Genomic DNA, 114740 nt, shown 5'->3' on the forward strand with positions numbered 1-114740 from the left:
GGCAAGACACTGTACAATCCGGAGCAACTTTGAGCAATCCTGAGTAACTTTTTTGGTTCGAATCCATTCAGAAACGTCTCTACAAAGCGAGAAATCGGGCAAGACTTCTCGATCTTTCACCGGTATCAGGCAACAGTTCGGGAAAACCAGTGATCCAGAGCTATTGAGAGGAATTCTGAGCATCACTTCGATAACAGAGTTACTCTTGCTGTATCTGTCTTGCCCCTAGGTTCAAGTGTATCTTTAAGAGTCCTGAGAATTGAAATGAAGAAGGGCGAAGCCGAGTAAAACCTGAGCCAAGCAATGCAAATCCGGAAGCTTGGTCGACGGTTCAACATGGATAATTCAAAATCAGCGAATACCATATTGGACCAGGGCAACATCCAGTATAATGACGAGATGGATCAGCTGCCAGACAACAAGGACTATATAAATCTGATCAGTGGCCTGCTGTACGTAGCAGTTCAAACGAGGCCGGATATCGCTGTCAGTACGTCCATCCTGGTGCAGAAATTGAGCTTCCCAAATCGACAATATTGGAACGAGGCGAAACGGGTTCTGCGCTACATATCCATCCACCACAAGCGACAACAAGCTGCCACTAGGTTACACTGAGAACGGACTACAAATGTTCGTTGATGCCAACTGGCCAGAAAGTTACCGCGATCGGAAATCAAACTCCGATCACCTGCTATTATTTGGCGGTGGTGTCGTTGCGTCGGGATATCCCGGAAGCAAAAATATGTGGTACTGAGTTCCATCGCAGCGGAATTCGTTTCCCTATGCAAAGAATGCCAACCCATGACCAATTAGTCTTGTAGAGGCTTTTACAACCGTCATAAAACTTGATATCTTTAATTTTAGTTTTATGAAGGTTGTAACAACCTTTTCTAGACTATTTGACTAAAAAAAAGTTACTTGCGAAGAACTTTGCTGGACCAGAAGATTACTTGAGGAGATCGGACAAGCTTGCACCTGTGTAAATGGGAATATCGACATGAGAGAAAATCTAGAACAAAAACGAACAAGATCACATGGAGATAGGGAGACACCGATATAAGGAGATATCAACATGTGCAGAAGAAAAATGTATGCAGATTGATGGAACCGATCAAACCATCGAGATAGGGAAACACATCGAGATGTGGAACATCGAGAAATAGAGAGTCGGCTGTGCTAGGAACAACATTGCAGAAGACTATTCATCCAAAAAATCATTTGAATGCGCTGACTGCATCTTACCTCGTAAATCTGGATTCTGGACCACTGTGTATAAGTCCTTTTTCTTCTTGGTGCAACATCCCAACTGGTACAAAGCCGGCAACTCAACTCAGTGTTCTATGCACACTTCTACAGCACGTCAACACTCGTATACTAAATTATTTAAAAAAAACTTATAATAGAAGTTCTTTCAAACTACAAAGTTCTATCGTGAAATACATCGACCACTTCTTGACGGATTGTCAAACCAGTCGTAGGCAGCAGAGCAAACGGTTAAGGGATTGCTTTTGGGTATAGTTCAATCTTCACTTACACCACGTGGTTGTTTCTTGTAAACTTCTAATCACTTCAATACAACACATGTTACGCACAATACCTCAAACCCACAATTCACAGCACTTTAACGATTACTTGCCCAACACTCGTTTTTTTTTTGTATACGAATTTCACATGATTATCCACCAGTTCCACTTCTAATGTGAAACACCGCCAGGGTGACCTATCACAAAAATCTGCTTCAACTGCAATAAACGAACTAGTTACACTATTGTACATGTGATCAAGACCCAAATCTGCGAGAAACTTATCGACGAACTGGATATTTCTTTTGGTGAAATTGTTTCGTTCAGCAAACAATCAATTCCCTGTGAAAAAGAGAGAGAAGAAAAACGAGTTAGTTAATTATATAAAATTATACACTGTCTTCGTGGTTTACAAAAGCATCCAATCAGCAAAAGTTTCCTGATTACTACACGGATTCTGTAAAAATTTCAGTTCTTTTTCAACCGAGACGAAATACACAGTTGATTCCTGGTAATAATAGGTAGTTCCCAACTGTACATTTAAAAATAGAGTTCGATTGCTTCATAATAATAACCGGTTCGTTTCGAACGCAGCCGTACGGCGGCACTGGAACAAAAGTCATCTCCTAATTTATGATGGGAGGGGTTAGTTAGATCCAAAAAGCTGTCAAAAAATCGTTATCATTTGTTGTACACCGAAAACGGCATCAGATGTGAAAATTTCTATTACCTTTTCTGCATTTTTCACAATCCCATTATTCGTGACCTGTTCTATATCGACATGTAACCTGAACCCCACCGAATATCTGCAACAATAGTGACAATCCTATTCAAAAGTAAGAAGTTAAAGTGGATTCACGCTTCTATAGTTGAATACCTTCTAAAGCTAACACCATTATCCTATCTTATCGCAGAGTAAATACATCACACCTTAATTTGCTCATATCGACCCAAAATGGATCATCGAACCGAAATCATCGTAACGGTGTTGGGCATCCTTCTGATTCATGGATTCATATTCTATTGGGTATCGCGTAAGTCACGGACCAATATCCGCGGAAAGCATGTAGTCGTTACCGGCGGTTCCAGCGGAATCGGATTGTGGGCAGCCATCGAGTGCGTCCGATTGGGAGCCAACGTTACCATTGTGGCGCGCAATGTTAAGCAGCTCGGTTAGTATGGAAGAACAATAGCAATGATTCATAAAATTATAATACGAATGTTTTGTTGTTCTAGAAAAGGCCAAGGATCAACTCGTAACGAACAAGGTACGTGACGACCAAAAGATTGAGTATCGCTCGATCGACCTGGCGAAAAGTCATGACCTCGTTGAAAAGGGTTTACAAGAGATTGAAGCCTCTCTTGGCCCCGTATTCATGCTGATCAACTGCGCCGGTATGGCGATCTGCGGTACAATAGAGGAAACCTCCATCGAAGATGCCAAACTAATGATGGACGTCAATTACTTTGCCACCTTCTACCCGACTCGCTATCTCCTACCGAAGATGAAAGCAGCCAAAGAGGGAATCATTGTCATCACCGCATCGCAAGCCGCCCTAATCGGTCTGTACGGATACGGGGCTTATGCGGCGTCCAAGTTTGCTCTCCGTGGCCTAGCCGAAACCATTGCCATGGAAGCGAAGCACTGCGGAGTGAGCGTCACGCTAGCCCTTCCGGCCGATACCGATACGCCTGGATTCGAGCGCGAGAACCAATCCAAACCGATGGAAACGAAGATCATTTCCGGTTCCGGAGGTCTGGCCAAACCGGAAGACGTTGGCAAGCGGATTGTGCACGATGCGTTGAAGGGATCGTTCTTCTCGGTTCTGGGACTGGAGAGTTGGATTTTGAGCACCCTGTGTGTCGGAATGTCACCCTGGAAGGGACCGATCCTGTGCGTGCTGCAGTTCTACCTGCTCGGGCCGTTACGATTGATCGGATTGTTGATCCAGTGGAACTTCCAGCGGATCATTAAAAATTGCGCCAAAGAGAAGGAGAGCCAGAGGGAGTAGATTATGCTCGCACAATATTGAAATATTTATGGATGTTGTTCACAGTAGTATTTAGTGATTTTTAAATCTTCCTGCATTTAACACAGAAACATTTCCACGAAAATATAGCAATTGCTTCAAAGAGTGCAGTAGAAAGTAACTTAACGAAAACAAATTTAATAAATTAGACTTAGTGAAGTAGGTTATTGTTGAAAATTTGTTTTATTTGATCACATCCTTTTGTCATCATTTTCCAATTTCACATGATAATGAGCTTGCGTTTGAGTGATGACCAACATATGCTTAACTTTCTTCTTTGCATCAAGTTCTCGCGCAACAAAGAGGTCGAAGCGGAACTCGTTGAAATGCTATAAATTCTCGAGAAGCTCAATATTTTAAGAATCCATAGATGGACTTTCTGAAGATATTTCAGAAGGCATATCTGAAGAAACACCTTAAAACACCTGGCCTGGTGGGATACCTAACAAAACCTCTACAACAAAAAAAAAGTCCTGAAGAAATCCCCTAATAAAGATCCTAAACAGTATTTTTAGTGAGTTCCTGGAGGATTCTATTGATAAATTCCTAGAGGTACGCTTGGAGGAATTTCTGAGAAAATACATAGATAGAGGAATACCCGGCGAAAATTTCTGATGAAATCTCTATGTGAATTTCTGCAGGAGTCCCTGCAAGAATGCCTTCAAGCCTTTCCGTAAGAATCCTTATGAGAATATCTGAAAGAATCTGTAGTCATTTTTATTTTCAAGGAATCCTTGGAGGATTTTCTAAGACTTTCTTAAGAAATCCTTGGAGCAATTTCTGGAAGAGAAATGCCTTCAAGGAATATCTACAGGAATGTAAAGTAATCTTCAGATTTTTTTTTGAAATACTCTTGTAGAATTTCTAAAGCTATACCTAAAGAAAATTCTTTAAAAATCATTTCCTGAAGAAAAACTCAATTCTGTATTTTTGAAAAAGTTCATGGAAGATTTTCCAGATGAATGCTTTGAGAAAATTCTGAAGGAATCCCTTTGAAGAAATTCGTAGATGAATTTCTAGAGCAATCTTTGCAAGATTTTTTGAAAGGAATTCTTGAAATATTTTGTATATAAATCCATGCAAAATATGTGGAGAACATCCGAAAGTCAAAAAGGAAACCCTAGAAGATATTGTGAAAGAATTTCAGACTGAATATCTGTAGGATTACCTGCATGATTTGTTAAAGTAAATCTACGAGCAATTGCCAAAGGAGTCCCTGAAAGAATTTCTTAAAGAATCCCCGGGAGATTCTTTCAGGAACTCGTTAAATATTTTTCAAATGAATCCTAGGATAGATTTCAACAAGAGCCCATGAAATAATTATCGAAAAATCTATGGAAGTTTCTTTCAAAGTAATTCTTGGAAAAATTTGTAAAAAAATATATGATGATTAACCTGGGCTTGTTAGGGGAATATCTGTAAGTAAAAGAAAATCGCGTTAAGTACTGTTCCTTTGAATTCCACTAAGAATTTGCATCCTTTGACAGATACGTATTTCGACCTCAACTGTAAGGTCGTCTTCAGTGTCTTGTACTTGACTCGAGTCTGACTTGAGTCGAGTCAAGTACAAGACACTGAAGACGACCTTACAGTTGAGGTCGAAATACGTATCTGTCAAAGGATGCAAATTCTTAGTGGAATTCAAAGGAACAGTACTTAACGCGATTTTCTTTTACTTAAAAAAATATATATTTGGAGGAAAATCTGGTGATATTTCTGGAGAAAATATTCTTTGAATTTATAGTAAAAGCAATGAGAGATTTTCTGAAAGAATACCTTAAAAAATATGTGCAGAAAATTCCCGAATGAATCAATTTTTTAAATGAAGTCCCTGGAGGAGTTTGTAAAGAAATCCCAGGAAGATTTTCTGTCCGGTTCTGATTTTCAAAAAAAAAAATACCTGGAGTAATTTTTAAAGCAAACCCCGGAGAAAGTTTTGGAATTAATCTTTGGAAGATCATTTGAGAGAATGCTTAATGGAATTTCCGAAGGATTTTTCTGTAAAAAGGGTAAATCTTTGAAGGATTTTCTAAAGAACTCCCTAGAGGAATTTCTGCAGAAACTTATACACACCAGTTTATTACACAATTTTATGTGAAACTTCTTGGGGAAACCCTAGCGGAATTTCTGGAGAAATTGGAAGTTGCTGTGGGAATTTCTGGCGAAATCCTTGGAAGAATTTTCAAGTTTTTGAAGGAACTTTTGAAACATGTTCTAAAAAAACCCTGGAATAGTTTCTGAAGGCATCGCTGAAAGTTTTTATTAAAGGAATCTCGGGAGAAATTACTGAATAAATGTCTAAAGAAATTTCTGAAAGAATCCCGGAGGAATTTCTGCTCAAATTCATGTTTTTTTTTAATGAGGGAATTTCAGATGTAAATCATGCAAGATGATTTGAAAGATTTCGTTATGGAATTTGTAGAATAGGAGGAATTTCTAAAAGAATTCCTGGCAAAAAAAATCCGAATGAATCCATGGAAGATTTGTTTTGAAAGAATCTCTGATGAAATTTTTGCCGTATACTCGAACAAATTTCCGATAGAATGTTTTAGAAGGATTTCTGAAGAATTTTTTGGTAGATTTTCTAAAGAAATCTCCAATTGGTTCTCCAAAGGAATGCTCATGGAAATTCCTGAATAAATATTCAGAAGAATTTCTGAAGTAATTTCTAAAACAATCTCTGAAATGATTTGTGGAAAATCATGGATCAATTGGTAAAGCAATTCATACCAGATTTCGTAAAGAAATCTTGGAGGAACACATGGAAGATTTTCTGAAATAATCTGTCTGAAACATGATGATTTGATTTGGGCAGCCTTCGTTGAAACCCGTCGAAAAGTCGTAAAGTTGAAAATTCTGGGATCAGAAGAGATCTTTGGAAGAATTTCTGGAACAATTCGAGAATTCCAGAAATTCCTGAATGCCTTTAAACATTCCCGACAGATTCTCTGGAGGAGTTCCTGAACGAATCACTGAAGGGCTTCCCGAAGAAAACCCTGAGAAGGGCATCTCTGCAGGAGTTACCAAAGGAATCTCTGGAGGAATTCTTTAGGGATTCCCGAATAAATTCTTGAATCCCTGGAATTTGCAAAGAAATTCTACAAGAAATTTAAGGAATTCCTGAAAAATCCTTGAAATATTCTTGAAGGAGACTCTGAAGAGATTCCCAAGATCTCACAGGAGGAATTTCTGAAGAATACCTGGTTCCCAAACGAAATCTTAGAGAAGTAAGCGAAGAATTTCGGAGGAAATCTCTGAAGGATTTTCCTAGAGCATTTGCAAAAAAAAAACTGATGAAACAATTTCCGATGCAATCACTGGAGGGGTTCTTGAAGAAATACTTTGGCATGCCTATCACCAGGAAGTGATTGTTGCTCTGAATCAGTTTTCCGAAGATAGAATATTTCTATTTTGCTGCGGTTCCGAGAACTCGCTACAAAGACATGGTATGCATTACAAATCTGGAAGCAACATGGAACCTGGATAAGTTAAAAATGTGGAACTAATGTATAAGCCTCGTGTTGATCATGTAATTACCGTTTGATCTTATTCAATTCAAGGATGTGATATCTTTCGACACCACAAAGCCTACAATTTATCGCAAATCGTTGGAGATTTATTCCCATCCACATGTCAAAATACAGTTACCAGATGAAATAGACGGTTCACACATCTTACACTAATAAAAAAAGAATCTTACACCTAGTGAATAATTTACCACTGCTACAACAATGCTTAAGCTCGCAGTGCCTCCTGTAGCCTTAGCCTCGCAAACTGAACCCGCTCTTCCTGGCGTTTGATGTCATCTTCGGTTACCGTTGCCACGTGCATTAACGGCTGGTCGGGGTTGAGAAAAACCCCCGCGTTGGTGTTGAGGGACGTTTTGGAAGCCGTTTGACCCGTCACCGGATGCGTGTTGTGGTGGAGCGCGGTGGCCAACGACTGCAGAACCGTGCCCTCGTTGACACCCGGCCCGACGGATTTCAATCGTTTGGGCAGTTCCAGGGCGCCGATCTCCTCGTTGAATGTGTTGTTGGCGCGAAGATTCTGCAACCGACAAAGGTGGTTTCAGTTTACTACCCAGCGAATTTGACCCATAGGAACAACCAACCTCCAAGCGTTTCTCCCAGAAGAGCTGCTTCGGTTTCACCTGGGAACCATGCTGCAGCTCCCGTTTAACCTTGCTGTCACCGTCCTGTGATCGAACTACCGTGACCGGTTGTTTGAATATGGAAGCCGTCTGCCGGATTGGCGGGATAAGGGAGGTGTCCGCTCGCATTCCACGACTGAAAGTTGTACATCAAACACCGTAGAACCGTTAGCGGCCATGGTAATGCACGGATGAACCACGTTAACTTAAACGTGTACTAAAAACACAAAACCAATAGTACTGCTATTGGTTTCAATACACTGTGGTCCGGTGAAGAAAGGTATGAATTAACATGATAACATTAGGGGTACCCTCTAAAAATTCAACTTTCCCCTTAAAATTTCACTGCCTTCCGCTACTGGACCACAGCGCATTGCTAAACAGTAAAAACCGCCAATCAATAAATTTTCAATTTCGTCTGACGTATTCACGTCCCAGCGGAATATTCTGCCTTTTGGTCCTAAAATGTGTCCAGCCAATCGGTATCAATTTCGCACGTACGGAGAGAAAACCCAAACTCAAATCGAAACGGAAGTATCATAAGAGAATCAACAACATCCGGTCCCGTACGGAACCGGTACCTGTAATCGTACTGCTGTTGCTGCTGCTGCTGCTGCTGTTGGCTATGATGATGATGATGATGGGCCCTTCCGCCCGCTGGTGGAAGCTGGTTGTAGATGGGAACCGGCGGAGGCAGACTGGGTCCCGTAGGTCCAGCCACGATTGCACTGCTGGAGGACAAGACGATGCCAATGGGTGTCACGCTAAGCTTCCGCTTGAGTGCATTATGCTGCAGCATCATGTGCGTTGCACTTGGGACTACCCGTCCGGCTTGGTAATCAAATGTGGACAAATCGATAGTGTCCCCTAGGGCACGGGCTAATTGGGGTTTGCTTTCGATCTTCTTACCCGATGGGCTGAAGAGGGTGGAATTTGGATAGAACGCAATCATATGATTGAAGGGTGATTTTCTAATGCTGTGGAAACTGTCTACATTTTTGGATTTTTTTTAATTTCAATATATGTGTTTAGAGGAACTTTATTGTTAAGTGAGTATTTAGAATCTATTCAATAAATACTCAGTTGACCAATTAAAATTTAGAAATTTAGAAAATGAGAATCCGAGAGAAGCTGGAAATGTTTATCAATCTTTGAGAACTGTTTAGATTTACAATTCCAGAGTTCGTGCCAATTCTATCGAATTATACGGAAACTTTATTTATATGGAAAATATTAAATTTATAGATTGCTTCCCAATTCCTCTATGTACACATACCTGTAGTAGTAAACATCCACTTTTCCCGCAGACAAACCGGACTTCCGCAGAACTTCTTCCCGTTGCCATCCCTTCGGCAGGGCAGCACAATCCGAACGCTTTCTCTCAATTGATACGTTCATAGTTTACGATGCGTCTTACGAAAATAAAACTGCAAAATTCTATTCGAAATATACTGCAATTTTTAGTAAAATATTTTGCCCAAACTCACAAACTTGCTCGCGTTGTGGGTGTTGACAAACTTTTTTTAACACTCGAAGAGATGCTAACCGATATGAATTTTGACAGTTGCGTGAAGCTGCACAGTGGTCTAACATTCACTAAACAGTAGACCGTATGAATAAAGTTGAGTAAATATTGACGATATTGCGCCTATTCATGCAACTGACAGATTGATCGGGTTGCAGCAGTTTAGATGTAATATTACACAACAGTTTTTTTTTTATGTGTACACAGGAAAGGGGGACTAATCACAAATGAAAATCGAAAAAATGTGGCAACACTGGCAACCAAACCAGATAACTCCTCACATCTCACGCTTTGAAACGTCATCCGCGGGCAGACAAAAACGCGATGTTGCACAACCGATGTAAACATTGCAAGTTTCAGTTTCGCAAACGATTTTTCCTGTAAAATTGTACAAATTAGCCGGTTTTCTGCCGTTTTAATCATTCCCCATAAATGAAATAATGGAACTGTTTCTGTACCGCGGCGAGTGGGGTCTGCCCACCATCGATTACGACTGCGCACGGCTGTTGGTAAGTGTCGGAAGGAAATTGCACACCCATCGTGGAGTTAATAAATCAATCCATGCTTCTTTTCCCAATGCCAGGCGTACCTCAAGTTTTCCGAAGCCAAAATCACCCTCAACTTCAATGGCAATCCGTTCAGTTCGCCGACCGGGATGCTTCCGTATTTGGTAACGGAAGAGGGCAAAAAGATCGGCGGGTACAACAAAATAACGGAGTACCTACAGTCGCGAGGCTTCGACGCCAATGCGCAGCTTGAAAACCAAAACTACATTGTGATAAACGGTTGCATTCAGTATGTGTTCGAGAACCTGTTTCCGTATTTCATGTACAGCCTGTGGGGCGATCCGAAGAACTTGGACACCACGAGGGCACTGTACGCCAAGCGGATTCCCATTCCGTTTAATTTCTACTGCCCGCGGAAGTACGTACTGAAGACGAATGAACTGACCGTATCGTTGGGCGGGTTTGCCTTGGAGGATTCGGTTGAGCTACACGACGTCAAAGATATGATGTTGAATGCGAAGAAGTGCATCAACTGGATCTCGGAAAAGCTGGGAGACAATCGGTTCTTCTTCGGGGACACCCCGAGCGAAATCGATGCCATCCTGTACGGGTACCTGTCGGTGTTGCTGAAGCTGACCCTGCCGAACAACGTCCTGCAGAACCACGTCAAGCAGTGTGGAAATCTAGTCAAGTTTGTCGAGCGGATCACGACGATCTATTTTGCCCGGGAAGGGTTCACTAGCGCCAATGGCAGCACTCCGGGGTCGTCCTCGTCGAATGACTCGTCGAAAGCAAAGTCGGAACCGGAGCAGAAGTTCTACGATGGGACGCAGAAGGACTCGGATGACACGCCGTACGAGCGCCGGAAACGCTACGTGGTGTCGGGAATTTTCGCTACCATCGCGATGGTAAGCTATGCGCTTTTGTCGGGGATTTTGACGGTATGTTGTTTTGTTAAATGGGTCTGATTGTCGCGACTGTTATATCAAAATGTAATATTCTTGCTTATTTACGTTTAGATTTCACAGCATGATCACGGTGGCGGAGCCAATTTCATTTCGTACGATGAACCCGAGTATGACGACGAAGAATAGGAATGTTGATGAGGATAGCGCCCGTTGTTGTTTGTTGAGATGTTAGATATAATTAAAACTAGGGTTGCTTAGTACAGCATTCTATGGGAAATATGATTTGATTCGAAAGCCCTGTACTTATGCTATCACTGCTAATATTTCTTATCATAATCTCGGCTTCATCGGGAGCACCCGCATACTCGTCGGTCTACTAAAGCATCGAGATTCCGGCATCCAATGTTTAGAGGTAATACCATCTACCGAGAGCTGGGTCAACTGTGATGATCAAAGTAGACAACGACTTTACCATGAAATTGTAATTGTAGGTTTGCTTCGGCAAACCTGAGCGTCTGTTCTCCAGGAGGAGCGGCTCACAACAGCGTCAGATCCCCATGTTAGGGGCGGCTGATCTACGTCCGAGTGCCAGGAAGGGCTCTAAGCTCAACTGTGCACTATGGTCATCCGGAAAGTAGGGGGTTGGTGTCAGGCCCTACGAGCCAGTCGTAAAAAAACCATTGTAACGGAAAATCAACAACAGAATAATACGAACCGAGACCAACGGCAACGCCCCAGCGAATAAAAAGGACTTGCGATTGGAAACTCGGTACGTGGAACTGCCGATCTCTCAACTTCATTGGGAGCACCCGCATACTCGCCGATCTACTGAAGGACCGCGGGTTCGGCATCGTAGCGCTGCAGGAGGTGTGTTGGACAGGATCCATGGTGCGAACGTTTAGAGGTAATCATACCATCTACCAGAGCTGCGGCAACACACGCGAGCTGGGAACAACTTTCAACGTGATGGATGATATGCAGAGACGCGTGATCGGTTTTGTGGCCGATTGACAAAAGAATGTGCAGATTATTCAACTTCAGCATAATAAACGTGCACAGCCCACACTCCGGCAGCACTGATGATGACAAGGACGCATTTTACGCGCAGCTCGAACGCGAGTACGATCGCTGCCCAAGCCACGACGTCAAGATCATCATATAGGAGATTTGAACGCTCAGGTAAGCCAGGAGGAGGAATTCAGACCGACACCAGCAGACGAACGAAAATGGCCTACGACTCATTGATTTCGCCGCCTCCAAGAATATGGCCATATGTAGCACCTTTTTCCAACACAGCCTCCCTTATCGTTACACCTGGAGATCACCACAGCAGACGGAATCTCAATTCGACCACGTTCTGATTGACGGACGGCACTTCTCCGACATTATCGACGTCAGGAACTATCGTGGCGCCAACATCGACTCCGATCACTATCTGGTGATGGTCAAACTGCGCCCAAAACTCTCCGTTATTGACAATGTACGGTACCGGTGACCGCCACGGTACAACCTAGAGCGACTGAAACAACCGGATGTCACCTCAGCATACGCCCAGAATCTCGAGGTCGCATTGCAAGACGAGGGCGAGCTCGATGAGGCCCCTTTAGAGGACTTCTGGAGTACAGTGAAAGCAGCCATCAACGACGCAGCCGAGAGCACCATCGGGTACGTGGAACAGATTCGACGAAACGAATGGTTCGACGAAGAGTGCAAAACGGTTTTGGAGGAGAAGAACGCAGCGAGAGCGGTAATGCTGCAGCAAAGGACTCGGCAGAACGTGGATCGTAACAAACAGGAGCGGAAACAGCACACCCGCCTCTTTCGGGAGAAAAAGCGCCGCCAGGAAGAAGCGGAGTGTGAAGAAATGGAACTGCTGTACCGTTCCCAAGAAACACGGAAGTTCTATCAGAAACTCAACGCATCCCGCAACGGCTTTGTGCAGCGAGCCGAAATATGCAGGGATAAAGACGGAGGCCTCTTGACGGACGGACGTGAGGTGATCGAAAGGTGGAAGCAGCACCACGATCAGCATCTGAACGGCGTGGAGAACGTAGGCACGGGAGCCCACGGCAACGGCGGAAACGACGACGCCAGTGCAGCGGAGGAAACAAATTAACCAACTTCCACGCTGAGGGAAGTTAAGGATGCCATTCACCAGCTCAAAACCAACAAAGCAGCTGGTAAGGATGGTATCGCAGCTGAACTCATCAAGATGGGCCCAGAAAAGTTGGCCACCTGTCTGCATCGGCTGATAGTCAGGATCTGGGAAACCGAACAGCTACCGGAGGAGTGGAAGGAAGAGGTAATCTGCCCCATCCACAAGAAAGGCGACCATTTGGAATGTGAGAACTTCAGGGTGATCACTATTTTGAATGCTGCCTGTAGGGATTGAGAGGGATACCGAGCAAAGGATAAACAGGGCATATAGCATTAGCAGCAAAGATGCGTTACCAGATAAACAAAGCAATCGAAACAAACGATCAAGATGAAATGAAACTTCAGTCTTGTAAAGTATTTCGTACGAGTAGGTTGCGTCATTCGCAATCTTCCTCGTGGGTGCAGAGTTTCGGTCGGCGGAATTGGCTGGACCGGAATGCCACGGTGTCCGTCCGGACACGACAATGGCACAGCCGGTAGGTAAGCTCCCAGCAAGTAAAGTAAATTAATTAAGGGATTCGTGTGTTTCCTCCCATCGCGGCGGTGTTTGGCAGCGGTTTGAAGCAGGATGGTGCAGCATTTTTCATCTCATCGGTGGGGCTCGCGTGGCTGGATTCTGTGTTGCGACAGTGTTGGTGTAGTATTTTCGTTAGTTGGCTGGAACAGCGGTGGAACTTTGAGGCTGTAGGTTTGTTTTATTGTGTTGTTTTTTTACGCATCATTGTTTTGAAGGCAAGCAGAGGCGGTGGCAAGCGGATAACAGGCAAGGTCTTCTTTTCTTGGTGTGCATCGCAGCTGTGTATGGAGAACACGATTTGACATTCGTCGTTATTTTATGCGTGGAGTTCTTGTGTGGCTTTCGGCTTTGGATAAGCTCTGAGCGGCCGTTACAGCTGTTATTGTTCTTGACACGGCCTATACCGGGGAAGCTAGGTTGAAGTATGAATCCTAACGATCCTGCGCACGCAAACCCGAAACAGTATCAATAACCTTTGCATTGTAGTTGTTTTGCAAAGAACTTGTGTGCCTTTTTTTCTGTGTTCCAGTATCGATTCCTGCATTCATGTCTGGTGGTTGAAAATGTGTGTTTCCCTCTGCTAAAATAAATGTAATTGGCTACTGTCCGGATTCTATAGGAGCTGAAACCATATAATCTTACCCGAGAGGGTAAGCCAATGGTGAATTCCCCTGAGAGGGTAAGCCATAATAAAAAAAAAAGCAAATTCCCCCGAGAGGGTAAGCTGACGGCAAATTCCCCCGAGAGGGTAAGCCGGTGGTGAATTCCCCCGAGAGGGTAAGCCATAATAAAAAAAGCAAATTCCCCCGAGAGGGTAAGCTGACGGCAAATTCCCCCGAGAGGGTAAGCCGGTGGTGAATTCCCCCGAGAGGGTAAGCCATAATAAAAAAAGCGAATTCCCCCGAGAGGGTAAGCTGACGGCAAATTCCCCCGAGAGGGTAAGCCGGTGGTGAATTCCCCCGAGAGGGTAAGCCATAATAAAAAAGCGAATTCCCCCGAGAGGGTAAGCTGACGGCAAATTCCCCCGAGAGGGTAAGCCATAATAAAAAAAGCAAATTCCCCCGAGAGGGTAAGCTGACGGCAAATTCCCCCGAGAGGGTAAGCCGGTGGTGAATTCCCCCGAGAGGGTAAGCCATAATAAAAAAAGCGAATTCCCCCGAGAGGGTAAGCTAACGGCAAATTCCCCCGAGAGGGTAAGCCGGTGGTGAATTCCCCCGAGAGGGTAAGCCATAATAAAAAAAAGCGAATTCCCCAGAGAGGGTAAGCTGACGGCAAATTCCCCCGAGAGGGTAAGCCGGTGGTGAATTCCCCCGAGAGGGTAAGCCATAATAAAAAAGCGAATTCCCCCGAGAGGGTAAGCTGACGGCAAATTCCCCCGAGAGGGTAAGTCATAATAAAAAAGCGAATTCCCCCGAGAGGGTAAGCTGACGGCAAATTCCCCCGAGAGGGTAAGCCGGTGGTGAATTCCCCCGAGAGGGTAAGCCATAATTTAAAAAAAAAAAGCAAATTCCCCCGAGAGGGTAAGCCGGTGGTGAATTCCCCCGAGAGGGTAAGCTGACGGCAAATTCCCCCGAGAGGGTAAGCCGGTGGTGAATTCCCCCGAGAGGGTAAGCCATAATAAAAAAGCGAATTCCCCCGAGAGGGTAAGCTGACGGCAAATTCCCCCGAGAGGGTAAGCCGGTGGTGAATTCCCCCGAGAGGGTAAGCCATAATAAAAAAAGCAAATTCCCCCGAGAGGGTAAGCTGACGGCAAATTCCCCCGAGAGGGTAAGCCTGTGGTGAATTCCCCCGAGAGGGTAAGCCATAATAAAAAAAGCGAATTCCCCCGAGAGGGTAAGCTGACGGCAAATTCCCCCGAGAGGGTAAGCCGGTGGTGAATTCCCCCGAGAGGGTAAGCCATAATAAAAAAAAGCGAATTCCCCCGAGAGGGTAAGCTGACGGCAAATTCCCCCGAGAGGGTAAGCCGGTGGTGAATTTCCCCGAGAGGGTAAGCCATAATAAAAAAGCGAATTCCCCCGAGAGGGTAAGCTGACGGCAAATTCCCCCGAGAGGGTAAGTCATAATAAAAAAGCGAATTCCCCCGAGAGGGTAAGCTGACGGCAAATTCCCCCGAGAGGGTAAGCCGGTGGTGAATTCCCCCGAGAGGGTAAGCCATAATTTAAAAAAAAAAGCAAATTCCCCCGAGAGGGTAAGCCGGTGGTGAATTCCCCCGAGAGGGTAAGCCATAATAAAAAAGCGAATTCCCCCGAGAGGGTAAGCTGACGGCAAATTCCCCCGAGAGGGTAAGCCGGTGGTGAATTCCCCCGAGAGGGTAAGCCATAATAAAAAAGCGAATTCCCCCGAGAGGGTAAGCTGACGGCAAATTCCCCTGAGAGGGTAAGCCGGTGGTGAATTCCCCCGAGAGGGTAAGCCATAATAAAAAAGCGAATTCCCCGGAGAGGGTAAGCTGACGGCAAATTCCCCCGAGAGGGTAAGCCGGTGGTGAATTCCCCCGAGAGAGTAAGCCATAATAAAAAAGTGAATTCCCCCGAGAGGGTAAGCTGACGGCAAATTCCCCCGAGAGGGTAAGCCATAATAAAAAAGCGAATTCCCCGAGAGGGTAAGCCGATGGTGAATTCCCCCGAGAGGGTAAGCCATAATAAAAAAAAGCGAATTCCTCCGAGAGGGTAAGCTGACGGCAAATTCCCCCGAGAGGGTAAGCCATAATAAAGAAAGCGAATTCCCCCGAGGGGGTAAGCTGACGACGAATTCCCCCCGAGAGGGTATGCCGAAGGTGGACTCCCCCGAGAGAGTAAGCCATAATAAAAAAGCGAATTCCCCCGAGAGGGTAAGCTGACGGCAAATTTCCTCGGGAGGGTAAGCCGATGATGAATTCGCCGAGAGGGTAAACCAGTGGTGAATTCTCCTAAGAGGGTAAACCATAGTAAAAAATGAATTACTCCGAGAGGGTAGGCTGATGATGGTAAAAATAATAATGAGATATGATAAGAGATAAGAGCAAAGGTGAGAGATAATGAAGGAGAGATGATAGATGAGAGATTATAGATGAGAGGTATGGGATAAGGAATAGCAGATGATGATGAAGGATAAGAGATGAGAGATGATGATCAAAGATTAGAGAAGAGAGATAAGAGAGAAAATGAGACACGATGGTGATGAAAGAAGAGAAGTGAAGGATGCGAGATTTGAGATGAGAGATTAGAGATGACAAAAACGAGAGGTAAGAAATGAGAGACGATGATGACGAGAGATGACAGATAAGAGATGAGTTCCGCATTACTGTGCTAAAGGTTGAAAAAAAAAAACAAACAGATGTGAAAATGTCTTGGAAAATGCAATAAGTGACAAAGACGGGGGTTGGAAATGAGGATAACTAGCCCTATACACAGCGACTGACAGCTGATGGCTGTCGATTACGATGGTGATGATTGATAATGATGGTAGATAAGAGATAAAGGATGAGAGATGAGAGATAATAGATGGGAGATTAGAGATGATGACAAGAAGATATGTTGATGATGCTGATGATGATGATGATGATGACGATGCGAGAAGAGAGGTGACAGATGAGGAACGGAAGATGTGAAATGGTAAATGAGAGATGAGAGTTGATGATGATGATGATGATGAGATGAAAAAAATAAGAGATGAGAAATGAGAGATTACAAATGAAAGATGATAAATAAGAGATGAGAGATGAAATATGAGGGATGAAATATGAGAGACGAAAGATGGTAGATGAGAGATGAGAAATGAAAGATAATATTGGTGAGAGATGAAAGATGATAGATAAGCTAGGAGATAAGAGACAAGAGATGATGCTGATCAAAGATACTGATGATGAAAGATGAGCGATGAGAGAAAAGAGATGAGAGATAAGAAAGAAAAAATTATAGACGATAACAATTAGAATGGCATGACTGGTAAAGGTTGAAAAAAATAAGGCAGTAAAAGTGGCAAAAAAGGTGGTTAAAAATGAGGATCATATTTAGAACGAAGGCATCTATAAGTTGTCGTACGATACAGTGAAATGTAAACGAACTGAAATGAGAAATAAATATTGGGAGATTAGAGATGATGATAAGAAGATATGTTGATGATGATGATGATGATGATGGTGATGAGAGATGAAATATGAGAGAAGATGATGATGATGGGATGAAAGATGACAGATGAAAGATGAGAGATGAGAAATGAGAGATTACAGATGAAAGATGAGAAATAAAAGCTGAGAGATTAAAGATGAGCGATGAGAGATGAGAGGTGAGAGATGAGAAATTAAAGTTGAGATATGTGTGATGAGAGATGAGAGCTGAAAGATTAAAGATGAGGGACTAAAGATGAGAGATGGTAGATGAGAGTTGATGACGATACGAGATATTGATGATAATGATGGTGATTATGATGATTATGATGGTGGTGATGACGATGAGAGATGAGAGGTGACAGATGATGGACGGAAGATGAGAAATGGTAAATGAGAGATGAAAGTTGATTATGATAAGAGATGCCGGTGATGATGATGGTGATGAGAGATGAAATATGAGAGAAGATGATGATGAGAGATGAAAGATGAGAGATGATAATTGCGAGATTACAGATAAAAGATGAGAAATAAGAGATAAGAGATGAAATATGAGGGACGAAATATGAGAGATGAATGATGGTAGATGAGAGATGAGAAATGAAAGATTATAATGATGAGAGATAAGAGACAAGAGATGATGCTGATGATGAAAGATAAGATATGGTGATGAGAGATGAGAAAAAAAGACATAAGAGACAAGAAAGAAGAGATGATAGACGATAATAATGAGAGATGAGAGATTGGCATGACTGTGGTAAAGGTTAAAAAAAAAAAGTTGAAAAAGTGACAAAGAAGGTGTGTGAAAATGACGATGATTGTGATGGTGATGATTGATAATATCGTCTTCAGATCGAAGGCAATTATAAGTTGCAGTACAATACAGTGAAATGTAAACAATCTTTATAGTGTTGATTGAAAAATTGAGGTGAGAGGGGAGAGTGAATGTGATGAGAGATGAGCGATGAGCGATGAAAGCTGAGCGATGAGAGACAAGAGTTGAGACATGACAGATTGCAGATGAAAGATGAGAAATGAGTGATGAGAGATGGCAGATAAGAGGTGAGCGATGTGATTGGTATTACTGTGCTAATGATAATTATTGATAATGATGATAGATGAGAAAAGAAGGATGAGAAATGAGAGATGAGAGTTATAAGATGGGAGATAAGAGATGATGATGATGGTGGTGATGAGAGATGTGAGATTAAAGGTGACAGATGATAGATAAATCATGAGAGATGAGAGATTATAATGATGAGAGATGAAATATGAGGGACGAAATATAAGAGATTAATGATGGTAGATGAGAGATGAGAAATGAAGGATGATATTGATGAGAGATGAAAGATGCGAGATAAGTTAAGAGATGATGCTGATGAGAGATGCTGATGATGAAAGACGAGAGATGGTGATGACCAACGAGAGAAAAGATATGAGAGATAAGAAAGAAGAGATGATAGGCAATGAGATATGAGAGATTGGCATGACTGCGGTAAATGTAAAAAATAAGGTAGTAAATTGACAAAGAAGGTGGTCGAAAATAAGGATTTTTGTGATGGTGATGATTGATACTTTCGTTTTTAGAACGAAGGCAATTATAAGTAGTAGTACGATACAGTGAAATGTAAACGAACTTAATAATGTTGATTGAAAAATTGAGGTGAGAGGGGAGAGATGAAGATGATGAGAGATGAACAATGAGAGATGAAAGAAGAGGGACGAACGATAAGATATGGTAGATGAGAGATGAGAAATTTATTTATTTATTTATTATTAATTCTTTATTATGAGAGATGAGAAATGAAATAAGATAATGATGAGGGATGAAAGACGATGATGAGAAGATGAGAGTTGATGACGAGAAAAGAGAAGAAAGAAGAGATGATAGACGATAATAATGAGCGATGAGCGATTGGTATAACCATAGACTAATTTCAAGACCTCGATGTACCAAAGAAAACGATCAAATTTTCGGTGACCAGTCCGGTACCCAATAAATATTCATAACCGTGTATTTTTTTCCGTGTAAATTGCCTTTTGTGTAAATTTTATTTAGCGTGTTACACTGATCTGACAGCTCTGACAGTAAGGGACTAAACATAAATTACGAAAAGTGAGTACCGAGGATTGTTCACAATCTGCGAACTTGACTGCGGAAAAAATTGCGACCATGACGCCGCTGGTATAACTGTGGTAATAATTTAAAAAAAAGGTTATAAAACTGACAAAGAAGGTGGTTGTAAATGAGGATTATTATGATGGTGATGATTGATAATATCGTTTTTAGAACAAAGGGAATTGTAAGTTGTACAACAATAAAGTGAAATGTAAACGAAGTGAACATTGTTAATTGAAAAATTTAAGCTTTTAAAATAATGACAGAGTAGAACAGGGGGAGAATGTAGGGATTGAGAGGGATACCGAGCAAAGGATAAACAGGGCATATAGCATTAGCAGCAAAGATGCGTTACCAGATAAACAAAGCAATCGAAACAAACGATCAAGATGAAATGAAACTTCAGTCTTGTAAAGTATTTCGTACGAGTAGGTTGCGTCATTCGCAATCTTCCTCGTGGGTGCAGAGTTTCGGTCGGCGGAATTGGCTGGACCGGAATGCCACGGTGTCCGTCCGGACACGACACTGCCTACAAAGTGCTGTCCCAGATCATCTTCCGTCGTCTGTCACCTAAAACGAATGAGTTCGTGGGAAGTTATCAAGTCGGATTCATCGACGGCCGGTCGACAACGGACCAGATCTTGACCATACGGCAAATCCTCCAAAAATGCCGTGATTACCAGGTCCCAACGCATCACCTGTTCATCGACTTCAAAGCGGCATACGATAGTATCGACCGCGCAGAGCTATGGAGAATCATGGACGAAAACGGCTTTCCTGGGAAGCTGACTAGACTGATTAAAGCAACGATGGATGGTGTGCAAAACTGCGTAAGAGTTTCGGGTGAACTATCCAGTTCATTCGAATCTCGCCGAGGACTGCGACAAGGTGATGGACTCTCATGCCTACTCTGCAACATCGCTCTGGAAGTTGTGATGCGACGAGCCAGGCTCAACAGCCGGGGAACGATTTTCACAAAATCCGGTCAATTTGTGTGCTTTGCGGACGACATGGACATTATTGCAAGAACATTTGGAACGGTGGTAGAGCTGTACACCCGCCTGAAACGAGAAGCAGCAAAAGTCGGACTGGTGGTGAATGCCTCTAAAACAAATATTAAATTACATGCCGGTACTAGGCGCAACCGAACACGACCGGATCCGTCAGGATAGTAATGTTACGATAGACGGGGATACTTTCGAGGTGGTGGAGGAATTCGTCTACCTCGGATCCTTACTGACGGCTGACAACAACGTGAGTCGTGAAATTCGGAGGCGCATCATTTCCCCTAATGCCCTAGAGGGTTAATTGACCCTTGATACTCCTCGGTGCTCCTAGGATACCTTAATAACAACTTCACCGAAGATCGCATTCAAATCGGACGCCTCGTTAAGCCTTAAAAGCAGCTATGTATTGCAGAGGCTCCAGGGATGTTCAGGTCTGCTATGCAAACATGCCTGGACAAGGAAGTTTTCCCAGAGGTTTGGAAGTGGCCGAACCTAGTACTATTGCCAATGGCGGGGAAACCACCCGGAGACCCGTCGGCATATAGACAAATATGGTTGATCGACGCGGCAGCTAAGGTGCTCGAAAAGATCATCCTCAACAGACTGTTGCGGCATATCGAGGGTTTAAATGATCTCTCGAGCTCAGTTCGGCTTCCTATTACAAAGCTCGCTGAGATAACGCTCCAGCGTAAGAGGAGACTACAGTGCAGTAGTGACTCTGGATGTAATGACTAATGAGTTCCATCATAGGAAGGTGGACGCACAGGTTGATCCCGAGGGTCAATAGTTTGGTATGTACCGGCGCCATGTACTTGCCCTGCCCACACCTGACTCAGGTTTGATCAAGAGGAAACAGCGGAACACGTTTTTTTTTCGTGTGCCAGCGTTTTCGCATAATGCGTGGTCACATGCGGGGAGGACACAACTCCGGACAATCTTGTCCAAAGGATGTATAATAAAGAGTTTGGCTGTAATGCTGTTTCATCGACTATCACCCACATCGTTTTGGAGCTACAGAGAAGGTTGCGCATGGACTCGGAGAATGGCTAGTTCAGAAGCTGTACAAAAGTTGGTCCAAAGGTTCGGAATCGGCTACGTGGGTTATACCGGTGCCCTGCGGTCGAAATCGAACCTTACAGCCAAGGATGGGAACACTCACTTTCAAAGAGTTACACTCAGTTGCAGTTTTCTCAGCTCAGAAGCGTGCAATCAAAAAACGATGTATGGACGACTTTTGCCTGGTGATTTTGTCTAAAACTTTGCCGAATAGAGTAGGGGTCGTACGCGTATACCGAAGTCGTGAGGGAGCTGCGAAGGCAACTCTCCACGAGGTGAATGTAAATTACACTCACCTCGTGGAGAGTCGCTTTCACAGCTCTGTCACGACTTTGGAATTCGTGTGCGACCCCTACTCTATTTGGCAAAGTTTTAGACAAAACCACAAGGCAAAAGTCGTCCATACATCGTTTCTTGATTGCACGCTTCTAAGCTGAGAAAATAGCAAGTGAGTGCTACTCTTTGCAAGTGAGTGTTCCCATCCCTGCTTACAGCGATTAAGTGGCCGCGGGGAGAACATCCTGGTAGCGTTGCTGTCGTGGCGTCGGGCTACTGAGTTGGATACGAGCCTGCGGTTGAAAAGGGGTCCCCGGTAAGGGCCGGAGCAGGTATCAGCAACTCCTTCTCGTGCTAATTGATAGGACCTGCGCATTCAGCAGGTCAAATCACGTTGCATGCAAGTATAAGTTATTGATGCTTGCTGAACAAATGGAGTGGTAAGGACCACTCGGGAAACTGGCAAGGCGCCAGCTTGCTACTTTGGTGGACTCCCCAAACAGTTCGTTGCTGCAGCTTAAGCAGCAAACCTTGAGGGTGCGATATGCACTAGCCCCTCTCTGAAGCAATGCAGAGTGTCTACTCATAAGACAAAATAAAATTCCCTGAGTTTTCCAGGATTTTCCAGGGGGAAATTTTATATGTCAAAAATACAAAAATGGGCCGAAATTTCATAAAATTTCTATTTCAATTTCTTCTTTTGAAAAACTATACAGAAATGTCCTCAAAACTTCAACTAAAATTTAAAAAAAAATGCGCATGATTTATTATTCAAGAGATTCTACCAAATTGCTGAATTCTGAACCGTTAAACTTTTTTGAATATAATACAAAAATCGGTGAAGGAATATTTCAAAATTTTCCTCAAAGTTCTTTTGGATTATTTGAAAGAAATCGCTCATTCAGCAGTTTCAAAACATTCAGGAGTTCAATCAGTAATTCCACAGACTATATTTCATACACTGTTTTGAATATAAACTTCGATGTTTGTACTCTGTGCTGGTGGAATAGTAATGTAGATTTCGAAATTCTACCCATGATTCTTTTTTTAAATCTTTCCAGAATTCCATCTTTAAATTCATTTCCTGTGTCTCGCAGTTTTTCCTTGAAATTATCTACGGTTTTTCTTTTTTGGTTTTCTCCAGTTTCCATAGTATATCTAGAGGTTTTTACGTAAATAGCTCCTTCCGAGATTTTTCCCGATTTCAGGCTTTTCGAGATTTTTCCCGGAGTGTCTGATAGAGTATGTACCCCCGAACTTTCTTCCAGAATTCCTCGCTGGTTGCTCCCGCAGATCTTTCTAATTTTTTCCAAAGTTCTTCCAGAAATTTTTCTTAGTGTGTTCGGAATAGTTTTCCAACAGTTTCTCTCGACATGTTTGCAGAAGTTCTTCTAGGGACAGTTTTCAGATATTTCTCGTGTATTTCGAACGTAGTTTCTTCTGGCATTCCTTTTGAAGGTTTTCGGAGTTCCTCCTTAAATTTCCTAAATATTTCCTCCTGGGATTAGTCTCAGAACTTTTTTCCGAGATTCTCCGGAAATTTCTTACAAGAAATCTTGTAAGACATTCCGAGAAAAACTCTGAAAAAATCCTGTAAGAAATCTCAAAAGGAGCTTCCACAGTCTCGGTATAGTTTCTGGTAGAGATTCCGGGAAAAGCTCTGAGAATAATCCCGAAAAATCTGTAAGAAAATGATCTCAGTTGGATCACTGCATGAAATTAGATAATTAACCCTGATATAAAGATAACATCAGATAAAGAACTCTGAGAAACTTCAAACAGGATCAATACCGGAAGGAATCTTCTGAGAGAAGTCCCGAGAAAAACTCCGAGAGAAATCGCCAAAGAAATCCCGCGAGAACTTATGTAGAAATCCAAGGAGAAACTCTAGAAGAAAACTATCGGATTTTTTTTAAGAATCCACGTGAGAAACTTTGGAAAAAATATCGGAAGGAATTCCTGCAAAAAAATTGTGAAAAACTCCTTAAACCCTTGAAAAAGCTTTTGTAGAAATCCCAAGAATAACTTTTTCAACAGGAATCCCGAGAGAAACTCTAACATAAATTTCGCGACAACATCTGTTATATATCCTGAGAGAAGCTCATGTAAAGATCACGGCTTGACTCCTGGTAGGAATCCACGGATACTCTGGGAGCAATACTGGGAAATCCTCTAAAGAAATTCTGTATGAAGATTTGAAGATTCTCAAGGAAGAATCCCGAAAAAAAAAAGCTGTTAGGAATCCGGAAGAATCCCCGGAAGGAACACCAAGACAAATGGATTGAAAAAATACGGAAGGAATCTTGTAAAAAACTCTGGGATGAATTTCAAGAGGTAGTTCCAAAAGAACTTCCAGATAGAAAATTTCTTGAAAAAACGTTGTAGCATATTTTCTAGATGGATATACTACCACTACATAATCGACATTTTTTTATTCATACCCTCGATGCTGTATAAGCTCTGTGGACTCTATTTCAAAGTAGATCTTCGAGTAATGAAACTCGCTACTTTTTATTTTTGCGACCCAGCGTTTTATTTTTTTGTCGATGCAAAATTTCCCTGAGTATGCACGATATTCCTGTAATGTCCATTTAGTTAATTATTTTTAGAGTGCTTTTACTATAAAGGTAAATCGAGTAATGATTATACTTATAATGGGTATATTCGGGTTTGAGTGTAAAGACAAATGTCAAATGAGTTTATAGCAAAAGCCATCGAGTAAACCGTCCGATTACTGTCGGGCTCTCTTGGATTCTAGACACCGATCGTGCTACACGCATCTCTACAAGCTCCGAAAACCTAGCTTCAAAGTGTTCTACCTTTTTCATCCGTTGTTAAGTTGTTCTCCCGTGCTAGTCTACCTTGGCTGTGTTTCTCAAGGATAAAACGTAAGATTAATAGTGGACGACGAGGAAAACAGTGAAGTGAAAGCGTGCTACCACCTGGACTGCAGCGGCCGGATCTTTGACTTTCGGCGCCGGGACGTTTGACCTTCAGCGCGACCGCAACCCTTTCGATCCCGGAGGATTTCGGACGGCTACGTTGGACGGACGAACAAAGCAGGAAAAAGCATCGGATTTTTTCCGTAGGGGAGAAACTTTCGACGATTTTTGGTAGAGGTAAGACAAAAGTGTTTTTTTTAACGAAACAATTGTGTTTTTGTGCTAGGCAAACGCCATTTTGTAGCATAAAGGTGACGCTTGGTTTCTTTTGTCTTGCGATTAAGAAAAGAGACAATAGACAGTGAACAATTGTGATAATTTTTTATTGCGTAGGTTTCATGAGTGTTATTTTTTTTCTTTTGTTTAAATTAGCCGTAAAACAAGTTTGTGGCAGCTCATCGACTGTTCATCCAGCGATTTTTTTTTTCTATTTGGAATTAGCGGTGTGATTTTATTTCTGATAATATTATCGGCACTGGAGAGGTGTAATTGATAAAAATGTCTCACGTAGCTCCAAACATTGACCCCTACCGTAAAGGGCAGTCTTTCGCTTCTTGGTTTAAGCGACTCGGGTACCATTTCCGCATAAATAAAGTGGCGGACGAGAACAAGAAAGATCAATTGTTTCTCTTGGGGGGCGAATACCTATTCGAGGTGGCCCAAAATTTATACCTTAGTGAGGAATTGCTAGACGCAGCCCCACTGGATGAATTGGTACAAAAACTAAAGCAAAAGCTTGATAAAACGGATTCAGCTTTGATCCAGCGGTATAAGTTTGGGTCACGGATGCAACAACCGGACGAAAAGGCCAGTGATTTCTTATTTTCCCTAAAGCTTCAGGCTGAGTACTGCAATTTCAAGGATGACAAAGATGGCCGTATTCTTGACCGGGTTCTCATTGGGCTGTCTGATGACGCTTTGAGACAAAAATTGTTGACTGAAGACGAGAAAAACTTGAACTTAGCCCAAGCGGAGAAAATAATAACTACTTGGGAAATGGCCACTTCTCATGCTAGAGCCTTAACAAGGGAGGATTCTTCCGCACAAATCGCATCCATAGGTAGCCTTACTGGTGGTCGAGGGGCGGTTTTGCGGCGTATGGCGGATTTAGCGCAGGGCCGAGGTCGAGTTCCCGTGAAAAGCCGTTTAGGTTACAGGCCACAGTACAAATCGCCGGCGAGGAGTGCCGACCGCAGCTCGAAACCATACAACAGGTACGACCAAGGGTATAACGACCGCGCTCATTTTCGCAGTCCATCGCGAAACAGGCAGCCCAGAAATGTGCGCTTCGAGGAATCACATCGCCGCTATCAGGATGCGCCGGTGTACCCTGCGGAGCTGGAGGCTGAACAACAAGTGGTGATCGATCAGAGAATTTGCAGTTATTGCGGAGTTCCGGGGCACGTTAAGAGGAAGTGTTTCCGGTTAAAGCAGCTCAAAAAAGACCCTATCAATAATGTCAACTTGGGAAAGTCTGGTTCGAGCACGGTGAACACTATATCGAACATGATGAACCAGATGGCTTGGGATGATTCTAGCGACGATTCAGATCAAGGTGATTTAGAGTGTATGCATATTTCTTCTATTAACCATTTAAGCAGCCCTTGTTTACTAGAACTAACCGTTGCGGGGAAAATTTTGCAAATGGAAGTTGATAGTGGAGCTTCTGTTTCTGTGATTGGGAAAAGGTTGTTTGATACTAGGCTAAATGTGCCTCTTAGGAAAAGCTCTAAAAACTTGATAGTGGTAAATGGTTCCAGTTTAAACGTTGCTGGGGAGGCGGTTGTTATGGTTGAATTTCGAAATATACAAAAGAATTTGAAACTTTTGGTGTTGGACAATGATCATGATTTTATTCCTCTGTTAGGCAGAACATGGTTGGATGTTTTCTTTCCCAACTGGCGCAATTATTTCGACAATTTAGTACCTGTAAATAATGTAGGGCATAAGGATGGTGATTTAATGGATATTATTAAGGAAAAATTTGCCGACGTTTTTATCAAAGATTTTTCATCTCCTATCAACGGTTATGAAGCCGAACTGGTTTTAAAAACAGACACTCCTATTTTTAGGAAAGCTTATGACGTTCCCTACAGACTAAGGGATAAAGTTTTAACTTATTTAGATAGATTGGAAAAAGAGAATGTTATAACTCCGATTCAAACAAGTGAATGGGCATCTCCTGTTATAGTTGTAATGAAAAAGAATGGGGATATACGGTTAGTAATTGATTGCAAAGTTTCAATCAACAAACTCATCATTCCCAACACCTATCCTTTACCTGTAGCTCAAGATCTTTTTGCTGGATTGGCAGGATGTAAAGTGTTCTGCGCACTTGATTTGGAAGGCGCTTATACACAGTTGTCATTAACAAAAAGTTCAAGGAAATTCATGGTGATAAATACGATTAAAGGTCTTTTTATTTACAATAGATTGCCTCAGGGGGCTTCCTCTAGTGCATCTATTTTTCAGCAAATAATGGATCAAATTTTGCAGGGAATTGATAATGTTTATGTCTATTTGGATGATGTTCTCATAGCAGGAAAGGATTTAAAAGATTGCAGGCGAAAACTTTTTATTGTTTTGGATAGATTGTCCAAAGCAAATATTAAGGTGAATTGGGATAAATGTAAATTCTTTGTGACTAGTTTAGAATACCTGGGGCATGTAATTAGCGAAAAAGGTTTGTCGCCGTGTGCAGATAAAATTGCAACAATCAAAAATGCCAAAACACCAACAAACGTAACTGAGCTCAAATCGTTTTTGGGACTAATTAACTACTATAACAGGTTCATTCCGGGTTTGTCTTCCAAATTACACTGCTTATATAACTTGTTGAAGAAAGAAGTCAAATTCATTTGGGATGATGAGTGCAACCAAACCTTTGAAAGTTCAAAGAAATCATTTCTAGAAACAAATTTTCTTGAATTTTTTGATCCCAGAAAACCAGTCATCGTAGTTTCTGATGCTTCTGGCTATGGGCTTGGAGGAGTTATTGCACATTCTGTTGATGGATTAGAGAGACCCATTTGTTTTACGTCATTTTCACTCAATTCTGCTCAAAAGAAATACCCAATCCTTCATTTAGAGGCGCTTGCACTAGTATGCACTATAAAAAAATTCCATAAATTTCTTTATGGACAGAAGTTCACGGTGTTTACCGACCACAAACCACTTGTAGGAATTTTCGGCAAGGAGGGAAAGAATGCTATTTTTGTAACAAGACTACAGCGTTATATTTTGGAATTGTCAATATACGATTTTGATATCCAGTACAGGCCTTCTGCAAAAATGGGTAATGCCGATTTTTGTTCGCGTTTTCCATTGGAGCAGTCGGTTCCTCAAGATCTGGATTTGGATTGTATCAAGCACATTAATCTCAGCAGTGATTGTCCAATTGACTTTACAAGTATTGCGAAAAACACCAGAGCTGATTCTTTCCTACAACGTATTATGACTTTCATGCGCCATGGTTGGCCAAAACGGGTAGAGAATAATTTCAAAGATATCTTTGCAAATCAACAGGATTTGGAAATAGTTGAAGGTTGTTTGTTATATCAGGATAAAGTAATAATACCGCAGAATTTGCAGAGTGAAATTTTAAAACTTCTACACGCTAATCATATTGGAATTGTAAAAATGAAGCAATTGGCAAGACGTTCTGTATACTGGTATGGAATTAATGCTGATATTGAAAAATTTGTCAGTGAATGTGATGCTTGTGCTAGTATGGCAGTGCACCCAAGGCAGAACATTGAATCAAAATGGACACCTTCCACAAGACCATTTGGTGGAGTGCATATCGACTTTTTCTACTTCAAGCATCATGTTTTCTTATTGATCGTTGACAGTTTCTCAAAATGGGTGGAAGTTGAGTGGATGAAAAACGGAACATCGTGTTCAAAAGTTATCAAAAAATTGTTAGCATATTTTGCTAGATTTGGGTTTCCGGATATTTTAGTATCAGACAATGGCCCTCCATTCAATGCTCATGATTTTAAGAACTTTCTTGAAAGGCAGGGAATAAGAGTTCTAAACAGTCCTCCGTACCATCCAGCCAGTAATGGTCAGGCGGAGAGATTTGTTCGCACTGTTAAAAATGTTTTGAAAAAGTTGCTTCTTGATCCAGAATACATGCATTTGGAGTTGGAGGACCTGATAAACGTTTTCTTAATCAATTTTAGGAATAATAGTTTGACAATGGAGGGTTTCTTCCCTTCAGAAAAAGTTTTAGCATATACCCCAAAAGTGTTAATCGATTTGATTAATCCAAAACGACATACTACACACTTAATTTTGATTACCGAGTTCGGTAATTTTTTGACGAGATTAAAACTGCTGAGCACCGAACTCGTTCAGCAAAAATGCATTGTTTACCTTTTCCATACGATTTTGACAGTTGTTTTACTGAGCCTCAGTAAAATCGATTACCGAAACTACCGAGATCGTACTGCTGTTATAATCTCGTCAAAAAAGTACCGAACAGGCAATTCAGAAATAAGTGTGTAACAATAATAATATGCAAACTAAAACCAATAACGCCAATGATGAAACAAATAACAGAGCAATGGATTATAATACCAAAGAGATTCATAAGGATCCTTTGGATAGTCTGATGGCGGGAGATATTTTGTGGTACAAAAACCATGATCCCCACCACCAGGCTAAATGTTTAAAAGCGCATTTTATAAAACGTGTATGTAAAAATATTTTGCAGATCACGATTGGAAACGACGTAACAACAACGGCTCACAGGAATCAAGTCAAAATCGCTAAGGATGCAAGCAGTGGGGCTAGTCGCAGGATGGTGGTAGGGTAGGACGGGGCAAGATGAGCACCCTAAGGATCAGGTTGAGTTTATTGAAAGTTAACACATTTTTTCAAAATACCTCTCAGTAGTTCTTTTCTATATCATGTTTTCAATCACCCATAAACATGGGAGGGTTCAAAATTCACAATAAGGATGATTTATTTGACTAAACAAAAAAGATGTTTTATGGTCAGTTCGAACATGCTACGGGGCAAAACGAGCACCCTTGCGGGGCAAGAAGAGCACTTCATTAAAATCCCAATATTTTAACACTAAATTGGCTATACAGTGATTGATATAATGAACCTTGTTTATAGCTATGGTATCACGTTCTAAAATTATGATTTTTTTTCGATTATTGAAAAAAAATGCGGTTTTATAATACTTTATACAAAATGACCCGAAAAACAATAAACGATTATTAAGTTGGTTATTTTTTAGGAATTTACGCAATCAAATAGTTGCAGAGGTTACGGAAGCCTATGTTCGGCACTATTGAGTGGATTACATTAATTTCAAAATATTTTCTATATTCCCCTGATGGGGAATAGTGGGTGCTCATCTTGCCCCACTATAGGTAAATAACTAAAATTGGATAAATTTTAATGTTTGTTTATAGAAAATATTTTCTAATGTAAATTAAAATGCTTTGCTGTGAGCTAGTAATGTTGGCTGATAACCAGAATTATGATAAAAATTTGATTCTGACATAAAAACCTTATTTTATTCTGATGATTTCTTATAAGAAAATGCTAAAAATCCATGCTATTGACTAATTTGACGATATTTTTTAATTTATTCATTATGAAGTACTTTTTATCAGGTTTACAAGTAGGATGAACATTATTCTAACGGATTATGAAGTTGTTTGGGCAAAATTCATCATAAAAGTAGTAAAACGGAGGGGTGCTCATCTTGCCCCGGGTGGCCATCTTGCCCCGTCCTACCCTACATGTCGATCCTCTTGTCGATAATCCAGATCCATTGCTACAAAGAACGAGCGACGATGAGGAGCCTTTCCTTGGCTTCCAGGAACACGAGATAGGAGGAGCCAGGTCGTTAACGGATAAACCGAGTCGAAAGCGAAAGATGGAGAATGGGTTGGCGCTCGATGGCCTGCCACGGCGTTCGAAGAGAACGCGAAGAAATAACTTAAGGGGTGAATTCGAATATTTTTTTTTTTTTTTTTTTGCTAGGTTTCTAGCTGCACTCTGAATAGAGTTGAAACCTCTACACTAGACCCGAAGATAGGAAAGAGTACGTAATCTTTCAGAAGCAGTTTGCCAGCCGTACGCGGAAAATGATATCCATTAAGACACTGTTGCAACTGACTCAGAAAGCTACGGTAGAAGATTGGAAAGTTTTCAATTGGTCAGTCAGTCAGGATTTGCCTATGTAGTGTTATGGTCACACGGTTTGTGTTTGTCTTCTTGTTTGATTTTGTAGTATAGTTCAATATGTTTTACCTGCTTCTCGTTAAATCAGTTGTCGTATGTTTGTTTTTTTTACCGAATCAATCAAACCCTGTATGTTAAAATATAGTCGATCCTGTCTCAAATTGTTTTCTTGATTTCGCTAATCGTTTTCCACTTCTCTGTGTTCATCTCTTGCGTCCTTAAATTGTCATCGGTCCAAAACCCACAGAAACATGTTACTGAACTTCTGATATTTTTCTGTTGGTGTCATAATATCATCTAAGAGATAAACAAAAATACGCCAAGTTGGTCAGTTGATTGCAATAAAATTTTAAAATAATAGAGATTTCATGTCAACTTTCATCCCGCTACAAATACTATGAAAAATATTCAAATTCGTTCAATTGTCCAATCGGTCCTACCTAGATAAACCATGTCCTATTCTCAAGCGTAGCTTAGAAATGTTAACCTAGTCATACACAAGTAACGTTGTTCAGTTAATAAAAAGCAGTCAGTTTTTGTCCAAAATGTCACGTCGAACGCATTGACGTCAACAATGCGTTTAAGTGTTCGCACGTTAGCTTCGAATCTATCAGCACAATTAAGTGCTGCAAATCTCCTTCCCATTATTAATTCGTCGGTTGATTTTAATTGCATTATTTAAAGAAAATATGGCCAACTAACATTGTAAAAAATCGAAAAAGTGACTATGACATTAATAAATTACTAATCAAAATCAACCGAGAAACGTGGGAAATAGAGCCCAAACAACATTTTGAAGTTAGCTGGCTGTAAAAGGTTCCAAAACCTGTCACAAATCCTATAATACTCTTATTAGGATTTGTAACGATCATCAAAACCTACTTAAATCCAACCGACTTGGAACTATTGCTTGGGAATAGACTCTACTGAGCCCCGGCGGTTCCTCCTGTTTATCGAGCATGTCTGATGCATATGATCAGCCATACTCCATCTGCAGCAGCCGGTTCGTGATGAACCGTTGGAGGCGCATTAAAGTGTTAAAAAGGTGATATGTTTCACTAAAGAACACTACATTACAATAATCAAAATGAAACTCCTTCACTTTAATACCGTCAACCCCTGCGAACTTGGCCAGGGAAGGGGTGAATTCGAATATTTTTGAATGTATACTAGTGATCGAATAATTTTGATAGATACCATTGGGAATAACTTTCTTTAATTTTTGTAGTTGAACGAACAACCTGTAAAAGGGGAAGGTCTGTAATGTCCATTTAGTTAATTATTTTTAGAGTGCTTTTACTATAAAGGTAAATCGAGTAATGATTATACTTATAATGGGTATATTCGGGTTTGAGTGTAAAGACAAATGTCAAATGAGTTTATAGCAAAAGCCATCGAATAAACCGTCCGATTACTGTCGGGCTCTCTTGGATTCTAGACACCGATCGTGCTACACGCATCTCTACAAGCTCCGAAAACCTAGCTTCAAAGTGTTCTACCTTTTTCATCCGTTGTTAAGTTGTTCTCCCGTGCTACACGAAAAGAAATTTAATGATATTCTTCATAAATATCATCTCATGCTTATTATTAGATACGCTTTAATTAATTTCATAACATCAACTTATTGTGTTCATAATAGAACTTATTATTAACTATAACATTGACTTATACCATGTATAAGTTTTGTGTTATGGCTGAAAAGTATAACATTCTTCTAATAAATTTTGTAAGGTTTGGTTTTGAAAACTTCCTCCACCACAAACAAACGGTGTCGTCGTCGTCGTCAACGTAGGAACACGCGAAGGAAGCCATTGTGGCATTTTTTTGTATTCTGTAAACCTCAGTGTAAAAGCAGTTGCAAATCATGGTGGGTATAATAATTGTTTAATTAATAACTAAATTATCTTTACGCTATAGCTCATTGAACTTTTCTCATCGACAGAGCGTCCCGGAAAATCCCCACACTGTCCGGAACAACGAAATCATCGGTGCCAGCAGCCACATCATGACTAATGACAGCTGCCCGTCCAGCAGAACCGGAAATCGGACATATCCATTTTACGCAATTCAACGGAGGTATATCTCCATTCGACACAAACGCCGTCTCCAAAGCCTTCAACAGCGCATACAGTTAGGAATCTTTCGTCGATGAGGTGCAGCCACTTCAACGGTACTTCAACCGCTCGATCCGTACGAAAAGTGGAGCAACGGTGTTAACGACATCTCCAGCTACATCGTCGACACGGCCACTAGAAGGTCTCGTAAAACCAACGCAATCTAGATCGCAGTGCTTTGCCGGAGCTTTCTTCCAAGCGCGATGTGTTGGTGTCGATTAAAAGATTGAATAAAACAGCAATGTGCGAATCGAATTCAAAACTTTGTTATCACTATTACAAAAAAAAAACAAAAAAGAAGTAAAATATTCAGGATTTAAATCAAAATATACGGTTATAAGCTTTATTAGATTTAACTAATAAACGCCATAACACGTCTAATAGCGCTTATTACAAAAGATGAATGACATTCATAAGTTAAACTTATACTTTTTATTCATTGTGTGTTATGATTTATATTACACTCTCAAATTAGTTTTAAAAGGAAAACGAAATGGCAAAAATATATAACATATTCTTATACATTCAATATGGAATTTTTTTTTCGTGTAGTCTACCTTGGCTGTGTTTCTCAAGGATAAAACGTAAGATTAATAATTCCCTGAGTATTCCAGGTTTTTCCCTGTTAAATAAAATTCCCTGAGGATTCCCGGTTTTCCAGGTTTTTCCAGGTAGTAGACACCCTGCAATGCCTTCTTGATGGTTCCGGAGAGACGAAAGGTTTGGCAGCCTTGGGAATGTTGTTTAGTGGGTCGAGGAGAGAGTAGTCCTGGATTTTACATTTGTTGTAGAAGACGACCTTAATCCCACACTACCTGGACCTTCCTGTTCAGCGTTCAGGTGTCTGTTGAGCAGATATTCCTCCCATGGTTTAGAAAACAAAAAGACGGCGCTGGGAACGTGGGAACACGTCTCTTTCGGAAAAAACTAGAGAAGTGCGACGAAAAGCAGCTGCTGTGTCGTTCTCAAGAAACAGGTAAGTTCTACCACAAACTTACTTATTATTTTGTGTACAAGAAGGAAAGATAAAAAATATCAATTGGATCAATGTTACCTCGCATTATGGTACTTGAAAATGCAGTCATCACACAACCACACCAATCCAAACTACTTAATCTATTGATGCAGTTACATAACGCATAATATAATATGCTCTCTTGCACAGTGACACTCTATTTATACAGCTATAATAAGTTACTCAGAATGCTATAACAATCGATGCTGGAATACATTTCGTACGAAGTTAAACGTTAAATACACATACTTTCAAACTTACCGCTTTCCGTTTCAAGCCTCCCCAGCCGGCGCATGGTGAAACTGCTGCAGCGAGCGGGAATGTTTAAATGAAACCCCAGCGGTTGCCGCCACAATCTCTTCGATGAAACTGTCCCCATTGTGGATGGTAGTCCCTCCCAGGATGATCTTGAACCCGTCTTGGTTGAACCGATGGACGGCCAGAGCTTCCTCGTAGGTCGTTCCTCCGATCACGAACACCACAATCTCCTGCGGTGGCCTCCGGAAGGGAAGCTCATTGCCCATGATCGGGTAGCTGGCGTCCAACGGCCGACCCCGGGTCACTTCCTCCAGCACTTCCTTCAGAACGCAGTTGTGCTGGGTGTAGACATTTTCAACCCCTTTGAGACCCTTGATCAGGTTCCTGGTCAGTTTGACGGCGTCGGTGATCTTGACCGTGTTGAACAGTTCCTGCCGAGCGCTGGTGCTGATATATTCCAACATTCGCGGAACGATGTGGGCTCTGCCACCCCGATCCTGCAGTATTTTCAACAGCCCGGAGGTTCCACAGTTGGCGTGCCGCTCGTAGCGCATCGAATAAAGCAAAATCAATCGAAGTGCGTTTTGAAGGTTGATCTTTTCATCGGTGACCAACCTCTTGACCCGTTGCAACTGCGTCGAATGATCCGCACGACAAGCTATCTCCTGCTCCAGTTCGGAAACCTCGAACAGCTGCTGCTTGCTGACCTGCAACGACAGCTCACTGATCAGCACCAGATGCTTCGACACCGTGCCGGACATCTTCTTGAACTGAGGATACGTTTCCACAAAGTTCTTCATGTCGTTGATGCTCTCGATCTTCTTCTGATCGTGCACCTGGAAGAAACAAAATGAAAAGTTATATCTAGCTAACAAAAATCATGAGAAAATTCCAACCTTCTTCTGAAACTCGTCCATCAGCCCCTTGATGGTGGTAGCGATCTCTCCAAAGTTCGAATACAAATTAGCGGCAAAGAACTCATCCTGCTCCGAAGACAGGACGATCTCTTTCAAATCTTTCGGAACGCCTTGCACATCCGATAGATCCACCCGTTGCTTGTTGATGGTCAGCAGTTCGTGAACCATCGCCTGGTAGGTCCACTGGTTGAGCAGCGGCGTGATCGGGTCGTCCCGGCGATCCAGAATCAACAGCAACGGCGGCGGAGATCCATCCTCCGGGGGACGAAAACTAAACAGGGCCGTTTCCTTGTTGATCGTTTCGTGCACTTTTTTGGCTAGGGTTTGCGCCGTACTGGAGCTGGATTTGTAACGGATGGCCGGGCGGAACTTGAACGAGAGCAGCACGCTGATCACGCCCTGGACCGACCGTTCCAGAGCTTCCTGGTTCCAGTTGAGGGACTGCAGACAGGTAGGAATGTTCAACGAGAACAGATTGGGATTCACTGGCAGATAGTCGGCGTAGATCTCTTTGACTCCGCGTACCGATTCGCTTTCGTCGCTCTCGGCGAGGGCTTTTATTTCGGTGCGAGGAATGATGTTGCTGAAATCTACGGGAGACAAGATATTCAAACAGAAAATCGGTGCTGCGGATTTCACATTAGAGACTATAGAGACTCACTGATATAATAAGCGCCGTACTTCGGGCTCTTGAGTTCAGTCTGCAACCGGAGGACATTGTCCCTCGTCGGTCGAATGAAAACGATGCATTTCAGATATTTCAGGCGCTCGTTGGAACGCCCTGAATCGATCCGCTCGAAGAGGAACACTTCCTGCTGAAGCATCTCCGATTGCGAAAAAGCCATCGAAACGATGCTAGTCTAAAACAATGAGTTATAAATTTTGATTTCCATATGTTTTTCACTTTGTTTCTGGGGCACTCACGGTTTCTCGATCCATCATCAGCATTTTCATTCCGGGGCCAGCGTCCGCAATCATATTCTCAATGTACAACTGCACCGCTTTGATCACATTCATTTTTCAGCCGTTTTTCTATGCGACAAATGGAAATGCATGCAATAAAATACCTAAATAAGACGAACAATAATTGTTAAATTGTTAATTATTAAATTATCATAATCAAACTGCACTTTTTATCAGAATTTGGGTTCGATTTTTTTTTTTCGTTCTGCGCGAGTATTGACGTCGATGACGAACGAACGACTGTGTTTTGATTTTTTGTCATGCAAGATGCGACGAAAAGTCTCCACATAGGGTGGGTCAACCAAGGGGCTAACGGGGTCAACGTTGCATGGGTAATTTTAAAATATTTCAAGCATAATTTTTCAAATTGACGTATCTAACTTTTTCACTGATCTGAGTAAAGTCATGGTCAATGTTGACGACCATTTCACTAAAATAGTTTTTTATAAAAAGACTTTTCATAAGTTTTTTCGTGCTGAACATCACCAGGGATATAGCACGCACTAGGTAAGAAACAAAACCTACTCATTCCATATCATTTCCACAATGAATTTTGACAAAAATACACATACACCGGGTTGGTTAGAGATACGTCATGCCAGATACGTCGCTTTTGTATGGTGCCAGTTTGGTGTATCTGTTACTTTTTATTTTGGCTAGATACGTCGTTTGGTTTTCTCATATATCAAAACGGTGTATCCAACCCGGGAGCTACTTGACAGCTGCCGAACAACGTCAGCGTACCTAAAAATTTTGGTCCGGGTGGTACTGTCAGATTCAAAGCGGCAAGCGCTACTTTTGAAAAGGACGAAAACCGACAATAACAAACCGCACAAAAAATATTAAAACATTGAACTGAAACCTTAATTTGTTTTTTTCCGCTTTTTTGTGGTAGATAAATGCAAATTAAGTGCGGCATGATGAATTTGTTAACTAGAAGCGAACATTATATCTATAAAACGGGTAAAGGCATAAAATTAATATGAAACTCATGTTTTCTTCTAGTGCGGTTATTAAGCACCAGCAAGTAATAAATTAGGTTACTTATGGTAACATTTTACAGCTAAATATCTGGCGGCAAAGCCAAAATGGACATTAAAAATAATCTTTTGCAGATTTTTTTTTTCGAGTTTGATCTTCGGTTTGGTCTAGTATGCGCAGTCACCAATTAATATGCAAGACCGTTTAAACATGTGCTTTTATTACATTTCTTAGAACAACAAAAAGAAAAATCAAAATAATTTCAATTTAATGAACATTAGTTTTTGCGCTTCTGTTGAATACGTCCATTTGATACGAAACGCTAGCCTCTTGTTGGCTTCCACTCACCACGAAACAAAAAGATGTTTTCGCATGGACAAAAATTGTTGCGTCAGTGAAGGATGGACCCGTTGTTTACGAACAGTAGCGACATCTGCGATTTGCAAGTAGGTACGCGAAACTGAGCTCATCTGTCAAGTTACGGGGGGGTTGGGTGTATCTATCAGTAAAGTTGTAAACATCAAAATAGTTCGATACGTCGTTTCGAAAAATATGCTTAGTTAAACAAATTAAGCAATAAATCATCAAACAATGATGTGGATTCTTCAATTTGCTTTATGAATCATGCATGCAGCAGTTAACCCGGATTTGTTTTCATTCTCGAGTTACGTCGGATTGAAAAGTTATGCTTGATTTAGACATCGACCCTAGGGGCAAGACACTGTGCAATCCGGAGGAACTCTGAGCAATCCTGAGTAACCTGTTTTGTCCGAATCCATTCAGAAACGTCTCTACGAAGCGGGAAATCGGACAAGACTGCTCGATTTTTCATTGGTATCAGGCAACACATCTGGAAAACCAGAGCGATCCAGAGTAATCCAGAGGAATTCTGAGTAACACTTTGATTACAGAGTTACTCTCGCTGTATCTGTCTTGCCCCTATAGGCCATCCATAATTTTTAGCGAAAAATCATAAGGTATTGCGATGAATTTCGATAGTTTTTTCGCTGAGTGCTCGGGTTTCAACCAAGGTTTCAACCGCGACGACAATATTGTTCGTTTGAAAATCGGAATTTTTGACACGCGAAAATCGATTTTTCTCCCAAACCGTGCGTCGGACGTACGCTAGGACGTACGCCAGGCAAAGTGCGTTGGATAGATGGCCAGATCCGCTGCCCAGCGCACTACGTTTGACGTTAGGTTTCACGTATGGATTTGGAGAAAACAGTAGAATAACTAGCCAAAGAAGTCCAATGTCGCGACAGTTCGTGTGACTAACATCTAGTTTTCCACGCCCTTACAGCGTCAGCAACGGTACTAGAAGTGTCAAATAAATTTTGTTTATCAAAACAAAAGATGCTCTTCAAGCTGAACACTTAAAATCAATCAATTGGTACAATAAAACTTATTGATTTAATTAAATGGGAAAAGTGACTACAGCGCCTGTGGAGTTCTAGTGCACACTAAGATCCTGATTTTCCAGCTCAGTAAAATTTTCGCTGAGTTCTGTAATTTTTTCATCTTTTTACTGAGTTTTCAACAGCAGATTTAACTCGGTACACTCGGTAATCAATATTTACCATTCATCAGTAACGATATTTACCGTTCATCTGTAATTTTTGACAGTTCATTTGCAGAACTCGTTAACTTATTTACAGAGCATTCATCAAAAGGGATAACCGAGCGTACCGAGTTAAATCTGCTGTTGAGAACTCAGTAAAAAGATGGGGAAAATACCGAGCTGATCTTAGTGTGTGTATTTCTATTGAGAAAACTCGATAGTCTATTTTACGAAACGACAACAGTGTTGATATTGATATTAACACTCACGGGCTTGGGCGCAACTTCCTGTTGTAAGCGTTAGTGAAACAACATTGAATAGCCCCTTGAATTTTAACGAAACATGTTCTATACAATTGTAAAACCCCTTGGTTATTATACTTCCCTCCAAAACGAGAGCAGAAAGTCAGTTCGAGTTAAGCGGCGCCACGGTGTGGTAATAAAAGTTGTCACCTGAAAACAGTCGACGTTTTTTTCATTTTTGTCCCCGGAAAAAGAGCCTTCAACTTCAGAAGTGGGATCCCGGTGTCCCGAAAGTGCTCTCCGGAACAGTGAATTCGAGTTTTTCGGTATTCGACGATTTTCGCGACGATGCCATTGACGAGACGAATGGCAGCGAAGACGAAGGAGGAAATGGCCGAAAAGCAAACCGATCCGCCATTTTTCGACGCCGAGAACGAGCCGACGGAAAACGTGCAGGAAAAAGAGAACGACGAAACGGATAGCGGTAGCCAGCTCCCGACGCAGACGGTGAGCGGTGGGACTTCTCGAAACGAAATGCAAATTGTGAACTTGCATCCGTATGACGTGGGACGACTTATTCCGGAATATGCAGAAGGAGACGGCGTTGGTAAGTGGCTGCGGCGGATCGACCACTTCCGGGCGATATATGGTTGGTCGGAACAAATGTGTCTGTTGTACGCATCAACACGACTGGCCGGTGCGGCAGCAAATTGGTACAGACGACATGAGGAGTGGATTTTCAATTGGCGGCAGTTCAAGGATCGCATTATTGTTGCTTTTCCGGAAACGTATGACGAGGCTGATATTCATCGTGAGCTGGAAGCAGTAAGAATTGAGAAAGGAGAGTCCTATGAAGCGTATGTGTACCGTGTGGATGCAATCGCACAGAAGGGCGATTTCAGTGTGTCGGCCACCATCAAATACATAATCAAAGGATTGCGCTACGATAAAGTGTACTGCAGCTTGCTGACGAATCAGTATACCTCTACGCTAGAGCTACTGCGGCACATAAAGTGGATTGCCTCGAACATGGAGATGCTTCCATCTAACGCCTTCCGACAACCGAAAGTAAATGCGGCGGTAACTTCGGCGGGCCCTCGGGCGGCTCCATCGCCGGCTACAGGTGTGGTTTGTTACAACTGTCGTGAGCCTGGGCATCGCTCGTTGGACTGTCCAAAGCCGCAGCGCAAAGAAAGATGCAACAAATGTCTTCGTGTGGGTCACGCAGCCGACGTTTGTATGGATCGTTCTACAGCTTCGCAGCAGCCAACACAGCAACCAGTTGTCATCAACAAGTTCGACGGAGGGAAGCGATCGGCTACCAATGCCGTATTCAAAGCAGTCGGACCTGACGACCACATCACGGTGAACCAGGCTTCTCAGCAGGAAATTGAAATCGAGGCAGCGGGCGAACGTTTCAGAGCGATGGCCTTGTTCGACACAGGTAGCTATACAAATTTAATTAAATTGAACTTGCTACCTATGGGTTTGCTACTTAATGTAAACAATGAGGAGGTTGTGGGGGTAAACGGCTCAAAAGTAAAAATCTTAGGCCAATTTGACGCACCGCTGTTTGTGACGGGTAGAAAGTTCCAAGTGCGCTTTCTGGTTGTATGTAATGATACCATGCAAGTTGATGTTATTTTGGGACGAAGCTTTTTGATAGATAATCGTATTACACGGTTGCACCTCATACCAGACAAAATGGTTCGTTCGACAGAATATGAGTGGTTCATGCTGGGTAACATTGACGAGAAGTGTATGTCGGTCGAGAGTTCTGCGTTGGGTATAGACTTAGACGTGGGGGATGATAAAGAAACGTTGTCTTGCCGTGTTCAATTGGAAAGTCTAGTGGAGCGGAGTTATTTGAAACGTGCAAGACCCGATAAGCCTTTGGTGTCGTTTGATGCGGAAATTCGGTTGAAAGAGGACAAGATCTATTCTGCTTCTCCACAGCGTCTTAGTGTGTTTGAGAGGAAGGAACTGGACAAGATTATCTCTGATTTGTTACAGCAAGGCATAATTCGTGAAAGTGATTCTCCTTATACGTCCCGGGTGGTTCTGACAAGGAAAAGGAACAATACTTTTCGAATGTGTGTGAACTATAAGCCTTTGAATAAAATCGTGGAACGGAACCATTTCCCTATGCCGGTTATTGAGGATCAAGTAGCGAAGCTTCAGGGGAAAAGGTACTTTACTTCCTTGGACCTGAAAAACGGGTTCTATCATGTGAGTTTAACCGAACAATCGAAAAAGTACACGTCGTTTGTGACTGATAGCGGACAGTATGAATTCAACCGTTTGCCTTTTGGTTATGCTAATTCTCCTGCGATTTTTGTGAAGTACATTTCGAAGGTATTGGAGCCGTTCATCAAAGAGGAAAGGGTTATAGTCTTTATTGACGACATGCTTATTGCATCAGACACACTAAGTGAGCATTTCCAGACCTTGGAAGAAGTGCTCGAGACACTAGCAGACAATCATTTGGAGCTACAATTCGGGAAGTGCCAGTTCTTCAAAACGCGTCTGGAATATTTGGGTTACGATGTGCAATGCAACCAAATTCAGCCTAGTGATCGACATGTTGAGTCAATCAAAAACTTTCCGATTCCCTCTTCTCGGAAAAGCTTACAACGTTTTCTGGGTCTAGTAAACTATTTCAGAAAATTTATTCAGGGTTTTAATGTTCTGTCAGGCTCGCTGTATGATCTGCTCAAGGAAGATAGGGATTTCGAGATGTCCGCGGATCATATCCAGGCTGTGGAAGATTTGAAAGATGCACTGATTTCGAAACCTGTTTTGCGTATATATTCTCCGAACGCGGAAACTGAGTTACATACCGATGCGTCATCGTCAGGGTTTGGTGGTGTCTTACTACAGCGACAGAATGACGACGGTCTAATGCATCCGGTTATGTATCATAGTCGGAAAACCACTGTAGCGGAGTCAAGACTGCATAGTTTTGAATTGGAGACCCTCGCGATTGTCTATTGTTTGCAACGGTTTCGGAACTACTTGTTCGGTATGAAGTTTCGCATAGTTACTGACTGTAATTCTCTCAAGCAAACTCTTGAGAAGAAAGATGTGAATCCTAAGATTTCACGTTGGGCCATGTATCTCGAACAATACGAGTTCGATATTGTTCATCGTGCGGGAACCAGAATGCAGCATGCCGATGCTCTCTCTCGTTCGAGTGTACATGTACTAGAGGAAGGTGACTATGGTTCAAACGTTTTCGAAGATGCTTTGTACGTTGCTCAGCTCCAGGATCCTGAGGTTAGAAGGATTGTGGTTTCGGTCGAAGCTCAACCCACGAAGGACTACGAGATTAGAAATGCCGTGTTGTACAAAGTCATGGGAAGAAAGTCTTTGCTATATGTTCCGGATAAAATGGTTCCATCGGTCATTAATAAATTCCACAATCAGATGGGACACTTTGGCGTAGATAAAGTGTGTGAACTGATTAGAAGGGCGTACTGGTTTCCCAAAATGCGTGAAAGGGTACTGGATCATGCCAAATCTTGCGTCACGTGTATTGCATACAATCCTAGAAATAAGCGGTTTGATGGAACTCTGCAAGGTATTGACAAACCAACGGTGCCTTTCGAAGTAGTGCATGTAGATCATCTAGGTCCGTTAGAGCGAAGTAAGGGAAAAAATGAGCATATATTTGCGGTTGTTGATGCATGCACCAAGTTTATCAAACTTTTTCCCACAAAAACCACGAATACCAAAGAAGTGATGAAAGCGTTAAAAGGGTATTTTCATGCATATTCGACTCCAAATGTGCTTGTTTCGGATAGAGGTACGGCGTTTACATCTCTCGCCTTTGGGAAGTTTGTGGAAGATCATGGGATCAAACATGTGAAAATTGCTACAGCGTGCCCCAAATCAAACGGTCAGGTGGAGAGGTATAACAAAACATTGGTACCGCTCCTTGGTAAACTAGTGGAGGAGACAGGGAAAAGTTGGGATACAGTGCTTACCGATGCGGAGTTTTTGTTGAATAACACGGTGAATCGGTCCACTGGCAAGACGGCCTCAACTCTTTTGTTTGGGGTTAATCAAAGGAGACGCATCGAGTATGACCTAACCCAATATTTACAGGATCAGGACGACCACAGCAGTAGGGATCTCGATGGTTTGAGGGAAGAGGCGATTCAGAATATGCGTAAACAGCATCTATATAACAAACGCGTACACGATAGCCATTGTAAGAGAAATACCCAGTATAAGGAAGGAGATCTGGTAATGTTACGGAGGATGAATACAGCAGGTGAAAGAAACAAGCTAAAGCCGAAGTTTCGGGGACCATATGTGGTGAAGAAGGTGCTCGATAACAACCGTTATGTGATAACCGATTTAGATAACTTTCAAGTTTCGAATATACGTTTCGAAGGCATTTTTGACCCTCTAAATATGCGACTCTATCAAAAAGCTGAGAACCAAGATGAACGTGGGAATACGGATATTGAATATGAAGATGTTGAGTATTTGGAAGAAGAAGAAATTGAACAAGAAGAAAAAGAGCAAAACGAAGATATTGTATACGAAGAAGTAGAGTATTTGGAGGAGGATTAGATTAATTGTCAAGGTGGCTGGTAACTGCAGGATGGCCGAGCTGTAAGCGTTAGTGAAACAACATTGAATAGCCCCTTGAATTTTAACGAAACATGTTCTATACAATTGTAAAACCCCTTGGTTATTATACTTCCCTCCAAAACGAGAGCAGAAAGTCAGTTCGAGTTAAGCGGCGCCACGGTGTGGTAATAAAAGTTGTCACCTGAAAACAGTCGACGTTTTTTTCATTTTTGTCCCCGGAAAAAGAGCCTTCACTGTCAAATTTTCATTCATGAAATGAGCGATCAGCTGATCCGAAACGTCTCGTAAAATGGCTCATTGCCGCAAAATGATTAAAGTTACCATCAAGGTTCACAATCTGAACGAAGGCCGAAACCACTAATATCTGGCAACTCTGGTTCGCAAAGTTGCGTCTTCAGAAACGTCCGTTTAAAAAATGTCTCCACAGTCTCCACTCAACTGTCATCATCGTTAATTCGTCGTCATCGAAATGACGCAAAAACGTTTTCCTCCGCGTTCCGCGTTCAAATCAAACGAGTAGCAAGTCGCGTTCGGTTCTGGATGATTCCTGGTTTCGTTGTGCTACGGCGAAATAAAATCCGCGAAATTAAGCCTAAATTCACGACTAAAAGTAACGTCGAACTGTGTCCGCCGCTGAGTGGAAGTGTGTTCTAGTGGAATGTGCTGAAATTTGTGTGGGAAAAGTCGCGAAAGTTGCGTTAATTCGGTGACGAAGTTTGCAATTCCCAGTCGCTGTGAGGGGTCAAGGTGAACCGCGAACAACACTCCTCTGTCGCCTCTGCTCGATGGGAATTGGAGGTTAGAAAGAGTCTTGTTTACATTGGAAATTTGTCGAATTTCATGGATTTTTTTTTTGATTTCAAGCTCCAAAATGAGTAATAATCGCAGCAAATATACGTCGTTCAACGATCTGAGTGGAGTTAATCTGAGCCGTACGCTGAGCAGCCCGGTGGCGGAATCGACACACCTGGATGGCCCGAACAACCGGAGCGGGTTGTTTGCCAGTCCGGGCAAAGTGGTCGGCAGCAGCAGTGTCAAGCGGAAGCCAACGTCACCACTGTTCAACAACAGCCGGACCAGCTTCAAAAGCAGTGGGAACCTGAACAGCTCCTCGGTGGGATTCGGTCGGATCGATCCACAGTAAGTTTTCCTAAAGGTGTGACTCATTCATTTTTTTTATCGGAGTGTTTCTTTTATTTTTATTCTAGGGTTTACACGGATGCTCAGAGCCGCGGGTTGGTCAATCGCTTGGTGAAGTACCATGACCGGACGCAGTCCCCACTGAACAGGAGTCAATCGATGACCAGCTTGTACAACAAACCGGGTCAGTTCCCGGTGGTGCATCTGAAGAAAACAGAAATTAAGTATTCGCCCCGGCGGAACAACTCCGTGACGTCGGTCCGGATAGCACCGCCGGAGAAGTCAGTGTTTCAAGCGAACACCCGGTCGAACATTCTGCGGGCGGGATCGTTGTTGATTCCGGCTGAGCCACATTTGAAGATGTCGCGGGGGGAGGATGAAATCGATGCCGAGAATCGGGTCATTGCACCGACAGCGGAGCTGGATCCAGCACCGACCAAGAGCGTTTTGGATGCACTGAAGGAAATTTCCCGGAAGAGGATCAATAACGAAGAACTGGATGCGGATAGAATTAAGAAGCAGTGCAAGGAACTTTCGGAAGTTGATTCCGGAGGTGGGGGTGGAACGAAGCGAGCTCGAGAGCTACCATCGTCGGCGTCGCCGCCGTCGAAAGGATCCAACGAACAGCAGTTGCAGAAGAAGCGATTGTGCTGCAAGAACAATGATATTTTAAGTTCGCTCAGTTCCAGTTTGGTGATGAGCACGCCCAAAAGAGTGGAACCGATTCCGTCGAGGCCACGAGGACTGAATATGGATCAGAGATTTGCCACCAATGTGGCCACACCTATTGGACTGAATGCAACAGTGGCAACCGAAAGGAAAATTGAATCCCGAGAGCCGGCAGCATTAAGCCGAATAGAGTCGGCTCCATTGCCTCAGATTGTGAGAAGAGTTCCGGAAATTTTCCCACCGGTACGACCGAAACCAACTCAACCTAAGATTACTCTGTTCAATAAGAAGTATGATGAAACGTTGGTGAGGCCGGTGGTAAGTGACAACGAAGAACAAGAGGACGACGAGGAACTGGGCGGTCGAATCAGCTTCATAAAGCCAAAGGAGAGATCCCCGATTATGAATAGTGATAAGGCCGCCTTGAAGCAGGTTGAAAAGTCGAAGCTCTCACTGATCCTCAGTTGTTTGAGCGAGGACTTTGACGACGAGGAAGAGCCCCCAAAACCAGTCATAAGTGCCCATATAATAGCAAAGGATACAGTCGATGCGCCACCAGCGTTGCCCAAGGTCGAAGAAAAGAAACCGGAAGTGACCACGATCGCTAAACCGAGTGGAATCGCTGCCTTGATCAGTGAGCCTATCAAAGATCCTGGTTTAGGTAAAATAGAGCCACCAAAACCGGCAATGCCCAAACCAAGTGAGCCACCTAAATCAAACGGTGGATTTAGCTTTGGAACACCTACCAAGTCAACGGACAGTAATGCCACTTTCAGCTTCCAAACCCCAACGAAACCTGCTGCTGCTCCCGTAGAAGCCAAGGCTCCGGAGAAACCAACCGGAGGTTTCTCATTTGGAGCCACACCAGCTGTCCCAACATCCAGCGCTCCGAAATCCGACGCTCCTCCTGCTTACACCTTCCCCACGGCAAGTTCGACTTCCATTGCCGCGTCGGTTCCAGCTACACCTTCCGGATTTGGCTTCACAACATCTCCTGCATCCTCAGCAGCCACAACAAAGCCCACTTCTGCAACTCCTAGCCTTATCAGCTTCTCACCGGCCCCAACGTCCAAATCGGAGCCGCCTAAAACCGGCTTCTCGCTGCTACCAGCCATTTCGACCAACGCTTCGTCCGGAAGTCCTCAAAATACCTTAACCACCACCAAGTCCCCGATCCCAGCTTTCGGGAGTGGTTCCGGATTCAGCGCTTTCAAACCTCTGTCTCCAAACGCTTCCTCCACTGTAACCGCGAGCTCTGCATCCTCTGCAGTTCCCTCTTTCGGAGCATCAACTTCCGGTACTACGACACCCGCTACCACCCTGACATCCGCGGGTGGCTTCTCATTCGGTACCAGCAACATCCCGAAACCAGCAATGTCATCATCCCCAGCTACGGCAACAACCACAAGTGCATTCTCGTTCGGCGGAGCGAGTTCCGCGGCACCTCCGGCTTTCGGAGGAGCAACTTCCACCAATTCCGCGGCACCTCCAGCTTTCGGAGCCACCAGCACGGCGGCACCCAAATTCGCATTTGGAACGACCTCCACGTCCGCCATTCCCTCGTTTGGAGCCGCCACTACAACAACCACGGCTGCACCGGCGGCGACACCGTCCTTCGGTGGCTTCGGAGCGGCAACGACCGCCGCTCCTCCTACGACGGCACCTCCAGCATTCGGAAGTGTTGCCAGTTCCAACTTTTCCACGGTGACTTCGCCTTCGGCAGGCATTTTCGGGGCTGCAGCCTCCGCCACCAAACCGACCACCACATTCGGTGCGGTTCCAACCGCAAGCTCCAGCTTCTCGTTCGGTGCCACAGCGCAACCGTCTGGCATCACTACCGCAAACAGCACCAGCGGAGCATTTTCGTTTGGAAGTGCAGCTCCAACGCCCACTACAACAGCAGCGGCAGCAACAGCACCGGTGGCAGCCGCTAGCAGTAACATCTTTGGCAGCGCTACTAGCAGCAGCAGCAGCGCTGGAGCGGCACCGAGCTTTGGTGCGGTACCTTCGTTCGGTACAAGTTCTGCACCGGCTTTTGGGGCCAGCGCTGCTAGTCCACCCGCGTTCGGTAGTTCCAGTGCCAGCGCGGGAGCTCCGGCAGCATCCGGATTTGGAGCAGCGCCGGTCTTTGGTGCCGGGTCCGGTTCGTTAGGAACTCCCGCTAATACAAGGTGAGTAGGTTGATCAGTGTTTACTTATTATTATAGTGTATTATTATGTACTTCTCACCAAATTGTTAGAAACTATCACCTATACCGAGCAATCAGTATGCCAAATCCCCTGTGGATCTCATTAGTCGGTTATTGTTCTTATCCTAATGAGTCATGTTCAGAAGTACTGTCAGCTGTGATGATTGAAACCGCCTAACTTAGGTTGATTAATACCATGGTTCCTGAAATCCTACCGATTTCTCCTAGAATTTTTCACGGGCATCCTACAGAACTTATTTGCAAAATGTCTTCTAGAGGTTTTCTCGGTATTGTACATTCTCAGAGTTCCTCGTGGGATTTTCCCATACTTCCTTCTGCGTTTTACTTACTTACTTTTTGTCCTGAGCACGCATGGTGGTGCAGAGGGCCGAATTGAAAGATCTCCATCCTGGGCGATTGCCAGCCATCGCCTGGACCTGTGGCCTGGTCAATCTGTAGACTTCCATTATTTACTTGTTCTGCGTTTTGCCCATAGCAATTTTCGTGGGATTCCACGAAAGTTACGCTCAGAATATATCTCAGATGTTATCGCGGAATTGCTCATAGAATTTCAAGAGGGATTCCTATTGGAGTTTTTTTTCCTCGATTTCTTTATCCAAGATCCAGGAGATCATCTCTATCAGAGTTTCTACAGGAGTTATTCTTGGGATTTCTACTAGAGTTTCTTCAAGAAGTATTTCAAAAGTTGTCTACATGGGTTCCTCCCGAGATTTCGCCCGAAGTTTCTCTTGTAATTTATCAAGAAAATTTTCGTCAGCTTTCCTCTAGTGTTTCTTCCCGAATTTCTACATAAGTTTTGGGATATCTTTTTTCCAAATTTTTTGTGATATAGCTTTTGAAGTTTCATTTTAGATTTCTCTCGGAGTTTCTTCCGGGACTTCTCTCAGACAGTTTCTTCCGGTATTGGTTCTAGGAAGTCCCTCTGAGTTTTTTTTTACTGAATTTATCATTTCTCCTACGATTTATTCCGGAATGCCTTCTGGGAATTCTGCAGGAGCTATTGCTGATATTTCGCATGGAGTTCTTTCCGTGATTTCTTTCAGAGCTTCTGGCAGGCCTTTGTTCATAGTAGTTAACAGGATTTCATGCAGTGATACTCTTGAGATTATTCTCTACAGATTTTCTCGGGATTATTCTCAGAGCTCTTCCCGGAATCCCTACCGCACATTTTCCCGAGATTCTGGGTGCTACTTTTAGGATTGCTTTCTCCTGGCGTTTTTCCAGGGATTTTTCAAGATTTTTTTTTCTTGGAATCTCTTTAGGGATAACCTAGAAAATTTTTTGTAACGAACTCCCGGAACAATATCTGATCCAAGAGAAATCTTTCGAGAAACTTAGCAAATACCGTGGGGTGCCCTAATTTCGCGCGGGTCCAAATTTCGCTCACTGATAATATTTAGCTTTTCTCTTCTATAATACTTCCTACGCTACTTCAAAGGTTTTTTTTTTCTAGAATTTTTCCTTTTTTGTCAAATTTGTTGCTAGTTGTTTGTTAGTTTTCGTCAGAGAAGTGCTTGGTCTATGTTATTGTTGTAAGGTATCCCAAATCTCAATGTTCAACTCCTAAAAACTCATTGTATTTGTTAAGTTAGAAATAAATATTGAATTGAAAAAATAATCATGAAACTAATTGTGCAATTGTCCAAATTTCACTTTAGCTTCACTATCTGAAGTGAAATTTGGACAATTCAATAACTAGTTCTACGATTATGATCTCTAAATATTATCAGTGAGCGAAATTTTGACACGCGTGAAATTAGGGCACCCCACGGTACCTTTTGGAGGATTCTCGGAAGGAACTTCGGAAGAAATCCTTAGAAAATTTGTGACATTCCGGCTACCTCAGCAGCCAGAGCGCAAGGATTTAACCGTGTAGCTGTAGGCAGGTTCTTCGATTTGTATGAAGGAATCATCCGTTCAAAGAACATCCCGGATCACAGAATTTATAACGTGGACGAAACTTCCATCGTTCCGGTAAATTTTCGAGTTTGATTGTCCGTAAGGAAAGCATTAGTGAACTTTCATATTTATAGGTCCAGTCTAAGCGATCCAAAGTGCTAGCATTGCGGGGAAGGCGGCAAGTCGGCTGTTTGACTTCAGCAGAGAGAGGAGTGTTAAGTACTGCTTGCATGTGCATGTCCGCTACCGGACACTTCGTCCCCCCCTTTGTGATTTTTCCACGAGTTCGGATGACGGACAGGCTAAAGCAAGGTGCTCCTCCAGGAACAGCATTCTGGTGCAATCCCAGTGGTTGGATGACCGCAGATGGTTTCAACAAGTGGTTTGAACATTTCATCCGGCACACAAAACCGTCGGCAGAGGACCCTGTTCTGCTGATACTCGACGGTCACAGCAGCCATACAAAGAACCTTGAATTCGTTGATCGAGCGAAGGAATCTAATGTTCATGTGCTGAGATTGCCACCTCACTGCAGCCATAAATTACAGCCCCTGGATGTGAGCTTCATGGGACCGTTTAAAACGTATTTTTCCCAATCCATTGAAAGGTACCTCAAAGATAAGCCAGGAGAAGTGGTAACGTTGAATGAGATGAGTTCCCTATTAGCCACGGCGTACCACCGTACTGCAAGGGCAGAAGTAGCGATCAACGGATTCCGCAAGACCGGAATCGTTCCATTCAATCGGTTTACATTCGCCGATAAGGATTTTGCTCCAGCTAATGTTACGGACATTGAGCTCCAGGATACAACGGTTAATAGTGCTACAGATCCAGAAGATGTAGTGCCTCTCATCGAGCCTGGTGCCATGGCATCTATCACGGCCACCTCCACCACAACGCGGTCGCCACCACTGATGACAACACTATCTGAGACTGCTACGTTTCCTAGTTTTCCCGATAGTGATGACGAAGGTCCGTTTTATGGATTTGGTTCCAACACATCTGCCACAGATTCTTCCACAAAGACACAGACACCACCACAGATTGCATCCCAATCTGAAACTGAAGATTTGCAGTCATCGCTAGGAACGAAATTGTCATTGGCCACGGACAAGGAAGGTTGTTTTACTGTGTCTCCCTTTTCGCTTCGCCCGTTACCGAAATCGACCCACAGGAAAGCTATGTCGAAGAGAAAAACGGAAAAGGCTTCCATTCTCACAGCGAGCCCGAACCGGCAAGTCCTCAAGACATTACATGCCAACAAGGAAATCAAGCAAATCCAGAAAATTGAACGAAGTTCTAAGACCCAATCCGACAAGGGACGAAAGCATAAAAAACGGAATATTGAGAATGTTCCGCAAGACACTCTATGTTGCTTATGCGGGGATCAGTTCAGCTCATCCTCAGATGGTGAAGGCTGGAACCAATGCCATTCTTGGATTCATGGGTGCGATGGAAACATGTGCCCATGTTGAATCAAATGTTGCGTTAATAAGTGAAATGTGATGAAATCTGCTTTTATATATATTTTTTATTTTGTTGTTATTCAATCGAAAACATGCGAATTTGTATGAAATATACTGAACTTTTGTAAAATATTCTTATTTTTCTATTCCTTATTCCCTTTACGAAACATTGTTCACTAAAAAAAAAGTTTTCAATGGTGGCTCATATTGCCCCGCATGGTGGCTCATATTGCCCCGTATAGCTAACGTATAGGGAAACACATAAAAACCAATGGTTTTCAAAAGTATTTCCTATCAATTTTCCAAGATTTTTTCTCATAATTTATCGACGCAATATGAAGGAAAACCCTCCTAAGCATGATTCAATTACATTTGAATAATGTTTTATTGAGTTTTTCTGTGCATTTCATAACGATTTCCTTAGGTGGCCCATATTGCCCCGATCACCCCTAATACGCCGAAGTAGTTCATTTTTGTTCAGGTAATTTAAATTCAGGCTGTGTTGGATAAAGCTTCGTTTTTGTCGGCATGTACAGCTGTGCCTAGAACAACTGTTTTCCACTTCTGTCGTTTTTCGACCAATTTGTTTCACCCTATGTCAACTATAGTGAACATTTAACCGAAAATATACTGAAATCGAAGAATTTGGTTGGTTTGTGATTTAGGTTATACTTTTCCCTTGCCGCTTCTTTAAAAAAGGTGAGTGTCCATTTTGCCCCGGCAGCAGAAGATATTTTCAAACTTGATTTTTGATATAATAAAGAAGAAAATATAAACATGTTAAGCATGTAGATACAGCAAAACTACTTGCATGTGATCTAGAAACATCAGGTTTTAATCGACCTGCAATAAATTAATCACTAAATCTTATTTTAGATGGTGTGAAAATTATAATTTCCATGCACAAAAAACGGAGGACGCAACTTTTTCGTGTAAAATCAAGTACAATTTTAATTTCGAATGTTTATTTCCTGAAACTACGTTTTAGACAAATGGACTATATTCTCCATTCATTAAAAGTTCAAAAAAGTTCGCATATTTCAAAATATTGAGGGTGTCCATTCTGCCCTGAGTGTCCATAATGCCCCGCCTACCCCTAGTTTATGCTTATTCTTTAAAACTTCCAAAGTTATGTAACCAGTCATTTTCACTCGACTCGATAACCACGTCGTATGCATCGCCCTGTTTGGTGAAATCCACTTTATTTTCACGTTAACTGTTTTATTGCGTTTGTGTACTTCCGACTTAGAAATTTCCGCGAAACGAATGTTACGTGATTTTCTGGTGTGCAAAAACAATATTTTTTTTTGGAAAAATTGACAAATTGAGAGGAAAAAAACACCCAAATATTATTATTATTATTATTAATATTTATTAAAGACACTTTACCACTTATGTGGCATTCGTGTCTGGCAAACGTAATAACTCCTAACTTACACCTATTGATTTACATTGAATTGTAAGGGATTAAATTTCATTATAAATGTCACAGTCTTTAATGAATTTCAAAGCTTTAGCTTCTCTTTGTGCATCGAATGCTAAGATTACACCAAGCGATCCGTTGATACCACAGCTTGTTCGTTGTCCGGTGTAGCCTCTACAGTCTATGAAGTTGTGTTGGACCGTAAGCTGAGTCCCACAATAGTTGCACACAGGTGGGGGCTTCTTGTTGATTATAAACGAGTGGGTTAAACGAGTGTTTCCTATTCGTAGCCTCGTCAGAACTCGTTGTTCGGATGCACATTTACGATCCGGATATTTAATGGGCAAAGATTTGATTTGCCGTAACTGCAATTGGTGCTGACGCCATTCGTTCTCCCATGTTGACCAGATATTCCGCTTTATGGCCTTTATGACGTCCTGGGCAGGTATAGGGATGTCAAGCTTTGGCTGGTTGCGCGCTTGTTTGGCCAGTGCGTCTGCTCGTTCATTTCCGTTGATACCACTGAGATCCAGCAAAATGTGATGTTCTGTTCTGTTGAGATGTTCTCTACTGCGTGAATCCATGGATGTTTAGACCAACCTCCTTGGATGGCGTCTAAACAACTAGCGGAATCAGTAAGTATGATTGTGTCTTGATTATCGTTGCAGTTAGACACGGCAGTCAGGAGGCCGTACGCTTCTGCTGAAAAAATGCTCGAAAATTGTCGGCTGTTCGAGTCCGTATGAAGTTGATCATCAATATTAACTTCTTTTCTCGATCAGCCTAGATAGCTGTGTAGTGTCGGTAGCGATTGTCTCAATTGGCTAAGAATAACACTACGGACCGCCTGTTCCGGTGGTAAGAATCCACCAACAGGTGACCCCTAATTCATGGTGTGATGCGGCTTTATGCTTACCGTGCCTAGGAATGAATGGCTAGGGGGGTCTAATAAAAACCTAACCGCTAACGGAGCCTGTGGAGTACCAGGGCGCCCTCCACAGTATGTAGCCCTTACTGCGCTAACCGGAGCAATGGTGCAGTGGACCTTGTGTTTCTCCGAGACAATCAGCTGCCCTTCTTTGGTCTCACTTGAGGCTAAATAAGGGCGGGATTATGAAGATGTTGTTAATTAGTTTAAATTTTCACCTATATGGTTTCGCATTATGCGATTTACACAGTGTATTCTGTGTATCCTCGCCTTTGGCGTTTTCCAATCGATACCGATTTGGTTTTATTGTTGCTGTTCTTTGTTGTGCTGCTGTTGCGAAGAGTTTAATCTTACCTAGTTTGGGTAGTGGCTACGGTTAGGATAGCTCAGATCAATCTTCAGCATAAAAGAACAGCAACGATCAATCTTTGCAGACTTATGCAAAATGGTACAGCCCAAGTGGCCTTGGTACAAGAACCTTACTTTCGTAAGGGAAATTTCTATCTAGGAAACCTTGTGAACCCGGTGTTTGCCACTTTCAGTAAACATGAAATGGCAAACTCGCGTGTCATGCCTCGAGCCTGTGTGCTTGTCAACAACGCAATAGTTGCTACACTCATCTCTGAACTAACCACCAGAGATGTATGTGCTATCACAATTGATGTATCTGTTGGAAACCTCAACAGGAAATACGTCTATTGTTCTGTGTATTTACCACATGATGAACCATCCCCTACGGATGCTTTCAAACAAGTCATCGCATACTGCACTTCAAAAGGCCTTCCGCTAATTGTTGGCAGTGATGCTAATGCTCACCATATCATCTGGGGCAGCTCAGACATTAACTTGAGAGGCTCCAGTTTGATGGAGTACTTAAGTAGTACAGATCTTGCATTACTTAACATAGGCAACCGCCCAACCTTCATGGTATCTGCTAGAGAGGAAGTGTTAGATATAACGCTTTGCTCTAGCAGAATTAGTCACGAGCTGACCAATTGGCATGTGTCAGATGAAGAATCTTTATCTGACCATCGCTATATCTTTTTTGAACATTTAAATGTTACTTCGCAAACATTGCGTTTCAGGAATCCTCGGTCAACAAACTGGGATCTTTATACTGATTTGGTTGCAGCCAAATTTCATGGATATTCACCATCCATTGACACTCCATGTGATTTAGATGATGCCGTTGATACTACAACGACCTTCATCATGGAAGCTTTTGAAGAAGCATGCCCTCTACGGTCTGTGAAGATCACAAGAGGAACCCCTTGGTGGAACTCTGATCTGGCGAAACTCAGGAAACAATGTAGAAAGAGTTGGAACAGACGACGTTCGGCTGGTTCGGAGGCTTTCAGGTCGGCTCGCAAGGCCTACAGGAAAGCTCTCCGGTCTGCTGAACGATCCGGCTGGAAAAACCTTTGTACAAATGTTTCCAGCTTGAGTGAAGTCAGTCGGTTAAACAAAATCCTTGCGAAATCTAAGGATTTCCGAGTGAACGAACTTCGTTTGCCAAATGGCGATCTGACTTCCTCTGATGAGGAAGTTCTGGAATGCTTATTCAGCACACACTTCCCTGGATGTGTGGATATTACATCTTCGGATGATCCTGATGTCTTTTCTTGTAGTTATGATTCTTTAGCTTCGGCTCGGAGTATTGTAACTGTAGAATCGATTGAGTGGGCTCTTAATAGCTTTGCTCCTTTCAAATCTCCTGGGGCAGATGGGATTTATCCTATTTTGCTTCAGAAGGGATTTGATTATTTCAAACATGTTTTGAAAAAACTACTTGCTTGCAGTTTTGCTACAGGGTATATTCCCAAATCCTGGAGGGATATTACTGTAAAGTTTATTCCGAAAGTGGGTCGTGCGTCGTATGAAGAAGCAAAGAGTTTCAGACCTATCAGTTTGACCTCTTTTCTTCTGAAATGCTTAGAACGCATTGTGGATCATCATATCCGTGATGTTCATCTGGCCAACGTGCCTCTTCATGTGAACCAACATGCCTACCAATCTGGTAAGTCCACTGTGACTCTTTTACACAAGGTTGTTTACGATATCGAGAAAGCATTCGCTCAAAAGCAATCTTGTTTGGGTGTTTTCTTAGATATCGAGGGTGCCTTTGACAACGTGCCTTTCGATGCCATATTGGAAGCCGCACGGAGTCATGGTATATCTCCAATGATTTCCAATTGGATTCACCAAATGCTCAAAAACCGATATCTCTTCTCGACATTGCGTCTAGCAGGGATTAGGAAATTGAGTGTTTGTGGATGCCCCCAAGGGGGAGTCTTATCACCGCTTTTGTGGAATCTCGTAGCAGATACGCTATTGAGGCAACTCAATAATAGCGGTTTTCCTACTTATGGTTTTGCCGACGACTACCTAACATTGTTAGTTGGTATGTGCATCAGCACCCTTTTCGACCTGATGCAAAACGCCCTTCAGGTAGTTGAGGGTTGGTGTCGCCAATATGGCCTTTCGGTTAATCCGAGTAAAACATCTATTGTTCTTTTCACGGAAAGGCGAAACCGTAATGGCGTTCGACCTTTGCGTCTCTTTGATTCTGAAATCGATGTGACTGAACAGGTAAAGTACGTTGGAGTCATTCTTGATTCCAAGCTTTCCTGGACACCTCACATTGAGTTCAGAATCAAGAAAGCTTGTATGGCCTTCGGGCAATGCCGGCGTACTTTTGGTACAACTTGGGGTCTAAAACCCAAGTATATCAAATGGATTTACACAACTGTGGTTCGGCCAATATTGGCTTATGGATGTCTTGTGTGGTGGCAAAAGGGTGAAGTGAGAACGGTCCAATCAAAATTAGGCCATCTCCAAGGGATGTGCTTAATGGCGATGTCTGGAGCGTTCTCTTCAACTCCTACGGCAGCGCTAGAAGTTCTCTTTGACGTTGCCCCACTACACATTCATCTCAAACAAGAAGCCCTTTCTTGCACTTACCGGTTACGGGTACTCGGTCTACTAGAGGAAACTCCTGTGAACCGCAGTTCAACACACACCTCGTTGTTTCCACTTTTGGTGAATTGGGACAAAATTGTCCTTGCTCCAAGTGATCTTACAATTGCTTGTAATTTTCCATATAGGACATTTTCCACGAAATTCCCTTCCCGGGAAGAGTGGACATCTGGTTATCTGGAAAGAAGTATTTCAGACGGCATCGTATGTTACACTGATGGCTCCCTTCTCGAAGGTCGAGCAGGTGCTGGTGTTTATTCTCGTGAGCTAAGGCTGTATCAGTCTTATTCACTTGGTAGACACTGTACCGTTTTTCAGGCCGAAATCTTTGCTCTTATGTGCGGAGTGCAATCAGCACTTCAGCAGCACGTAATGGGCAAAGTAATATACTTCTGTTCAGATAGCCAGGCTGCTATTAAAGCACTTGCTTCGGCCAACTCCAGGTCGAAGATAGTTATCGCTTGTCGAACTCAAATCGAGGAGCTGAATTCAGCAAACGCTGTTCACCTTCTATGGGTACCTGGTCATTCTTCCATCGCTGGAAATGAATTGGCTGATGAGTTAGCTCGCTCTGGAGCATCACATGACTTCATTGGCCCTGAGCCAGCTATTCCGATATCGAAGTGTTGGATTAAGCTTCAGATTCACACCTGGGCTGTCACTCAACACAGACAATATTGGAATAGTTTGGAGTCATGTCGTCAAACCAAATTGTATAGTGCTGAGCCATCTCTACGGGTGGCGAAGTATCTAACTAATCTGTCTAAGCAGAATTGCAGCATGCTGGTCAAAGCATTGACTGGCCACTGCCGACTCAGCTATCACATGGCGAATATTCAGCAAGCTGATTCATTTGCCTGTGATAGCTGTGAATCCGATTATGGAACTTCGTATCATTTGATATGTAACTGTCCAGTTTTCGCGCAACTGCGTTTCCGAGTATTCGGTAAACACTTATTAAGTGAAACTGACTTCAGAAACCTGAATCTTCAGGATATTCTGTTGTTCTTAACCCGCTGTGGTAAAGAGCTATAGGCTCTCTTTCGCTTTATGCGTTATTACAGTGCCCTTTTCAGGGCGCTGTTTGAACCCATTGTGGTACGCTTGTGCGTTAGTACCCTCTTCCAGGGTATTTTTCCTATTTCCCTACCTGTCCCTATCCCCATCCAAATCCTTTTTCCTTCCTTTTCCCTCAGGTAGATGATGAAATAGGCTGTTATTTTGGCGATGGCACAAATGTCCCAAATGGAGGATAACGTGCCTCTGGAGCCGGCCTTCTGATACCTGATGGATGGCGTCTAAACAACTAGCGGAATCAGTAAGTATGATTGTGTCTTGATTATCGTTGCAGTTAGACACGGCAGTCAGGAGGCCGTACGCTTCTGCTGAAAGTATGCTACAAACATCTGGTAAAGAGTGGCTATCCTCCTCGTTCCCTATCACTACCCCAACGTCAGTGAAGGGGCCGTCTTTTGAGCCGTCCGTGAAGCACTTGGTGTGATGTTGGTACCGATTTGTGATGAAGGATTGGAACACTGGGATTACGATACTCTTGTTTGCGCCTGCTTTGATGTTGTTTCTAATGTGGTTATCTATGCGTGGAGCGTGTGTGTTCCATTCTCGATCGGTGTTTCGGAGGGTGGGGCATACATTAGACAAAGTATAACCTGTAGATTGCTGAAGCAGGGTTTTTGCTCTTGACACCAGAGGGTAGTTGGACGCAGTCGAAGTTTTCTCCAGTAGCCGTACTGCGAGTTGCGCCAGTCGTTGTATTAGTGCCAGGCGGAAAGGTAGGCATCCAGCTTCAGCCATGACAGAGGGGATAGGGCTGGTAACAAAAACCCCGGAAGACAAGCGTACTACTGCATTGTATATAATTTTGATACTACTAGCGCTGATCCCGCTTTTAATAGGGTGGCTCTAGTGCTTCTCTTTAGCCGACATCCTAGGATTCGAAGAATGTTGATCCTTGCGCGGCAACTACTCTTGACTGAAGCTAGGTGTTGTTCAAAATTGATCTTCGAGTCTACCCAAATTCCTAATATTTTCATTTTACGTACTTGTGGGATAGGAGAATTATTTATTCTAATGGGTCGACCTCGTTTTCGGTGGCGTTGACGGCAGCAATGAAGAAGCTTAGATTTAGAAGGAGCGATAGAGAATCCGACGCTAGCAGCCCATTCCGTGGTAGCTTTGACGGCTTTTCTCATATTCTGGCGGACTGATGAACGATTGCTTCCCTTCACGACCAGAATGACATCATCGGCGTAAAGCAGGATTTCAGCGTCTGCAGGTATTTTGTCGAATATAGGTTGCATGGCCACCAAAAAGAGCGTGACTGATAGAGTAGATCCTTGAGGAACTCCGTTTTCGGCTTTCCTGGGGCTTGAGAGTGTTCCGTTCGCACAGACTTGGAAGCGTCTGTTAGCAAGGAAGCTAGAGAGCATGTTTAACATACGGCCGCAGATCTTCCATTCTTTCAGGGTACGGAGGATTCCAGGTTTCCATGTTGTGTCGTAGGCCTTCGATATGTCGAGGGACACAATTTCGACATGCTCATTCATATCGAAGTAGAGGAGAGACTCTAAATGTGCTAAGTGGGATTCGACACCCTTACCTGAACGAAATGCGTGTTGACGTGAATCTAGCTTTTTGTTTGTTTCGAGTTCGGTAATGAGACGGCGGTTTACCATTCTCTCGAAAACTTTACCTAAACAGCTTAAGAGAGCTATCGGTCTGTATCCATCTGCTAGGCTTCGATCCGCATCCGGTTTGGGGATTGGTATAACGGTACCTAGTTTCCACTGCTCTGGAAACTTCCCGTTGTCCCAGACGCGATTGAATAGCTCTAGCAACCTTGGAAGTCATAGGGAGTCGTTGCAACATTGGGTAGCCTATATTGTCTGCGCCTATTGAAGGACCACCTTTGCGATCAAGGGCCCACATCAGTTCTTCTATACTGAAGTCAGTGTTGTATCGCTTGTAGAGGTTTGGTCGTTGAGAGTGTTGGGATATGGTACTCTCAAATTTGTGTTGCCGTCGAAATTTCTCTGAGTAGTGCGAGTTAGATGATTTGCTCTCATATTCGTCCGCTAAAGCTTCCGATACAGCTTTTCCGTTGTTGGTAAAGCCGTTGGGAAGGTTGAGTGTGATTGTACTGGTAGTCCTTTTGCCTTGAAGCCTGTTTATCTTGTTCCAGACTTCACTTGCCGGGGTGTTCGGGTTGATGCTTGTGACGAAATCCTCCCAACATGTTTGCTTCGCTTTCTCAATAGTTTTGCGAGCTATTGAGCGAGCTTCCTGGAAGTTTTGTAGTGCTTGAGGTTTTCGAGGATCGTCGTTACTCATCCTTCGTAGAGCCCGTAGCCGTTTACGTCTCAGCTTTACTGCTACTTCGACGTCTTCGCTCCACCATGGAACCGACTTTGGTCCGCGTTTTGCAGCAGATTTTGGGATTGAAGATTCCGCAGCTAGGATAAGTTTATTCGAAAATTCTTCAACTGTCAGAGAGTTTCCTGCTCGTAGAGTTTTGCTCGTGAGGTCTTCAAAACGTTCCCAGTTGGCTTTTGCGTAAAGCCACTTTGCACGGGTGTGCAAAGCGTTTACGGCGCCTATCGTGTCGATTACTATCGGTAGATGATCGCTGTCTGAGGAGTCTGTCAGAGTTTTCCAGTTGAATTTTGTTGCAACGGATGACCCAAATATGCAGACAGCTTTCTTAAGGCTCAACAGGAAGCAATCAGTGAAGTACTAGATTGAAAGTAGTGAGCTGGATTTTTGTATGGTGAGATGATCAATTCTCCGTTTCTGCAATGAAATGGTGCAAACAGCGTGGGTTATATGATTTCTTGTCTAATTTGATGCTGTTTGAGCAAAAGTTTGGGTAACTGTGTTGTTGAAATTGTAAGAAATAAATAATACAACAACACAATTAACCAAACTTTTGCTCAAACAGCATCAAATTAGGCAAGAAATCATATAACCCACGCTGTTTGCACCATTTCATTGCAGAAACGGAGAATTGATCATCTCACCATACAAAAATCCAGCTCACTACTTTCAATCTAGTACTTCACTGATTGCTTCCTACTCACAATTTATGTGTATTGGTGAAAGCCCAACTGACAGAGAGTAAACAAACACTCCTGCACGCAATAGGCTCCTAAAGGCCTATCTCAATTTCAGCATAATTCGATCGAGCATTGATTAAAACGACATGTTAACTCATTTTTCAAGTATTCCTCTTCGGTAAAGGCCATAAAATATATTTTGAAAAATTTTAATCATTTTTACAACACTCCTTGTTTAGCACTCAATTTTGGATAAATTTTGTTTAACGTGTATGTCAAACAGGAACATTTGTTGTCAAAAGTGAGCCAATGTGATGTCTTTTGTAACTCGCCTTTTCACTTTCGTTACGTCAAGGTTGACCTCGAATGTCAAACAAGACCTGCTCACCATTATTTTATTTTCGAGTTTATTAACTATTCTGTCATTGTTTAAGTTCGGAAAAATTACCATTGAGATCAGAAAAGCATGCTCCTTCGTGTTATGCAGCAAAACCGGGAAAATATTTTTCATTTTAGGACCCTATTGTACAGATGAGGCAGGTTCGTTAGTGCATTTCATTTTGTCTCTTTCCTATCTTCAACTTGTTCATCACACTGTGCTTATGACGCAAAAATATGCACGCATAGACAATAATGGGAGAATGAAGGAAACGGCAAATCAGTAACAAATTTTGAAAACGACGTTTAATCAATGCTACACCATTGATTATAATCAATGGTGTAGCATTGATTATACGTCGTTTTCAAAATTTGTTACTGAAATCAAGTAATGCCACACCATGGATGTGCACTACATGGAAGTAAATACCGCGCCGGTTGGAAAGTGAACAACGATTTTGTACAGTTTTCGCGATTGTGTGGCTATTGCCGCGGACTTTTTTGTTATATAGTGGATTCCATTGGTGAAGCCGGTGAAACATTTTACTGGCTTAGGTATAGCTAAGCATACTTTTTGAGATCGAAAAACAAACAAAACATTGATTAACAATGCATTTTTTCTTTTCATTTCAGTTCCGTATTTGGTGGATCCTCAACGGTCACCTCGCCATTCGGTGCAACCAGCTCGGCACCTGCAGCAGCAACCACCAACATATTCGGTGCTGCCAGTTCCAACAATAACCAATCCAACACCACCTCTTCAACACCGGCTCCATTCTCGTTTGGTGCCGCCGCAGCTTCGGCACCCGCTGCAGCGCCTGCTCCAAACAAACCCTTCGCCTTCGGTGGAATCGGTGCTGCAAACACAACCACCATCAACAACAATAACAGCATTCTTAACACATCCACTACGGCTGGCAACCCTGTAAAATCCAACAGTTTTAGCTTTTCAGCTGGATCAAACTCCACGGCTGCGGCGCCAGCAGCCTCGCAATCCACGTTCAGCTTTGGAGGTGCCGCCAACAATTCCGTCTCCCCTCCACCGGCTTTCGGCAGTAACGTTGGCAACACTTCTTCTTTCTCCTTCAATGCCAACGCCTCCAGCAACACACCCGCCGCCACCAATCAGGCCATCGTGAAGCCGTTCTCGTTCGGAACGGCCACTCAACCCGCACCCGCTCCATCCGCCGCTGGTTCCGGAATTTTCGGAGCGACTGCCTCGTCCCCTCCACCAGCATTCAACTTCTCCGCCGGATCGAACGCCGCTGGCAACCCGGCCGGCACTCCCGTGGCTTCGGCATTCTCATTCACCGGTGGCGCAACGGCGGCAGCTCCCGGAGGTCCCTTTGCGATGCCCAACGGAACGGGGGCACCGGGAGTTCCTGGTGCACCGATGTTTAGCATAGGGACCGGCGGTGGCGCTAATCTACCACCCGGTAGGAGGCCCATTCGGACGGCAACCCGGCGCCTCAAGTGATCGCAGCCACACTCACACAGTTAAGCAACGTAACGGTTTAGATGTCGTAGGTAATTTGATACTGTAAAATTCGTTTGGCACTTTAAGTGTTTTTGTGTACAGAAGAGCAAGCTTATTACGGATCCAATGTTTTCTATTTTTTGGTCGCTGGCATATTACTCAGTCTCGTTTTTTTTCTTACTTTACGTAAAAAATCTGCTTGTGGATAAATTTCTACTAATCAGAAGGACGATTGTGTGTTCGTCAAATCATCATGTAATAAAAGCTAGACCAAATGGTGATATATTTAACGAAGAATTTGTGTTTCTCGAGGAAGTAGGAAGAAAGAAAGCTCTGGTTTATGTAAGATAGGTACATACAATCAAGTAGAGTTTGCGTGATTTCGGCATAAATACACAAAAACGCCTATTTATTGTTCAATCGTCGCTTATATTTCGGTAATCTATCTAAACACGCACACAAACAACTAACTTGCCCTAGTGTTTATTCCGTTTACTCCCCAGGGGTGGAGTCTGCAGATTGAATCCTCCCGATCCAAACGTGGAAGTGGTCGCCGCCGCGTTGCTAGCGTCACCGAAGGTTGTCTTGCCGAAACTGCTACTACTGTCGCCCAGGGCCGAACCGAATGCGGTTCCGGCCATACCGCTGGGACCAGCCATGCCCATCATGCCGGATCCGGATGCTGAACCGAAACCGGTGCTGCGTGGCCATAGCGTAGTCTCCTGTGTCGGTTTGGCCACCAGACCCGGATTGACGGGACCCATCAGCGGTGAGAAGGGGGTCGGTCCGGTCGAAACCGCACCGGAAAATCGACCCTGGTTGCTGGACTGACCACCGGATGATTGGCCGTCGAAAACGTCCGTGTTGTCACGCAGCAGATAACGCCGCAGATTCATGTAACGTTCCTTTTGGGATTCTACTTTTTGGTGGGTTTCGTGTAACCGACCGGCCAGAGCAATGAAACTCTCGTGTATTTGCTGGAGACCCCGTTTGAGGTCCGTGGCGGTGAAGTGCTGCGGAACTGTAAGCGATTGCATGTGCTTTTCTGTAAGCTCGACCTAAAATAGGAAATCTTGAAGGTAAGTCCTATTGTGAATGTGAGATAGGAATCAATAATCTTACCTGTTGTTTGAGGTTGAGCAAATCACTTTCATACTTCTGGATCAGCTCGATGAAGTACTGCAACGGCATCGTGTTTTCGAACTGGAGTCCCGCCGGTGTGTCGTGCGTCCTCTGTGCCATGTCCGCCTGTTGAATAATGTTGGCCGTTTCGGCCCGAAGCAGCTTGATGGCCGATTGATTGTTAGTGACGCTGTTGGAGATGTCGATTAGACTCCAATTCAGTCGACTGATTTCCGACGAAACATTATACAGCTTGCGGGACGAGGTTCTGGCAATGTCCGAACTGAAAGATTTCTGCTTCTTGATGTATTCCTTAAGCTGTTCTACGGTATGGACGATTTCCTGGGGAACCTGAAATTCCTTTGCCTTGGTGCTGTCCGGCTTCCCTTCAACCGACTTCGGTGCCGTGGCGTTGATGTCGACTCCGCCTAAACCGATTGGCTTTCCTAATCCAACGGAGCTGGTCGTGGCCACTGTGGTCGTAACGGTCGTTGCCGTTGCGGCCTTGGGTGCTCCGAATGCCGCACCGAAGCCACCTCCCAGCGATAAAGTCGGTGCAGCCGATGTGCTTGCTGTTGCTGCCGTGGCTCCGAAAGTCAATCCCGTGCCCAAGGCGGGTGCCGCAGCTGCTGTAGCTCCCGGAAGGGCAAACCCGGTTGATGTGGTCGTCGTCGTGGCTGGCGTTGTTGAAGTTCCTCCACCGAAACTGAATGCAGGAGCTGCAGCGACGGTGGCTGCAGCCTGAGCAACTAGAGGCGCCACCGTCGTCGCTGGTTTGGTAAGCGCTCCGAAAGCTGGGGCTGCGGTAGTGGGCAGCGCAGTAACCGATGCTGTTGGAGTGGCACCAAACGCGAACCCCGATGCCGCCGCTGCCGGTGCGGCGGACGGAGCAGCCGTGGTGGCGGAGCCAGGCGTCGCGAACGAAAACGCCGGCGCACTCGTCGTCGGAGTTCCGAAACTGAAACCGGACATCACGATTGGTTTTGAAAACTTAAATTAATAATCGTATCGTTCGCCAGGTACACACAAAACCACTGGAATTTTGCAGAAAAACTGGAACTTCGCGCAAAGAAACAGGCGTCCGCGTTTTGAAATTACGAGTTTGACAGCTGTTGTTCATCGCTCAACAAACCCTTCAGAATTTTCCAACAGGAGAATTTGTTACATAGGGGTGTCTATGTTTGATATGGGAACACTTCTTGATTGAGTTTAAATATTGTGCGTTTATTTGACTATTGGAGTCTAAGGGAAGATTCAAATATTACGTCCATCAATTTTTGGGATTTCTAGACCACCCCTCCCCCCTCTGTCACGCATTTTCTCTATACCTAATACACGTAGTGTCACACTTTTGTAGACCCCCCCCCCTCCCCCAAATGTTGGACGTAATTTTTGAACGTTCCCTAAGGTCAGTTCAGCTTCCTCACAGAGAACAGACATCCAAGTCCAGTTCCGAAACTGTGTAAGGAATTTAACGGCCATTTGAAATCGGCAACACAAGTGGCAATACCGTGGCGCTGCAATCGGGTCATTTCTCATACTAATTTAATTCACCACTTGAAATGTTACAATTCACCACTGACTGTAGCAATATGGTGTTTGGCGGCGTTAGTGTTTTCATCGTGTATTGGTTTGCAACCTTACTCAATTGGCTTCTTTAGCGGTGTTGAGATAATTCCATATTCAGAATCTGCATGCAAAACTGAGCCGAAATCCAAATTTTCATGAATTTTGGTGCCCGGGAACCTATTTAAAAATCAGTTTGAAGTTTGTATGGGAGCGATTTGTCGAATCACCCCTCGTTGCATTTTGTACTGGGCGGAATTGTCAAGCAGTTGGCCAGCTGTCAAAAAGTGATTTCGAAAAATCTCTTCGAAAGCGATTTTAAGTACCAAAATGAAGTTCTAAAAATCTGAAAAAAATCATGGTGGTTCAGAAAAATGTGCTCTTTCGTATAAAATCAAAAACTCATTACATTTTTCTTAATTTAAAAACCCAATTGAAAATTCAAATCCTTACACAACTTTATGAATGAAATTTGTTGTAGCCTGCATGTCTGTTCTCTGTGGCTTCCTGTTTGAACAGTACACGCAAAGAATTCCAATGATTTTCTTTATATGTTACGACACATATTGTCAGATTTCTTGAAACGTAAACACCGCGCGGTCGTTGAAATGTTTCAAAAAGGGGCTTTGCACAAAAGTTCACGCGGTCTTTCGTTTTCGAAAGGAACAGCCTAGGGGCAAGACACTGTGCAATCCGGAGCAACTCTGAGCAATCCTGAGTAACTCTTTTCGCTCGAATCCATTCAGAAACGTCTCTACGAAGCGGGAAATCAGGCAAGACTGCTCGATTTTTCACTGGTATCAGGCAACACTTCAGGAAAACCAGAGTGATCCAGGGCAATCCTGAGGAATTCTGAGCAACACTTCGATAACAGAGTTACTCTCGCTGTATCTGTCCTGCCCCTAGGGAACAGCCGCACCGTAGGAAACGCCGCAATGTTATTTCCCATAAGGATGAAGTAAACAGGGAGTGAAAACCGCGGCTGTACCTTTCAGAAGCGATAGGCCGCGTGCACTTTTGTGCAAATCCCTCAATACTGAGACGAGACTCGCGAAGACGGTCTTCTTTTTCTCCAGTTTGTTATTTTTTCTTCTTCCTATCTGTGTTGACATTATGTTTTGGGCTGGTGGTTCAAACACGTACGTGACCGCATCACCTTACATCTAGGGGCAGGACAGATACAGCGAGAGTAACTCTGTTATCGAAGTGTTGCTCAGAATTCCTCAGGATTGCTCTGGATCACTCTGGTTTTCCTGAAGTGTTGCCTGATACCAGTGAAAAATCGAGCAGTCTTGCCTGATTTCCCGCTTCGTAGAGACGTTTCTGAATGGATTCGAGCGAAAAGAGTTACTCAGGATTGCTCAGAGTTGCTCCGGATTGCACAGTGTCTTGCCCCTAGCCTTACATGCAGTGTGACTGAATCCCATTCACGCACAAAATCATGTTGAGGTGAAATTTTGCATCGCCAACAATCGCCAAGCAAAGTAATCAATGGAATATTTTGTTTTCAATTTATTTTTGACGGTACAGGAGAAGAAAATGCTGCTCGGAGTGAATTTTGGGTTCAAAATTTATCTCGGATAGCAATACTTTCCTCGTTTTAGGTAACGTAATCAAACGGGCTACAACTGACAGCTCAGTTGAGCTACACTTGACGTTGCTTTTTTTCCTCTTCGCGAGTCTCGTCTCAGGACACATACTTTTGTGGAATAGTTCATTCAGTACACTATTAGGATGACATATACCCTAGCGTGGTTCAAAAAATCGTTTTTGCTCCACACCGCTTATTCGATTCCTAACCAGATTATACTAGGGGCAAGACACTGTGCAATCCGGAGTAACTCTGAGCAATCCTGAGTAACTCTTTTCGCTCGAATCCATTCAGAAACGTCTCTACGAAGCGGGAAATCAGGCAAGACTGCTCGATTTTTCACTGGTATCAGGCAACACTTCAGGAAAACCAGAGTGATCCAGAGCAATCCTGAGGAATTCTGAGCAACACTTCGATAACAGAGTTACTCTCGCTGTATCTGTCCTGCCCCTAGAGATTATATGCCTCCTCCCGAAATTTGAGCTCGTTTGGTTGAAAATTGAGACTGCACAAGCCCTTCAAAGTTTGTATGGGAATTACTATGGGAAAAAGATGTTTTTCATTCAATCCACCGAAACATTTTCCTTAGTGCCCTAGTGGGTTAGTTGACCCTTGGTAATCCTAGGCTACTCTATCAGCTACAACTTTGCAGAAGACCGCATTCAAATCGGACGCCTCATTAATTAGTTACCGATTTTTATCCAGAATCGAAATCTTTACTCATGATGGTTAAACTAATCGGTGGGCATCACTGCATTTTGCAGTGGAACATAGTAGCCATGATTTCAGTGTGCTATCTTTGGCGCCATATGTAGCAATGTTGCCTGCTGGGAAGCTGGGAGATCACTGTTAAAGTTTGCCCAGTTGGATACAAATCGATAACTAATTAATGAGGCGTCCGATTTGAATGCGGTCTTCGGCAAAGTTGTAGCTGATAGAGTAGCCTAGCATTACCAAGGGTCGACCAACCCACTAGGGTACTTGGGGAAATGCTACGGTCGATTGAATGAAAAACATCATTTTCCCATAGTAATTCCCATACAAACTTTGATGGGCTTGTGCAGTCTCAATTTTCAACGAAATGAGCTCAAATTTTGGGAGAAGGCATGTAATCTGGTTGGGAATCGAATCAGCGTTGTGGAGCAAAAACGATTTTTTGAACCACGCTAATATACCCTTAACATAACCCACACATAATATTGAAAAGTAGTTCCATTTTGAATTATGTTTAAAATCTAATAGTTGAAATCTATAACAGATCACACATAAATTTATTGTGTGAGCAACTGGGATGAATTTCTGTTGAGAATGAACTTTGTTTTGATTTTATCAGACAAAATATCAAACGAACTGAAAACGTGGCGCGGTATTCAAAGCAAAGTTTTATGTCTTCAGAGAATGGTAAGTTAAAATGCTATTGAATAACTGAAATAAAAAGCTATCAATGCTAATCTTTCTATTATAGACAAAGCTGAAAGCAGATGGACATAGGCGAAAGCTCCACTGCAAACTGTGTAGCGGCTGTACAGCACTATTGATCCTGTATTCGGTTGGAACCTAGGGGCAGGACAGATACAGCGAGAGTAACTCTGTTATCGAAGTGTTGCTCAGAATTCCTCAGGATTGCCCTGGATCACTCTGGTTTTCCTGAAGTGTTGCCTGATACCAGTGAAAAATCGAGCAGTCTTGCCTGATTTCCCGCTTCGTAGAGACGTTTCTGAATGGATTCGAGCGAAAAGAGTTACTCAGGATTGCTCAGAGTTGCTCCGGATTGCACAGTGTCTTGCCCCTAGGGGCAGGACAGATACAGCGAGAGTAACTCTGTTATCGAAGTGTTGCTCAGAATTCCTCAGGATTGCTCTGGATCACTCTGGTTTTCCTGAAGTGTTGCCTGATACCAGTGAAAAATCGAGCAGTCTTGCCTGATTTCCCGCTTCGTAGAGACGTTTCTGAATGGATTCGAGCGAAAAGAGTTACTCAGGATTGCTCAGAGTTGCTCCGGATTGCACAGTGTCTTGCCCCTAGTCTTGCCCCTAGGTTGGAACCGCCATCACGCATATAGCTCTTCGGATTTGCAGAATCTTAACCTAAATCTTAGAGAATTTCACTGGAACACCATTAAAACCGAGATCAAAACCTAGGGGCAGGACAGATACAGCGAGAGTAACTCTGTTATCGAAGTGTTGCTCAGAATTCCTCAGGATTGCCCTGGATCACTCTGGTTTTCCTGAAGTGTTGCCTGATACCAGTGAAAAATCGAGCAGTCTTGCCTGATTTCCCGCTTCGTAGAGACGTTTCTGAATGGATTCGAGCGAAAAGAGTTACTCAGGATTGCTCAGAGTTGCTCCGGATTGCACAGTGTCTTGCCCCTAGATCAAAACTATAGCGAGCAGGTGTGAAATCATCCAGGTGGCTCCTCGCAGCTAATCGATACGGCGGAAGTTAGCGAACGCAGTACAGTAGTGATGTGGACAAATCGGACAAAAACGCTCTCCACAGCGCAGTGCAGGCAGTGCGCTGTGGATTTTTAGCACCATGTTTTTCATTGATATGTTCTATGTGATTGATAATATGTATCATGCCAGAAATGAATAAATTTTGAAAAACACAACAATTTTTGATTACATGAAACATGAAACAATAAATAATTAGAAAACATTAAATCAAACAAATAAATCGTAACGGACCCACAATATGAGATGTATAATCGTGGATATATGATATTCAAAAGAGCCATATTATCAATAACCCAAGAGTTCATCCTCATGTATGTGTCTAGCATATATGGTATATTTGTGAAATCTAATTGCAAAAATCTATATAGGCTGACACATAACATCTAAATGGAAATTTTTCTCAGTGTACTTTTCTCTAGGTATGCGATACATTGATCAGTTCAAGTGTCTAAATAACGTGGGTTCCTCTAGTTCCAATGTAATATTTTGACAACTACAAACAACGACGATATATCAATGAGCACTTGATAATATTTTTAATATCAGCATTAATATCTGTAATCAGCTAGGGGCAGGACAGATACAGCGAGAGTAACTCTGTTATCGAAGTGTTGCTCAGAATTCCTCAGGATTGCCCTGGATCACTCTGGTTTTCCTGAAGTGTTGCCTGATACCAGTGAAAAATCGAGCAGTCTTGCCTGATTTCCCGCTTCGTAGAGACGTTTCTGAATGGATTCGAGCGAAAAGAGTTACTCAGGATTGCTCAGAGTTGCTCCGGATTGCACAGTGTCTTGCCCCTAGGTAATCAGTCCTGCAAAATATCAGTCTCAGTGCCTGTTTTACAGCCGAAAATGAATGACTGCGGTGGTCTAGGGGCGGGACACATCCTAATACCGATGCTAATACCACCTAATAAATATTAGTTTCCTAATCTTCATGCTTCACCGAAACATTTTTTGTGTAGTATGTCATGACTTTTCATACAACAACAAACTGTCACGAAAAGAAGAGGTGAAAATACAATTGGTCTGTAGTTTTTCATCAATTTATTCAATCAATTTTAATAATTTCTTTTGATTATGTATTTTAGCTCTGAAAAATACGTGAGCTAAGCTGAACTCTGGGAAATGGATTTCGGAAACTTGTGTCGCTGGAGTAAAAACCAAGAATGTGGCTTCATCAGATGTAATTAGATGTACTTCCAATAAAGTCGGCTGCGTAGAAAAATGTTGTTTTCAAATCCAATAAATACGAAAAAGCAAAACTGTATTGAATACTTGATTACGTTTTTAAACTTCTTTAAACTTTTATTTAAAAACATGGGATAGAATTGGTATTAACAGAACTGCGGATATTTCTAATAATGGCACTAGGGGCAAGACACTGTGCAATCCGGAGCAACTCTGAGCAATCCTGAGTAACTCTTTTCGCTCGAATCCATTCAGAAACGTCTCTACGAAGCGGGAAATCAGGCAAGACTGCTCGATTTTTCACTGGTATCAGGCAACACTTCAGGAAAACCAGAGTGATCCAGAGCAATCCTGAGGAATTCTGAGCAACACTTCGATAACAGAGTTACTCTCGCTGTATCTGTCCTGCCCCTAGTAATGGCATTATGTACTCCAATGTCTCTTTGGTTTGAGTGCCACTGCTAGTTCGAGATTGTTAGGCTTATTAGCTCTAGGCTTAGCTAATTGATTATTTGTCATCTCGATCCGCAGGTGGGCACTCGATTGTCTATCAGTTACGATCTGCGAGCTTTCCATGATCGTAGATACAAGTTGTCGGGACGTAGGTGTTAACTCGAGGTACCACAGTTCGTTGATCGGGTTTTTAAAGACACGGACACGTTCAATGCTTCCAGTGAGCTATTCGCTCTTTGAAGGAAGCACGACAGACTAGCATGCAACGCCCAGTGGCACAGCCGAAAACTTTTCCTGACAGCTGCGGCGGGAATCGAACCCGCGCTCCTCAGCACGATGCGACTAAGTGCTTGGTGACACTAGCCGCACGACCACGAAGCCACACATAAGCCTGCGATAAGTCCGAAATCATTGCTCTAGGAGTGAGAAGTACAAAAATGAGCTCTATTTTGCCGATATAGTACTACCTAAAAGCGAAACTTTCTTTGAAAGCATTTTGACAATTCAAATCCAGTTCAATAAGCATGGCTTACTTCGTTCAAAATGGATTTCCTCTGGGATTAATATTCCTTAATACTGCCTAATACCTCTTAATACCGCTAATCAGTATTAGAGCTGTCCCGCCCCTAGGCGGTGGTCGTTTTCAGTTCCTCGATGTGAGAACTGACAGAGTCCGAGAGCTCCATTCGTGAGCGACCCAACAAGATCAATTCCCAATCATCCACACACTACTCATGCTGAAAAGCCATTCGTCTCAAGCGGTGGCTTGTGAGAGTGAGTGCCCTATACGTTAGCACGGGTGAAAACACTCAACTACAGAAAATTGAATGGAAATTTAGCCCTGTCAGCTCTCGCTTTCAGCACGCTGCGTGCGAGTGTGAGTACCTATTTCATTTCGCTCCCGTGTTGCTGATTGGAAAGCAACTTTGACAGGAAAACCAAAACGGAGAAAATGAAAAAAGCAAAATATCGCTATCATAAAGGCCTGTCGAAAAATTGCAGCACTGTCTGTAATATTTGTAATACGAGATCGAGTGTCCCACCCTAGGGGCAATACACTGTGCAATCCGGAGCAACTCTGAGCAATCCTGCGTAACTCTTTTCGCTCGAATCCATTCAGAAACGTCTCTACGAAGCGGGAAATCAGGCAAGACTGCTCGATTTTTCACTGGTATCAGGCAACACTTCAGGAAAACCAGAGTGATCCAGAGCAATCCTGAGGAATTCTGAGCAACACTTTGATAACAGAGTTACCACAGACAAACAGACGTAACACTCTGATAATTTCCATCCTACACCGATTTAACGGTCTTTTTCAAAATTTGATAGTTGGCCAACTGCCCAACCGTGGCGCTCGCATCGTTTTTTTTTCGAGTATGACGTTTGCTCACTACCGCCACCTAGTTCGTGGTCGGCCAAACATAGGCCTTTTAGCATTGGGCGAATATGTTTCCATGACTATGATTTGAATCGAAAAATGTTCGAAGTGTTACGTCTGTTTGTCTGTGGAGTTACTCTCGCTGTATCTGTCCTGCCCGAGGTCCTGCCCCTAGGTTAAACGTTTATTTTGATTTGTTGATCAGTTTTTGGAATTATTTTTTCCACTTCTTATGATCACAAAACACTCCAAACTCGCTTTAACCGTTATGTGGCCGGCAAACTTTTTGCTTTTTTCTACACCGTGTATTTTAAATGGGTGCTGGGTACCCGGGTACCCTGCCGGCTACATAAGGGTTAATATTAATGTACGGTAAGAGGAGCATGCGGTTAATTGGGTTTTTAAATTTTGAAAAATGTATTGATTTTTTGATTTCATACGAAAGAGCACCTTTTTCTGAGCCACTATGATTTTTTTCAGATTTTTAGAACTTTATTTTGGTACCTTAAATCAATTTCAAAGATATTTTTTGAAATCACCTTTTGACAGCTGGGCAACTGCTTGACAGCTTCGCCCAGTACAAACTGCAACGAGGGGTGATGCGAGAAATCGCTCCCATACAAACTTCAAATTGATTTTTGAATAGGTTCCCGGGCTCCAAAATTCATGAAAATTTGGATTTCGGCTCATTTTGACATGCAGATTTAGAATATTAAATTATCTCAACACCGTTAAAGAAGCCAATTGAATAAAGCAACCCAACAAACACGCATTGTGAATATGATTTCGTGTGTGGCTCACAACATCAAATAAAAGCTGCGTTTGTTGATTACACGCTCGTTTCAATTTGCACGAATATGAGTATAAGGCAATTAGATGTTGGCTACGATAAATTTCATTGATGCCAGGGGCCTGCATTTTACGAAGTGACAACAATGTTGATGATGATAGGGAACGTTCAAATATTACGTCGAACATTTGGGGGAGGGGGGGTCTAGAAAAGTGTGACAGTACGTGTATTAGGTATAGGAAAATAGCGTGACAGGGGGGAGGGGGGTCTAGGGGCAGGACAGATACAGCGAGAGTAACTCTGTTATCGAAGTGTTGCTCAGAATTCCTCAGGATTGCTCTGGATCACTCTGGTTTTCCTGAAGTGTTGCCTGATACCAGTGAAAAATCGAGCAGTCTTGCCTGATTTCCCGCTTCGTAGAGACGTTTCTGAATGGATTCGAGCGAAAAGAGTTACTCAGGATTGCTCAGAGTTGCTCCGGATTGCACAGTGTCTTGCCCCTAGAGGGGGGTCTAGAAATCCCAAAAAATGATGGACGTATTGCTGACTGCACCTAGGGGCAAGACACTGTGCAATCCGGAGCAACTCTGAGCAATCCTGAGTAACTCTTTTCGCTCGAATCCATTCAGAAACGTCTCTACGAAGCGGGAAATCAGGCAAGACTGCTCGATTTTTCACTGGTATCAGGCAACACTTCAGGAAAACCAGAGTGATCCAGAGCAATCCTGAGGAATTCTGAGCAACACTTCGATAACAGAGTTACTCTCGCTGTATCTGTCCTGCCCCTAGGACTGCACCCCAAATTGGACTGACACAATAGTGTGCACACACCTTCAAAGTGTGATTACAGCGCAGGGATACGTCGGATCGAATTGAGGTCTTCGGTGCACTTCCCGGATAAAAAATACAATAGAAAAACATAAGATTCTTATGTAACAGTACCATTGAAAACCATACTCTCACAATAGAATTCAATGTTAAAATAACAGTAGAAAAACAATAGAATCGAATGTTTCTAACAATAGAATCAAATGTGAATGAGCATTTCACATTGAATTGTATAGGTTGTTAAGTATCGTAACAATAGAAAAAAGGACTTTTTTCCATACAAGTTTTTTCGCAAAACAGATGATTCTAATGTAAATGAAATGTTGTTAATGCATATACGGGGAATCAAATATACCGTAGATTTTTATGTATTTGTATTGTTTTGAACTGTTAAATATGCCAAGAACTGTCTATTTTGAACTGTGATCTTACATTAGATTCAATGGTTTGGGGATGGTTTTCTATTGTGAAACAGAAGATTCTTATGTTTTCGAATTGTTCCAAAAAGTGAATTGCACGGTAAACGTATTGTTTTGGGTAGTGATTTTATTTATGGTTCCACATTTGATTCAATTGTTTTGGAATTGTTTTCTATTGTGAAACAGAACATACTGTTTGTACTGTATTTACATTGAATTTAATGGTTTGGGTATCGTTTTCTATTGTGATACCTTGTGTGATACAGAAGATTCTTATGTTTTCGAATTGTTTCAAACAGTGAATTGCACGGTAAACGTATTGTTTTGAGTAGTAATTTTATTACTGATTCCACATTTGATTCAATGGTTTGGGAATTGTTTTCTATTGTGATACACAAGATTCTTATGTTTTCATATTGTTCTTTGAGCACTGACTTAATTACACATTAGATTCTATTGTTCTGGAATTGCTTTCAATTGTGATTACAGAACATACTGTTTTTCCCTATCCAAAGGTTTGGGAATTGTTTTCTATTGTGAAACAGAAAATTCTAATGTTTTGGAATAGTTTTATTTTACAAGCGATTATGAACATTTTGGCATGATTTGATCTATTTCTGCTTTTTACTTTTGTTACTGATTGCTTGAGAAAATTCTGAAAAACAGTGAATCTGAACTATCTTTATGCATTTGGACTAGAAGCTTGTATATTTTATGCTACATTCAGGGCTACATTTTAAGAACACAGATCGAACAATTATCTAATATTTGGATCAATCATGTCGTAAATCGAGTAATGTTTAATTGCATTAATGATTGAAGCTTGGGCTCCCATGCCCCACCAGCCAGATAACTGGGTTTAGCAGACTAAGCATTATATGTGGCAACACTATAAGCGGCATGATGGAACCGTGCCTAAGCGCGCTAAGTGTTATTAGACCACTAATGTAGATGCATTTAGTGGGTGATGAGGTACAAAAGTAACATTACAGCGTGCTTAACCATTATTGTAGCACTAAAAAAAACTCGATATACTACAACTTGAACCTATACTTGAACATCATTCGAAGCGTTAAAATGCAAGATATTGCATAGATTAAGTTCGTTAAATGTTGACTTTACACAAGCTTCTATGTTGTTTGAATGTTCTTCAAATATTCGAATCGCTCATTTTATTGTTCAATAAACGTCTAATTGCATTAATGGATGAAGCTTGGGCTCCCATGTCCCACCAGCCAGATAACTGGGTTTAGCAAACTAAGCATTATATGTGGCAACACTATAAGCGGCATGATGGAACCGTGCCGAAGCGCGCTAAGTGTTATTAGACCACTAATGTAGTTGCATTTAGTGGGTGATGAGGTACAAAAGTAACATTACAGCGTGCTTAACCATTATTGTAGCATTTATGGACATTTGATGAACTACAGCTTGTGGAATACAGCATACAATATAGAATTTGATTCAAAGGCATGCATGTGTTCCAAGCTTAAAGAGCGAACCTATATTTAAAAACCTTGCAAAGCTACCAAATGCAAAAGATGGTTCTACGGTTCTAGTCAGTAATATGTTTCACATTTGATTTCACGAAAAAAAGTTTGATGATGAAACTATTGCAGTCAAGATTGCGGTCAAATTAGAGGAAGGGAAAATTAGTATTTTTACAATAAGTCCGTTGGCCCTCATGCAGATCTTGCTTAGATCGGCATTCAACAAGCTCTGGGTTGATTGCTTATGCACCGCGCACCGGTTTGACGTCCTTGTCACTGTTGAGAGATGAGAAGGGGTTATTAATAACGAAACGTGGGTTCAAATATAATTTAGAATTTTATGTACAGTGCCGATTCGTTCGTTGGGGGCTCATGAGATGGGCTGCCTCGATGGTTAGATGTTTGCAGATTGGGGCAAAACCCAACTAAAAAGTAGTGTCCGAGGTACTGTCAATGTCAAAATCGAAGGCGCTGTCGCATCGCAGGTCCTGTATACAGAACGCTAGGGGCAGGACAGATACAGCGAGAGTAACTCTGTTATCGAAGTGTTGCTCAGAATTCCTCAGGATTGCTCTGGATCACTCTGGTTTTCCTGAAGTGTTGCCTGATACCAGTGAAAAATAGAGCAGTCTTGCCTGATTTCCCGCTTCGTAGAGACGTTTCTGAATGGATTCGAGCGAAAAGAGTTACTCAGGATTGCTCAGAGTTGCTCCGGATTGCACAGTGTCTTGCCCCTAGACAGAACGTTTGTGCAAGTATATTAAGTCAATAATCAATAATTTTTAAATGCCAGTATTTTCTCTGTGCGTTGATACATACTTTCTGGGGCGGTCTTTAAATTAGAAAACCATGATGCTCCCCTTATCAAAAGCTCGCAACTTTTTCTTGCTATATTTCCATTTTTTTCAATATTTTCTTTTAATATTTTTTTTTAATACTGGTACAATAAAATTAGCCCTTTTCAAATGTTAGTTTAGAAAACTTTAAAAAAATCTTAAATATAGGTAAAAAGTACTAATTAGATGATTTTATTATATTATGAAAAAGGTCGAACCAACCCTGGGAATTTTTCTGGGAAAGTGTGATTCGCTACCAGCCCTGCCCTGCCAACTCAACTTCTCGCCTCTCGGCTCTCGCAAAAGCGCAAACAAAACACATACAAACCTGTTGAAATGCCGCAACTGTTGAATGATTCAGCACTGCACCACACACTATTATTTTCTCCCGTGAGGAAAATGCGGAAAATTCACGCAGCTGAGCGTGAATTTTCCACATTTTCCGCACACAAAACTGCTATTCAGAATTTTTTACCGCTGACGACCGAGCTGACTACAACAAAACTTGGCTGTCATCGATACACACTGTTTCGGAATTACTCAAAAACCCAAGCAAAAACCCTTTTATTTTCAAACGTCCAGACCATTGAAAAACAGTATATTTCAATGTTACTGATACATTCTATTGTAAACTAATGGTTTGAACGCTGAATCCAACAGTAACAAAGAATTCAATTGTTAATCTATTGTTTGGGTATGTAACCATGGAATCTAATGTAAATCTTTTGTAATCATTAAAAAGAATCAAATTTTAAAAACACTGTACAATACATTCACAATAGAAAGCAATGTTAACATAAGAATCTGTGGTTTTTCAATTGTTTTTCCCATAGCCTTAATTGTTCGTTTTTATCCGGGTTATTCCTTGTAAATGGAGGAATAAGTGCACCGAAGACGTCGAGACGATCCGAGGCAAATGTGCACTTTTATCACACTTTTTAGGCGTACCAAAAAAAGTGTGATAGTCCAATTTGAGATGTATTTAGCTAGGGGCAGGACAGATACAGCGAGAGTAACTCCACCGACGAAGATACAGACGGAGCAGTAATCGTTTTTTTCGGTACCACTTTCATTTTCACGCTTTGGCAAGCCCCTCTTTCATTGTGTAATTGATCGCTTTGGTGAACCCCTTAAACGGGCGAACTGGGTGAAATGTCAAGCGACTTGTCAACAACTTTGTTTTTGTTTATGTGAAAGTGCTCTGCTTTTTGCAACCTCCCCAAACTTGCGTGAATCCAGCATCCAACAACACTAAACATCAAGTCGGTCGGAACACCGGGAAAAATAGAGCCTCCGGAGAGTTTCAAGCGACGGTGGGAACATTTTCGATCCGGACAACAATGCGGCATTCTTGGAGTAGTGAGGCGCAGCGTAAGCAAACCGGCTGGAAGCACATCTGATCCATCTGATCGAGTGCGACAGAGGGCTCTTCTTGGAGAACAACTACCATGAGATTATCTTATAGCAGCTGTAATTGTGCGGAGGTGATCCGACCAGGAGGAAACGCTACTCTGAAGGTAAGAGTTTTTTTTATCGTTAGAACCACTTCAATTGACTTATTGCGCATTGCGCAGTTATAAGTGCGATGAGGAAGTGCGGAATCTCAAATAAAAGTGCGATTTGGTGTCAGATCGTTTCGGTGGCTTCACCGCACTTATTCATTAGCTCATGATGAATAAGTGCGGTGAAGACACCAGAACGATTTGATGCAATATCGCACTTTTATTTAAGATTCCGCACTCTGCCACAGTCCAGTTAGCAATGCAATAAACTATACATTATTTCTGTTTTAGGTGTTCGATTATGAAATTGGTAGCTGGTGGCCTAACAACGATGAAGAGGATACCGATTGTTTCTACTTTATTCGTGATAATTATTTCAAAGAGGACTTGGCCCGCCGATGGAATCAGGAACTTCGGAACCAGGTCGGAAACGGAGGGTTCAATGGCGGGCCTGGAGGACTGCGCCGGATTACCGCAATCGACCTTTTCCACGTTCTTCAGACGACCGAAGTTGATTCTGGCCTTGGGACCACTCGACAAGCGATCGTCAGGGTCGTGCCGAATCTAATATATAGGATCTTTCCTGATTGACGTGTGAGGCGTTTGAGCAGTAAGCTGTGCTGCTCCGGTTGCGGATACAAATCTACAAATCCGTGGTCCGATACGACAATCGACAGTGTGACGCTGCTGCTTCCGGAAGTTAATAATTACAGAATTGTTAACTACTCTACTTCACTGAAATAAAGCTACTGTGTCCAAAGTATAAACTACTCAGGGGTCGCCAATATACAACGTGGAAGAATGACACCTCTCCTTGCCAAGTAAACAAGCGTATTTATTCCATGACCATAATTGGTGATTGCCTGTTAACACCTTGACCTGTGGCACGGGAGTGAATCTTCGTGTGAAAAAAGTGCTGCTCGTTTGATCACCGAATAACCTGGTACACAACCTGCGAATATAGTATTTTGGACTTTTGGAACAATACTAGAAGTTTTTGAAGATCTGTTCAGAAGAATGATTTCTTGCATCACCATGCAAATTGGGAAGACGTGAGGAACCTAGTAGAACAAAAATCCTTATGGTCAAGTTTGAAGTTTGTGCGTCACGAAACAATTTCACAGAGAACATACTATTCGGCAAGATCTGTTCAATAGCAAATATTTATAACAATTTATAACCAGATGTATTGTGCGTCACCAAACGACTTCAGAGGACTTGGTGAACCTTCTATTCGGCAAGATCTGTTCAATAGCAAACATAACAATTTGAAATCAGATGTTTTGTGCGTCACCAAACGACTTCAGAGGACTTGGTGAACCTTCTATTTGGCAAGATCTTTTAAATAGGAACTACATATTTAAAACCAGATGTTTTGTGCGTCACCAAACGACTTCAGAGGACTTGGTGAACCTTCTATTCGGCAAGATCTTTTCAATAGGAACTGGCCCTTATTACGAGTGTCACTTCACGGTGAAAATCGATCACGGTGGCACATTGCGAATCCACGGTGAAAAAGTTGTGGGTTAATCAAAGGGGAATCACTTTCACCGTCCTTATTACCGGTGTCACTTTTTTGTTTTCACCGTGAAGTGACACTCGTAATCAGGCCCACTATTTTAAACCAGATGTATTGTGCGTCACCAAACGACTTAGAGGATTTGGTGAACCTTCTATTCGGCAAGATCTGTTCAATAGCAAACATAACAATTTGAAACCAGATGTTTTGTGCGTCACCAAACGACTTCAGAGGACTTGGTGAACCTTCTATTTGGCAAGATCTTTTAAATAGGAACTATTTATAACAATTTAAAACCACATGTATTGTGCGTCACCAAACGACTTAGAGGACTTGGTGAACCTTTTATTCGGCAAGATCTGTTCAATAGCAAACATAACAATTTGAAACCAGATGTTTTGTGCATCACCAAACGACTTCAGAGGACTTGGTGAACCTCCTATTTGGCAAGATCTTTTAAATAGGAACTATTTAAAACCAGATGTTTTGTGCGTCACCAAACGACTTCAGAGGACTTGGTGACCCTTCTATTCGGCAAGATCTTTTCAATAGGAACTATTTTAAACCAGATGTATTGTGCGTCACCAAACGACTTCAGAGGACTTGGTGAACCTTCTATTTGGCAAGATCTGTTCAATAGCAAACATAACAATTTGAAACCAGATGTTTTGTGCATCACCAAACGACTTCAGAGGACTTGGTGACCCTTCTATTCGGCAAGATCTTTTCAATAGGAACTATTTTAAACCAGATGTATTGTGCGTCACCAAACGACTTCAGAGGACTTGGTGAACCTTCTATTTGGCAAGATCTGTTCAATAGCAAACATAACTATTTAAAACCAGATGTTTTGTGCGTCACCAAACGACTTCAGAGGACTTGGTGACCCTTCTATTCGGCAAGATCTTTTCAATAGGAACTATTTTAAACCAGATGTATTGTGCGTCACCAAACGACTTAGAGGACTTGGTGAACCTTCTATTCGGCAAGATCTGTTCAATAGCAAACATAACAATTTGAAACCAGATGTTTTGTGCGTCACCAAACTACTTTAGAGGACTTGGTGAAACTTCTATTCGGCAAGATCTGTTCAATAAGAAACATAACAATTTGAAACCAGATGTTGTGTGCGTCACCAAACGACTTCAGAGGACTTGGTGACCCTTCTATTCGGCAAGATCTTTTCAATAGGAACTATTTTAAACCAGATGTATTGTGCGTCACCAAACGACTTCAGAGGACTTGGCAAACCTTCTATTCGGCTGGATCTATTTAATAGGAAGTATACAAAGAATTGATGTATTTTAAAACGATATTTATAGTGCGTCACCAAACGACTTCAGCAGACTTGGTAAACCTTCGAAGGACAAAAATATTTGTTAAATAGGAAGTGTATCTGCAAATAGAAATAGAGTACCCACATATTATTACATAACTCTAATTTATTTACCTAATTAGACAGGGTATCTTTGTATATGTCTATATATATGTACTTACCCACATGCACGAACTGTATACAAATACTGATGTATGATGTCCTGTGTACGGAAGGATCAAAGAATTTGGACCATCGCTATAATGAGATACACCGGGCAACTTGAAACAGGTGGGGCAAGTTGAAACACGAATGTTTGAAAAAGATATCAAAACAATTCCAAATTATTTGGAAATTTATCCTTCACCAAACGATTGTTCTATCCAATTATAATTATTATTACTACAATGATTATATAACATCATGTTAATCCACTGTTTAATCTTAGCCTATCCGTTTCAATTTGTCTCGGTGTACCTAAATTAATTTGATTTTTTTTACCATTTAAAATTTCCAAATTACTGCCCATAACCGTATATTTGTAACATTCGCATTTTTTTACTAGTGAGTTAATGCCGGGGATCATCAACAAATACAAGATGCGCAACGCAGCGCACTATGCGCGACGTTAGGTCCGACACATGGTTTGGGAGATAAATCGATTTTCGCGACTTGAAAAGTTCAGCTTCCAACCGAATTGTCAATACCTAGGTGTGTCGAATGTTACTGATATGCGATTATGGGCAGATGTTGTTATTCACACCAAGAGTTGCCCTAGCCGATGTAATTTCGGATGACTTAAAGCCCAACGAAACACCCCACCCACCGCAGTTTTTTTTATTATTATTTCACAAAAAAAAAAACAAATATTACAAAGCATCTGATTAATGAGAAGGAGCTGCTCAATGGTAGATAGAAGTGCCTGAAATAGATTTTCAAAACTTAGAAAAGAACTTTTCGAACATACTAATAGGGGTAGCCGGGGTAATTTGGCCAATTGGGAAAATTTAAGCACCACTGGAAAATCACCTTGTAGTTTTTGCTATTTACTTAACTTAACCATCAAAACTAAGAGATTGAATCCCATAGTAATTTAGAAAAAAAAACTTTAATTGTTGGCCAAATTACCCCGACGAGAGCTGAATAAAAACACCACATATGACTTCTCTTGTTTATATACCATAGATAACTTTCAAATTAGTTTGTTTTCCGTATACTTAACCCTTCAGCGCGCGCGCTGTTGTAAAAAGTACAACAGCACCAAAAAACCTCGCTCGTTGTATACAACGTGCGCGCGGTGCAGTTTCGGTTGCTTGATGGCGCGCGTCCTGGAGAAGGTTAAAAAAAAGTGGCTGGCTGGTATTTTAGTACTTTTCCGCTATACCGTGACTGGCTCTAATTCTGCGTAGTCCCTAATTCGGCGCACTTTCTTGAATATACCATAAAATCACGAACGTTAGTTCAACATTAGCATCGACTATATTTTTTGAATATTGTTTCAATAGTAATGAAAAAGTTTGTGAAGAAAAATTGTTCAAATCAACGACCATTATTTTGTCAAAAATAAAATGATGTTGCAAGTACTGGAAATTGCCTGAAATCTGTGTCTGTTAGCGAAACTGCTAAAAAGTTGCCTGATGAGCTGAAGCATTTTGCGACATAAACAATGAAAAGAATGTCTGATTTTCCATGCGCATCCTGTACTGCTGTCTTCGAAGAATCAGAAACAATTGAGTTTTCTTCTTCTTTTCTTAATCTTCTTGTTTTTCTTAGGTGCGCAGAATTAGGAACCGGTATTAAATGGCGGTCCTAATTCTGCGCAGACATTTCAACACTAAGTTTTGAACATATAATTAATAAACAAACATCATATAAATGCCACCATAGTTATTACTAGAACGTTCTATGTTTCTAGTAATCCGGTGAATGTAATTAGGTACGTCTTAAGTTAGTTTATAAACTTTGAAGGCTGATTTACGATGCTTGCATTTTTGATAGTTCGACCGCTTGTTTTAAACATTTGCTATCAACATCGGAAAAAAAAATATGTATTCATGCAAGCATTCGTCAAATGCGACATATGATGTGAGTTAACATGGAATTTTCTTAAACATTGGAAACCCTAGAGTTAGACAAGAAAGAAATCTCAGTTTGCAAACAAAGATTGTGCCAGGGTGCCAGCTTGTCATGGCGAAAAAGTTTATATTGCCTTGCGGATAATTAAAAAGCTTTACGTAATGCTACCTTTTGTCCTTTTGTGTATTATGATATTCCCTTTGCCTAGTAATCAAAGTAGGTAGTATCTATGTTGGGAACATGCAAAGTTCCAATATGGTCGTAATGTCATATAAAAGTTGAAAATGAAGAATTCAATTGAATTTCATCTATGAATCATGTCCTCATTACAATATGTTATCAATTAAGAGTTTTTACCATGTGTGCAGAATAAGGAACATTTCAAAAAAGGGTGCGCAGAATTAGGAACAAAGAGACATTTTAGAATTTTCATTATTTTACATTTGAATTAAATTGAGTGTTTTGTATATGAATCATATTTTTCCCTTATTGACAAAGCTAATAACTATGTGCGGTCAAAAATTCAGCCAAATCGGTTCAATTTGGAATTTGTTACAGCTGATTGAAATTGTAAAAGTCTTAGGTGCGCAGAATATGGGCCCTCCACGGTAGCTCAGACAATTTAAAACCAATTGATTTCATAAGCGAAACTAGGTCATGAATCTAGGGCGCCATGTTGATTATATTTTTTGTACTGCAGAACTGCTCCAAAGATACTAATCGTGTGAATCTCGTGATTTGTTTTTTTTTTTCGGGAAGGATGTCTAGGTTAGGGAGGGAGGGGGCCAGGCAACTTCTAGCCACACCTAATTTACGCCAATGATTGACGTGTAATTTCGTACACAACTAGATACTTACGTACCTTACCATGTACAAAAAAGTATACCTATCAATTGGATCGCAATTGACTGAGTTATAGCGGAAAAGTACCCAGAATAGAAAGTTCAAAAGTGAAGTGAACCGTAACACGATTGTATTCCGCAAACCATGCTCAATGTCTCTGGGTTCGATTTCAGATTGATACATGAAGCTTTCGTACTCCTTGTACTCTTTGGGAAAGGAGACAACGAAAGCCTTTACTTAAATATATTGGATTCTGGGGTAATACGCACCACTTAAGGAAGATGCGTCCAAATGCATATAAAAAGGCAATAATTTATTGGTTTAATGCATGCATTCATTGCATATACTTTCATTCTAAGAGAAACCAAACAAAATTTCAGCCTTAATACAGTTCAGCTCTTGAAAATAACGTTTTTTGTAAAGACTAACATTACGGCTTCGTATGTTTATGCGGGGCAGTATACACCCTTGCTCGGGGTAAAATGCACTACAACAAAGGGGCAAGACGCACCACAACATTGCGTTTTGCCCCAACGAATGGAGTGCATATTGCCCCAATCAATAGCAAAAAAATAAAATAGTTTAAAACATATAATTTACGTAGATTACTGTTTAAGTTATTTTTCCTATGCTTAGCATTGCCCTCAATGAACTGAATAAACACAACAGCATTAGATGTTTGGTCGATTTTCACCATCAAATCATTCGACAAATGATCGGAAAAATTACATCAGAATCGTGCTTTTCAATTTTATTCATTTTTCTCACTAATTACGTAACGCAGATATGTAAAATTTTCCAGATGCTCATTTAGTAAAACGTTCTATTAGACTGATAAGGTTTCAAAGCTCTAAAACCGATACTCCCTGAAAAATAAAGGGGGTGCGTTTTGCCCCTGCATAACTGGGAAAGTGCTCATAAAACACTGAAGTTGAGAAGCAGACTTTGTCTTATTAACGTAAGAAGCAGAACAAGATTTATGTATAAAAAAACGCTTTCTCGGAAAAAAGTCCGCTGGAGCTATTAACCACTAATGGGGTGATACACAAATTATGTCACGCAAAAATCAACCTTTTTCAACCCCCCCTATGTCACACTTTTTGTATGGGACCTCAATAGTTTTTGTAAGGGTCGCCACGTTCTGTAACCCCCCCCCCCCCCCCCCCCCCTCGAAGCGTGACATAATTGGTGTACGGCCCCTTAAGTGATATTATTCTTGACTGAATTCGCTGAATTCCCAAAACAATTTTCATTAGACTCACCTTTATCGGTACAAACCACGGCTACTTGGTCTACATTTACCGACATTCTTTTGCACACAAAACACATACACACATTGGCAGGAAGATCCGGCTTTTTTACAGATCCTCGTCTTCGTCGGGCAATACGGTCGCTTGCGCTTCCTGCAAATCCTTCTCGACCTGCTGCTGTCAGTACTTGTCCATCTTGACTTCCGGTGGGAGCAGGGCGGGCATGGCGACAAATTCCAGATTCGGGTCACCGATCAGCTTGCGGGCCAACCACAGGAACGGCTTCTCGAACTTGTTGTTATTCCGGTGGAATACAATGGCTTTGGCATCCACTTTACGGTCCTTGATGTTGACTTTGTTGCCGCACAGCACCATTGGGATGTTTTCGCACACCCGCAGCAAATCCCTGTGCCTATTGGAGACGTACTTTTAGGTGACTCGGGATGTGATGATGGCGCACTGGCCCTGAATGTGGTACCCGTCTCGCTGTCCGTCGAACTTTTCTTGGCCGTCCATGTCCCAGACGTTTAACTGAATGGCACCTGGGTTCGTGTGGAGCACTGCGACTGAGTCGAAATGCGAAAACCGGACACCAACCTGTGGGTATAGAACAACAATTAAAAGGATATTCAATAATTTTTCCATTACCTTACTTCGGAATCGTCTTCGTCAGATCCACCGGCACCACCCGGACGATGTTCGAGTTTGTTGACTTGTACCGATCATCCAGGGCGGTGGACAAATAACGGCTTTCGGTGGAGATATTTCCCGGTTTCCGCTGGCCACGAACATTTCACTAAAGCCCAGGTTGAGGAACTGTCTTTTACAGCAGCACGTAAATGCACAACGAAACTTGAGACGGAATTTTCAGATCGTGCACCATGTTTTCAAACATAAACTTCTTCTTCTTCTTCTCTTCTGGTTTGTTTGGACCGGTGACAGTGACCATACGTCCAGCTGCTTCTTTTACGTCGATTTGACAGCCCACCCCTATGACTGCGGTTGCAGTGTTTCGGTCTCAGTAGGCGGGATAGCCGATTAGCTCATCAGGCCTATCAGCTGTTGCCTTGGTGCGGTTTGTTTTGATCGGAAAGTATTCGTTTACAGTTTGGAACTAATTTCGACTCATTTTATATTTTTAATTGAGTTTTCCTCAGAAAACTTACAACATCTCGAAGGATATTCACATCCTTCGCTTCGAATAGCTGTTTAGAGTTTTGGTATTTACCATCATAGTCATATTGTTTTCTTATTTGCGAGTATCGTTTGCAGTGAAGTACAAGATGTTCCGCGGTCTCCATCTCGTTGCAGAAATCGCAGATCGGACTGTCTTTCAGCTTCATTTTATGCAGCCAGTATTTGCTGTAGTCGTGCCCGGTGATCAGTCTGTTGAGAGTTCTTGTTTCGACGTTGTTCAAAGGCAAGTTGTAGTACCAAGGCTTCTCTTTAAATTCGGGTTGAATTTCTGCAAACTTTCGTCCTTTTTCGTTGGCGTAATCCTTATACCAGTTGTTCACCTTTTCCTGTTTGATTTTCATCAATCGTAGATATGCGTCCTTCAGTAAAACTGGATGTTCGAAGAGTTCTCCATGCTGTGCTCCGTGTTTGGCCAACTCATCAGCCAGATCGTTACCTTTGATGTCGATGTGACTTGGAATCCATTGGATATCGACGTTCCATTCCTGGCAAGTCCGGATGATTTCATCTGCTATTTCGCTTCTTTCCGAGTGTCGCTGGCTGTGGTCCAACAGCATACAGGACGACAGCGAATCCGTGAAAATTACTGCATCCCTCGCCTGGTGCGCTCTGACCTCATCTGCTGCTACTTTTATTGCTAACAGTTCGGCCGTCATGATCGATGTTTGGTGCTCCAATCTCAGCGAAATCCTACGGTTGCTGAACTCCAAGAAGATTCCTATTCCACAAGTTCCATCCAAGTTTGATGCATCTGTGTAAATTTTACACCTGGTCTTGTATTTCCCATTGAGAAGTCCTAACACCATTTGTTTCATCACCCTCGGGTTCGTATTTTGCTTTTTGAACACGGCTCCTACGCTCATATTGATGGTGACCTCTGCTGATGCCGGATCGACCACCACCGTCCGGACAGGGCTGATAGTGTTGAAGATGTTGCGATGTTCCAAGTACTGCTTTTCCTGGTAAGTCAGCTTCTCACTGTCTCCTTCGTAGTCTTCAATCTCTTGCAACTGCTCATAGATCGGATTTCTGTATGCAACGTTTTTTGCAAGTTCTTTGCACGCTATATACTCGCTACGTATGTCCCACGGCTCCTGACTTGCTACTGCTAGCAGCGAGTTCAGTGGTGTAGTTTTACTGCATCCAGTGACTTTTCGCAAGCACGCATTTAAGGCGGTTTGTATTGTCTTTCTGTTCGTCGTTGATGTATTGTTGACTGTTGATGACCCGTACTCCACACAGCTTCTCACCAGGGCGTTGTACAGCAAGATCATCGTCTGTGGGTGACCCCCGCTACGAATGCTAGATATCACTTTCAGCATCTTCAATCGTTCCTGTATTTTCTCCTTCATAATCCGTATGTGGCCTCCAAACCCCAAAAATCTATCTATGTACAGTCCCAGGTACCTGTGACTGTTAACCTTTTCTATCACAGTATTGTCGACTTTTATGTTTAGCGGCTGAGTTCCTCCATGGAACAGGATAATCTTCGTTTTGTTTGGATTGATTTCTAGGTTCAGGTCCTTCGCTTTACTAGTAAAGTTGGTCAAGTGGATTTGCATTTTTTGGTTTAATGCTTCGATGGATTTCGCCCTAACTATTAGAGCGAAATCATCCGCAAACTGAACCAAGATAGTGTCCTCATCGTATATTGTGTGTAGTTTTGTCGTGTACACGTTAAAAAGAGAGGGCGACATCACATCGCCCTGTGGAAGTCCGTTGCTTACTATCCTCGTCAACGTTTTTTCTCCTACCTTCATTGCGATTTTCCTGTTTTTCAAAAAGGACGTAACCCATATTATAACTTCTGACGGAAATAGTAGTTCTTGCATGGTCTCCTCCAAGGTGTCCGTTTTTACGGCATTGTAGGCGTTTGTTAAATCGATGAAAGTCACCGCCGTGATAAACCCGGCTCGTTTATTCTGTTTAATGGCATTTACCACGTAGTTGAGACAAGTCGACGTTGAAACGTTTCTTCTGAACCCAAAAGACAGTTCGGGTAAAATACATCTTTCTTGTAGATGGTTCTGGATCTTCTCCAACACGGCTGTGTTTGTGATTTTGGTAATTGTTGGGATCAAGGCTATTGGCCTTTTTCCCTGTACGGTGCTCTGATCACGTCCCGGCTTGGGAATCGCTACGATTTTGATTTCCTTCAGGTGGTATGTTAAAGTACCTGATACGAACATACGGTTTATATGTTCTATTATGACGTCTCTAACCTCTGGTTTTATTTGCTTGAGCATTCCGTACGTGATCATATCTCCGGAAGGTGCCGACTTCGAATTTTTTGATGCCAGAATCTTGCTCCACTTGTCTGCATCCATCAAATTGTAGCGGCAGACAGGTCCGTAGGATATTGGTACCTCGATATCTACATCGTTTTGTCCAACGTGCACGTCCAAAAACTCCTCTCCTAGGCGTTCATCCTCCTGTATCGGATTGTTGACTCTTCTTTTGTTTCTTTTTCCTGATATCCTTGCAATTTTGCTCCACAGGATCTTCGAGCTTGTTTGCGGGTCCACGCTTTCAGCAAGCTCTTCAATCTGCTTCTTGATACCCTCGTTCTTCAGTCTGGTGAATGTTGCAGAACACTTCTTAACCTCTATAGCATTTTCAATAGTACTGCAATTACGAAACCGTTTCACAGCTTCCATTTTTTCCTTCCATGCCACTTCCACTCTATCGCTCCACCAAGCTTTGGGCGTGTGCCTGCTTACTTTCTTGTTGCTATCTACACACTGCTTCACCTTGTTTTTGAAGTCATCCAAGCTTTGAATATCATCTGCATTCCAGCTTGCAACCTCTTTGGCTATCCTCTGATGGTTTACGAAGATTGGTCTAGGGTCTTTATCAGACGTGATCAAACTGGCTTCGATCAACAGATGTTCGCTTCTCCCAACGGATTTCGGAATAGTTTTCCAATCAGTTTGCGAATACAGCCCTGCCGAACATATGGTCAAGTCGATTGCTGTTGCTTGTTTCGTGGTGTCTATAGGGATGAACGTTTTCGATCCGTCGTTCATCACAATGAGATTTGATGCATTGATGGCGTCCATCAGAATTGTCCCCTTCCTGTCGCAATAGTTGTTGCCCCACGAATAGTGGTGGCAATTAAAGTCACCAGCTATGATGATCCTGTTGAATCTTTCCAGTTGAGCGATGATCGAATTCAGTTCCGCCTCAAAAACGTTAGATGGAACCGATGGTGCAACATACACTCCGACGATGACGACATCTAGTCTCAGCACTTTGACGGCTACTATTTGAATCTGGTCCGACTGCACCGTGACGCTTATCTGCTGGTAGTTGTATTTCATCTGGACGTACACGCCAACTCCTCCATAACCATCTGGTCGTGCTGTTAGTATCTGATGATAACCGCTGATCCTATACGCTCGGCTTGCCTCCTCTCCTGGACGAGTCCAAGTCTCCGAGAACACTCCGACGTCGTAGTTTACATCATTCAATACTCGCAATAATTCATCTTTGTTTTTTTGCAGACTCTGAACATTAGCTTGTACTAATCGCATTTATTTTTATTTATGACTATTTACATTTTGCTATTCTTAACTAAATGTTTAATTTTTGTTTAAACTTACATTGCTATTCCAGTTCCAAACTAAAAGGGTTAACCTTACCTTCTCCGATCATGTTCGTAACAAACCTTGAGAAATCCTCCTGGTTTGATGCACCCGCCACGCTCGTTGATGGGGTGGGCTGTAGGTCATTCATTCCGTCATTACTCTCTTGCTGCTGCTTCGCTGCTTGCCGTAGCTGGTTCTTCCACTTTTCCGCCTCCGTGACCTTGTACTTGTTGAACAAGGCAACTCCATTCGTTTCGCATTCTCCATCGGTTTTCTTCTTTTTCTCCTGCATTACCACTACTTGATCCGCAATGTTGACCGACGTTTCTGTCACTCCCGTGCGTTTCCGTGGTCTGGGTGGTGGCGCGAACCGCGCCTTGTACTTTCCTGCTGTCATTGATGCGAAGGATTCGGCTGGGGTGGGCTCCTGTGCTCTGTCAACCAATGCTTCGTAATAATTTCGGGTTTGTATGGGAAACTGCTCCACAGCTTCAATCGCCGTTAGGCTTGTTCGTGCCATAATCGCCTGTACATTGTTTTGTCTGGTTCTTTCCGGGCAGTTGAAATCCGTTGTTTTGTGCGCCGTTCGACAGTACAAACACCGCTGTGGTTGCCTGCACTCGTTGTATTCCTCTTGTCTGTCGTGTGTCCTTGAGCAGTTCTCGCATCTGCGTTTGCTTTTGCAATTCGCTGTCAGATGATTGTACCGAAGACAATTCTGACACAAGACGGTTTTCCTGTAGAACGCTCTAACGCCAACCGAACAGCAGAAAATTCTGACATGCTCGGGTAGTTTGGCTGCTCTGAACGTTACGCTCAATCGCATCGTTGGTTCCTTTTTTCCGTTAACGTGTCGGTTCATACGGTAGACTGCCATTACTGGGTACTCACATTCCAGCTCGTCCATGATTTCCTCAGCAGAAATATCCAATGGAACACCGGCAATAACACCAGTGACAGAGACCAAATGTCGTGGTATGTATGCTCGGTAGTTTTTGTCCTTGAGATGTTCATCCGTTGTCAGCCTGTTTGCGATTTGGTAATTGTTGAAGTATACCATCAACTTATTACGTCCAACCTGCTTCATTTCGGTTACGTGGGTTTTGTACAATGGCATCTTTCGCAGTGTACATGCCAGCGACAACTTGTTGATTTTCACTCTTCCATCCTGTGTGTCGATTAACTCAACCATGACACGAAACGGACCCTGATCTCCGTGCTCGTATTGGTAGTTGACCTTCTTCTGACCGTTGTTTGCTCCCGTGTGCTTGTTCATTGTCACGTCTGTTCGGACGCCATTTGCATTTTCGCCTTCAGTATCCATAGCTGTGTAGTGTGCCGTTGCAATTTCGTTTTCTTTTTGTTCCGCAGTCGCCATTTTTATTTTCTTCCTAGCACTACTCTGCTCGACACTTTGCACGCCATTTTGTTTTCTTCTGACGACCTCCTTTCCACAACTTTCCACAAAATTAGCGTCCTGTCGCACTTTTATGTAACTTTTCACTAGTCTAATATTACACTTCTATTTCAATTAAACTTAGCTCAAAGAAATTTAACGAATTTCGATATTAAAACGCTTTGTAATATTGATCACACTCCGAAATTATTTGGAAGCTCTCTCCACTAAAAACGCGTGTGGTAACTCCGACGCCTCGTGTTAGAATGTTCAAACATAAACAAAGTACACAAAACATTGCTTGGCGCGCGAGGCGAAAGCAGGCGAAAAAGGGTAGAAACTGTCAAAACTTGGCGAGGAGGGGTAATCCAATGCATAAAAACAAGGTCAAAACGGTAATCACAAGTCCCCTCGGAAAACTCATGCCCAAAGAAAAAGAAGAAAACATGGTACCGAAATTTTTTAGTGGTTTGTACCGCACTCTTACGTCTGTATAAATTCGTCTGTGGTAACTCTGTTATCGAAGTGTTGCTCAGAATTCCTCAGGATTGCTCTGGATCACTCTGGTTTTCCTGAAGTGTTGCCTGATACCAGTGAAAAATCGAGCAGTCTTGCCTGATTTCCCGCTTCGTAGAGACGTTTCTGAATGGATTCGAGCGAAAAGAGTTACTCAGGATTGCTCAGAGTTGCTCCGGATTGCACAGTGTCTTGCCCCTAGGTATTTAGTCTGCAATAATATTTGAATTCAGTAACAAATTTTGAAAACGACGTATAATCAATGGTGTAGCATTGATTATACGTCGTTTTCAAAATTTGTTACTGAATTTTCCCTTTTCCGCCTTATCGATTTCGGCCCAAAAGATATAGGGAACGTCCATAAATTACGTCACGCTTTTAGGGGGGAGGGGGGGTTCAGCAAAGTGTGACAACCCATACAAAAATTTCAGAGGTCTCATACAAAAAGTGTGACATAGGGGGGAGGGGGGTTGAAAATGGGCAATTTTTGCGTGACGTAATTTATGGACGCTCCCATACCGGTAACCTAGGATTCTGGTAACCCTGTCTGGTTCTGACAGCTTTGTTTGCGCAAACCAAAACACAACGTGCGTTCCAACACCAAAACAACGTGCGCCGCGAAGAATCGAACACGCAAATTTTTATTTTTTCGCGTAATTTTCTCGTTTTTAAATCCCAAAAAGTCACAAACATAGCTTCGCGATGAAAAATCTGTACCGCCTTGCTCTTCAGAGCACCCACTTCGATGGATTGCCACCGATCGCCGGCGATCATCCTCCGCTGATGGTGGTGGACTCGAACAACAGCCAGCTGGTGTACGTCGTGGTGGGTTCGTGTTTGTACCGGCTGAACCGGGCGGCAGATCCCGGCGGCAGCCGCAGCAGCGTTCAGGAGCTGGCGTCCTGCCCGGGAACGGTGGTCGCTGTAGAACATCTGGCTCTAAACGAGGAGGTTTGCCTGGCCACTGAAGCGGGGGAGGTGTTGGTGGTGAATTTGAACCGAATGGGACTGGGTGAGGAACCGGAAGTGGTGACGTTCTGCGGCGGAGGTTTGATGGCCATGGGATGGAGCCCGGATCAGGAGGTGGTGGTGTTTGTCGATTGGTGAGATGATTTGGTTTTGTTTCATTGACTTGTAGTGAGAATTTTAAATAATTTTTAGCAATTTGAACGTAGTCACGATGAACAGTGCGTACGATCCGATCAACGAGGTGAGTCTGAAGGATGATACGTTTGGCGATCGGGAGTTCATGAGCGTTGGATGGGGCAAGAAGGAGACACAGTTTCACGGGTCGGAGGGGAAGAGCGCCGCTCGGAAGAAGAAAGAAGAGGCGGCAGTGGCGGTCGATGTGAGTGAGATCGATCCCAAGGTGGAGATCAGCTGGAGGGCGGACGGGGAGTACTTTGTGGTTGGATTCCTGGGGCCGTTTGGGAGAGCTTTCAAGGTTTTCAACAAGGAAGGGGCGCTGCAGTTCACTTCGGAGAAATGTTACGGGCTGGAAGTGCCGATCGGCTGGAAGCCATCTGGACTGTGGATCGCAGTTCCTCAGATGTTGAAGGATAAGTATGTTGTGGCGTTGTTTGAGAAGAATGGATTGAAGCACAGGGAGATAGATTTGCCTTTTAGGCACGAGGAAGAAGTGGTGAAGGGAATCCACTGGAGCAACGATTCGGAAGTGCTGGTCATAAGAACTCGCAGCAATATTAACGGAATGAACCGCTTGTACTATTTCACTATCTGTAATTACCATTGGTATATCAAACAGTATCAGGAATTTGACCAGGAAATACTAGGGGTTCAGTGGGATTTGAAGTACTCTGAGGGAAGGACGCTACATGTTTTGCTGAAGAATGGTGATTATCAAGCCTCACGCTGGGATTTCTCAGTTGACCATTCAACTGGATTGCAGAACACAGACGAATCACTTGTGGCTGTGATCGACAGGACTTCCATCTTACTGACGAACTTCCGAGGAGTTGTTATACCTCCACCAATGTGTGGATTTACTGCGAAAGTTGATAATTTGATCAATTCTGTTAGTTTCTTGCGCAAACCAAAAGAACAACTGGATTCTAATTGTTTCTCTGTAGTTGATTGCCATAACAGAGTTAGTTTCTTCAAACCTGATTTCACGGACACCGCAGTTCGGCGACTTAAGGACGTACAACTACTCGGAACACCCCTGGAGATTGGTCCTGGCAACTATTCCCACTGGTTATGGCTGTCAAATGATATTCTTCTCGCGGTTGAACAATCAAACACAGTAAAGGTCTTCAATGTGGACGTTCTCAAGGGTGAATTCTCCCTTCAAGAATCTTTCTCAGTCGGATCGAAAACGGATCGAGTCGGTTGCCTCGAACCTTTCAACGAAACGTCTGCCATGGTCGAAACCTTCACGGGGCAGTTGTTCAAACTAGAGCTTCAACCGTCCCCAGCGCTGGAAGAATATCTACGTCTGTCGGAATTTTGCGAACAGCTGCGAATCCATCGCACCGATCAAGGCAAATTCAAGGTCTATTCCCTAAGAAATCGCCAAACCCTCTACGAAGACGGTATCAAACTGGCCGCGGACGTTACTTCGATCTTTCTCACGGAGCACTACCTCCTGTTCACGACGATCGCGGAACTTAAATTTGTAGACCTGCAGAAGAACGTTATCGTGGGTGATCGTCGCATCGAACGCGGTTCCAAGTTGATAGTCGTAGTTTCCAAGTCTGCTCGAACCGTTTTTCAGCTTCCTCGGGGTAATCTGGAAGCGATCGCGCCTCGAATCCTGTCTCTCTGTTTGGTGGCGGATCACCTAAACTCACTGGAGTACCACGATGCATTTGACATACTTCGCAAGGAGCGAATCAATCTGAACCTGCTCGTCGATCACAACCCCCAGCTATTCCTGTCCCACCTGGATCGCTTCCTGGCAGAAATCACCAATGTCAACTGGCTGAACCTGTTCATAAGCGACCTCCAGAATCAGGACGTCTGCAGTGTAATGTACGAGAGCAACTATCTGGGACGTGAGTCAAGCGCGATCGATGGCTATCGAGTCGAGTCCAAATCAGAATTTCTCTGCGATCGCCTGCTACAAGCTTTCAACTCCGCGAAAACAGACGTTAACTATATGCTGCCGAAGATCACCTGCTATGTGAAACTTGGACTGCTGGAACGAGCCCTCGAGGTCATCTGGGGTCTCAAGAAAACACCGGCCAAAGGCGATGACGCCGATGAAGCCCTCAAGTACCTCCTGTACCTGGTGGACGTGAACGATCTGTTCAACGTGGCCCTGGGAATGTACGACTTCGGCTTGGTTCTGTTTGTGGCTACCAAGTCCCAGAAGGATCCAAAGGAGTACCTCCCGTTTTTGAACGAGTTGAAGCGGATGGACGAAGACTATCGCAAGTACAAGATCGACTGCCACTTGAAGCGTTTTGACAAAGCGATCGTAAACATTGCCCGGTATCGGGACGACGAAGACAAGTTCCAGGAAGCGCTGCAGCTAACGATCACGCATGGCCTTTACGGAAAAGCTATGATCGCGTACAAAGAAAACGACAAGTACTATCGACAGGTTTGCTCCCGCTATGGAGATCATCTGAGGCAGAGCAACAAACAGGTGGAAGCCAGTCTGATCTACGAAAAGGCGGCAGATTATCAACAGGCCATTGCAGCGGCCAGAAACGCCGCGGATTGGGAGAGATGTCTTAAACTATCCGCCACTGCTGGCTACGACGATGGCGAAGTCCGTCGACTGGTACAATCGCTGATCCCAGCGCTGCAGGAAAGCGGAGAGTACGCGGCGGCATCCCGCCTGGCCAAAGACCACCTGAAAGATTACCGAATCGCTGTGGAGATTCTCCTAAAAGACCACCTCTTCGACAAGGCTCTCCTCGAAGCGCACCTTTCCGATCGCACCCTCGTGGACGACCTTATTCGTCCGAACCTAAGTGAGTATCTCCAAACCTTCCTGCACAAACTGGCCGCCGAGAAGGAAGAATTTTTAAAACACAAAAATCGGTTGCTGCTGGTTCGAGAGGAGAAAGCCAAGAAGAAGCTGGATCCACAGCACGACGAAGATGAGGACAATCTGGACGAGTGCGATTTGTACTCGGAGGTGTCTACGATTGCCTCTTCGAGGCACACCACCAGTTCCGGACGATCGGGGTAAGTTTTCGCTTTTTGAAACAACATCCAGATTTGTTCTTGAATCCCCCAAGAAGACCACACTTTAGTTTATTAAAACATCCTTCGCTGCATAAACACACCCTCATCTCTCATTTATGCAAACCAACTGACTCATCTCACTTGCTTCCCACTCAGTTACCCCTGGTTATCCCAGTTTTAAACAAACCCCCACTTCTTCCAGCAAATCGCATCGCTCCAGCAAAAACCGCCGAAAGCACGAGCGCAAACTGCTCAGCCTCAAAGAGGGAAACCCCTACGAAGACATTGCCCTGGTTGACGTTCTGCACACGCTCGTCACACGTCTCTGTTCGGCCGATCGGCAGCGCCAGGTACGAACCATCTGCAAGGCGGCCATCGAGCTGGATTTCCTGGAGGAAGCGTCCCACATCCAGCGGGACTACGGCGAACTGCTGCACGTGGTCAAATTCTCCCTGGATGCCATCTGGATACCGGAAATGGTGGTACCGGGCAGTGGGCAAGATGTCGAGGCGACGGCCCTGGCCACCGGTAACCTCGAGCTGGTGCAGAACGTGCAGCACTATGCGTTGATTAGTAAGTGGAGTAGAATGTGGTTTGGGTAGTAGACTGATTAGGAGATTTATGTACGATTCTTGATTGCAGAACCGCACCAGCGATACAAACCGGAAATCCAGAGTGTGCCTTGGCAGTTCGAAGTACTAAAGTGACGTGGCTAATCATCGATGAATGGAGTTTTTAGGATACACTAACGTTACAAAAAGTGTAAAATAATCAATCGCCGATATAAATATCGTTTTAAGTTTTTGCGCTGGGAATCTTAAAAAGAAAATCCTTGATTTGCAACCTTTTACAAGGAGTTCAAAACGAAGGTAAGTTAAAGTATTTTGGGGCATTTATTTTATGGGTCACTATTGAGCCAGGTTTCGTCCGGAATTTAGCATTTCGTTTTCATTTATTGAGAATTTTGTATCGTGTGGCTGGTAAGATTTGAAAAGTTTGAATTCGAAATAATTATATGTATTTGGCTAACTTTGGCCTAAATAATATAAAAAAATCGATACTTTGATTCGATATTTGTACTCAAATATATTAAGACAAGACATGTGCATTACTCTGACCATAATCTCCGAAGTCAGAATGGCCGAGCGGTCTAAGGCGCCAGATTTAAGCTCTGGTTCCCGTCTGGGAGCGTGGGTTCGAACCCCACTTCTGACATTGTTTTTTTTTTTGTTAATTTTCATTTCATGATTCTGATTACTTTCTGCCTTTCACAGTCTGGAACTGTTATTTCGACTGGAAATAAGCCCAGGTGTCATATTAGTGTTGTATGTGCACTTTCACAGTTATTAACTGAGATTTTTTTTATGATTATGATTATTTTGCATATGCAGTGGTGGAAGTGGAAAGCATCCTGCGCTTGACGTGATTTTTGGTTCATATCGAACACAAACTTTGTACTCGTGCTCGCGAACTCAAAAAGCGAGAGCGGTTCACGGTTTGCCGAAGCGAATAACCAACACAAAACAAATGTCAAACAAGCCGGATCGGAGTTGGTTCGCCAGAAGGTTCTCAATTTGCTCACACTTGGTTTGTTGCCTTTCTTTGCCCCTAAAGATAATTAATTTGTTGTTTTATGATTAATAAGGACAACTACCATTTCAATAGATCATGTCAACGAAAAAGTTTATCAAAATTTGATTTCATTAGAGGAATATTTGCCGTGAACCACTGAAACACAAAAGCATCGCAGTACAGAATGATGCGAACCTCTCGCTCGTGTTCCTGTCGGACGATCGCGAACCACAGCAGCACGAAGAGTTCGCTCCGTAGTGGATAGCGATGCGATGGCTTTTTTTTTGTGTCTTCTGAACCGATTTAACTCACGGTTTTCCAGCACTGATTGTAGGTACATCCTTGGAGGTACACAGCTCAGTGGAGCTAGGTATCAACTGGTAGGTAAATATGATGGAAATAATATTGTAAATAAGATTGTACCTAGATGACCTGGTAGCGGTATCACTCAGTGCCTGGGATTGGAAACAGAAGCCTCGCCTGTGTTTATTTCCAACAGGTTATGGGCCCAGGGACGCCTTGGTGGTGGTTCGGGAAGCGAGGAGACCAAGATGCGGTATCCAAGATACGATGAGGAGGCCAATACCCGATGAGGTGTCAAGATGCGATGAGGATTGGCATCCTTGATAGCCTCTTTAGCAGTGATGGAAAACATTGAGGAATGCAGCTGAACAGACACAAACGCAAAGCTATCCTACTCGTGAACAACAGAAGCCTGAATATATTCGCACTTCCTTTACTCGCGAGCTAACGAAGCTGGTCGCACTCGTGATTGGTTCGCGAAGCAGCTCTGAACATTTTTCAATTTAGTGAAAAAACGACTTTACACGGCCAACAGATCTACTTTTCAGGAACAATGAAGCACAAAACACTACTACCTGATGAACAATCACTTGTTTTGCTATTAAAAACGCTGTTAGGAGAGAAGCCACAGAGAACAGACATCCAAGTCCAGTTCCGAAACTGTGTAAGGAATTTAACGGCCATTTGAAATCGGCAACACAAGTGGCAATAGCGTGGCGCTGCAATCGTTTAATTTGCCATACTAATTTAATTCACCACTTGAAATGTTTCAATTCACCGCTGATTGTGGCAATATGGTGTTTGGTGGCGTTAGTGTTATCATCGTGTATTGGTTTGCAACCTTACTCAAGTAAAGATTCAAATCCTTACACAACTTTCCGTATGAAATTTGTTCTAGCCCTGATGTCTGTTCTCTGTGGAGAAGCCGAACCCCCTGTTGCAGAATCCAACTACCGCTACCAGCTCTGCGCTGGAAGACAAAACCCTCACACATACACAACACATGTATTTTTTCTCGAATAAAATCATAACCATAGTTGAACTCGTGTAAATCGGACGCGTTTTTTATTTCGGTTCCGAGTTTCCCCAAAAATACAGTCCGCTCGGCTTATCGGAAGGCACATTGGTCCTTCTATGGCTGGATAAAGTGAGAAGTAGTGGAAAAACGTCGACGCGAGTGTTTTTTCCGCGAAAATTCGTCGAATTCGAGCATTCACCAGAAACGCTGGTCGGGTGCAGCGACACGCCATCGAAAAATGCAAATGGCCGTCGCTCGGGATAAGTGAGAGTGATCGTGTTGCGTCATGTCCACTCCGGCGAAAACAGTCGCCGAACAGAAATCACAACAGAAAGCAAAGCAGGAAGTGTCTAAAATGGAGGAACAGCTCAAGACTCTCTCATCAGAGAGGGGCAGTGAAGGGCAAAATTACGCGTGTGAAAAGTGCTATCGAGCACAGTGATGGTGCACCCAACCCGAACATTATGAATCTGCATTTTCTTGGTTGGGTTGCATCAAAAAACAATCGAACAATCGTACCGGGAATATAACGAGTTCCAAAATTTGATCCACGCCCTGCCCAGGGTTGCCACATTTAAATCTGTATATTTTTCGTAAAAAATCTGTATATCTGTATTTGACAGCAAAAAATCTGTATTTTAAATCTGTATCAGCTATTTTTGACAAAGAGGCAAAAAATTAACAGATAAATAAAATAAATCCAAGAAATTATAATACCAAGTGGGATTGTCAAGCTGAAGTTATTGGTTTGAGCAATAACTGAAGCTAATATTTTTATTTTGTCTCAAAAATCTGTATAAATCTGTATAATTTTCCAGATAATCTGTATGCAAATCTGTAAAATCTGTATAATTTCCAAATATTCAAAAAATCTGTAATTCTGTATATACAGATTCTGTATCGGAAAAATCCGTGAAAATCTGTAAAATACAGATTATTCTGTATATGTGGCAACCCTGGCCCTGCCCCTCTCTGAGGAGAGACGAGCCGAACAAGAAGCAAAATACATCGAGTTTGAGACGATGTACACCGATCTGTCGATTCGGCTGAGTATGCTGATGGAAGCGGCCACGAAGCAAAAAGAAGAACAAGAAGCGGCAACGAAGAAGAATGTCGTCGCCGTCGCAGCGCCGCCATCGTCGGTCACACTCGGAACAGCCATGCCTTACCTTCCCCCACTTCAAGCGCCGCTGCCGACCTTCGATGGGTCGTATGAACGATGGTTTTCGTTCAAATCCATGTTTACGACCATCATGAATCGATACCCGCATGAAGATCCAGCTATCAAACTTTACCACCTACGCAACTCGCTTGTTGGTCCGGTGGCTGGAATTATCGACCAGGACATTGTGAACAGCAATGATTACAATGCTGCCTGGCAGTTCCTGACTGATAGATTCGAAGACAGAAGGATTATCATCGACAAGCACATCGAGTGTTTGTTCAATTTGCCGAGGATTACCAAGGACAGCTCGGCAAATCTTCGAAAGTTGCTTGACGTGTGCAACAAAAACATTGAAGCCTTGAGGAACCTGAACCTCAGACTGGAAGGTCTCGGCGAACAAATGGTCATCAACATCATCTCTTCGCGGATGGATAAGGCAACAAGAGTCGCATGGGAGACGCGGCAGAAGCCGGGCACGTTGCCCAGCTACAAGGATACGATCGCGTTCCTGCAAGAACAGTGTAAAGTGATAGAGAAGATTGAGTCGAACACCAAAGTGGAAAATGTGAAACCGAAAGCGGTGGCCAAGGCCCACACGCTAGTGAACACAAGTGAACTGAAACCCGATACGAAAAGTGAACTAAAGTGTGCTGTATGCAAAAATGCTCATGAACTATGGAAATGCGAGAGCTTTAAGAAAATGAACGTGAGTGAGAAATATAACACGCTGAAGAAATCGGGATGCTGCTTCAACTGCTTGCAGAGAGGTCACCGCACGAACGGTTGCACTTCAACGCACAGCTGTCGTGAATGCGGCAAGCGCCACCACTCATCGCTTCACACCAACGAAGTTCCCAGCTCCAGGACATCAGATTCGGTTGTCACAGCCGCACCGAATACCGCCTGTTCTGCCAGCACTGCCGCATTGCGTTTATGGTCGACCGAGAGTGAGAAATGAGAATCTGAAAATGAGAGATGGGGGGTGTGATAGAATAGAGATCGACGGATGGATAAACAAAAACAAACAGAAGCAAAATAAGAGCTGTAATAGGTAGTGCGTAAAGTGATTGAAATTGGAATTTAGATAAATTTGTGAAAGATAGTGTAGTGCGACGTTAGACGATTGTGAACTTTTGAGTCAACTACAACCGTAAGTTCATGCACATAAATTAGATGTTGAACTAACAAAACAAATGTCATGTACGATACAGGGGCGCATAGACAACGGATGCACGATTTGGAAATTGAGTGTACGAAGGACAGTGAATCGCTTGAAAAGAGAGGAGAAGAAGTGGAAAAGGGAAGAAACCAAACTAAACTTGTAAGTCGAAACACACTGAATTATGTTAAATCTGTACACGGGCTCACATATAATTATTCTCTTTAATTTATTATAATTACAGTTTGATCTGCTAACATTAGCTGATTCACAAAAAATAGTTGGTTCTTAGTAATCCGAACAAAATCAAAAAGTTTATGATAAGATTCTTCGGAATGACTTCTTCACCTTCCAAGGACGAACAATGTCTGGTTTGCTCCAAAACGGAACCGGATTCCATTGAAACCCAGTGGGTTCAATGTAGAAAATGTGAGCATTGGGCTCATTTTTCGTGTGCTGGAGTAGACCAAGAGATCGACAACACCGATTGGCGCTGTCGAAAGTGTGTTTCTGCCAGTGCTCGACAGCTAAAAGTTCCAGATGCAGGACGCAGTAAGCGAGGTAGTAAGAAGTCCGGCCAGAAAAGCGACGGAGGGTCCGAACAGGAAGTTGGTTCCGACGTGGATCCAGTTGAGAAGCAGCTGGAAGAAGAACAACTTGCCAAGCAGAAGACTTTCATGAAGCAAATGACGGCGCGGAGGAAGCTACTCGCTCAGCAGAAAGCGTGGAATGAGGAGCAACTGAGGCAGGAGCAGGAGATGCGTGAGCTGGAACTCCAGGTACAACGAGAAATGGAGATGCAGCAGTTGGCGCATGAACAAAAGATGCTGGATGCCCAACTGGCTGCGGAGAAGGATTTTTTGAGGAAACGGGATGCTATTCGAAAGCAATTTGAGAGCAGTATGAGCAGGGTCAACGCGTTGAAAGATCAAGAAGGTACAGAAGGCGAAAAGGATTTACCGCAAGCTAGTAACAAAACCGATTACAACCTGAAATGGAAACCAGTGAAGAAAATAACAGTGACCACCGATACTGACATTGAATCAACCGATAGTGAGTCATCAGAAGAGTATCGGGTAAGAAACAGTTTTCGCAGTAGTCGTCGCGGAAGCCCCCGCAGATGCATGCACGGCAGCAAAGTTGGTTACGGGTCGGGGCCAAAAGTTGGCCGAATTTCGAGGGAGCAGCTTGCCGCACGGAAAGCGGTGTCCCAGCACCTTCCGACATTTCGTGGAGAACCAGAAGCCTGGCCATTATTTATAAGCAGCTTTGAACATACGACAGTAGCGTGTGGTTTTTCCAATTTGGAGAACTTGAAGAGGCTTCAAGACTGCTTACAAGGAGACGCTTTAGAAGCAGTTAGAAGCCGACTCGTGTTGCCGGAGTCCGTACCGGACGTAATATGCGATCTCCGAAATCTCTTTGGTAGACCGGAGAAGCTACTAAAAACGTTGGTGACCAAGGTGAGAAATGCTCCAGCACCGCGAGCTGATAGGCTGGAGACGTTCATCACTTTCGGAATTACGGTGAAGCAGTTATGTGACCATCTTGAGGCAGCGGGACTAAAAGACCACCTTAATAATCCGATGTTGGTGCAAGAATTGGTTGACAAATTGCCGCCAAGCTACAAACTAGAATGGGTGCGGTACAAGCGAGGGAAGATAAGCAGTCCACTGAGGTTGTTTACGAACTTTGCTACAGAAATAGTGTCCGATGTGTCCGAAGTTACAGAGTTTTGTACGCTGTCGGTGAGTGATCGTGAATGTAGGCGTGAGTATCCCCGAAAAGAGTCCTCGCATGTACATGATTCGGACCAAAGGTGGAATGAGGAAACTCACAGTGAAGCATCCACCCGGGCTTGTTGGTCTTGTGGGCAAACGGACCATGTAATGAGGAACTGTGAAGAGTTCCGAAGGATGAGTATCGCGGAAAGGCTGGAGGAGGTGGAAAATCTGGGACTCTGTGGAATTTGCTTGAATAAGCACGGTGGTAGTCACTGTTTTTCAAGCATCCAATGTAATGTGCGAGACTGCCGAGGTAACCACCATCCCCTATTGCATCGAGTGGAGGAATCAGTGCAGCTACAAAAAGCTAACTCGAACTGCGCTGTAATCTTCCGAATGATACCAATCACGCTACATGTAGGCAACAGGCAGATCGACACCGTTGCATTCCTGGACGAAGGATCATCTGCCACGTTGGTAGATGATACGGTGGCTAAGCGACTAAACGCAAAGGGAGTTCGCGAGCCGTTGATAGTTACTTGGACCGGAAATATCAATCGGTACGAGAATGAATCTCGATGCGTTGAAATGATGGTGTCTGCAAGAGGTTCAATGGAGAAGTTTTCTCTGTATAATGCGCGTACGGTGACCGAGCTACAGCTACCAAAACAGGATGTTCGGTACGCTGAGGTGGCAAGGCGTTACGCCCATCTTGCTGATGTGCCTGTGGATGACTCTCCGACTGGAGTGCCCACCGTTCTTGTCGGGTTGGACAATCTCCATCTCTTTGCACCGCAAGAGTCAAGGATTGGGAGAGCGAGAGAACCTATAGCTGTGCGGTCCAAGTTGGGTTGGACAATTTACGGATCTGAAAAGCGGAGAGCCGAAGCGCATACTTATGTAAATGTGCATTCTGTTCGAACTGGACTCGAAGAAATCAGCCAGAACGAAGAGACAAAAGTGAAGCTAGCTAACCCAGGTTGCAACACACGGTGGAGTGAGACTGATCGTTCAACTAGATCGAAGGTAAGGGTGCAACAACTTCAGAAAATGTATAGCGAAGAAAGAAGACAAAATAAGTGTATAGACGGTCAGAAGCTCACACGGAAAGCAAGAAGATTCCAACGATCGAGGGTTCCAAATCAATTCGAAAGAAACCAGCAAGCGACAGTGGCTAGAATGGAAATCAACTGTGGTAACCCTGAGCCGGATGCAGACTCCGAGACAGTGTTACGGGCCGGGGAATGTTCTGCCAGCACTGCCGCATTGCGTTTATGGTCGACCGAGAGTGAGAAATGAGAATCTGAAAATGAGAGATGGGGGGTGTGATAGAATAGAGATCGACAGATGGATAAACAAAAACAAACAGAAGCAAAATAAGAGCTGTAATAGGTAGTGCGTAAAGTGATTGAAATTGGAATTTAGATAAATTTGTGAAAGATAGTGTAGTGCGACGTTAGACGATTGTGAACTTTTGAGTCAACTACAACCGTAAGTTCATGCACATAAATTAGATGTTGAACTAACAAAACAAATGTCATGTACGATACAGGGGCGCATAGACAACGGATGCACGATTTGGAAATTGAGTGTACGAAGGACAGTGAATCGCTTGAAAAGAGAGGAGAAGAAGTGGAAAAGGGAAGAAACCAAACTAAACTTGTAAGTCGAAACACACTGAATTATGTTAAATCTGTACACGGGCTCACATATAATTATTCTCTTTAATTTATTATAATTACAGTTTGATCTGCTAACATTAGCTGATTCACAAAAAATAGTTGGTTCTTAGTAATCCGAACACCGCCCATGAAGAAGCCGAACCCCCTGTTGCAGAATCCAACTACCGCTACCAGCTCTGCGCTGGAAGACAAAACCCTCACACATACACAACACATGTATTTTTTCTCGAATAAAATCATAACCATAGTTGAACTCGTGTAAATCGGACGCGTTTTTTATTTCGGTTCCGAGTTTCCCCAAAAATACAGTCCGCTCGGCTTATCGGAAGGCACAAACGCTCTAAAATGCAATTCCCGCATCTCCACTGGTTATTCGCGAATAAAAATTCATGAGTGTTTCTGTTTTTGTTTTGCTTCATACTCATGAGGCAAGCGGTGCGAATAAACTCACACCCGGCTTACTCTCGGCACCGTGAGTAAACCGTTTGTTGGTTTTTAACTCGCGAGTTGATTCACGATGAGAGTTTTTCCATCTCTGCTCTTTAGTAGCAGACGTAGTTGGAGCCGGAGCCTGGTAATGAATGGAAGTTGGTAGCACCGATAAAATAATCTTAACGAGAGAACATTTGCACTCCCCATATCTGAGGGCTTATTTTATTAATCATCGTTCCCATATGCAATGCCATTCAGCCTCAATATTAATTACTTATACTTAAAGGGTGAGTCGATAATTATTGTGCCACTTTCAAACTAACGTAACATTTTTCCTACTTCTCCGAAATCAACCAATTTTTGCACAGTTACTCCTTATAGTCTATTGTTCACATCAATGTAATAGGGCAGTTGTCAGTGAGATTCCTGTCGATATGGAATAAATTTAGTTAACAGTTCGCAAAAGGATGTTGTACATTCATATGCTAAAATCTAAAATTATGGTATCGGGTCCTTGGAAAATAATGATTATACATTATCGGATCATCTTAATGTTCGTCAATAGGTTTCAGGAATGGTTGTTATTCCGAGCAGGGAATGAGAACTAATTGAAAACTAATTGAGTTATTTAGATATCACGAATTTTGATAACAAAGTGAGTTTTCATTTTGTATTACTTAAATGTTAACATAACAAAAAATGAAAACAAAATAATGTACTGGAATATCTAATTGAAAACAGAATGAGTTGTCATTGATAACAAATTGATATCTCATTTTGTTATCAACATTTTACGACTTGATATCATACGCAGTTCTCAGGGAGTTATCATATCTATAGGGTAATAACTAAAAATTAATAACAAATATAGTATTCATTTTGATATTTTATTGGGCATTAAATTACATAAATAAGTAAAAATTGAATTGAATCTCGTTTATTCAATTTTAAATTCAGGAGAATCTCGTGATTAAAAACTTGTTTTGCTTGATACGATATCATCAGAATATGGCCCCTATTAATGGCGTAGTATTATCGATTGTAACATTAACATTTCATAAATAGTCATTTCTAACTTGGAGCCTACACGAAGAAAAATTGTATGGAAATCGGATATGATATCCTCATAGATATGCAGCATAGCTATACCATGATTCAACTAACAGGACGCAATCAGTGAAGTACTAGATTGAAAGTAGTGAGCTGGATTTTTGTATGGTGAGATGACCAAATCTCAATTTCGGCAATGGAATGGTGCAAACAGTGTGGGTTATATGATTTCTTGACTAATTTGATGCTGTTTGAGAAAAAGTTTGGATAACTGTGTTGTTGAAGTTGCAAGAAATAAATAATACAACATCACAGTTACCCAAACTTTTGCTCAAACAGCATAAAATTAGTCAAGAAATCATGTAACCCACACTGATTGCACCATTCCATTGCAGAAATGGAGATTTGATCATCTCACCATACAAAAATCCAACTCACTACTTTCAATCTAGTACTTCACTGATTGCGTCCTATACTTATAGGTATTGAAGTGGCAAAGAAAAGTAAATTCGGAGTCAAAGGACAACTGCACGTAATATTTTTGTATAATTATATTTCAGCTTTTCTTTCTGATACTGCAGTAAAACAAATGTGGGAGATGTTCACGACATCCCAGAGCCACAGGCATCGGGACTCAAATTGAATGACATCGAGCAACGAATTGAGTCGCATTCGGCTTCTCAGCCAGGGTTGCCACATATACAGAATAATCTGTATTTTACAGATTTTCACGGATTTTTCCGATACAGAATCTGTATATACAGAATTACAGATTTTTTGAATATTTGGAAATTATACAGATTTTACAGATTTGCATACAGATTATCTGGAAAATTATACAGATTTATACAGATTTTTGAGACAAAATAAAAATATTAGCTTCAGTTATTGCTCAAACCAATAACTTCAGCTTGACAATCCCACTTGGTATTATAATTTCTTGGATTTATTTTATTTATCTGTTAATTTTTTGCCTCTTTGTCAAAAATAGCTGATACAGATTTAAAATACAGATTTTTTGCTGTCAAATACAGATATACAGATTTTTTACGAAAAATATACAGATTTAAATGTGGCAACCCTGTTCTCAGCTCTTTCCCTCGTTATCCGCGGAAAAATAATGACATTAAAAAAAAACATCCGATTGGAAAAATAATTTACTACCTTCATTATTTCTAACGGGTTTGGCATAGTCTTTTGGCATAATGGTCAAATGGCATAAGCTGGTATAATAGTCGTTTGGCATAACAATAAGTGAAATGTCATTCATCATTTTCTTCATGTATGATAAACATCTGTGTAATTTTCAAAACTGTATCAAATTTCACGGGATTCATGATTTTGGTACGGAGGTACAATGAATCCTTCCTTCGCGGGCAAACTTTATAAAGGTAAAATTTGTGACCTTCAACAGTAGAATGACCGTGAATTATTTCGGTTGGCCATATCCAACTTCATTTGTCTTTAATTTAGAATTATGACAAATAAACATTTTGCCAAACGACTATTATCCCAAATGACTTTATACCAAACAACATAAAATGTGAGAAAATTTATAGTACTGTGGAACCACAAACAAACAGACGTAACACTCTGATAATTCACATCGTACACCGATTTAACGGTCTGTCTCAAAATTTGATAGTTGGCCAACTGCCCAACCGTGGCGCTCGCATCGTTTTTTTTTTCGAGTGTGACGTTTGCTCACTACCGCCACCTAGTTGGTGGTCGGCCAAACATAGGCCTTTTAGCATTGGGCGAATATGTTTCCGTGACTATGATTTGAATCGAAAAATGTTCGAAGTGTTACGTCTGTTTGTCTGTGGTGGAACTCTCGTTATTTCCTTACGAAAGTGCAAATAGTTCAAATTTCAAAATATTTTCCACTATGTTTAGATTGAAACTGTTTTGATTAACTTATAGGGGAAGTTTTGTATTCTGGGAAGTTTTGTTCTTTTCGTCATGGAAGGCTTTTTGAAACCTGTTGAATTCAACGTTGATATCAAATCTTTCCCAACCAAGCTGAACTATACGACCAAGTTTCAGGCAATTTAGCCGATGAAAACCCCCTCATAACGAAGAGAACAACCCTGCCAATAATAACCAGTCACCCTAAAAGACTTATTAAAGTTCAAGCCAATTTAAATCAATAGCATGACCATTACCCAGGATCAACAAATTATAAATTTTGTGTCAACATGTAAGTACAATACTCAGGTAGATTTAACAAGCATTTTGATAATATAATTAATAATGTTAATAAAGCATATTATACCTATTTTGGAATTTTGAAATCAAGTTTTGTTATCATTGAGTTTTTGAAATGATAACAAAATGATATCTCAATTTGATATTTAATAAAAACAATTCGGAACGAAAACTTGTTTTGATTTCATTTTGTTATCAATAACAAAATGAATTTTCAATTTGTTATAGGTTTGTTCTCGTTCCCTGCTCGGGTAGTGAAACATAAGTCTGGAGCTGGGTGAAAACCAGGCACGATGCGCGTAAACAAACCAGGGAGCGCCAATTATTTGTTTCAAGCCCATGCCCACATGGAGGGCGTCAATCGAAAATGTCGTAAATTTTACCAAAACGCATTCTAAATTTGAACCGATAACAAAAAGTTGTAATAAATATATGTACTAAACTGCCTATGACCGCATATCAGTCCCATATTTGCGGGGTTTCCTATTCATATGGGACAGTTATGCGATCATAGGCAGTAAACTACTGTAAAAATTGGGTTTCATTTCGATAACTGTAGACAATTTGCGAATCAGTTGAAGGTAGGGTGGCACAATAAATAACGACTCACCCTTTATTTCGCACGTAAGGATATCCAAAAACACACCACACGATATCCGAGTGATGACTGACACTTGCTTCCAGATAGACCACGTGCTTGAGGGCAGCAGGGACGATAGCCCTGAGGCCTGACGCATCTCCCCGCTTGCGAGTCAGCCGCGTAGACGCCGGCTAAGACTAGGACTACTAACCCCAATTCAAGGTGTCAAGCGAACCGTGCTGAGGAATGAGTGATCGAGGGGGTGAAAAAGATGCTCGATCTTTAAAGTGAAACGTCAACAAATCCCATTGCAACTTTGCATACAAACTTTAGAGGCACAAATCTGACGAACGAGGCCTCGAACCAAGCCACACTTGTTTATCCTGGCTTTGCTCACTTGCAAAAAATGGCAGCTTTTCCAAATCGAGCGCATTTGTTTACGAATTTTCAAGATTAATGCTCTTGAAAGCGTGAGTAGGGGTCCAAGTCGGCCATTGTGGCAGCCATATTGGTATTCTCTGAAGTTTCTCCTTAACGGGGCCTGTGGGGTACCTGAGCACCCCCCACAGTAAGGTGTCCCTTACCGCGTTAATGCAGGGCTCTGGCGTGGTGGTCATTCTTTCCCGTGCGACTCGTGGGATTTAAACATGAAATCGAACAAAAATAATCAGAATTCAGGTGGAAGTAGTGGTGGGATCAACCCCTTCGCAAGAAGCGGGTTGATGCGGTCTCCGACAAGGAGAAGTGAGGAGATAGGCGCTGGGAGTTGCGTACGCAGCTCAAGCGTGGGTGCTCCAGTCCACTTCCCGGCAAGCCAGCCGGTGGAGGTTATGGACGGAGCGTGGTTTTTGAGGGTCGTCAACCAAGAAACCAAAGGACGGTCCGCAATAGAGGTGGCTGAGCAGCAGCTTGGCAAAATCATCGACTTTGCGTCCACTAAGTCGAACATAAGCAAGGACCTGAAAACGGCCTTGCTTCGACTTAGGGTGTCGATCGACGATGCCAAGCAGGAGCACGCGGTACTCGGCAAATGAGAAAGTGCCGAATTTTACCCAAACGGAGGCCTTCTCCTTCGCAGGAAGTCCGCAACAGGCGGAAGCGACTGCTCGCGACAAACGGGGCAAGCAATCGCAGAAGCGGGCGAGGCAGCCGTCAGGCGAGGAGCTGTTTGGCGGTGCCCGCAAAGCCAGGCGAATCATTACCCCGAAAGTCGGTAATAATGCTGGAAGGTCGGGCCCCAGCCAGGGTTCCCCGAAAGCTGGGAAGGGTGGGCCTGAAAAGGCTGGCCCGTCCCGGAGCGATGGGAACAAGGGGTTGCGACCGCTGGTGGGCCCTCAACAGCCACAGAGCAGGGCGATCCAAGGGGAGGACCCCCCTTGGACGAATGTAGAGCGGAAGAAGAGGAAGACGAATCCGCAGGTAGTAGCGCAGGGCGCCAAAGAGGCTGGCAGAAGAGGTCCTTTGTGAGGGTGTGCAGGTGAGGGCTCTGACACATGAGGCGACTCTGAAGGTCAAGGACATTGATGAGATCACCGAAGTGGAAGAGCTCGTCACGGCACTGCGGTAACAGTGCGATGTGCAGGTGGCCGCCGCAGCCGTTAAGCTACGGAAAGGGCCAGCAGGGACACAGATAGCTTTGGTTCAGCTACCTGGGGCGGGCGTCAAAAAGTCCGTTAAAGTAGGGAGCATAAAGGTGGGCTGGTGTGTATGTCACCTGTCATTCCACGAGCCACCAGAGGTTTGCTTCAGGTGGCTGGAACCAGGACACAAGTCGTGGGACTGCAAAGGCCCCGACAGGCGCAAACTGTGCAGGCGATGCGGCGCTGAAGGTCATAAGGCCCAAAGCTGCACGAGTCCGCCCATCTGCATGATCTGTACCGGGAAATCCTCGAACAACAGTGTTTTGTTCGGTCATCAAATAAAATATTTCGGTTCACAGTTTACAAAGTAGCCTTTATTTCACTTCCGTACTGGTACGCGCTCGGATAGCTAATGAATGAAAAGGGAGATGGTGTATGAAGGTGCGCGTGAAAGGATCGTTCATAAACTACATATTCGTGTGGCAATCAAATACTACGTAACATAACAAACAGACATCCGATGGGTGGTCCAAGGTGCCCAGCCTTCAAGAAAGCCGCAGTGAACAACAAATCACAGTGCAGGTAACGCAGCTGAACCTGAACCACTGTGATGCGGCTCAGCAACTGCTTTGTCAGGCGGTTTCTGAGTGGGAGACGGATATCGCCATCATATCGGACTCATACCGAGTACCCGCCGGCAACGGCAACTGGGCATTCCTCGTCGTGCACTATAACGAGACAGTTGTACTTTCCCGTGCTCCTTCAGTTTCGCGATTCGGTAGAGTTTTTTCTCCACGCATTAAAGCGTGGAGTTTTTTATATCAAACGGTTTCCTATCGAAGTCGAGATCGAAGTTTCTCACCAGAAGCAAATCGGGTTCCACACTTGGAAGCGCTAGCCCTGGCCTAGCCCCACGCATCAACGAGAAGGCATCGAGGGATTCATTCACCGAAGCCAAAACCGTGCCTGCATCAAACCGCATCCATACGACACACGACGACGACGACGACGACGACGACGACGACGACAACGCCGGTAACGACAAAGCGTAAAGGTCGACGACAGCGGTCACCAACAAGCACCTATCTACATATAGGTACACATCGGCTGTGAACAGATAAGTTGCGTATTTTGTTTCTTTTCTGCCGCGCTATTGTTCCCCAGTCCACCGCCTAGCTCGCCGTGATAATTTAATTTTCGATGGTACAGTAGTTCCGACTGTAGTACGGATTTCACGGACCATTTTCATCACATTTTTTTTTGTACATATATATTTTTTTTGAGTTGCTATCCTCCTTTTTCTTTGTTTTTTTTTGTTTTTTTTTTTAAATATTTTCTCATACTAATATAGTATTTAAGTAACCCATTTGAATTGTTTTTTTTTAGTTGCTATCCTTTTTCTTCATATTTTTTTTTCTTCTTATATCCCTTATTCCCCGATTTACAGCAGCTGTCATGGGTATTTTTTTGATTTGACTCCTTTTTGCTTCGCCGCACTCTTATCACAGTGGTTCAAAAACCTTTTTCTTTGGATTTATTTTCGCTTTTTCTTGACTTGGTTGTTTCTCGACGTAGGGCTACTGGATGAATTCAGGTAGAACCACGTCTTCGAATTAGTGCTTGTTTTTTTTTTTTAGTTGCTATCCTTCTCTTTCTTTATTTTTTTTTTCTTTTTTTTATATTTTCTTATATTAGTATTTAAGTACGTATTTGAACTGGCTTTTTTTTAGTTGCTATCCCTTTCCTTCTTTTTTTTTCGTTTTTTCCCGGTTCAACTTGATATTGTTTTACAACATCTGGTTTCGGTTAGATTTGTTCTTTTATTGGTTGTAGTTCATACTCAGCTTAGTTGATTCCATTACTTGTTTCCCTGCGGTAGAATAAAGTAGGCCCGCATGGAAACAAATGACACCGATGGGGGTTCGTCGGATCTCGTAATTTCATCCGATGACGAGACGGTCCCTGGTTTGTCCACTAACTTAATAGTGCAAACTCAGAACTCTGATACCATGGAGACTGGCGACAATCAAAATGATCCAGGGGTTTCTCAAGTACTCCATTGTGCTGTTTCTTCCGGAATTGTTCCAATTAGTTCTCTGGTGAATGAAACACGGTCTCAGCCCATGGTGAAAAATCTCTTGGTTACAAATTTTTGTCCGCCTGGCAATTCATCTCAACCCCCTGTATTCTCATCTACCCCTGGATCTTCTCCTAACCTGGCGAGCCCCCGCCCGAAAGTTTACCCACCCGGATCTAAGGGCCCCTTTCTGGTTTTCTTTCGGCCCAAACCGAATGGAAAAAAGTTAAATAAATTACAAATCGAAAAAGATCTGGCAAAATCGTTTCGAAGCATCCTTGAGATAGACTCACCCAGCCGCGATAAATTGCGTGTCACTGTTAGTGATCGCGAAGAAGCGAACAGGATTGTTGCCTTTGAGCTTTTTTTGCGGGAGTACAGAACTTATCTTCCTAGTCACGAGGTAGAGTGTTACGGAGTGGTCACCGAAGATAATTTAACTTGTGCCACCATCATGACTGGAGCTGGCGGGTTTAAAAATCGTGCCGTCCCGCTAGTTCCGGTACTTGATGCCGTACAAATGAACAAGGCACATCCTGACGGCACAAAAACGTCGTCCAACTCTTACCGGGTGACCTTTTCCGGCTCCGCTTTACCGAGCGTTCTCGTGATTGGGCTCCTTCGACTACCTGTTCGTCTCTACGAACCGAAGGTAATGAATGCACTGCGCTAAATGCCAGCAGTTGGGCCACACCGCACTTTACTGTAGCAACAAACCACGTTGCAGTATGTGCGGTGAACAACATGCGGAGGGCTCCTGCAATATGGAGCCAAAATGTGCCACTTGTGGCGAATCTCCACCCCATGAGCTCAGTGCATGCCCGAAGTACGTAGAGCGGGAGAAACGTAATATACACTCTCTAAAACAGCGATCGAGGCGATCTTACGCAGAAATGTTGAAAAAGATCGCTCCGGTTGCTGTTTCATCAGCCCATCCTACTACTAGTAACAACATCTTCGCATCCCTGCCGGCAGATGATCAAGGCTCTGACTGTGAGGGAGGCGAGGAGTACCAAATAATTGAAACAGGAACAAAAAGGAAGCGAGCTGTTGCAAAACGGCACATGCAACAGCAAGCTTCTCAAAACGCTCCTGTTACTCGACCTGCTCAGCGAATCCCTCTGGCAAAATCAAGTAGTAGCGGAAGTACCAAAAAGGTACCACCTCCAGGCTTTAAATTTTCGTCTGGAGACTTTCCGTTACTTCCGGGTGCATCTAAAACCCCAGTTGCCCCAGTTTTTCGCCCAGAAAACCAACAAAATCGTCATCAGGAACATCGACAGAATCCAGTCGACGCTTCCGGAAAACTGACTCTCTCTGGGTTAGTGGATATCATCTTCGAAACGTTTAAAATTTCTCCAGCTATAAGAAGTTTGATAACCATGGCACTTCCTTTTGTGAGACCTCTTCTGAAGCAACTGACTTCAACATGGCCGATTCTTGAATCTATCATATCTTTCGATGGCTAATTTGTCCAGTGAGGTCGGAGGTATGATTGAAGTCCTACAGTGGAATTGTAGAAGCTTAATTAGAAATATGGATGCGTTCAAATTTTTAGTCCACAACACATGCTGTGACATATTCGCCCTTAGTGAAACATGGCTAACTTCCGATAAAGATGTCTCTTTCCACGATTTTAATATTATTCGTTGTGATCGAGGGGATGGATATGGAGGGGTGATCTTGGGGATCAAAAAGCTCCATTCCTTTTATAGAATTGATTTCCCCCCGATGAACGACACTGAAATAGTTGCATGTCATGTTACTATACAAGGTAAAAGTTTCAGTATAGCCAGTGTGTACATACCGCCCAGTGCTAGAGTATCTCGAAGAGATCTTGCGGAAATATGCTCTGCTATGCCTGCGCCTTGGTTGATCCTAGGAGATTTTAATGCACACGGAACAGCCTGGGGGTCTCCGAAGGACGACAATCGCGCAACCCTGATATATGACCTCTGCGACTATTTCAATTTGACAATTTTGAACTCCGGGGAAGCAACGCGAATTAAACCTCCAGATCCTCCAAGCATGTTAGACCTCTCAATATGTTCGAATTCCCTATCATTGGATTGCACGTGGAATGTAATTCAGGATCCCCATGGTAGTGATCATCTGCCAATCAAAATTTCAGTTACCAATTCGTGTCAGGCCCGCCAGATCGACGTCGCGTATGACCTCACGAAGCATATTGACTGGGGTAAGTATGCTGAGTTGGTCTCCGAAGGCGAGCAGTCGGTTGACGTTCTTCCACCGCAGGAAGAATACCAGTTTCTGTCTGGGTTAATCGTCGATAGTGCTCTCAAAGCGCAGCGTAGACCGGTTAAGGCGAAAAAACGTGGTTATTGGAGGAATTTCGTCAACGGCTTATCGCGGGAGACGTCAATGTGGACTCTCTTGACGGTAGGAAGAAGAATGC

General features: G+C 43.0%; 12 protein-coding genes, 2 long non-coding RNA genes and 1 other non-coding gene across 21 annotated transcripts; 10 read left to right on the forward strand and 5 right to left on the reverse strand.

Annotated features, from left to right (window-relative positions):
• Window positions 1–2177: 2177 nt before the first annotated feature.
• On the forward strand, window positions 2178–3720 carry LOC109398749 (3-ketodihydrosphingosine reductase). Its single transcript, XM_019671138.3, has 3 exons — window positions 2178–2359; window positions 2438–2695; window positions 2760–3720. Exons 2-3 carry the CDS (start codon window positions 2479–2481, stop codon window positions 3533–3535), a joined length of 993 nt encoding a protein of 330 aa, XP_019526683.2. The 5' UTR covers window positions 2178–2359; window positions 2438–2478; the 3' UTR covers window positions 3536–3720.
• A 3427-nt stretch (window positions 3721–7147) lies between these two features.
• Window positions 7148–9241, reverse strand: LOC109398750 (methyl-CpG-binding domain protein 3). Of its 4 annotated transcripts, XM_029870391.2 has the most exons (5): window positions 9191–9241; window positions 8980–9130; window positions 8285–8620; window positions 7665–7839; window positions 7148–7600 (listed from the first exon to the last, which is right to left on the reverse strand). In XM_029870391.2, the coding sequence occupies exons 2-5, from the start codon at window positions 9099–9101 to the stop codon at window positions 7289–7291; spliced, it is 945 nt and encodes a 314-aa protein (XP_029726251.1). In that variant the 5' UTR covers window positions 9102–9130; window positions 9191–9241; the 3' UTR covers window positions 7148–7288. The 4 variants fall into 4 exon arrangements, with proteins under 4 accessions (XP_029726251.1, XP_029726253.1, XP_062712860.1 ...); XM_029870393.2 differs by having other exon boundaries at window positions 8297–8620; window positions 8980–9222; XM_062856876.1 differs by having other exon boundaries at window positions 8980–9222.
• Window positions 9242–9529: 288 nt separating this feature from the next.
• On the forward strand, window positions 9530–10907 carry LOC109398756 (metaxin-1 homolog). Its single transcript, XM_019671146.3, has 3 exons — window positions 9530–9737; window positions 9812–10675; window positions 10754–10907. The coding sequence occupies exons 1-3, from the start codon at window positions 9669–9671 to the stop codon at window positions 10826–10828; spliced, it is 1008 nt and encodes a 335-aa protein (XP_019526691.2). The 5' UTR covers window positions 9530–9668; the 3' UTR covers window positions 10829–10907.
• An 8907-nt stretch (window positions 10908–19814) lies between these two features.
• On the forward strand, window positions 19815–33650 carry LOC109424986 (uncharacterized protein K02A2.6-like). 2 transcript variants are annotated; one of them, XM_062842266.1, is made up of 3 exons: window positions 24515–26355; window positions 29518–32874; window positions 32950–33650. In XM_062842266.1, the coding sequence occupies exons 1-2, from the start codon at window positions 25299–25301 to the stop codon at window positions 29574–29576; spliced, it is 1116 nt and encodes a 371-aa protein (XP_062698250.1). In that variant the 5' UTR covers window positions 24515–25298; the 3' UTR covers window positions 29577–32874; window positions 32950–33650. The 2 variants fall into 2 exon arrangements, with proteins under 2 accessions (XP_029726278.2, XP_062698250.1); XM_029870418.2 differs by lacking the exons at window positions 29518–32874; window positions 32950–33650 and having other exon boundaries at window positions 19815–24977; window positions 25173–29493.
• A 588-nt stretch (window positions 33651–34238) lies between these two features.
• On the reverse strand, window positions 34239–36530 carry LOC109398753 (vacuolar protein sorting-associated protein 45). Of its 2 annotated transcripts, XM_062842267.1 has the most exons (5): window positions 36442–36530; window positions 36236–36378; window positions 35973–36171; window positions 35291–35901; window positions 34239–35230 (listed from the first exon to the last, which is right to left on the reverse strand). In XM_062842267.1, exons 2-5 carry the CDS (start codon window positions 36326–36328, stop codon window positions 34409–34411), a joined length of 1725 nt encoding a protein of 574 aa, XP_062698251.1. In that variant the 5' UTR covers window positions 36329–36378; window positions 36442–36530; the 3' UTR covers window positions 34239–34408. The 2 variants fall into 2 exon arrangements, with proteins under 2 accessions (XP_062698251.1, XP_019526687.2); XM_019671142.4 differs by having other exon boundaries at window positions 36236–36515.
• Window positions 36531–39220: 2690 nt separating this feature from the next.
• On the forward strand, window positions 39221–43872 carry LOC115269160 (uncharacterized). The gene is made up of 2 exons (XM_062856851.1): window positions 39221–40502; window positions 43166–43872. Exons 1-2 carry the CDS (start codon window positions 39407–39409, stop codon window positions 43186–43188), a joined length of 1119 nt encoding a protein of 372 aa, XP_062712835.1. The 5' UTR covers window positions 39221–39406; the 3' UTR covers window positions 43189–43872.
• Window positions 43873–44127: 255 nt separating this feature from the next.
• On the forward strand, window positions 44128–62593 carry LOC109398746 (ice-structuring glycoprotein). The gene is made up of 4 exons (XM_019671135.3): window positions 44128–44458; window positions 44525–44800; window positions 44869–47640; window positions 61453–62593. Exons 2-4 carry the CDS (start codon window positions 44532–44534, stop codon window positions 62294–62296), a joined length of 3885 nt encoding a protein of 1294 aa, XP_019526680.2. The 5' UTR covers window positions 44128–44458; window positions 44525–44531; the 3' UTR covers window positions 62297–62593.
• Window positions 47677–52547, forward strand: LOC134291401 (uncharacterized). Its single transcript, XM_062859109.1, has one exon. The coding sequence runs from the start codon at window positions 49809–49811 to the stop codon at window positions 51051–51053; it is 1245 nt and encodes a 414-aa protein (XP_062715093.1). The 5' UTR covers window positions 47677–49808; the 3' UTR covers window positions 51054–52547.
• A 111-nt stretch (window positions 62594–62704) lies between the features above and the next one.
• Window positions 62705–64537, reverse strand: LOC109398754 (nuclear pore complex protein Nup58). The gene is made up of 2 exons (XM_019671143.3): window positions 63419–64537; window positions 62705–63354 (listed from the first exon to the last, which is right to left on the reverse strand). Exons 1-2 carry the CDS (start codon window positions 64388–64390, stop codon window positions 62773–62775), a joined length of 1554 nt encoding a protein of 517 aa, XP_019526688.2. The 5' UTR covers window positions 64391–64537; the 3' UTR covers window positions 62705–62772.
• A 9869-nt stretch (window positions 64538–74406) lies between these two features.
• Window positions 74407–76883, reverse strand: LOC134284251 (uncharacterized). Its single transcript, XR_009995720.1, has 2 exons — window positions 76744–76883; window positions 74407–75855 (listed from the first exon to the last, which is right to left on the reverse strand). It is a non-coding gene; the product is annotated as an uncharacterized LOC134284251 (long non-coding RNA).
• Window positions 75869–78684, forward strand: LOC109405176 (uncharacterized). Its single transcript, XR_003896379.2, has 2 exons — window positions 75869–77932; window positions 78209–78684. It is a non-coding gene; the product is annotated as an uncharacterized LOC109405176 (long non-coding RNA).
• Window positions 78685–85028: 6344 nt separating this feature from the next.
• On the reverse strand, window positions 85029–91082 carry LOC115260630 (uncharacterized). Its single transcript, XM_062842538.1, is given in 3 exon segments — window positions 85029–85517; window positions 86087–89604; window positions 89759–91082. Coding segments are annotated over 3 exon segments (5331 nt in total).
• A 1103-nt stretch (window positions 91083–92185) lies between these two features.
• LOC109410380 (elongator complex protein 1) lies at window positions 92186–96566 on the forward strand. The gene is made up of 4 exons (XM_019683932.3): window positions 92186–92719; window positions 92778–95774; window positions 95977–96347; window positions 96417–96566. Exons 1-4 carry the CDS (start codon window positions 92319–92321, stop codon window positions 96479–96481), a joined length of 3834 nt encoding a protein of 1277 aa, XP_019539477.2. The 5' UTR covers window positions 92186–92318; the 3' UTR covers window positions 96482–96566.
• Window positions 96567–96905: 339 nt separating this feature from the next.
• On the forward strand, window positions 96906–96989 carry Trnal-uaa (transfer RNA leucine (anticodon UAA)). Its single transcript has one exon. It is a non-coding gene; the product is annotated as a tRNA-Leu (tRNA).
• Window positions 96990–100741: 3752 nt separating this feature from the next.
• LOC134290031 (uncharacterized) lies at window positions 100742–104522 on the forward strand. Of its 2 annotated transcripts, none has more exons than XR_009998807.1 (2): window positions 100742–104206; window positions 104268–104522. XR_009998807.1 is itself a non-coding variant. In XM_062856976.1 (2 exons), the coding sequence occupies exon 2, from the start codon at window positions 101309–101311 to the stop codon at window positions 104012–104014; it is 2706 nt and encodes a 901-aa protein (XP_062712960.1). In that variant the 5' UTR covers window positions 100742–100982; window positions 101044–101308; the 3' UTR covers window positions 104015–104522. The 2 variants fall into 2 exon arrangements, 1 of the variants encoding a protein (XP_062712960.1); XM_062856976.1 differs by having other exon boundaries at window positions 100742–100982; window positions 101044–104522.
• The last annotated feature ends 10218 nt before the right edge of the window (window positions 104523–114740 follow it).

Source organism: Aedes albopictus, chromosome 3 (genome assembly GCF_035046485.1).
Source record: "Aedes albopictus strain Foshan chromosome 3, AalbF5, whole genome shotgun sequence".
In the NCBI taxonomy this organism is placed as follows: Eukaryota; Metazoa; Arthropoda; class Insecta; order Diptera; family Culicidae; genus Aedes; species Aedes albopictus.

What these genes read in the sequence shown, in the direction of transcription:
- LOC109398749 (XM_019671138.3), top strand. Translation starts at nt 2,479, where the DNA reads ATGGATCATCGAACCGAAATCATCGTAACGGTGTTGGGCATCCTTCTG. An exon ending in GCGCAATGTTAAGCAGCTCG is followed by an intron (nt 2,696 to 2,759) that starts GTTAGTATGGAA and finishes TTGTTGTTCTAG; the next exon opens with AAAAGGCCAAGGATCAACTC.
- LOC134290031 (XM_062856976.1), top strand. Translation starts at nt 101,309, where the DNA reads ATGATAAGATTCTTCGGAATGACTTCTTCACCTTCCAAGGACGAACAA.
- LOC109398750 (XM_029870391.2), bottom strand. Translation starts at nt 9,101, where the DNA reads ATGAACGTATCAATTGAGAGAAAGCGTTCGGATTGTGCTGCCCTGCCG. An exon ending in CAACAGCAGTACGATTACAG is followed by an intron (nt 7,840 to 8,284) that starts GTACCGGTTCCG and finishes TACAACTTTCAG; the next exon opens with TCGTGGAATGCGAGCGGACA. An exon ending in TCTGGGAGAAACGCTTGGAG is followed by an intron (nt 7,601 to 7,664) that starts GTTGGTTGTTCC and finishes TGTCGGTTGCAG; the next exon opens with AATCTTCGCGCCAACAACAC.
- LOC134291401 (XM_062859109.1), top strand. Translation starts at nt 49,809, where the DNA reads ATGTGCATGTCCGCTACCGGACACTTCGTCCCCCCCTTTGTGATTTTT.
- LOC109398756 (XM_019671146.3), top strand. Translation starts at nt 9,669, where the DNA reads ATGGAACTGTTTCTGTACCGCGGCGAGTGGGGTCTGCCCACCATCGAT. An exon ending in ACGACTGCGCACGGCTGTTG is followed by an intron (nt 9,738 to 9,811) that starts GTAAGTGTCGGA and finishes TCCCAATGCCAG; the next exon opens with GCGTACCTCAAGTTTTCCGA. An exon ending in TTTTGTCGGGGATTTTGACG is followed by an intron (nt 10,676 to 10,753) that starts GTATGTTGTTTT and finishes ATTTACGTTTAG; the next exon opens with ATTTCACAGCATGATCACGG.
- LOC109398754 (XM_019671143.3), bottom strand. Translation starts at nt 64,390, where the DNA reads ATGTCCGGTTTCAGTTTCGGAACTCCGACGACGAGTGCGCCGGCGTTT. An exon ending in TGCTCAACCTCAAACAACAG is followed by an intron (nt 63,355 to 63,418) that starts GTAAGATTATTG and finishes TTCCTATTTTAG; the next exon opens with GTCGAGCTTACAGAAAAGCA.
- LOC109424986 (XM_029870418.2), top strand. Translation starts at nt 25,299, where the DNA reads ATGTCTCACGTAGCTCCAAACATTGACCCCTACCGTAAAGGGCAGTCT.
- LOC109398746 (XM_019671135.3), top strand. Translation starts at nt 44,532, where the DNA reads ATGAGTAATAATCGCAGCAAATATACGTCGTTCAACGATCTGAGTGGA. An exon ending in TTCGGTCGGATCGATCCACA is followed by an intron (nt 44,801 to 44,868) that starts GTAAGTTTTCCT and finishes TTTTTATTCTAG; the next exon opens with GGTTTACACGGATGCTCAGA. An exon ending in GGAACTCCCGCTAATACAAG is followed by an intron (nt 47,641 to 61,452) that starts GTGAGTAGGTTG and finishes TTTTCATTTCAG; the next exon opens with TTCCGTATTTGGTGGATCCT.
- LOC109410380 (XM_019683932.3), top strand. Translation starts at nt 92,319, where the DNA reads ATGAAAAATCTGTACCGCCTTGCTCTTCAGAGCACCCACTTCGATGGA. An exon ending in ACCAGTTCCGGACGATCGGG is followed by an intron (nt 95,775 to 95,976) that starts GTAAGTTTTCGC and finishes CACTTCTTCCAG; the next exon opens with CAAATCGCATCGCTCCAGCA. An exon ending in GCAGCACTATGCGTTGATTA is followed by an intron (nt 96,348 to 96,416) that starts GTAAGTGGAGTA and finishes TCTTGATTGCAG; the next exon opens with AACCGCACCAGCGATACAAA.
- LOC115269160 (XM_062856851.1), top strand. Translation starts at nt 39,407, where the DNA reads ATGCCATTGACGAGACGAATGGCAGCGAAGACGAAGGAGGAAATGGCC. An exon ending in GATGGCCTTGTTCGACACAG is followed by an intron (nt 40,503 to 43,165) that starts GTAGCTATACAA and finishes CAATATTTACAG; the next exon opens with GATCAGGACGACCACAGCAG.
- LOC109398753 (XM_062842267.1), bottom strand. Translation starts at nt 36,328, where the DNA reads ATGAATGTGATCAAAGCGGTGCAGTTGTACATTGAGAATATGATTGCG. An exon ending in TGATGATGGATCGAGAAACC is followed by an intron (nt 36,172 to 36,235) that starts GTGAGTGCCCCA and finishes TCATTGTTTTAG; the next exon opens with ACTAGCATCGTTTCGATGGC. An exon ending in GTACGGCGCTTATTATATCA is followed by an intron (nt 35,902 to 35,972) that starts GTGAGTCTCTAT and finishes TGTCTCCCGTAG; the next exon opens with ATTTCAGCAACATCATTCCT.